Raw genomic sequence first — 144179 nt, forward strand, 5'->3', positions numbered from 1 at the left:
TCTAGTGCCTTGTCCTGGTCTCTGTGGTCATCAGCCATGCACACAACACATTGGTAACCACAACCACACACAAACAAATCTTTTTAAAAATTTTTACCTCTGTAAAAGGTTGCAGGCAAACACATCAGGGGTTCTTCTGAGTTTTTATTCCCAATGCAAAGGGGCCCTGTGCCTCACTATGAGTGGTAGAGCTTGGTGTCAGCTGATAGTCAAAGAATACCTTTTGAGAATAGGAGGCAGCCTCGAGCAAATGTTCTCATCTTAGATAAATACTGATGAAAGAAGAGGTTTTGCCAAATGGCATCTTTACAAATGTCTTTAAAGATGGAGGTTTTTTTGGATAGGAAACACAGCACATTTCATTAATATTTCCCACAAATGGAATATCTCTTTAGAAGAAATTTGCAAATATACCCAACAATATTTGCCTAAAAGATGCTACCAACATCATCAATATTCCTGGGGGAGGATGCTTATATTGTACAATATTTAGTTTTTTATATTTCTACTTTTATAGAATAAAATCTTTATCATCACAACAAGAATTGTTTGCCTTTGTCTTAGTTTGAGTTTTGTTGCTGACATTATGACCACTGCAACTCTTGTAAAGGAAAACACTTAATTTGAGACTGGCTTACAGTTTCGGAGATTTAATTTATTATCATCATGGCAGGAAGCATGGTAGTGTGCAGGTAGGCATGGTGCTAGAGAAGCCAAGAGTTCTTTATCTTGATCCATAGGCAGCAGAGAGAGACTGTGTGCCACACTGGGCACAGCTTGAGCATAGGAGACCTCAAAGGTCATCCCAACAGTGACACACTTCCTCTTACAAGACCACACCTACTCCAATAAGGACACACCTCCTAGTAGTGCCACTCCCTATAGGCCAAGCATTCAATCACATGAGTCTATGGGGGCCATACTTATTCAGACCACCACAGCGCTCAAATCCACCTTGACATTGTGACTCGTGATTTAAAAGCATTTTTTTTCCTAAGTATAAAATGTATAACGTGGCCTGGAAACCCAGAGATTTTCCCAAGCTTTAAGTGGATCTTTCTATAACTTCATGTCTATACAAGGTAGAGATTTAACTACCAACTGATAATATTTTTAAGACAATGTTTTTCTTGTTCGAGAATGTATACATAGCTCTTTGGGTTTACATTTAAATAATTTTGGATTAAATCTGGATATTCTAAAAGAGGATCTTGACAAATTTCTAACCACTGTTTTCCCGTGCTTGGGTAACTTAGAAATGGCTAAACAAATAGGTTCAACTTTTCAGAGGAGATTTTTGTTTCTGAGTTGATATAAAACATGTGAAATTTACCTGAAAAGGTTATGAGAGAGGATGATATTTGCAAGATAGTGGAAAGTAGAGATGCCATATGAATATAAAGATGACAAATATAAGTAAGGAACTTAGGACAGGAGCAATAGCCAGAGCCATTAATATAACTGTGCTGTTTATGTGATAATTCCAAAAGGTCTATGTATTTATCTAAAATGGCTGCATGGCTTTCTTTTCCTTCTCTAGTTTTGTTTTTATTCTAAGTTTCTTCTTGGTTATAATTTCCTTTCATATTTATGTAGTGCATTCCAATGTATCTTGCTAGGCACATTGCAAGATACAGGGGCTCATTTATCTAAAGTTATCAATTAAAGTTAGTGAGCAAAGCACTTTGCAAACCTAATTATCTCCTCCTGCTCATGCTTCCAAACTCTTAAATGCACCAAGGCTACAGGCAAATGCTGGAGTAGGGCTCCCTGCAGCCAGCTGCCTGCCTTCTCTCTAGAGTGTTTTTATTATAAGCTCTGCTAAATTCCCATAACCTTCCAACCTCACTCTTCCAAGTCTTTCTTAGCTTGAAGCACACAGTTTCTAAGGAAGAATCCTATGGTGAAATCGTGAGTTGTCTTCCAACCTCTCTTGTCCCTTAGTGTCAATTATTATTAAATGAGGCTGCAGATTTCTGAGAGAAAATACTGAGGTAAAGTCAAGGAAGCCAAATCAACTTTTCCAAATTTCTTATCACAAGTTACTAATGCCCTTTGACGCTCTTCCTTAATGCTACATGCTGGGGATACATTTCAGCCATCTTTTTTACGTATTTATTTATTTAGCCATTGTGTGAGAGGTAGAAGAGTATGTGGGAGGTGGAAGATGTAATTCAACCCAAAAAGGCTACATAGGGGACCCAAGTACAGAAAGCAACTGAAATTGAACTCATAACCACCAGTCACAAACAAGGCAGAGTTTCAGGTACAAGATACTAAAGATCTCCACATAGGTAGAAAAGGCACAGGAAGCAGGATGAGGCAAAGGGGAGGGCTTCACTGTGATGCAAGCCTAGAGTGCCCATATTCGAGATGACAGAGAATTTTCTTCTGTATTTTAGGTTAACTTATTTATGTGTATAAGAGTTCTGGCATATGTACATATGTATATGTGTCTATGTATATATGTGTATATATGTATATGTGATGTACATATGTATGTGTGTGCATATGCATATATATATGTGTGTGTATATACATATGTGTATATGTACATAGTATATATGTATATATGTGTATATATGTACATGTGTATATGTATATATTGCACCACATTATGCCTAGCACCCCTACTGGGCAAAAGAGGGTGTTGGATCCCCTGGGACTGGAATTACAGCTGGTTGTTAGTCAAATGTAGGAAGTAGGGCTTCCTACCATGTGAGTGTTAGAAACTGAACCCAGGTCCTCTGTCAGAGCAACTAGTGCTCTTAAGCACTGAGACATCTCTCAAGCTCCTTATAGAGAATTCTAAGATAAACTGAATTCATTATCTATGGCTGCGGCAACAAATTTCCAGAGCACAATTATTTTTAACAATATGTTTCTTATGTTCTAATTCTGGAGGCCCAAATCCTGAAATGAGTCTCATTGAGAGTTAAGATCAAAGTGTTGGCAGGACATGTTCCATCTGGAAGCTGAGGTAGAAAACCATGTTCTTTGCCAGCTGTTGGAGGATGTCTGTTTTTCTTGACTCTGACAGTCTTCAAAGAGAACTGATCAGCATTTTTAAATGTGATTAACTTACTATCCTCTTACAGATCAGAAGGCCCCATGAACACTGGTCTCTCCCAAATTGCTGAAGATTATGTGTACTTTAAGGCCAGCAAATTAGCAACCCTGATTCTGTCTGCAGTTTTGCCGCCTGGCTATTTTTAGAGATTGAGGCGGAGATGGCAGAGACTGAACATCTGCCCAATCCACCAGGTTATCCATCACTGACACAGTGGGCTTTACAGTCATGCTCCAGCTGATCACCAGGAAGAGATCCCCAACAATCTAGATCTACAGAACAGGACAGTGTCTTCATAGCATCATGAGTTTCCCAACAGGGTTAACAGCTAAAGGACCTTCTCCCAGCATTCTTAAGTGCTGAGACACAAGTCCTTTCCTGAGGGGAGAGCTAAGTAGCACATCTCCCCTCAGTCCATCCCTAAGTCCTGTGGGTCCACTTCAGATTAGGAGAGAACTACTCCTGGATTTTGTAGAGTTTCCATAGCCAGGAGAATTTTTTTTAACATTTAAAATTTTACTTTTTATTTCAAGTGTATGTGTGTTTGTGTGCATGTATGTGTACTATGTACATTCCTGGTGTCTGTAGAGACCAGAAAAGGGAAGGAATCATATTCCTTAGAACTGGAGTTAGAGATGCTTGTGACCTGATACATGGGTTCTGGGAGCTGAATTCAGATTTTCTGTTAGAATCACAAGTGCTGGTAAGTCCTGAGCCATCTCCTTAACTCCTAGGACTTTTTAAAAACATTGAATGTGGTTCTACATACCAGGACACTACATCCCAAACCCTTCTTGCAGAATCTTAAAAGAGAAAATTTAGTGAGAGAAGAATTCTAGTCTTTATCACAGCTTCAGATCTTGGGGTCCCAACAGATACTTGAGTCTTGACTTGCCTCACTCTCAGAGTGCAGACTTGGGCTATTTGCCAATTGGCACAATGCAGGTGCTCATTTCTGCCAAGGTTGGGGTTGCTGCACATGCTCATCTACTCTTAGAACTGGATGAGAGGGTGCTAGGAGTTCCCCACATCAGTCACCTGCACTCTAAATGTACTCCTCCCTGACTGGATTTGCTCCTGACTGGAGCTCCATTCCTCTTCATAAGCAGGCTCACTTACTCAGCCGGGCTGACTCTTCTTGACTGATGACTTCTGGACATAAGGAACATAAACGATCCAGGGAGTAGATGAATCCTTGCTGGAGAATTAGTACTTTGGGATATCAGGACATCTAACACTGAACACAGAGTTTTAATGATAGCAGGCACAAATTCATCAAATCAATAATTGGAATTCAATTAAAAGTGATTACTCCTGTTTCTAACTTCTTCACAGACCTATGCAGCCTTCTTTTTGAGTTCATAGCAGACATAAAGTTTTTGGTTCATGGTATATCCTGTGTCCTGTAATATGATTTCTCACCTTCATTAAGTATCAAAGGTAGGAAGGTATAAGAGATATTTTAGTAACTAGGACTCTACTTCGCTTAGGCTGTACAAAAACACACCTTCTAACAATGCACTTAGCAGCCTTAGAACATCACCGGCATGTATTACAAACAAACACCCCTATTCTAGCAATGCATGTAGAAAGCTATTAGCAACCTAGAACTCCCCCCAAATACATTGCACTGCATGTACATACGATGGAAAACAATATAATGCTTCTTCTTTCATTGACAACCATAAAAAAAAAAACCCTCTTGGTAGACAATTTCTATCTAAATGTATTTCAAAATGTTTCTAGCATAGACTGGTTTGGGGTAAATATCTATAAAACAGAAATTATAATCTCATTAATTTCATAGGGGTTTTGTAAATTATTCATATAGGACACATTGCACCCCTGGAAAGAGCCTAATGGAATTTATATATAGCTGTGAGCGTCCAACTCACCAGCAAGAAAGACACCACAACAGGATCCTTCTGCACACGTTTATTGGGAGAGCTTGATTGCAGAGGTGAAAAGACCCCGAGCCCCAGAACTGGTGCTGCTTATATAGGCCTAGGAGAGGCGTGTCTACACCCGATTGGTTATGCTTTCAGTACCTCATTTGCATGCCTCAGGCCAGGCAGTGACTTGGCAAAAAATTCTACTGCACATGCACACATTGGTTGTATACCCAAACTTATGGGTGGTAGCCAGCGCCACCTTGTAATGGCGTATGTGGCTTCCCACATCTAGCAACAATATCAGCTTGTGTATCACATTCTCAGGACTTTTATTGTTTGAGATCAGATGTCATCAGAACCTCTCTTTTGAAATATTTTCCATTCTGTTTAAAATTTAATATGTGTGAGTGTTTTGCCTGCATGTATATCTGTGCACCATGTACCTGCTGTGGCCTCAGAGGCCAGAAGAGGGTGCTACCTCAAATTAGAGTATTGTGGCTTGAATAATACTTCTCAAGTATTTAAACATGTGGTCCCTGATTAGTAGCATTATTTGGGTAAGTTTAAGAGGTGTGGCCTTACTGGAGGAAGTGTGTCATTGGGGGCAGGTTTTGAAGTTTCAAAGCCTAGCACCAATCCCAGTGTGTTCTCTCAGCTTCATCCTTACAGAACAAGATGTGAACCCTCAGCTTCCTGCTCCTACCACCCTGACTGCCTTCACCCTGCCATCATGGAGTCACACTCTGCAACTGTAAGCCAAAGCACTCTTTCTTCTACAAGGTTCCTTGGTCACGGTGATTAACGAGTAAATTTAGTTACACATTGTTGTTAGCCATTATGTGGGTCATGGGTATCAAACCCAGGTCCTCCTGGCAGAGGCTCTTTTCCAGAGCCCAAAGCAACAAGTGCTTTGAAAATTGCTGATCTGTGTTTCCAGACTGGTGGTTTCTATCCTAATCCCCATGCTCAGATGCAAAAGAAAATAGTTTGTTATTCTGTAGCAAACCCTACAGAGGATATTCGGAGTGGGCTGACTGCACATGGCTATGCATCATCACCGTTTTCTTAGCACTCCTCACAATGACTGGCTTTCCAGCCCTCTCTACCTCTACTCTGGTGTGTTGGGCTAGCTGCGAACTACCTGCAAGTTGTTTGATGTAAGTTGAATTTAATTCATCCCAAGCTAAACATTATGGCTTGTAAGGAGTCTAGGTATTTGGATTTAAATTGAGCAACCATACTCAGTGAGGGATCAAATTCATTCATAAGAAGAAAACTGAAAGTCCCAGTGAAAAAGCTCCACTCCAACAGCAGATACAAAGCCCAAGCTGTAGTTTTTCATTTCACATTGTGCCATGGTGCCTTCTCTTACACAGAGCCATTTCACATAGAGAGTTCTTCCTGTGTGATCTTCCCACTCTCTTCTCCTTCTTACTGCATGTCTCTTCAATGATGCATCACATGGGGGTGGGGGGAGAACAAAATGAAGAAAAGGGGGGAACAGCAAGAACTCCTAGGGGAAGAAATTTTTCTTTCTCTCTTCAGCAGCCCTCCCCTGAAGATAACAGGTACTCCCTCAGCTATGCTGCACATTTCCTAACATGCTGTATTCACATTGGGGATTGAGTTTTAGTGTTCACAATATAGTTTAAGGGTATTCTATATGTGTTACTGCATATCCTGCAAAGAATAATTTAGAGAGTTTAAAATATAAGAAACCATGTCTGTTAGCATTTTAAATTATGTGCAGAATGTAATACTTATTAAAACTATGTGAGGAATATGCTAGTTTTGATGTTTTGAATGAAAAGATATCTAATGACCTAGTAGTGGATAAGAAAAAGAGGAAGAACACAAACTAGTTCACAGCATTTTCTGCAGAGTCTAGTTTTATGGTTTTAAATATGTATTGCTTTACCCCATTGTGGCTATCTTGATTTAAAAAAAAAAAAAACCCAGCTACTGCTAAAATAGTTCACAGAAGCTATATGTGGAAATTATCCATGTAAAATAGGATTGCAGGCCAAAGACAGCTTTATACTACCACCTTGTGGCTGACCTGTTCATGTGTATTTTCAGGTTCATTGCTACAGAGATAGAAGAGTTGGTAAAATGTATGCAAATCAGCAACATATACATTTTCATGTCTCCGTCATTATACATGCATAAAATGGTAGAGTTGGAGGTGGTTTTGCAGTTTCTTAAACCTTAGGCAATGAGAAAAACCATCAGGTTTAAATAGGGCCGGACTTAATTAATTCTCGGATTAACTTAATCTGAGTTTATTTCAGGGTTCTTCAGTGTACTTAGGTTTGCTTCTGACTTCTAGAGGAGTTATGATCTAACAAGCATTGGGTACCGTGTTTCTGATCCTTTGCTGACTGTATACATCTAACTTAAGTCACTCATTGCTTTATTCCCTTCTATAAGACTCCTTCAGGCCCTGGTATCTGCTTTTGCCAATTCTAGTCCCATCGACTGATGTTTATCACAATGAGTCTTAATTGACTACACATATTCTGTCACTGTTCTTCCCTGGGGAGTCACTCCAGGGCTACACTTAGGAGAACATCTGCTTTGGTCCATTTTCTATTCATAACACAGGGCTGAAAGACTGGGTACATCATAAAGAAAAGAGATTCCTTTTGGTTCAAAGTTGGGTTCTAGGGCTAAGGGAACAAATTTAGGTAGGGTACTCTAGATGGCACTGTCCATATGTAGAGTCCTTAGGAAATGGAGGAAATCATATGGCAAGATAAGGCAAGTCCGCATGTACGCTCAATTCTCTCTCTGCCTTATTATGGTTAGAATGAAAAAGTGCCCCCATAGGCTCATGTATTTGCACACTTGGTCACCATGTTGTAGCACTATTTGGGAAGTGATCAATCCTTTAGGAGGTGTAGCACTGCTGGAGGAAGTGCATCATTGGGAGCAGTCTTTGAAGGACTATATATCTAAACCCTTGGAACTATAAGCCAAAATAAACTCTCCTTTAAGTTGCTTTTGGTCATGGTACTTCATCTCAGCAACAGAAAAATAACTAATACATGTGTACTCCCCAACATTGTAAAGTCTTCAGCATTCTCTTTCTCACGGTAGTCTCTATCGTGGCCTTATCTCCTCCTAATCACCGGTAAAGGCCTCACCTCTAAATACTACAGTTGGATCATGTTTCTATTGTCTGGTTACCTCATAATGATGAAACTTCATCATGAGTTTTATTGGTGACAACACATACACAAACCATAAAAACAGCATGCCCTGACTAGGCCTCCTAAGACCTCAAAAAAGGCTGCTTTCCCTAATGGGATTGTATATCAGGATCCTTTTAAGTAGCTCACTTCCCTCCTATTACGTGGCCTTTCTCCTTCAGGTTTTAGGGAGCCAAAGCTAACCTAAGACAACACTCCTTGAAATAAAAGGCCACAAATAACCTATCTAAATAAGAAGAGGCTAGAGGGGTAGAAAATGTGGGTGGTGAGGAGACAAAGGGTGAAAGAAAGTATCTATAACAGCAATTACAAAGCAATGTGGCTACATCTTAAGAGTCTACTCTAGTAGGGTAATTTCACAGACAAAGAGAGTCATCCAGAGTACCTTACAGAACTCTCTGAGGTAGCATGCTGGTATGGCATGAGTTGTTTGTAAGTATGCTTAAGTGTTGATAACACCAGTGCTTGGGCAGCTAGATAGAAACTGGAGCTGTCCTAGTCAGTTTTCTTGGCCCAATTGCTTCTGGATAAGATGACCCTTATCTAGATCTCTTTATAGTAATCAGAACACACTCATTTTTTTAAATAAAAGTTTTCATGAAATTTAGTTTAGCCTCAAAGTCTTTGTGAAGCTGGAGCTGATCTTGAACTCCTGATTCTCCTGTTTCCCATTACTGAGATTACAGGTATGTGCCAATGCCCAGAACAGACTATGTTAACTTTTTATTTGTGAGCTATTGTTGTATAACAAACCAAACCCAAAACTTACGGCATACTACAATGTGCATTTTATTTGTCCACGAATTCTGTGGGCGAAAACTTGGGATGTATGTCAAGGAGAGGCTTTTGATCTTACTTTGGGTCATATATGTGTCTCCTCCACCCCCTTTCTGCAACTTGTTGAAGGCCATATTTTTCCAATATGTCGTCTTTCATATACCTAGCCATTAGTGTTGAGACTAATGGTATGTCCATAAGCCTTTATAAGCTAGCTTCCACTCCTTTACATGGGGGAAGCAGAATGCCTAACAGTAAGGGAGGCTAAGTACGAATGCACAAGTATCATTCAAACCTCTGGTCCTTGAGGTCACTGTGGTCAAAGATAAGTTCACAGCTGAAGGGCACAGTCAGTGTAAGTATGTAAAGATACGAGTACAAGGAAGTGTGATTTGTCAGGAGCAATTCATGCAAGAACTGCCACAGTGCTATAAACAAACATTCCCAACACTCAGTGGCTCCCATAATCAAGTGTTATTTCTCACTAATGTCAATCCAAATTGGTAAGACGACTGCCAGAATCATGATGGAATCCTGGACTCTTCTATATAGTGTATCTATTACTGTCCAAGAACTTTCCTCTGACCAGGAAAAGCAGAAAATGCAGGCATGACAGAAGGGTTTAGAGACAAAGCCCAGAAGTGGTCTATGTTTCTTCCAGCAACATTCCAATGGGTAACACTTAGCCATGTGGCTTACAGTTAACTCAATGTCCAAAATTTATATAATGTCCAAAATATAATGCACACATTTATTGGTGAGCACTACAACTCATTGACATGATTAATAATGACAAATTGAAATAAAAAGGAACACAATTATTTTAAACTAAGTTCTTACACCAGAATCCAACAAGCCATAAAGAAAACCCAAGTAAAGTTATATGCCACCAAAATGAAACTAAGTTGTTCCCTGGTTTTGTAAAATTATAAGAGGAAAATGAGAGATGGAATCAAAGAGGGAAGGAAAGGAGAGGAGTGGAGAGCAAGAAGGGAAGAGAGAGCAGATGTGGGGAGGGAGCCAGCACATTTCCCCAAGAAAGCCAGTTTCAGTTGGCCTGAGAAAATTTTCTCTACTTTAATCTTTATGCCTAAATCAATCAATTAATAAACAAAACAAAACACCAGAAGCTAGGCATGCCTACAGTCCCGGCATTCAGGAGTTTAAGGTGAAAGGACAGTGAGTTTCAGGCTAGCCTGTTCTATATAGGAAGACCTCAACAAAATAAATAACAACAAAATAAGCTGCCATAACCTCCCTAGAAGCAGCCAGTTTTCTGTTCCTCCCTTTCTGCCTGACACAGCCATCTGCTTTTGCTCTTTGCTTCTGCTTTCTTCAGTCCTTCAGTTTTCATAAAGCTGACGTCCTCTAATGTATGAACCAAGTTTTACCTCGTTCTAGAATCATAAAGAAAATCAAAATCTCTGAACAAAATTGTTGTAATTTTGTTTGTAAATTTGTCTTCTTGCTACACATAAAACAAACATATTCCCTCCCTGAGAAGTCCAAAGTTCTACTTAGTCACTGCAAACAGGATCTGTTGTTGAGTCACAGTCCTCTAAGAGGTGAACATGTCTTTATAAGTTATTTAATGTGTAAATGTGTACACTGCATGTCTCCACCCACATCTAGAATATCTGTATAAACATTTCCCACCTAGGAAAGAGAGGCACTTAAGACACAGTAAGTGCTCAGTGGTCCAGAGTTTCTGTGGAAGCCATCTTTTCCTGTGGTGTGCTGCTTAATCTTGAGCATCAGCTTGACAGCATTGGTAATCACCTAGGAGACCAAACGTCTGGGCACACCTGTGAAGGCATTTCCAGAGAGATTTAACTGAGGCAGGAAGACTCACCTGAATGTTGGTAGCAGCATCCCATGGGCTTGGGCCCTAGATGAATACAGAAGAAGAAAGGGAATCGAGTGGCAGACTCCATCTCTCCCTGCTTCCTTACTGTGGCTGCCATGTGACCAGCTGTGTTCCATTTCTGTCACAAAAGCAAAACTGTTCTTGACACTCTGCCTCCCTCAGGTGTGTTAGACCGTTCTTTCAATCTTTGAGCCGAATTACACTCTTGCTTCCTTAACTTGCTTTTGCCAGTATTTTCTATCAGTGATTTGCTACCGAGGGAGGCCACCATTCAGTTCTTAGGGCTTTGAACCACGGACTGTGGGAAAGTTAGAGATGTAAGCTAGACAGAGAGTCCTAGAGTGCTGCAAACGGAGCTTAATGGGTTATGCCGGTAGAAGTCTAAGACATCAGAATGCTAGGAGAAACGTGAACACTGGAGGCCTGGCACATCAGGTTTTAGTGGAGAGCAAAGATTAGGTCAAGAACTGGGCTAAAGACCATTTGAATGAGATTCTGGAGAAGAATCTGGCTTCATACTGCCCATGTCCTAAGAAACCTAGTGAGACTGAACAAAAAAGAAATGGACTAACTTGTTTGGAGGGGGAAATGTAAAGATAGGGTATCGCTCAAGCCATGTCATGGTTACTGCCTACCCCTCTGATATAAATCTACAGCCTGTGTGGGAGAGTGGGTGTGAACAAGAAGATCCAACAAACGTGGTGTGCTGAGGAAAGGAGTGTAAGGCAGTGTGAAGCTGCAAATAAGGCAGGTGCAGAGAAAACATTTGGGATTGTTACAGAGACTACACCTCAAAAGAGAAATCTAGCAGGTGACACCTGGGTAGAAGAAAGGTGTCCTTTGAGTAAGATCCTGTCTATCAAAAAAAAAAAAAAAAAATCCAACCTGTGAAAATACAGACTCACTTGAGAGAACCCAAGCTGACAATGACTCTGAAGGGCTTCTCTGCGCTGATTCTGCGCAGATGTGTGTCATTGCCACGGCTTTTTCTTTGTTGGTACAGGAGAAAATTGTCCTCTGTGGTATGTTTTTCTGATTTTTTTCAAGACAAAGTTTGTAATATATCTTCTGGAAATTATCTTAGTCTACCTCAAAGCTAGCTACTTGTTTTAGATAGGGACAGAGTTATCTTAGGCTCATCTTTACTTGCCCAAAGCTGATTTTAGTAATCAAAGAAATAGATAGCTCAAGGACAATTAAAAAAAAACTCCTGAGAGTTGAAATACCATTCCTTTTCTATTTTCCTTCCTTCTGTCTCCTTTCTTCCTCCTCTTCTTCCTCCCTCTCTTCCACCTTTTCTATTTATTTATTTTTGAGACAGGGTTTTTCTATGTAGCCATCGCTGTCCTGGAACTTGATCTGTAGACCAGGCAGCATTAGAAAAAAATACTTGTGTGTACCGAAGGAATGACGACAAACATAATGTTCATTTTCGTAGTAGCTCATTACTTTTGGCAAGAGCAACTAAAATACTTTCAAATGTTGCAAACAACAGCACAAGATTAGAGAGCCTGTCTATGTAAGGGCCACAATCCATTTTTAGATTATGGTACAGAGGAATTCTCAGAGGAAGACTGCCTTCTCCAAGACAACACAAAGTAAAACCAAACAACCAAATTAAGTGCACCTGAGCAGTGTGAGGGTGAGTGTTGGCACAGTCGATAACAGAGGATCTGGAGGGTTAATTATAATGAGAAATTTATGGTTTGTTCTAGTTGCAGAGGAGAGCAACTGGAAGGCTGTACATGAGGGCATGTTACTATACTCTGGTTCTAATTTTCAAATAAGGAAATGGTTATGCCTGTTGCTCTCCAGAGAATGACAATATTGGAGCCTTAGTGGAAGCAATTCAGGTTATCGGAATTAGATAAATATTAGTAGGGCTCTATTTGAGTCAATGGCAGTTCTCATAATCTTCACAACTCTTTTTTGTTTGTTTTTTGAGACAGGATTTCTCTTGTAGCCTTAGCTGTTCTAGAACTCACTCTGTAGACCGGGCTGGCATCAAACTTGGCCTCTCAAGTTCTGGGATTAAAGGCCTTTGTCACCACCGCCTCCCCAACTCTTGAGAGGTTCCTCTTTATACTTAATATTGCCACAAAACAGAACTATTCTCATCGCTATGCGTTCCACATCCACGGTGGGCTCTTCCCTAAAACTGTGAGCACTTTAGTAACTATCATGTAAGCATTTCACTTTGGGGACGGTCATCACTCTTTTGGGTTGCGAGGTAAAACAGTTAAATCTTTATTTCGGGTAATAGAGTTTTCAATGTGTCTCAGAATGAAAGACATACACTAAAAGGTTATGCGTTATTTAAAATCAAACCAGTCGGTCCACTCACCGTACTTACTTTGCTCCCTCTAGACCACGAACCCCAGAATTGCGGGGAAAACCCTTGTTTCCAGCGCGTTCGAGTTTGTGACTCTAGCGCTGGGCAGAAGAAGCCCGTTTTAAAGAAAGGAGCGAAGCATTAAATGATCGAGTGGGTAACCGAATAATATGTCCTCCAATTATATGACACTTTTGGAGAACCAAAGCCTCGTGGTCCTGAGGGCCACAGCACCCCTCCAAGGACCGCATTCCTCAGCGCAGCACCCGCACAGCCAGCGCTCCGGCGTTCGGGGGTCGCGCGCGGCGCGCCCTCGTGACGTCATTACGCGCGCGCCCGCCCGCCCGCAGCTTCTCTAGGTTAGAGTGGTGCCGGCGCTTTCGCTTCCACCACTGCCGTGAGTGGCGCTTTCCCGCCGGTCGCCCCCGGCGCTGTCTTCTGAGCGTTCGGTCCGCCGCGTCCTCACCGGCTCTCTTGTCTCTGTCACTGCTCGCTGGCAGCAGGCCTGGCCGCTCCCACGCGGAGCGAGCTTCTCCTCAGGGCCATGTCCAGGCCGAGCAGCGTCTCGCCGCGTCCGCCGGCTCCTAGCGGAGGCGGCACGGGCGGCGGTGGAGGTGGCAGTGGCGGCGGCGGCGGCGGTGGCGGCGGCGGCCCCGCTTCGTGTGGTCCTGGAGGCGGTGGCCGGGCCAAGGGCCTCAAAGACATTCGTATCGACGAGGAGGTGAAGATCGCCGTCAACATCGCTCTGGAGCGCTTCCGCTACGGTGACCAGAGAGGTGAGGCTTCTGACGCGGACCTTGCGGGCTGACACCCGCCCCCAGGCCCGCCCCTGATGGGCAGAGGAACCCGGGGCCGGGCCGCAGAGGTGAAACCAGCGCTGTCTAGTGACTGTTGGTCAGAGTGGGATGCCCTGGGGGTCGGTGGGGTTAGGGAGCAGTCGCTGGGCATCAGAAGATGGAAAGGCTAGGTTACGCCCGTGTGGGAAAATGTTCTCCCAGGTACTTTTCTGCAACCCGAGGCTGCCAAGTCAACATTATATTTTTAAGGAGTTGGTAAGCCCCTGCCATCCTCATTATTGAAAAGAATGTGTACTTTAAGCTGAGAAAGCTTCAGAGGAGGCTTTGACTTTATTGAAATTCTAGACGCATCAAATGAAACACAAACTTGTAAGTGTGCTTCGTACTTTATCAGGTTAGAGACCTATTTGGTATGAGCCTCCTAGTATACAACTGAGTTTACCCGTAGTGTCTGCATAGCGTTATTGAATGCTCATTTTGATTCGCCTGCTTAACTGATAATTTGCTGAGGCTTATTGTCCGAAAGGATTTTGAACATATATTTGATAGAAGCAAAATGTCGCAACAAATCCAGTCTGAAATATTGAGCAAGAGTCCTCTGCAGTTTTGAGAACAGAGACATGAGCGGTTCAGCTTGAGAATTCATCATGCTTTGAGCATACCTCATTATTGAAGGAAATACAGTTTTGTTAAGGAAGACAGGAATAAGTTAAATTGTAAAATATGTCCATAGTTGTACCAATTTAAGATTTCAGTAAAGGTAGTAATCTTTGATGGATTTTCAAGTCCTTTATCATATTTAGGCCTTATGTGTAGCGTAATAATTAATATCAGAATTCTGGGCTGAAGAGATTGCTCAGTAGTTCCTCTTGCAGACTGCTACTGGAGAAGACCCAGGTTTGATTCTCAGCACCCCATGATTGCTTGAAACCATCAAGTTAGCTTCAGAGGGTCTGATGCTTCTTCTGATCTGTGGACACATATGGTGCACACACACACACATACACACACACACATACACACACACACGGTGCACACACACGGTGCACACACACACACAAATAAATAAATATTAAAAGTTAATATCAGAATCCTATTAGATGTGAGTTACCAAATAAAAATACTTTTCATATAAAATATATAATTTGATTTATACTTACATCTATTTTTTCATGTTTTATACCTATAATTGTCTGTCTATAAGTGGAATCTTTTTTCCTACATAGAAATGGAATTCCCTTCTTCTTTGACCAGTACGGAAAGAGCCTTTATTCACCGACTAAGTCAATCTCTTGGTTTAGTTTCTAAAAGTAAAGGGTAAGTGTACAACTTTTCTAATTTTTACAAAAGTATTTACTACAAAAACATATACAGGTGTCTGACTACATTTAAGTCATTATTTCTGCTTTAACTTTACATTCTTAAGTATAGTATATGTAGATAAACTCATTTTAGGCCTCTACCAAGATCAGCTTTTCTTCCTGCAATGCACTTTGCCTCCAGGTGCAGAAAATAAGTTAGAGCCTGAGAGATGGCTCATCTTGTCAAAGCAGCTGGTGTCTAAGCCAAACAACCCGAATTCCATTCTCAGAGCCCGCCTTGAGCAAAGAGAGAAAAGTAAAGCTCACTGTGGCTAAAACTGACGAGCAGGAGACTGCAGAATGGGCCACAAGCTTGCACAGTGGTACAAATAGCAAGTGAGACCCAGCCTCAAGTAGGAGAGAATAGACTCCGAATAGTTGTCCAATGACCTCCACATGGACTCCTGAATTTACACATACTCATAAGTTTAAATATTTTTAAAAGGTGAATATAGTTCCATTATTCGTGTTAGGTTCTTTATTTTTGGACTGCTAAGGTGACAGGTACTTTTCAATGGAGATTTAAATTTGAACCTGCTTGATTTGAATTATTTATACACACAGATGGAGTCTGTTAGAGAAGTTTCAGTTTGATCCATCAGTTTGCTTGTGGGCTTCAGGAAAGAGTACTTTTGTAATCATAGCCTCTACCTTAGTGTCTGGTGTATATTCATGAATTATGAGTAATTTCAGAAAAAAAATTAGCTAAAGGTGAAATGTAACAAAGCTTCCCAAGATAATTTTTAGAGGAATTAAAGTGTCTTGGCGTCACAGACATGTTAGAGATATTCTTATTAACCAGGATACAGTGTTATAGAACTAAAATGATGTACTTTTGATCATATAGTCAATTAATTAAAAAATTATTACTGAAGAACTCCAGACTTCTGTCATGTTTATTTAATTCCAACATTATTTCTACCATATGTAGTTAAATTTTTATGAAATGAACAGCACAGGGGAACGAATAGCCCCTGTATGCACTGAAATTTCAGACAATGAGAAACAGCACAGGGGAAAAGAACCTGCTACAGAGAGTATGTTTAGAATCTAGAGATTCCAGTTTGCTCTGGAAATGACAGTTTTTAGATTAAGTTATTTTTTTTCCCTTTTGATTCAGAGTCTCAGGTAGCCCAGGCTGACCTTGAAGTCCATGATTGTCAGGCTTTCACTTCAGAAGTGCTGCAAATACAAGTAGCTGTCACTACAGCAGCTAATTTAGAGCATGCTTGATCTCCTTAGTCAGGGCAGATGACAGACAGCATTGAGAACAGAACAGTTCATCCTGGTATTCACCAGGCACATGCAGAAATGTAAATGTTAGCAAAGTAAGAGCTGCACTTAGAAGACCTACAACAAAAACTACAGTTTAGCCCTCAGTTTAATGTTCTTTTACATCTTTTTTATTTTACTCGAATGCATCTATGCGTGTAAGGACACATTCATGTGCACACATGCCATGGTACATGTGCGGTTGCAGGAGTTGGTTCTCTCCATCCATCATGTGGATTCCCAGGATTGACCTCAGGTTCTCAGGGTTGTCAGCAAGTCTGGTCCCAGTTTAATATTCTTACGGGGAAGATATTGTTGACAAAATTTAAATGTAATGAAAATTGGGAAAATTAGAAAATAATGTAATTTTCACCAATTTGTAGTTCCATTGCTCATTACAATATGATAGTTACATTATCAAATGAAAATGTTGTGAGAAATATTTTCATTAACTATTAAATGATTTTTTATTGTAATAGCTTTCATTTATTTAAAGCCTGCTCTATGACAGATGCTATAATTTACCTCTAATTTCTTAATCATATGAATACCTACTTCAAAGTAGGCATTATTAACTTGGGCTTAGAGCCATTCATAATTTGCTTATGTTCTCACCACTAACAAACGGTAAAGCTGGGATTCCCACCCAAGTCTGTGCTTTTTAGAGTCAAGTTTTTCATCAGTACAACTTGACTAAATTCAGGCATATATTATTAAACCTTTCAGAACACATTTGGGACTTCTTGTGTCTATAACATTTTACCCAAGACTGTTGGTTTTATGACTTGAAGAAGTCCTGAAAGATATGGTCAGTTCTGTATGAACTAAACAGACACCCAGCCAGGAACTTGAGCTATTACAGAATTGTATAGTCACAGGCTTTGGAGAAATTTTTTTTTTTTTCATTTACAGAGTATGTGCTTGAAGTAATTATTGGCAGCATTGTGTTACACAGTTGAGCGTCAGCTATTAAAAGTGGCTCTTCTAACAGGCTCCCCTGGGAATGTCATAAACACGTTCCCAAAGCATCCCATGGACATACTAACATGAACAGCCAGCCGTCACCGTTTCAGTGTGTTTAGGGACTTCTGTTCAGATTGTCTCACCTTTATATGCTTCTTGGTATGTGTTAACTGGTGAGGCTGTGCTTACCAAGAAGTCTGCTAAATTTAAATTTTAACATTTATGGATGAATTAAGCTGCTTTTCCCGGGTGTTACTGTTGATTTAAGAAATGGGTTTGTAGTATTTTGATATTTTAATTAAAGATACTCTTTGGACTGCTCTATTTTTCTTTATTTATTGTTTTTTTGGGGGGGGACTTTTAATATCAGAATATTTTTCCTTGTTTCACTTGAGATTATTTTCTAAGTAGACATACATCATATGTGAACAAGTTGACTATATATAGTAAATAAATTATTTCTATTAATATTCAGAAAGGGAGCAAATAGATACCTAACTGTGAAGAAGAAAGATGGATCAGAAACAGCTCATGCAATGATGACCTGTAATTTGACTCATAACACAAAACATGCTGTTAGGAGCCTAATTCAGAGATTTCCTGTCACCAATAAAGAACGTACTGAACTCCTACCTAAAACAGAAAGAGGAAATGTGTTTGCAGTTGAAGCTGGTATGTATTTTCCAGGGAGCTGCCTTACTTACCCTGTTATTTGGCGATTATTTTTTCCCACCTTAGATTTATTTTTGAGAGCTAATATGGTACACGTTTCTTTTCAGTTTTAATAGTGTATTAAGGTGATTAAGAATTATCAGAATTTTAGAATAAAGTATTAAGGCATATTGTGCAAGTGAAGCAAGTTTTTTGAAGGTTGTAATACTAACTACTGTTCATTGAATAGTTACCATGTGCTTTGCAGTATCCTCACTCCTAGCCTCACTGTAGCATCCTCTGGGTGGTAAAACGTGAGCGTTGAAGAAGCTGGAGCTCAGAGGAGTGACGCCATCCATTTAAGGTTACTCAGCCAGCTGCTGAACACTGCTGGGTGTGACTCCAGAGTCTGTGACTTTTTTGTGTCACACCTTGATGTGCTAATCCTCGATGTGGTACTTTAAACTGGGACTTTTGCCTCTGAGAAGGGGTGGGGAAGAATCTTCAGTATGCTAAACTACTCAGTCAGCTGATATATGAATTATAAAACGAAGTTCATAATTTTATTCAGAAAAATAGCTTTCAAGGTGAGAAAATGCTCTAAGTGCCCAGTGTAGACTGTGTGGTTATTGTTGTGTATGGGAGCAGGTCCACAGCTCATAGGGCATAGGTGATCCTACATAGCAAAGACCTTGGCTTACTTAGCTTCAAAAGGTTGGTTGTTTTGCTCTGCAGGGTTCATGGTATGCAGGCATTCTACCATTGCGCTATAACTGAACCCTAAAGAAAGCATCTTAAGTGCGAACACATAGAAATAGCTTGAGTGATTTGGATAACACTTTCTTTATTATACCTGCTTTGCCATACTTGGATTTTAGCTGAAATGCTCAGTTGGAAAATTCATTAGTCACTAGAACTTTGTATTTACAAATATTATTCTATTTTTGACATTACTGATAGAAGTTTTATAATAAACATGAAAATAATTTATGTTTTGTTTAGTGACCATGGAATAATTAATTTTTATTGGTTTTCATATGTTATATGTGCATCGGAAACACTTGAAAAGACCCACTGTATTTGCTGAAAGTGGTAGCCTGTAAACTCACACATGCAGGAGGGCAGTAGCTGAAGCTCTGGGTAGTGAAGACTGTAGAGAACAACGTTTAGAGGAGCACAGGAAATTATGTAGCTTCATTTTTAATATGTCATGTCAGTGTTGATCATAAACTTTCTGTCTGTTTATTCACTTTTGAAGAAAACCGAGAAATGAGCAAGACAAGCGGGCGACTCAACAATGGCATTCCTCAAGTTCCTGTGAAAAGGGGAGAGTCTGAATTTGACTCATTCAGGCAGTCTTTACCAGTTTTTGAGAAACAAGAAGAAATTGTTAAAATAATTAAGGAAAATAAAGTAGTTTTGATAGTAGGAGAAACTGGGTCTGGAAAGACCACACAGGTTTGTTTTTTCTTTGTTGTTTGTAGAAGGAAATCCATCTCATAGTTTTATGTCAAATTTATACTATGTATTTGAAAATAAACCTCAGGTTATTCTACTAATCGGTATTTCACAAATTGTTACTGAGTGCATATAAAGAATCTATAGGAAGGAAATCTTTCAAATTGCTACTTTTTTGTTTATTTATTTTTGAGACAGGGTCTCTGTGTAGTTCTGTCTGTCTGGCTCTGTTCTTACTATGTAGAGCAGGTGGGGTTGGAACTCACAGGGATCCTCAGTTGCTGCCTCTTGAGTACTGGGATTAAAGGCGTGTGCCTCTACACCGTGCCTTATTCTTTTTTTAAACTAATGCATTTGGTCTTTAAGAAACAGAATTATGTAAGTTGTTATTTTGGGAGACTGGGCATAGAGTTCAAATTCTTATTATTTTATCTATTAGGTGTGAAGTCTTCATCTAGCATTGTAACCCCATAACCATTATAACCCCGTTTTCATTTATAAAATGGAACTGATACTTAGTTCATTTTAGAGTGAGATTTAAAGGTAATCTCTACAGAATGCCTTATATAAAATACTAAGTAGCACCTACTAGTGGAATTTACTTTAATGCTAAGATGACATTAAATTTTTTCCTGATGTTTCTTTTCTGTTCTATGAACCACAAACCTAGACAGAATTTAAAGAAGACTTTAGCCAGTTTCAGGAAGTAAACTATTTTTCCAGTATTTCTCCATATTCATGTTCATAATGTAAGTGACATGGAGGCTATTATCTAGAAAACGAAAGAATTTATTCATTTTTGTTTGAGAATTTTGTACATGCATATAATGCATTTTAATCATATCTACCTTTTCTTCCCCTCCAATTTCTCTCCCATCCCTTGCCATGATTTCTTTCCAACTTGATGTACTTTAAAAAAACCCACTCAATTCACTCAGTATGCCACCCAAGGACTGAATCCCTGCAGAAAACTGACTTTCCCTTCACCCAGCCATCAGTACAGCTTAAGAGCCTTTCTCATATCCATGCTGAGATTTTGGCTGGCTTGATCTTGTGCAGATCTTATGCAAGCAGTTACAGCTACTGTGAGTTCATGGGTACAGTGGCACTGACATGCTTAGCAAATACTGTTTGGCTGCAGAAATCAACTGCCCGTGGCTCTTAGAGTCTTTCTCTTCTGGTTAAGTGATTCCTGAGCCTTGGGGTAGGGTGTGATACTGCTCTCCTATGTAGAGCTGAGCACTCCATACTCTTATTCTTTGTACATTGGCCAGTCGTAGGTCTCTCTTAACCACTCTCTACTGTGTAAAGAGGCTTCACTGTCAGGGCTTAGATGCACTAATCTACAGGTATAAAATAAGAGCAGGGGGACCTATTACTATATTCATTTAACAGAACAGTACTTTTTGAAATCATCCCCCAGGGCCTATGACCTAGCCAGTTTCAGGATTTTGGCCCAGTTAGCAGTATCAGGTATGAGTTCTGTCTTATGTGGCAGACTTTGAATCCAGTCAGTATTGGTGGTTTACTGCCATGAAATTTGCACTACTGTTGTTCCAGTGGGCACATCTTGCTAGGCCATTAGCTATTATAGCATGTAGGGCTCACATCTGGGTAAGACTGCTGATCATTTTTCTCCCCTATTAACATACTTAGCATCTTTAGCACTTTGTAAACTAGTCAGTAGGGAGAATGCTTCCAGGTCATCAGCTTGATTTTTTCTCCATGTCCTGTACCTTAAGTATGTGGTGTCTTCAGGAATAGGGTCTTACCAAATTCTGGAGGGCAGTAGTCTGTAATGTATGGGACCCTACTGACCAATGACTCAAAAAGATGTAACCCTACTGTTCTTTTTGAGAGTGTATTGTGTTTGGGAGAAGCATTGTCCCTCATTATAGGGCAGCTCCATTTAAACTCCTTTTATATAATGTGCATGTATTTTAGGAAGCCTGTACACTAATAGGTTTGCAGCATTTGTCAGCATGGGTCTGAGTTATCTTCGTGTGATTTTGTACCACATGCATGCAGCGCCCACAGGGACCAGAAGAAGGTCTCCGATCATCAGGGTCTGGAGTTACAGTTGTTTGTGGGCTTCAGTGTGAGTGCAGGTAACAGAATGAACCCATGTTCTCAGGAAGGATAGTAAGTGCTCTTAACTACTGAGCCACCTTTCTAGTCCCAGTAGGACTTCTTACTTTAAATATTTATGACCCTCCTGAATTTTATTATAGAAAAGTATTTGTAATTCTAGGATTGTAGGGCATTTTTATTTTTGTGATAATTTTGACTATTCAAACATTCCAGTGGGACTTTGTCATTTTTAAGATAATTTAGGGGAAGTTAACCTACGATAATGATCATTAATATCCAGGATTACATACTCAACATACTCTGGTCATTTTTTGTTTTCAGTAATATTTGAAGATCTTCTTTACCTTGAATATTTCTTGTTGTATTTCATTTACAACATCTAGGTTTAGTTTTCATTGTGAACGAAAATCTCTTAAAACTATAGTTTCTCATTGATTATTAGCAGTTATATGTGACTTACTGATTTGAAGATTAATGTCTTGACATATTATGGAAATTTGAAATTTGATGTTTATTTGATTTGGTTTGATATTTCTGGGTTTGCAAAATGAATACCTTATGGTGTTTTAAAATTTTTGGTTTAGATTCCTCAGTTCCTGTTAGATGATTGCTTTAAAAATGGCATCCCCTGCCGAATATTTTGTACTCAACCAAGACGACTAGCAGCGATTGCTGTGGCTGAAAGAGTTGCTGCAGAGAGAAGGGAAAGAATTGGTCAAACAATTGGTTATCAGATCCGATTAGAAAGCAGGTAAAGACAGTCTTCTTACCTTTTACCATACTTAGAGCTAGCTAAGTGTGTATATTTACCTAAAAAGAAAGGATTAAATGATCATGTGACATGGAAGAAGAAAGTTCCACCCCTAGACAGAGAACACAGGCAGTGAATGACAGTGGAGAGAGGGCGAATCAAGTGGTCAGCTCTGAAACCATGAAGCCATGGACCACAAAACTGAACTGAGCAGGTCATCTTGAGCTACTTGTGCACATATATGTAACAATAATAAAAAAAGGTATCATTTGATAATGTGTGGAACATGAGAGGGGCTGGGTGAGGGAGGAAAGGGAAGGGGAAATGACTTATGCCGGGAGCCATCCTCAGCAATGGCTGGGTATGCAGAGGAGATAAGGAGTCTGAGAAGGAGGAGTAAGTCAAGCATGGGGGTCAGGGGAACTTTGCAGCCTGACTGGTCAGAATGCTTCTTTATTTATCAGAACTAAGTAGGCAAGGGTAGATTCATGTTATTCCAAACATAGATCATACCATTTTGTCTTTTATGTGTTTTAACTTACTCTTGGTCTTAAGTTTAGTTATTAATAAACAGTGACAGAACAGAGTTTTATAATCATTTTCCACATCAACCCCATAGCCCAGCTTTTAAGAATCTAGAGGCATATTTTGCCAAAGTATAGCAGCTCATTCTCATGTTAGTAGCTCTTGAGTTTCAAGGGTACCAGACAGAAAGAGATCTCCAAGCCAGCCTAGGCAGGTTGCCATGTCCCAAGCACTATATTATCAATCTTTAATGGTCAGAGTATTAATTGTCATTAGGTCCGAGAGAATTCTTCAGGCTAAAGCTGCTGCAGTTATTCACTTTCTGCTATAATAAAAGGTTTATATCTTTGTAGAATTTATATGTCTAATCTTGGTATTCTTTTGTTCCTTGGTCATATGACACCTCAGTGGCCCTGTACAAGCTAAGTTTTCTAAGAAGGGGGGGGGGGGGGTCTTAATACTTCTCTTCTATCATTTATCCTTACTAACCATTCTTTGTCTATCAGTATAAGCCCATGTGTAGGGCAGAGATGACTCCAGTCAATCTAACTTTGTTGCTGTTTCCTTTCCTCAAGGGGCATACTATATGTGGTCCCCAATCTTATATTCCACATAATCTCCTGAGTGTATATTAAGAAGTGTCTTTTAACTGGATCTGCTACCAACTTCTCTAGCCCACTGAATCTTGTTTACCTTTTTAAGCTTTCTTTGTTCTGACTGTCTTGTTCCTGAGTTCTAAGAGTATCTTGGAACCAGATCCTCATAAAGGAGATCTCTGGATGTCTTTATTTGAGTCACAACCTCTAGGACATAAGGAAGACCTTTCTAGTAGCATCAGATAAGGATATCTCCCTAAAAGCAGGATGGGTAGTATGCTCAGGACTTTCCTGGGGAAGCTTAGAAGCAATACTCCTAGGAGAAGGGATAAATGAATCATAAGGAATTTCCCATCAACCCAGTTTCCCCAAGTTGTTCAAATACTCAAAGCTCTGTAAGCATGCAACATGTGGAGATCAAGACCAGAAGTGGTATGATAGTGACTGTAGCGTGTGGCTCAGCCTTGCTTTGTCAAATGGCTGTGCTGGCTTTATGGCTTTCACTGTTCCCAGTAGATATGGCTGTGCCAGATTTAATTATGCTTTATTTAATATATAAAAGAAGTCATAGAAGACAAAAAGTTAACTGATAGTTTTGCTGCTGTATTCAGATATTGATACCATATCTAAAATTAGGTTTTGAACAGCTGAGCCATAGGTATAAATCCTGTTTCAGTGTCATGATCCAATAGAAGCTGTTTCACCTTGCTGAGACCTTGTTTTATATATGAGGGTACTATACCACCTAAAGTCTAGAACATTGATCTACTGAGTTGAGATAGGAACTCAGTGAATGATAGTGATTCAACTTTAGTGATAGTGTGCAACTGAGCATGCCTTCTCCACAGTGCTTGGAAAGTGTGTCAGATTTTATAATATTTTAGATTTGGATGTTACTATAAAGTAAACTTTACTGCGTGAGCTTGTGGAGTGCCGGAAATCGGAAGCGAGACATTTGGGAGTCTGGGTTTCTAGACTGAGGATGTTTAGCCTGTTGTAGTCTTCTTGATGATTTAGCATTTCTTGGTTTGTAGCAATAAAGTTTTTTTCATGTGTACTGTAATTTTTTTAACCAAACTAAAAATTTTAAAGTTTTTTAAACCTACTTAAGTTCTATAACAGCATATATAACTTAATTAAAAGCTGTTACTGATGAAATTTATGATTGTCAGACATTTTATATGTTAACTTTTCTAACAAGTCATATATACCAGTACATTAATATTCAAAATAGTAGTATGCATATTATATCCATAATATTTCTTAAATTATATATACAGTAAACATTTAAAGTAGTTGTATTTAATGATGTAAAAGATTTGTAATTGTGCACTTCATTTTGATTTTTAAAAGGGTTTCGCCAAAGACACTTCTGACATTTTGCACTAATGGGGTATTGCTTCGTACATTGATGGCAGGTGATAGCACATTGTCAACTGTGACCCATGTTATTGTGGTAAGACTATTGCTGAATTTGCCATGTGATACTGAGACAGCTTAATATTTAATTACATAATGATACTTTTAGAATAGGGTAAAAGGAAAATGAATTATTGTTTTTAGTAGATTGTGTTCAAGGTAACTTGGTATAGTTATTAGAAATATATCTTATATAAAGGTGCCATTACCTTTGGGTTTTATGGGAGAAATAACCAACTAGGACGATTTTTGAAAATATAATGTTCATCTATGAAAATGATGTATATAATTAGAATTTTCTAGAAAGTTTTAGTCTCTGTACTTCTTAATTAATCTTTTATTGCCATAGATTTCCTAATTGCAGCTATATACTTTATAGTCATTCAATTTTGTGGTTAAGTTGAAAAATTAATTAGCTACTTGTTAAGTAAAAACTACTCTCTTACTAAAGTATTCTAAGCTTTTTTTCCTAGTTTGTATCAGGTAAAAATAGATTAAGTTGTAGTCCTTAATAAGCAGGTTTTATAACCCTTGCCTAACCAAACACCTCCCTAGTAGTAAAAGTTACCTGAACACAGGGGTTTTTCTTTATTTGAGACAGGGTCTTGCTATATCGTTTAGGCTTCTACCTTGCAATCTTCTAGCTTCAGCCTCCTCAGTAACTGAGATTACAAGGATGTGCTACCATGCCTAGCTAGATGTATATTCAAATTGATTTTGTTTATATTATGACTGCATTTAATAGACTGAGATAATTTAGAGTTTTTAATAGTTTTTGTAGTTTTAAAGTCTATGAAAAAGAATAGTACTTTGTCATTTACAGTAAGTTGTTAATGTACAATGATTTCTGTATTGTACATACTGCAAACTGGTCTGTGGTATTGATTGACCCTTCCTTATTTAATTTGAACAATATAAATCCAGCAGTGTTTCCTGTTAAAGGTGAACCATTCACAGTATTTTACCTGATCCATGGTTTTGTTTCTGTTTCTCTTCCTTGCAGGATGAAGTGCATGAAAGGGATCGATTCAGTGATTTTTTGCTTACTAAGTTAAGAGATTTGTTGCAAAAGCACCCAACTTTGAAACTAATTCTTTCAAGTGCTGCCTTGGATGTGAATCTCTTCATAAGATATTTTGGAAGTTGTCCAGTGATATATAGTACGACTATCCATTATCCTCTTTAGTTTCTTTGAAGTAAAGCTTTGCAGTGTGATTATGTTTTATTTTTATTTTTTTATTTTTTTAACAGAAATTCATAAATATTCTGAAGTAGAGGATATTCATTTATGCTTCCCATGAGACAGGCTTCATAGTGGTCTGTCTCTACTTTGGCCTCTTTTTTGCATCTGTTATCTGATGCTGTGTAGCAAATCCAATGATCTAATCTTGAAAAAAAATGAGTGTCTTTTTGTCCTGTGTTTCTCTTTAACACAGCTCTGCACTTTATTACCTGCTCTCTTGGAGTAGTCTTTTGTACTGTTGTATTCATCCGCTTGCAAACCCCAGGCTGAAGGCTGTCAAAATCCACACTTATTCTTGGTTGGTGAGGTCTATTCTTACGCACCAACATTAGGCTTCCTCTCCCCGTATATTTCACTGCTGGAGCTGTACCTCTTATTCCTTCACATTTTATCTTGTCAACATCTGGCCCAGCTACCTCTTTATGTTGCCTCTCATCCTGAGACAGGATGTTTGAATTTAGGCTCCCTGACTTGTTGAATCTTCATTTGAATAATTTTGGTTTCAGGCCCCCTAAATTTTGTCATTTTTAAATGATAGATTTTCTATTAGTATTACTCACCACCTCTAAGTGGGGTGTGAGGGGCCCTTTCCACTCCTGACCTGTGCTGTGAGAGAAGTCATTTATCCCAGTAATGTCCACCACTGGAATTGAGTTCTTGTTGGTTAGAAACTGTAGCCCCCTCTCCCTGGGCTGCCTCGTTTACCTTCTGGTGTGGCTCTGCTTCCCTTCCACCTGCTAGAGAGCTGTGCATCCTTTTTCCTTGCTTTCAGTTTTGTTTCCCTGCATTCCAACCATACTAGGGCTTCCTTTGTATGTTTTCAAAGCTCTTACTTAGTTTCTTCTCTTGGTGCTTTTCTTCCACTGGGTCACAGGAAGGCATCTTTTAGGCTACCATTGTATTCGGGGTCTCTTCATCATTGTTTTATAAATAGATTACTGTACAAGTTTCCTAAAGGATGATTGATTTACATTTTTTAATTGTTAGGAGCTGTTCACTTAGCATTTTTATTGAAAATTACATTTTATTCAGTTTGTATGACTCTGTGTGTGTGTGTGTGTGTGTGTGAGAGAGAGAGAGAGAGAGAGAGAGCATAAATGCCATAGTACTTGAGTGCAGGTCATAGGACAGCTTGTGGGAATTGGTTCTATCCTATCTAATGTGGACCTCCATTTAGGAATTCTTAACAATATTATTTTGATGCTGATTTAATTACTAAGCCCAATATTTAGATTTTAGGCAAAAGTTATATATAATCTATGACAACTCATGGTTTTGTGTGTGTGAATTCTCAGATCTCTGTTTGTTTGGGATCATTGCTTCTTGCCTCTTGTTCCTCATTATTGTGCTTTCTCTCTGGGCTGATATATTGGTATTTTTTAGCCTTTATTCCCTTAATCTTTTCCTTTCGGTTTCTATTCATTCTTATTTCCTTCTCTCTTCCTGCTTTTATTTTACAGCTTGGCTAGCTATCACAGATGTACATTTAATTGTCATCCCCCCCCCCCTTTAATGCTCATGGCTTCTATTTTCTGTTGTATACTGATGATTGTCCTCTAGAGTTTTGGATATAGAATTTATAAACATCACTTCTAATATGTCCAAAGCTGACTATTTAATATATCAGTTATGGTTTTATTTTTGTCTTGCATATTTTGGATGATACCTAAAGACACTGTCCTAAGTCTCAAAGTTGTACATTTGTCTGATAAAATTAATAACATTTGCTTGGATGATTAAGCACCTAAAATTGATAGCTGTGCTAATTGAAAGTTTGATTTGAGTTCTCATGTTTGCTAAGTGTGAAGGGAAATGTCAGTCTTCACGGCCAGCTTAGTTCTCTTTAGCTTTCCTTGTTTGTCAGAGGAACGTTCTTTTTGGGCAAGATGACTTAAATGGAAATTATTTTCATAACAAATGTAATTATGATTTCTCTTCATTTTATTTTCTGTTTCAATAATCTATCTGGATTTTTACATTTCTTTAAATCTTCATTATCACTATTGTTTATCCCGAATTCATTTATTGCCTGACGTACTATACATGTTGCTACCTGGTATGGTTTTATTCTGTTTTTTAAGTTTTTATTTTCCAAATTATTATCCTTATGTTCCTTTCTGAAGTGAGATTTTGTTGACATTGAGCGCTCTCTAAGCCTTGAATGACCTTTATTTCAGGACAGGGACCCTTACTGTGACTTCATTCATTGCTCTCTGATTCTTCACATGCCTTTTAGTTTCTTGAAAACAGCCTCATTTGGTTCCACTCTAGTGACTTTGTATTTTCTTCATATGCTATTTACTTTCTTTTGTTTTGCCTCCTTCTCTCTCATGAATCAATAAAAATATTTTCTTGGTGTGGTTCCTTCCCTCTATGGTATGCTGTCATAACATCCTGTACTTCTTTCTCTAGGACTTTCTCATTAGACCTTGCACAGCATTCTGTTTCATGTTGCTGGTGTTCTCTGCTTCATGAAAGTAGGAAGTACTGCAGTTTGAACTTAGCATAGTCTTCTCAGTTGCTAATGTGATGCCAGGCTCATGGCACGTGGGTAGTAAACAGTAGGGGAAACTAGTTGAGCACTTGTCTAGAATATGAAGCCAGCTGTTCATTCTCGACAGCTGTCTACAGAGAAAAGTTACAGTTAACAGGAAGTATTACGAGAGTCACTGGAGCTTTAGACAGCTTTTGCATAGCACAAGATACTTCATTGAATGTGGGAATTCTATTTTGTGAATTATCTATGCAAATTGGATATTTAAAAATTTTTATTCTTTAGTACAGGGAAGACCATTTGAAGTAAAAGAAATGTTTCTGGAAGATATTTTAAGAACTACTGGATATACCAACAAAGAAATGTTAAAGTACAAAAAGGAAAAGCAACGAGGTAGGATTTTTGTTTTTGTTTTTTTAAAGAATTTACTACTGAAAATTATTTCTATAATTTTTTACATTATAAGTTTACCGTATACATCTTAAGCTTACAGAAGAACTAGTACACTTGAACATATTTTTCTCTTGTATATAATTAAATAAAAATATGTGATAATTATTGTCCCAAATATACTTTTTAAAGAAAGCTTTGTTTATTGCCATTACATGTGTGAGTGTTTTGTCCACATGTATGTCTGTGCACCATAAGCATGTTGTGCCAGGAGAAGTTACAGAATTGGGATGCTGGGATGCATGCTGGGACTGAGGAGGTTTCAGGCATCTGAATCCCGACTCTTAGTCAGTGTTCTGAGAAAGCAGGGAGATGTATGCTGCTCCCTACGCACGGCTGACCTTAGTGCGTGCAATTAGGAAGTAGATGGGAGGGAGCCGATTGTCTGATTGATGGCAGCAGGTTTATTTTTCTTGAAAATATCAAGCTTTCCAATTTTTAGAACTTATTTTTTAAGACGTAGTCTCATTTTATAGATCACATAGACCTGGAACTTGGTTAATCTTTTCCCTTTGCCTATGAAATGCTGGAATTGCAGCATGTTCTCTATTCCCAGAAAGATTTCCAAATCGGTATTATTATAGGGTTGGCCTTTATTTCCATTTTATCAATTTTGCCTTAAAAAAAACTTACAGTGGCATTCTGTGTTTCAGTGTATGAATTATTTGGAGTTTATATTCCTTTTTATAGTATACTTGGCTGTACTCTTACTTCCTTGTTTACTGTGTATGACTATGGGCACATAACTCTGATTCTCTACTTGAGTATGTATTTAACAATGCCCTCTATCAGCACAAAAGTACATCATGTCTTACATGTAAATTGTGAAGCTTGTAGATGTTAAAATGTTTGCAACTTCTTATTTTTTTGTATGTTAAACAATTGACATGATGATATAAGTTTAATAAACAATTTAATAGAAACTACTATATGAGTATTAGTCATTAATTTATATAGTAGATACATTATGGGTAAAGATGCTGTTTCTGAAATTCTGGGTTAGAAGCTAACTTCTTACTGATAGACAATGAATGTTTTTATGTAGCTTCATATGTCCTTGTGTTACAACATAACTTTATGAAAGACTCACTGTGAGTTTTAAACGTGACTCCAAAGTAAAGCCGACTTTTAAGTGATACACTACTCACTTAGGCTTACTGGTTTAAGCAAAGGAACAGGTTATCAGAAGGAAAGGACCAAGTACTTATTTTTTTTCCTTTCTAATTTAGAGGAGAAACAGCAGACCACCCTCACAGAGTGGTACTCAGCTCAAGAGAACACCTTCAAGCCTGAGTCTCAGAGGCAGAGAGCTGTTGCTAGTGTGTCTGAAGAGTATGACTTATTGGACGATGGAGGAGATGCTGTCTTCAGTCAATTGGTAAGATATTACTGCTTCATAATGATATTTTGAGTAAAAATTTTGTAGGCTAAACAACTTTTATGATGTAATAGCACTTTTTTATTTTGTTATTGGAGGGTAATTTTCTTTGTTTTAGACTATAACATATTTTCAGAATAATCTTAATTCAGTTTTTAATAGGATTGGAGATGAAATCTAGGGCCTTTTAATTAAGCACTTTATCCCTGAGCTGTACTTATGATCCCAAACTGTCTTTAGAAGAATAATTTAGCTACTTTTAAAAAAGATTAATTTATTTTTATTTTATGTGTAAGAATGTTTTGCATGCATGTATTTGTGTGCACATCAGTACAGGTTCCCTCAGAGGCTGAGAAATGGGATCCTCTGGAACTGGAGTTACAGGTGATTCTGAACCACCATGTAAGTGCTGCTGGAACCGGAACTTGGGTCCTCTGTAAAAGCTGCAAGTGCTTTTAACTGCAGAACCATCTCTCCAGCCCCAAATTTAGCACTTTTTTTAAAAATGAGAAGATAGATAATGCTTAACATTGTATCCTAGTATTTTAATTCTATATATCCAGAAGAATTATACTTGAATTTTAAAAGAGGCATCTGGGGGATGCTTTAACATTGTTCAGTGAAAGGAAGATCCCTTTGAGTTAGCAATCAACATTTTGACATTTTGGCTATGAGCCTAGTCTCTCTAGTCTGCGAATTTGACTGTGTAAACTAGTGGTTTTAAGAACCAGGTTGGACATTAAACATAGGAGAAGCTTCTAAAGCTTTGTGGAATCTATTTCCCTGCCAGCAGTGCTTCTTTGAGTTGGAGATTGGGGTAGGGAGAGGACTTCTTTTGGGCTTTTGAGACAGCCCAAGTTGTCTGGAACTTGCTGTGTAGCATGGGGTAGCCAATACAAGGAAACTTGTATTCTTCTGCCTCAACTGCTTGAGTTGCTGAGATTATAAATGGAGCTTCTCATGTGCTTGATACAGATAAGAAACTGGTTTTAGTATTAAGAAGTTCTAGGGTAATGTTTTCTTTGATGTAGCTGGAAAAGAAAGATGTATTATTTACCAGTATATTACCAAACACCCTTAGTTCATGTGGCTAGATCATAGTACTTTGCCAATAAGCTCACTTTCAGATAAAAGATAATAATACAGTATTATGAAAGACAATGTTTGAAAGATAAAATTAGTGACTTTTTGTATAACAGCATATGCATGTTATATGTTTTTCAGTTCTTCTGATGATTGTAGCCATTTTATTTTCCTTGCAGCAGATACATTTTTTCTTTAACTTTTTATTGATTCTTTGTGAATTTCACATCATGCTGAACCCCAGTCCCAGGGGTTCCCTCATACTGGCCCTTCACCCTTGCAACCTCTCCTGCAAAGAAACCCAGAAAACAACAACAACAAAAAACCAACAAAAAACAAAACAAAAAACAAAACACACACAAACACGCAAACCAGCAACAAGAAGAAAAAACAAAGCATAGGAAAAAAAAGCATCTCATCATGGAGCTGTCACACAGTGTCTCACAGCATGTCCCTTTGTCCACATATCTTCATTGGTCTGGTTTGAGATCTCTAGATTCTGTGACACTATCAATAGTGGATCCTCATCGAGACTCTTCACAGTTATTTTGTTGTTTTCCTGTGTCATGGAGATCCTGCAGTTTTGGATCACCATGTCCCAACTGTTCTTAGATGATACAGATTTTGGTTCTGGCATGGGTGGTAGCTGAGCCTGGCAGCAGTTGGCTCTCCCTTATCCACATCACCAGGGCAAGCTCTCCAGCACTGTTATGGTAAGGCCACCTACGAGGCAAACAAATACCAAGCAATTAAATAATTTATAATCTTTGCTTTTTTTGTTTCTAAAAGACAGAAAAGGATGTGAATTGCCTTGAACCATGGTTAATCAAGGAGATGGATGCCTGCCTTTCTGACATATGGCTGCATAAAGATGTTGATGCTTTTGCTCAGGTCTTTCATCTTATTTTAACTGAAAATGTTAGTGGTAAGTTTATTTAAATTCAGAATTTCTCTTGCCATTATTTGTGGTACAAATACAGTCTAATTTAAAAAGTATACATGGCACATTTTGTTTACTATCATTAATTTTATTTTGGAGGGCTTTATATTGTTTCAAATTTTGTTAGTATCTCCACAGAGATTTCCTAAACTCTTCACAGATATGATAGTTATTTACCAAAATGTTTTTATAAATTTGTGTTGTATGTATCCATGTAATCTGGTCCTTGACTCTGTGCTGCAGAAACAAAAGTATCTCAAAAAGGTTTGTGATTGAAAAAGAAATGGACAAAAAAATGCGTAATAACTTTGGGATTCCTGAGTCATTTAGTAAATGATGAATTTTTCATGTTGACATGTATGGGCTCAGGTTCTGATCTGCATACACTCATGAACTTTATGTTATGTGATGTGTCTTCATTAATGAGTTATCCTTGTTTGACTAGTTGGCATTCATGGATATTGGCAACCAGATATAAGCAGATATAGTTCTGTAGACTTCTAGGCACTGTTATAATTATTAGCCTTTCTGGTTTTTTTTTTTTTTTTAAACACTAGTGATTTATACTGAATGCAAACTTTGTGAAGGCAGAATCCTGTCTGCTTTACTCACCTCTGTTTCCCAGGGATCGTAGTAAGTGTGCTAATACTTGCTCAATAATGCTACCTTTAAGCATTTTTATCAGATGGTAGTGTCTAATATGGAAAGATACAGGAAGCTCCTTGCCTCTCTCCTTTCCTTTCTTCTTTTTTCTTGTCTGTTTGCTTGGAGAGGATTTGGCTGTAAGCCAGCCCAACCTTACACCCAGGATCTTCCTGCCCCAGATGCCTAAGTTCTGGAATTAAATGTGGACACTACCACACCTTGTATCATTCTTACTTGAGAGTGATTTTCAACTTTGTATTGTCTTAATTGTCCATTAATTTGTTAATATGTACCATCTGTCTTTTTCTGCTTCTGGTGTGCCAAGAGATTTACTGTGTTCATGTCTGAAAGACTTTATATTTTTAAACTGTGAAATTAGTTTTTCCTTTTAAGGTTTTCTCAGCCAACCATACTTACTTTGTTTCGATACCTATCTAGTCCCTAAGTTCACTGGTTTGCACCACTTTTGAATATATATTAATTTCTAAACCCTCTCAAGAAGTATCGCTGGGACTGGGGAGATTGTACAGTGGGAATAGAGGCTGACTGTAAATCCTGAGGGTGTGATTCTTGATCCTCAGAGTCTATGTTGGGAAAAGAGAGAACAGACTCCTCTCAGGTTATTCTCTGACCTTCTCACAGATGCCATGCCATGTGGCCCTTAAATTAGTAAATAAATGTAAAAAAAATGAAATACGTGCTCTCTTGTTCCGATCTTAATTCCTTAGTGACCAACTTAGGATATACTAGGTCTGTTGACCTAAAAGTCTCTATTCTTTTTAAAATTACTATTTTTTAATTAATTAATTTTTTGAGATGGGTTTGCTGTATAGCTCTGGCTGCTCTAAAAGTCAGTCTGTAGACCAGACTGGCCTCTAACTCAGTGTTTGCCTGCCTCTGCCTCCTGAGGTATTAAAGGTGAGCAATACCACTGCTGGCTGTTGAAATTACTGTTATTTATATGTATATTAGTTTAGCCTATTGTTGGTTTATCACTTTGTCTACTACATTGCTTTAAAATATTGGTAAAGGAATTTAAATATGTAACTATGACTCTTTTGTTTGTTTGTTTGTTTTTTATTTTTATTTTTTATTTTTTCGAGACAGGATTTCTCTGTATAGCCATGGCTGTCCTGGAACTCACTCTGTAAACCAGGCTGGCCTCGAACTTAGAAATCCGCCTGCCTCTGCCTCCCAAGTGCTGGGATTAAAGGTGTGTGCCACCATGCCCGGCTTAACTATGACTCTTGACTGTCTTCCTTGGTTTCTCTGGTGATTACTAAATTACTTTGAATATGGTCATAAAAGTGTGTAGTGTTTATTTCTCTTCTTGGGTCATTTATTTCCTTGAGTTTAGTATTATAGTATCTTAAAATCCTTAAGAACTTTGCTTTAAAGCATTTATTACTAGTTATTGATGGAAATTAACTTTTAAATTCTTTAATTCTATATCTTGTTATTTAATAAACATGGCAATATGTAGATAAAAAATTACAATTGAAGGGTTCTGCAGCCAATAGCTTTCCTTTTTTTCTTAATTATATAAATAAACCTTAAATAATTTCTTCTTATACCTCCAAAGATAGACTTTATTCTACCATGTTTATGCAAGAACAGCTTGGATTTCTTTGTGAATGGGAGAGTTGAAGGTTATATAATGTTGCTATCATTTAAAATGAAGGAACCAGTCACAGTTAAATTGTGTAGTCAGTTCTACTACTTGACTAAAACAATGGAAGACTTTAATATTTGGACATTTAACATACCCTTTTCTTCTTTTAGTTGATTATAGGCATAGTGAGACCAGTGCAACAGCTCTGATGGTTGCTGCAGGACGGGGCTTTACGAGCCAAGTAGAGCAATTAATTAGTATGGGAGCCAATGTCCACAGTAAAGCATCAAATGGCTGGTAATTTTAGATTGTATCCATTCTTTGTAGATCATGATATAGTTGCACATACCTTTGAAATTTTCTTATGATTGTCCTTATTTTAAAATCTGTTGTATAATAATTGATGTCACAGCTGTAATGAGTAAATGATTTTGGGTGACTAGTTAAGTAATTTTGAAAACAAATTATTTCTCAGTCTGATATCTTTGAAATTTGCAGGATGGCTTTAGATTGGGCTAAGCACTTTGGACAGACTGAAATTGTGGATCTTCTAGAATCTTACAGGTAAGACTTTAACATTATTTAAAATTAATCCTACCTTAAAAAAAATCCTAACCATGTAAATCAGAGTCTGAAAAGGGTAAGGCACTTACTCTCTTTTACCTGGAGATTTACTTTTGTAGTTGTAAAAGAATCTTCTTCAGGTTGTTAATAAGACATATTGTATTATATTTACCTTATTTAAAAACTTTTTTGAAACTTTGAGAGATTTCCACTTAAACCTGGCATATGGAGAATGAAGAGGTAGCTCAGTCAGTAATGTGCTTACTGAATAAGCGTCAGGACCTAACTTTGATCTCCAGAACACACATAAAAGAGCCCCTGCGATGGTACAGTTTTGTAATCTCAGCACTGGAGAGATGGAGACAGGAAGATGAATGGGACTCCCTGACTACCCAAACTACCGTTTACTTGGCAAGGTCCAGGTCCCAGGAAGAGACCCTGACTCAAAAAGAAATGGGGGTGGTATCTAAAAAATGACAAATGAGGATGACCCCTGGCTTCTATACATAGGCTCACATGCATGTGAGCACCTATAAAAAGGTGCTAAATCCATAAGTATGTATATACACATATTCAAGACATGGTAAATTCAAATGTATATTTGTCTCTTCATTTCCCCTACCAGAATGGTGATTTTTGTTTTTTGAAGTGTGAACATTTAGGGGCCTATGTAGATAACTCAGTGGTTAAGAGCGCTTCCTGCAGATGTCAGCACTCATATAAGGGGGCTCAAGACTTCCTGTAATTTCAGCTCCAAGGTGTGTCTAATGCTCTCTTCTGGCCTCCATACATATAAATAAAAATAAATCTTGAAATAAATGAAAGTTTAAAACTGACACGCAGAGAGGACATAAAACAGATAGCTGATGGATATTCTTAATGAGTTTTGGCATGATAGGTATCATGCTGATTAGAAATAACTAACTTAGCAAAGCTAAGAAAACTCACAGTACCAGTGAGAAACAAACTTATTTTAGTGTCAGAACTCTGTATATACTTGTTCTGTGACCTTTTAATGACAAAGGGCTAAACAAAATTTGTAGATTTCTTTTAACTTCTCTTTGATAGGTTTGTAGCATGCCAGATCATCTCCTGTACCCACATGATGTTCCTTCCTCTCTGGCAGGAGTGGGAGGTTCATTAGGGATCAAGCTGCACAGGCTTTAGGCTTAGACTTTGACCATCAGGTTCCTGGGTACACTGAGAAGTGGAGATAAGTTATCACACAACAAAAGGGTTTAAATAAAAGGTACAGACCACACATTGAAATATGGTAGCAGATATATGGCAGTAAATAAAAAGAAATGGCTAAAAAGTATTGAAAAGAGCCCTGAATCCTGGGACTAGATTTTCATTAAACGTCCATAAACTTGTTTTCTTATTAATACTGCATACATTATTTTAACTAACAAACAAAATGAGAAAAACCACCAATGTGATATGGGTATTCCCACCCCACCCCACCCGCCATGTGTGTGTGTGTGTGTTTGTGTTTCTATGTGTGTGTGTGTGTGTGTGTGTGTGTGTGTGTGTGTTTGTGTTTCTGAAGATTGAACCCAGGGCTTGAGCATGCTATGTCAGCATTCTTCCATAGATCTAGGTCTCTGGTTCCTAATTATCTTTCATTAGACATTTTAGATAATTTTAGTCAGATATTTAGATAAATTACATAGATTTTTAGATACTAAAGCAGATTTTAATGTATTTTAGAATACATTGACTTCTATTTGATTTTATCCTATATAAAAACTCTCACATAGCTATATCTCTTTTACTAAAGAATCTCAAAGGAACCTAAAATATGGAGTTTGAGAGTAAAATGTAGCAAAGGTACTTTATTCAAGACCATAATAAGATATTTCATTTTAATAGCTGAGTAGTACTCCATTGTGTAAATGTACCACATTTTCTGTATCCATTCCTCTGTTGAGGGACATCTGGGTTCTTTCCAGCTTCTGGCTATTATAAATAAGGCTGCTATGAACACAGTGGAACATGTGTCCTTATTACCAGTTGGAACATCTTCTGGATATATGCCCAGGAGAGGTATTGCTGGATCCTCCAGTAGTACTATGTCCAATTTTCTGAGGAACCGCCAGACTGACTTCCAGAGTGGTTGTACAAGCTTGCAATCCCACCAGCAATGGAGGAGTGTTCCTCTTTCTCCACATACTGTTCAGCTATTAAAAACAATGAATTTATGAAATTCTTGGGCAAATGGATGTATCTGGAGGATATCATCCTTAGTGAGGTAACCCAATCACAAAAGAAGTCACTTGATATGCACTCACTGATAAGTGGATATTAGCCCAGAAACTTAGAATACCCAAGATACAATTTGCAAAACACATGAAACTCAAGAAGAAGGAAGACCAAAGTGTGGATACTTCATTCCTCCTTAGAATAGGGAACAAAATACCCATGAAAGGAGTTACACAGACAAAGTTTGGAGCTAAGATGAAAGGATGGACCATCCAGATATTGCCCCACCTGGGGGTCCATCAAACGTAGACAGCAGTGCATATGCCAGCATGATTTTGCTGAAAGGACCCTGATATAGCTGTCTCTTGGCAGGCTATGCCAGTGCCTGGCAAACACAGAAGTGGATGCTTACAGTCATCTATAGGATGGAACACAGGGCCCCCAATGGAGAAGCTAGAGAAAGTACCCAAGGAGCTGAAGGGGTCTGCAACCCTATAGGTGGAACAACAATATGAACTAACCAGTACCCCCCAGAGCTCGTGTCTCTAGCTGCATATGTAGCAGAAGATGGCCTAGTCGGCCATCAGTGGGGAGAGAGGCCCCTTGGTCTTGCAATCTTTATATGCCTCAGTATGAGGGAATGCCAGGGCCAAGAAGTGGGAGTGGGTAGGTAGGGGAGAAGGGTGGGGGGAGGGTATAGAGAACTTTCGGGATAGCATTTGAAATGTAAATAAAGAAAATATCTAATAAAAAAAGATATTTCATTTTGTAAAGTAAAATTTTATTGCAATATTGTCTGTACCTCAATTCACATTTAGTGACTTTTTAAAAAAGTATTTAGAGTCACTACAGTCAATATTAGAGCATTTTTATCACACACAAAAAATTGTGCCCATCACAGTTTACTTATTTTCTCACCTAGCTCTCCCAGTTCTTGGGATAGCCACCAATTTATTTCCTTTCTATAACTTGTTCTATTTGGGCATTTTGTGTAAATAGAGCAATATAATATGCAGTCTTTTGTAACTTTCTTTTCTTTTTAATCTTACTGATTTAAAAGTTTATCTGTTTTATTTCCAACCAATAGTCCCTTGTCTTGATATGCCATGGTTCATTTGTCAATATATGAATAATTAGGCTATTTTCATTCTTAATTATAAGTAGGAACTCAAATATTTAAACTGACAGTTAATATAGATATTAACCTTATCTATCCATCCATCCATCATTCATCCATCTATTTCCATTTCTCTTTTACCTGTAGCTAGGAGTGGGATTGCTAGGTAATGTAATAAACATTGTGTTTATCCCTTGGAGAACTGCTAGTGTTCCAAAATTGCTGTATCAGTCTACATTTTTTTTTCTAGGAATGTTTTAGCATTTCTGTACCATCCCTATCACTTAACTGCCTTCCTTTTGGTTGTGGAATGGCACCTTTGTAGTTTGGGTGTATATTTCCTTAGTGACAGTTTATGTGAAGCATCTTGATATATTTATAGGTCATTTTCACATTTTAATGAAGTTTCTTTGGGTTGTAGCTTTTCTAAAAGCACTTATTAATTTAACTTGGATAATATGTTTGCAATCAGCACACAAATTAACTATAGATAATACATGAAGTGACAGTACCTTTAGGGGATATTGGGATTCAGTGGGAATAGTTGGAAACCTTGGACTTTAAGTCTTACTCTTTTCAATAAAAACTGATTTGATATTTTTCTTAGTGCTTCATTGGAATTTGGAAATCTAGATGAAAGTTCCTTGGTTCAAACAAATGGAAATGACCTCAGTGCAGAAGACAGAGAGCTGTTGAAAGCTTACCATCATAGTTTTGATGATGAAAAAGTAGACTTGGATTTAATCATGCATCTTTTATATAATATCTGCCATAGCTGTGATGCTGGTAAGTACTATTTGAAAGAACTGGAGCCAACTGCTGAAAATTAGTATTTAGTTATAAAATTTATTCTGTAATTCTTTGATATATGCATATAGTATGCATATATCTTTTATAATCGTATACCAATACTTGAACTCACATCATATTATTCTTTATGACTAGGTTTGTTGATTGTGTTTAATTTTATAAGATTAAATATTAAAAATGTTTTTCTCCAAGGTGCAATATTAATTTTTCTACCTGGATATGATGAAATTGTTGGTTTGAGGGATCGTATCCTCTTCGATGACAAGCGGTTTGCTGACAATACACATAGGTAAACTATAAAGATCTGTACTTGTTCCTTATGCTAGCTGACAGGTACTGGAGTACATTTTTTTCTTTTTAATTGTAAACAGGTATCAAGTCTTTATGCTTCATTCAAATATGCAGACATCTGATCAAAAGAAGGTATTAAAAAATCCACCTGCAGGTGTCCGAAAAATAGTAAGCATCATGAGATCTTTTATGTTCTGTTTTTTAATTCATTGATCCTTTTTCATATTAATGATAAAATCATACTGCATTGCAGATCCTTTCCACCAATATTGCTGAGACAAGCATCACTGTCAATGATGTTGTGTTTGTTATTGATTCTGGTAAGGTGAAAGAGGTATGTATGAAGAAGTTCTACTTGTACTTAATGAAGACTGAGACTTTCATTTACTGGAAAATGTATAGATGAATTTAACACACTATATGTCGTTTTTTAACTAAACTATTCTAGCTTACATTTAGTACGTGGGATATATTTTGGTGTTCCAACAAAGTAGGCAAAAAGATTAGCTTCAGAGCCAGGCGCGATGGCACATGCTTTTAATCCCAGCACTTGGGAGGCAGAGGCAGGCAGATTTCTGAGTTCAAGGCCAGCCTGGTCTACAAAGTGAGTTCCAGGACAGCCAGGGCTACACAGAGAAACCCTGTCTCAAAAAACCAAAAATGAAGAAAAAAAAAAAAAGATTAGCTTCTACTTACTACTACTAAGAAAGTAAAGAGTTTGAATAGTTACAATAAAAATTTGTACATTGTCACAATATGATTACATATTCTGTTTTCCTCCTATATATGGGGATGGGCCATATTCCACTTGTTCATTGATATCATCTAATGCATCATAGATAGTATATAGTAGGTGTTTGGAAGATATTTTTGAAGAGACCCTTGATTAACAAAGGAAAATAAAAACCTGGAGACTGGGCTAGGGAGATGGCGCACTATTTGTTCTTTTAAGTGTGAGAACCAGAGTTCCACTCCTCATAGCCTATGTAAAAGGCTGAACATGTCACTGTGTGCTTGCAATCCCCGATGCTAGGAAGATGGAGACAAATCCCCCAATCAGTGAGTTCCAGGTTCATAACTGGCCCTGTCTCAGAAACTGTAGTAGAAAGCACTCGGGGAAAATGTGCGCTGTGGATCTCTGGCTTCCAGACACACACTCACTCACTCACACATATGCATGGACACATACATGAAAGCCAACAGCAGCATAAGTCAGGGTGAGCACCGCCACATTTACTCAGCAGGTGCAAATCACTACGAGGCATTAGTTGGTTCTTTCATAGCATTGCGGCTTTTCATAAATTGCAGCAAAGACCTCAAAGTGTAAAATATTTCCTGCTGGGCCCTTTGCAAAAGAATTTCTTCTATGATAAATAAGTGATAACATTTGTTTCTTTTCAGTATTAACATGACTAATAAAGTTCCCAGTGCTACTAACTTTCATATTGCTGTTTCTCCTATAGGGTTGCAGACCCCTTCAGCTCCTTGGGTCCTTTCTTTAGTTCCTCCATTGGGGACCCAGTGCTCAGTCCATTGCCCATGGGAGGAGATACAGAGACAAAGTGTGGAGCAGAGATTGAAGGGAAGGCCATTTAGAGACTCCTCCACCTGGGGATCCATCCCATATACAGTTACCAAATCCAGACACTATTGCAGATGCCAACAAGTGCTTGCTGACAGGAACTTGATACAGCTTTCTCCTGAGAGGCTCTGCCAGAGCCTGACAAATACAGAAACCTGAGTTTTTAAGAAACAGTTTCTTCTAATTAATCAAGAGGGGGCTTTAAGTTTAACTTGGCATGTAAAAATATGTCGATAATATTTCTTATTTCCTTGTTAGTACAGATTATGTTTTAACATAAAACTTATTTTATGTTAAAATGATTTAATTTTAAAATTATTTAAATATTACAGAAATCCTTTGATGCACTGAATTTTGTTACAATGTTAAAAATGGTATGGATTTCCAAAGCTAGTGCAATACAGCGCAAAGGCAGGTAATGTACATTGTATGTTATAATTAATGCATAATTTACTTTCATTTAATTGCCTGTGAAACTGATATTACATATTACATATTTGTCATATATTCTTTTATGATATATTAGTTTTCATAGTAGTCTTAATTTTATAGTGACTTTTTCCAAGCAAACTGTTTTGATACTTTAAAAAATTAATTAACTAGAAAATTTTAAATTACATTCCTTTATTTTGAATGTGTGTCAGAGGCACTTATATGCTATGGCACGTGTGGTTTTCAGATGATACCTGTCAGGAACTTGTACTTTCTACCATGTAGTTCCTGAGAATAGAACTAAGGTCTCTGGGCTTAATGACAAATGCCTGTAACCCCTGAGCTATCTCACTGGCCCTTGGGGTAATTTTTTAAATTTAGCCTAAAAGTTAAATTTAGGCTATGTTGCAAGCCCAAATGATATCAAACATCAATGTGGAGGGAGGAGAGGGGATTGAGCACACATTCCCATCTGGATCTGTGCAGCTGCTGGCTGTTGTTAGCTGTTGGGAGAGGAAGAATGTTCTTTATCCTTTCTTGGTTGTGAACTGCATAAGGGTGGAAGTATGTCATCCATTCTAAACACTAGTTATTTTCCTGATAAAAGAACTAAAAGGAGACTACATCGTTATATTTTCTGATGCTTTCCAAGAAACTGTGTCTCCGTGATGATAGGGTAAATGCCAGAGCTTTGTTGTTATGTAACCCACAATTTGTTAACTCTGATCAGTGGGCCTGAACATAGTGCTTGATAACATCTCTCTCGGTGAAATTGATTAAATTTAAATTACTACGCATTCATGCTTTGAATTTCACTTGATTTCGTATTTATGCTACAAACTTGGATTTCTTTGTGTGTTTACTTTTAGCTATAACTGCAGATGACATGTTTATGAATTTTGCTCAGTAAATGATAATATTGAGTCCCGGAGCACAAAATACCTTCTACATGTATTTGTGGAGGTTAAAGGAGATTAGAACTCAGATGTCTTGATCATGATTTGTTTTTCTGTCTCCTAAATCACATCAGTGTACAGTTTCATTATTACTGTATTTACCCTTATCTGAGTCTTAATTTTATGTCTTATTTTAAGAGCGGGACGATGTAGACCTGGAATTTGTTTCCGTCTATTTAGTAGACTTCGATTTCAGAACATGCTGGAATTTCAGACGCCAGAACTCTTGAGAATGCCATTGCAGGTAGACCTAAAACTCTAAGGCTTTGTCTATGAGTGAGGACAGGTCTCATTTCATTTCTACAGATTGGGATTGAATAAATTCAGTTTACAAAATAAAATTGTAAGTTTTATGAAGTGGGATATAGCCACAAAAATGATTTTTCTCTACAAATCTTACTGAACCTTTAGATATTTTTTTTAAGTTACTGGAATACATTTAAAATATGGGAGCCATTCAAAAGTAAGGGTGTGTGTGTGTGTGTGTGTGCGTACTTCTACATTTTAAGAGTCTCAAATATACAGTGTGGATTTTGAAAATTCTAAATAGGATTAGGAACTGAGTGTAAGTTACAGAAGGTAATCCCAACATCATAATGTAAGATGCTGAGCCTCCATCTTTGTAATTCTGTATTCACGGAGATCTCCAAATCTTCATTGCTTTTCTTTGAGTTTTCTGCTTTCCTGGTAAACTACTAAAAGAATATCAGTTTGAGTCTGTGTTTGAAAACTTTACTCTTTTTATTTTTATTTTATATGCATGCTTATGTGTCTGTCTGTAAGAATGCCCATGTATGTGGTGCCTTTGGAAGCCAGTATGTCTCCTCCAATCCCCTGGAGGTGGAGTTGCAGAAGGCTGTAAGCTGCCTGATGTGAGTGCTGGGATCTCAGCCTGGCTCCATTGCTGTGCAGCAAGTGCTTAACCACCAAGCCATCTGCCCAGCCCCCACACTGGCTCTTTAGTCTCGTAGCCTAGATACTTGCTTCCAGTCTTTCAGGTGATACAAAATCACGGTTTTGACATTCGTATCCCTGTGATTTCATATTGCCAATGTCTTTGCAAGATTTTTTTGTTCCTCAGATATATAATGAAAAACTTTTGGAACCTAAATTATTAAATAAACTCTTCAAATGTTTCTAATCCCCTATCCTCATGTTTCTACTCTTACCAGAGTGTTTTTTTTTAATTTTTAATATTTTTATTACATATTTTCCTCAGTTACATTTCCAATGCTATCCCAAAAGTCCCCCAAGTTAAACTTACTTCTTTTACTTTCATGTGTGCTAACCCATTTCTAAATTTCTTTCCCTTACTTAATTTATGATTAAACTCCTATTATGTACATCTTAGTGTTAGTACCATTTCTTCTTGGAGACTGTCTTTGACTTCTCCTAGTCTTCTTCTCCAGCTCCTTCTGGAACTTGGTTACAATTTACGTACTGCCACTCCCCTGTGGCACCCAGTATCCTCCATAGCACTTAGCATAGATATAAGTAATTATAAATAATGATGTGCTAAAGTAATCTAAGGTCTGTTTTTCACTTTTCTATTAACTCCAAAAGAGCAGGCATCTATCCATTTGTTGCATATGCCTGACTGTCAAAAGCACCCAAATATTTGTTGAATGGAAAAAGATTATAGAATGAAGTGATCCTAAAGGGAGAAAAATGCCTTACTGTTTGGATAGTTTCCCTTTAAGTGGTGAGGGTAAATCTCTGAAAAAATGTTGCCATCAGGGGCAGTTATCATTTTGGTGTCAATTGATTGAGGGTGTTACGAGCAAGTTTCACTGAATATATTGTTCTTCCCCCTAATCCTTTACTAGTTTGTGATTGGGACTCAATAGTTCTCATGGTTTCCTTAATATAAAAGTTAGTGGTATAGTTTTACCATTTCTAATTCTTTTGTCATTGTGGGTCCAGGAACTTTGTTTACATACCAAGCTGTTAGCCCCAGTTAACTGCACCATTGCCGACTTCCTTATGAAAGCCCCTGAACCGCCTCCAGCTTTAATTGTGAGAAATGCTGTGCAGATGCTTAAGGTTGGTGCTTCCATTAGCTTACTTGTCTGTTTTTTCAACTTAAAATTTAAGCTAAATGAGCATATGTTTTAAATAATTTTATTCTTTTAAAAATTGTTACTTGATCAGTACTTTAGTGCTTTTATAATTTAAAATAGTAGATATAGTTGTTATATATATATATAATACAAAATATATTTTTATGTGATGGGATAGTAAAAGAATATTTACATTATTTCATACTGCATTCTTAATTTAAACATCATTTTGAGGTATGTCAATCTTTTTTTCCCTCCTTTTTCCTAGACAATAGATGCAATGGATGCATGGGAAGATCTGACTGAACTTGGGTATCATTTGGCTGATTTGCCAGTAGAACCGCATCTTGGGAAAATGGTCCTGTGTGCGGTTGTTTTAAAGTGTCTCGACCCCATCCTTACAATTGCCTGCACACTCGCTTATCGTGATCCTTTTGTACTGCCTACCCAGGCCTCTCAGAAACGTGCAGCTATGCTTTGTAGGAAACGTTTCACTGCAGGGACTTTCAGTGACCACATGGCACTTCTGAGAGCATTTCAGGTATTACTGCTTTTGTTTATTGTTAAATGTGGTATATTTAGTACATTCTGGGGCAAGTATAGCAGTCTAAAAATTAAAATAAAAACTAAATACTCTGTTAATTTTGTTTTACTTTGGAAGCCACGTTTTATTTATTTTTAGTTAAGATTTATTTATTTTTATCTGTATGAGTATTTTTCCTGCATGTATGTATATATGTCATGTGTGTACCTGGTATCTGTGGAGGTAAGGAGTTCGATTCCCGAGAATAGGATTATGGATGGTTGTGAGCCACCATGTCAGTGCTTAGAACTGAACCTGTGTCATCCACAAGAGCAGCAAAGCTCTTAACGACTGAGCCATCTCTCCAGTCTTAGAAGTCATATTTTATCAATAGAGCAGAAGTGGACAAGGGAAAGACCATGAGGCCTCAACCCTACACAAAGAAGTACAAGCAACTAAAGACTACAGAAAGTGAAGTAGTCTTTCCCCAGGGAAGAACACACCAATTGGCTATTCAATACCAAATGGTCAACCCTGAAAACATACATACATTATACAGATTGAGCATCTTATATTTAACAGTGTGTGTGTGTGCACATGTGCTCGTGCATGTAACAGCTAATGAAGAAAGAGGCCATGAATATGAAAGAGAGCAAAAAGGAGTATATGGGAGAAATTTTAACTCAATTGACATGATAGCAGTTGTATATAAACTCAATGACAAGTCTAGTTCGATTATAAAATTTTAGATTTTTGCTCCCCCCTTATCTAATTAGGATTTATGCACGCATATACATATTTACAATGTTTGACTATTGTTCACTCTTCAGTCATTATTTGGCCAGAAATAACTCTTAAAATTATTTATAATGGCTGTTGCTATATAGAAGACACAGAACAAAGACTGAAAGAAAACCATCTTAAATTTAGTATTATTTGTGAAATTCTTTTTTTTAACAGTATTTTCTTGTGTACTTAAGACTTTATGCCATTAATTTAATTTTATAAAGAAAAAAATAATTTAAAACCTTAAAAAAAAGTAGTGAGATATTGAGTAAAGAAAGGATGATAAAATACCTCTGAGGTGAGAAATACAGTGTAATTTAGAAATTCAGATATTTAGGGGAAATACATTATTTCTTAAAAAGCAAACATCTTTTTTAATTCTTCTAATTTCTTGACTCTAGGCTATGCCTCTCTCTACATCCTTACATTTTTCTTGTTTATATGGAAAGCACTGCTTCGGGCACTCAAAAATTTTCTAACATATGTAATTTCAGCAGTTGCAAACCCTTTTATGACTAATATTAAGTAATGAACTGTTCAGTTAGGATATTAGATATATAGTAGATAGTAGATAGTATATAGTATAGAAACTTAGGAATTATCAGAAATCTGCAGTAGGATTCCTGTGCCGTGTCCTTTCCAGTTCCTTGAAAGCAGATGAGATGAGATGAGATATGGCTTATTTTTAGTCATGTTCAATCCAGAATAGCATATTTTCAAAGGCCAGATTTTTATATTATATGTATGATTTCTAGAAACCCCACTTTTGGTTTCCAGTCAAATTAGGAGAATCGCATAGAGATTATAATTATTTTCTTTATTAGAACTTTTAGGATTCCTAGATATAAAATATTTTAATGGAATATATAAGTAGAAAGCCTCTCATAGTTGTTATTATACCAGCCCCAAACTAGATCTATGAGAATAATTATTTTTACAAAGTTGGTTATTTGAATCACTTGGTGTTTAGTTCTCATTGAGAGTTTTGAAACTCAATTGACATGATAGCAGCTGTGTATAAACTAAATGACAAGTCTAGTTTGATTATAAAATTTTAGACTTTTGTAAAACTATCAGAATAATACTTTACCTTGAGTGATTAATATAGTAGTGGTATTATTTTGTTGCCTCAGTTAGAAGTGATTGGCAGACAATTTTTGTTACAGAATCTGTGTTTGTTTGTTTCCTTTTTTTGTAGGCATGGCAGAAAGCACGAAGTGATGGGTGGGAGCGAGCCTTTTGTGAAAAGAATTTTCTTTCACAAGCTACTATGGAAATCATTATAGGCATGAGAACACAGTTGCTTGGTCAGCTTAGAGCATCAGGTAAAGATTTCCTACATAGGACACCTGCTTTTACTTCATGCTTCCAGATTTAAAGTGATGACAGTTTCTGTTCTCTACATAACACTGTTTGTCTGTGTTCATGAGCTGATGTGTACAGTTCTCCAACCTCTGTACTTTTGCTTAGTGATGAAGTATTACACTGGTTGTGTAAAACTATATGAACTATGTGTGTAAAACTATGTGTAAAAGTGTATGAACGTGATCAGTATATCCTTTTGATACTGTTGGCAGAGCAACTTTTAATTTTTGTTAGTGATCAGTTTATATATAATAAGTTGTTATATTTACTTTTGACTCTTCCAATTCGAAGTTATTTAACTCAGTGAATTTAAGTGTGTGTGTGTGTATACACTTAATATAAGAATATGTGAATATAAAAATTTAAGTAGAGTAATATGGCTGCTGTATACATGTGGAACACTAAAATGATTGGTAATACCTTGAAGGTATGCAGTTTTTCTAATGTTACTGTTTTCTTTTAGAATGGCTTTGAAAGTTTTGTTGTTTTTTAAGTAACATAGTTAACTGAAGAGATAATCATTAATATCTAAATCTGGTTTTATAGGTTAGCCAAAGTATTAGGGGAAAGAGATAATTGAGAATTTAGATTTGTTTTAAATATGGAAAAATGTGAAGGGTTTTTAAAATTTAAGCGTACAGTATGCATACTTAACTATACCGTTAGAGATGATGTCTGAGAAAATGAAAATATTGGTAAAAGTCAAAAGACTGGTTTGGATTTCAAGTTGTGAACTTGGAGTATGTTTATGGTGGCAGCTGTCTTGGTTTGATTTCTTTTGCTATGATAAAGACTGTGATCAAAAGCAACCAGGGACGGAATGGGCTTATTTCAGCTGTTAGCTGTTACATCAACAAAGGAAGTCAGGGCAGGAACTAGACAGACACTCTGGAATTATGTTGCTTGCTGACTTGCTCTCCATTGCTTGCTCAGCATGCTTTCTTACATCATCCAGGACCACCTGCCAGGGAAGGCACTGCCCAGAGTGGACTGACCCCTGTCACATCAATCAGCAGTCAAGGAAATACCTCACAGACTTGTTTATAGGCCAGAGGCAGGTATTTTTTTAAGTGAGGTTCCCTCTCCTTAGATGACTCTAGCTTGTCAGGTGGACAAAAAGCTAATCAACACAGCAACTGATCAATGGCTTTACTGAAGAATGTGCATATAGAGCCAGGTGTAAAAGCCATCCACCAATATCCCAAATGCTCAGGATGATGAACAAGGGGATCCATAAAGCGACAGTTGGAATTGCATATGATATCTTTTCCCAGTAACTTATATAGTTCATCTAGCCTGAACAGATACAAAAAACTTTGCTCTGTTAGTTTTATTCTTCCACACTTGCCAGAATGGATAATATTAGCCATAGAGATAGATATTATTAAATTTGTGTGAGGCTACATTTTCTGTTGTCAAATGTCCATAAATGTTAAAGTGCCTTTTGCGAAATAGAAAAGATTAGTGTGCTCTTTTTGTCCACCTAGGTTTTGTTAGAGCACGAGGTGGTGGTGACATTCGAGATGTTAATACAAACTCCGAGAACTGGGCTGTTGTTAAAGCTGCATTGGTAGCAGGCATGTATCCTAATTTAGTCCACGTGGACAGAGAGAATGTAATATTGACAGGGCCAAAGGAAAAAAAAGTACGCTTTCATCCCACTTCAGTTCTCAGTCAGCCTCAATACAAAAAGGTAAAACATTTTTAATGCTCTTAGACCTTGTGGTAATGAAGATAAACAAAAATACTCCAACTTGCTCTGCTTTAGCAAAATAATTTGGAAAATGTGTGTAATAAAATATTAAATCTTAGAAATAGAAGAGGGAACATTGGAAAAGTAGTGAGGGAATCTGAATAAACCAGAACAAGGGCTTGCTTCAGTTTTTGAGTACTAATATACATTATGTTTTACTAAAGAACTTAAAAGTATTCCCAATAAATTTGATTAAATAAGATTAATAAATGAGATTGACTTCTTTGTTTCTTTCTTTCTTTCTTTCTTTCTTTCTTTCTTTCTTTCTTTCTTTCTTTCTTTCTTTTCTTTCTTAATAGATTCCTCCAGCCAATGGTCAGGCTGCAGCGATTCAGGCATTGCCCACAGATTGGCTTATTTATGATGAAATGACCAGAGCCCATAGAATTGCTAATATCAGATGTTGTTCAGCAGTGACACCTGTTACTGTCCTGGTGTTCTGTGGACCAGCAAGACTGGCAAGTAACGCTCTTCAGGAACCTTCATCCTTTAGAGGTAAATGTAGTATGAAGTAGTAAAAATCTATATGAAATAAACTAAGCCAATATCATAAAAATACAACAATTGGTGTGGTTTGTTTATAACATGAGACAGTTAGAAAATACTGAATTATATTTGACATAGTGAGACAATTAGGAAATACAACGGAATGTTTGATATAATGAGATAGTTAGGGAATACTGAGGTGTATTTGATATAGTGAGACAATTAGGAAATACTATAAGGCATATTTGATATACTGAGACAGGAAATAGTAATACATTTCAGTTTTGTTGAAATTTATTTTCAGTTAGCAGGTTGTTGGTTTATTTTTGTTAATCTTACTGATGGGAAGATGTTTGTTTTCTACTTGAGTTTAAGTAAGAATAAAGATAATTTTTAAAAAGTAACTAATATGCTTATCTTTATGTGAATGCTTTTTAATGTTATGTGTTTTCTAGTTGAATATTTTAATTATTTTTCTAATGCTATTACTTTTTACATTTTCAGGTTATTTGTTATAGCAGGTTGCTGAATAATGGTGCCCATTTTTATTTACTTTGTATGTTGGGGTGTATAAGAATCTGATAAATGTGCAAGTTGTCAAGAAGATAGCATCAGGTGTCTTCATCTGTCACTCATTCTGCCTGTTCCTTTGAGGCAGGCTCTCTTTGAACATGTGGCTTGCACTTTTTCAGCTAGGCTGGGAGCCAGCAAGGCTCCATGAATCTCTTGTGGACAGAGCACCTGGGTTGTTACTGTGTGTGCTGGGATCCTAACTCTGGCTGTTGTGATTGTGCACTGAGCATTCCTAACCATAGAGCTGTCTCGCCAGCCCATGCTACCACTTATTTGAAATTGAAAAACTAGAAGTGTAGGAAAAAATCCAGAAGCTGTGTACATTATAAGAGAAGAGGTCTTTTTCGATATGTTTAAGGCTAAGATGATTAGGATACCCTAAGTGGAGTGATTTTTAGAAGGCATTCTGTTGTCTGTATCTCTTAGAGTTCAGAAGTGTGGGAAGTACACATTCAGAGCTATCAGATTGTAAATATTTTAAAGGGATAAGAAGGCTTTTAGAGAAAAGGAAGAAAGTGTTGAAGGTAAATATGTTTTGAAAAAGAAATGGTTGGCTCTGTTGTGATGGACCTCCTGGGAATCAGGCTGGGGTGGTTGGGGGTCTGCGGCAGGGAGGGGACCGGTCTGGAGCACTGGCTCTGTACCAAGTTGTAGGCTGGAAGGAATTAGTGCTGTTTATGTTGCTTCTTTTCAGAACTTTGTTTAGATCATTGGCCAATATTGATTGGCAGGAGTTTGGTTTTTTGCTTAATTTTTCCATTTATTTAATTTAACCTTCTGAAGGCTGTCTATTAGTTTTGATAATTTGTTTCGCTGGGCAGAAACTTTATTTAATCACATTTGTCAGTTGCTGAGGCTTTTTTCCTGTGCTATGGAGATTTTGTTCAGGAATTTGGCATATGTTGTGAAGTGTTTTCCCTGTGATTTTCTTTAGCATTCTAAGTATTTTTTGTTTGAAGTTAAGGTCTTTGATCTAGTGTAAGTTGATTTTTATGCAGAGTGAGAGATGCATATCTAATTTCATTCTGCAAATAGATAACAAGTCTGTAAGTACTATTTGTTACAAAGGTTTTCTTTTTTCCCAGTGGGGCTTGATGGGCTTTTGTTTGTTTCTTTGTTGCTGTTATTGTTGTTACTTTTGTCCAAAAGTTAGCTGTTTGTGTTTATCTCTGGGTCATCTGTGGCATCCATTAGTCATCAGTTAATGTCTGTGTTTGAATGAGTACCATGCTGTCTTTATCACTATGGTAGTATAGTTTAATGTTAAGTAACGTTGAGATTTTTCAGCTGTGTTCTTTCTACTTAAAGCTGCTTTGTTATCCACCTTCGGTTGTTTTGTTTTATTTATGTGTGTATGTATTTCCATGTTAATTTTAGGATTTTTTTAGTTTAGCTTTGTGAAGAAGGTCTTTGAAATTTTGGTAGAATTGTATTGAATCTGTAGGTTGCTTTTTATAGTATAGACATTTTTACATATTAATCCTGCCAACCTAGGAAAAATGGCTTTATTATCTTTTTCTACCACACTTTAAGTTGTTTAGACTACTGTATATTCAGATTGATTAATTTTATACTCTTTACTTTCAGAGCTGAGAAATGTAATTCTTCTGTTGCAGAGATAATTGCTTTTGTTTTCTGTAATTTAATTGTTAAGATTTATTTTCCTCAGTGAGTTAGATTTGAGTTACAGTATTTTCCCTCCCCTTATGGCAGTGTTTCTCTTCTATCTGCACTACTTATTAAATGGTACTTATGTATCATTTTCTAGAGTGCTTAAAGATACCTCTTAAATTTGGAATCTTTAAGCTTTGGGTGTATTCTATATCTTCCTCAATGTAACTATTAATTATATAAGCACTGTACCCTCATTTAGTATTTTTGTTTACCAATAAAGTTAGCATGTTAGTAAAAGACCTTCTTGTAATGCTTTGCTGCCCTTATATTGCTAAAATACTCTTTGAAAATTGTCCCTGTTTTAAAAATTTAGTTGTCTTGTATTCCTCTTTGAATGCAACAGCTTTTTTTTCATTTTAATTAATGTTTTCTTTCAGAAAGTTCAGTATGTTTTATTTATCTGTAACCTGTATTAAATTCAGTAGTACTTCTTGGTAACTAGCTGTCATAAAGATCGGGCATATTTTTGGAGTTTCTTCTTCCTCCATGGGTTCTGGGCATCAAACAAGGCTTGTTCAGTGCTGAGACATATTGTTGGCTTGTATTTTATATAATTAGATTAAGTTTATATTCTGTTTGATTAGATGAACTTCTACATGACCTGTTGAGACTGTAAGGAGAAGTACCTGTTCTGCTCCTCTTTGTCATTTTGTAACATTAGATAAAGTGGTTCATTTTTCCTGTGTGTTGTGACAGCGGATGGTATTCCCAATGACAGCAGTGACAGTGAGATGGAAGACAGAACTACTGCCAATTTGGCTGCTTTGAAGCTTGATGAATGGCTTAACTTCAAACTAGAGCCAGAGGTAAGGTGTTTTATAATAGGACATAAATTTTTTTAGTTAATATGATTGAAATAGCATATTAAAATTTTTATCTTCAATATTGCTCCTTTAATATGGCTTGGTTTTCAATTTTCATAGACCCCCTCATGTATTCTCTGCTACATCATGTTTTTCTTCTGTCAAAGGATGCAACACAACATAGATGTGGCCCAGTATCTATGTGTAGCTGTTATCTCGTTTCATTTGTGCTACTTAATTTGGATAATTTTTAATGAACATATTCTTCAGTCTATGATCGGGGTGCTTGTGAAAGTTACTCCTTTTACTAGATGATACCTTAAGCCCTGTGTCCTCCATGGTGAAGAATGGTGTTTCTGTACATGATGGAAAGCTGAAGGGCGAAGGAGATAGACTCCATCTTTCAAATCTTTTCAGAAGTCTGTCTAGTCGTTGTCATTCCTGAAGTCTCATCATCCAGTACTGTTGGATTGTTTCAGTGAGATTTTTTTTTAGAGACATTAAAGCCATCTAAGCTATAGTAGTAATATTTTAGTGTTTATGGATATATAAAATATTGAATATTGAATATAGAGCACCACTTATTTTTAACATTTCTGGAGAAAGATGTGAGATCATTCTTTTTCTGTTTTCATAACTGAATTGGAAGAGATAAAGTTTTGTTCTTCATATTTAAGATTTTCTTGACACACCTTTTTGTTATTGTAGGTCTTTTTTTTTTTTAAATTATCATTCTCTGTTCATTTTGGGGGGCAACAGAGCTGTGAGTGGTCAGCACTGGGTAGGTTTACTCTTTTAACCATTACTCTATTTATTCATGTATTTATCATGTGAGCATACTGAAATCTCATTCCCATTCACACCAAATTCTGCTAACCTTATTTCTGTTTGTAAATTTAAAACTGACAGCTCTTATAACTCTCAAGTCTGTCTCTATGTTAGACCCTTTTGTGCATCTGTTTGCCTCCTGGCCATCACCATTTGAATGGTCTGTAGATGATATGAATAGGCTAGGTGCATCTTTCCTTATTCACCTTACTTAGTGCTTCTTTAGAATTAACACATACCACCAGCAGCGTTTACTGTAAACAGTATTTGCTGTTTTGTTTCATTTCGCATCGAATATGATGGCTAAAATTTTCACTTACGCAACAGAATGAATGAAATGAATAGAAAATTATATTGAATGTAAGACAGTTCATTAGAGACAGTTGTAGACCATAAGAAAGTAAAGCAACTCCTCACGTATGTGATACACATTTTGCTTGTATTTGAATTGATTATAGGCTGCCAGTTTATTGCTACAGCTCAGACAGAAGTGGCATAGTTTGTTTTTACGCCGAATGAGAGCGCCATCTAAACCTTGGTCTCAAGTCGATGAAGCTACCATACGAGCAATTATAGCTGTTTTAAGCACTGAAGAACAGTCTGCAGGTTTACAGCAACCATCTGGAATTGGCCAGCGGCCAAGACCCATGTCTTCAGAAGAACTTCCTTTGGCTTCATCTTGGAGATCCAATAATAGTAGGAAAAGTACAGCTGACACTGAGTTTGCGGATGGATCTACTACTGGAGAAAGGTGAATATGCAATATTTTTTACATGGGTACATTTTCTCCAGGACAGTGAACTATTTATACTATTTCTTAATTACATATAACATAGTGTATGTAAAAGATCACAATAAAATGGAGTTTATTAAAGATATTTCTTATAAGTACTAAGGAAATATGAATGATTTTAAGCAGGTGTTTATGATATAATAAAGCTAGTCTTTCAGGAAAAAACTGAAAATGTTGCATAACCAGAATTCATAAATTCAAGATCTCCTTGGAAGATAGCAAATTCCAAAATGATCCATCTTAGTGGACATATGTCAGATGACATTTTTCTAGACGCCTAGTTCGCAGTGCTGTTCAAAGAGCAGTTGCCCTGTTGGACATCAGTGGGAGGAGAGGCTCTTGGGCTTGAGGGTGTTTGATGCCCCAGTGTAGAGGAATGCCAGGGCGAGAAGATGGGAGTGGGTGGGTGGGTGGGTGGGGGGAGCATCTTCATAGAGGCAGGGGGTTGGGGGATAGGGTAGGGGGCTTCCGAAGGGGAGACATGGAAAGGGGAAAACATTTAAGTGTAAATAAAGAAAATATCCAATAATAAATAAGAAGAGCAGTTGCCCTACAGCACTACCTCCTGTCAGTATTGCCAGCTAGCATTCCTGCTGAAGAGCATACTGCCTAGTCAGTGATGCACTGCACGCCGCTCCATGTGAGGACAGCAGGGAAGGGGACACATAATGTGCTTTCTTCATTCTAGCAAAACTGCAATTTTCCCACTTGCCAGAAATTGAAGATTTATTTAAGCCCAGGGTTTATGGAAGGTAGGGTGTTGAGGGTTTTTTGGTTTTGTTTTTAACATATTGTCATATAGAGCATTTCCTCTTACTTTTTGGAAGGGACTAGGTCAGTGCTACTGTGAGATGCCCAGCATATTGGGCTTGGCTTTTTCCAGGTTACATCATTCAATCTTATATTCTGTTGATTCTCTGTGAATTAATAGTTAGCCCTCATGGTTTGATTATGTCCCTTATTTTTGCATATACTCTGTTTATTCTCTTTAATAGTTAACTCTCATGGTTTGATTATATCCCTTGTTTTTGCAAGAGTGTTTTTAGATGGTATTAGAAAAACCTTACACTGAAATCAGAATATATTGTCTGATTGTACCACAGAGTACACGCTATACATTTTTTTAAATTAAAAAAAAAAACCTTGAATGATATATTTATGGTATTTATAGAATTTTAGAAGAATCTTTCTCTTTTCTTTTTTTTTTTTTTTCTGAGACAGGGTTTCTCTGTATAGCCTGGCTGTCCTGGAACTCACTTTGTAGACCAGGCTGGCCTCAAACTCAGAAATCCGCCTGCCTCTGCCTCCCAAGTGCTGGGATTAAAGGTGTATGCCATCACGCCTGGAGAATTTTAGAAGAATCTTAGACTTCATCTAAGATAACCTCCTATTTATTTTTTTCAAAATTCAACTTATTATTTTTATATAGCATTCAAACCATAGCAATTACCAAATGTAGTTTTTTCATGTAAATCTGGAATGTAAAAAGAAAACAATTAACATAACCTTTTAATTTCACAAATAACTTAAAGCTAAGAGACATATGCAGGATTATTCTAGTGAGTTGTACAGTTATTGTTGTTCTAATATATAGATCCCTGTCTGCTCTGGTCCAGTATTCTTCCAGTGTTCGCACAGTATCATTTTTAGTTGTGTTTTATACAATACCATTTCTGATTTTTCAGAATGTGATTTACTTCAGATTTTAAACATACCCTATAGTCTGTGGGGTTTGGGGGAAGGGTGAGTTTGGGGTCTATGTGTGTGCACGCATGCATGCGCACGCGTGTGCAAATATCAGAAATTGAAGTCGGCAGCCTAGTTCTGAGATTATAGGCATGCTGCTGAACCTAGCTTTCTTTTTACCAGGGATAGAATTCAGGTCCTTATGATTGCATGGTGTATCAGTTTCTTTTATGATGTCATGATATAATGCTTGACAAAATATTGATACATGACAAAATGCTTAATAAAATATTGATAAAATACTTGACAAAAGGCAGCTTGCCCATCCTGTAGGAGAACACATGGCAACAGGGAGGAAAGGCCTGGCAGGTGTGGAAACAGGAACAGGAAATTAGCTGAGCACATTTCATCACAGAACAAGTAGTGGAGTGAGGCAGTAAAGCCTTGGAGCATGCCTCCCGTGGCTTCCTTTTTCCAGTAAGGCCCCAGCTGCTCCTGAACAGGATTACCAGCCGGGTACCAGTGGTCAAATGTAAGAGCCAACAATGATGCTTTCCATTCAAACCACTGCATACAATAAGCACTTTACTGACTGAGCTGACTGTCCACCCCTCCGCTCTTTCTTATTTCTGAATTTATATTTCGTTTATGTATTCATTGATGCTGGAGATCAGACCCAGAGCCTGAGGCAGTGCTATATCACTAAGCAACACTCCTAGCCCATTTTTAATGTGTTTGTTCTTTTTGATAAATAATAGAAAAATGAATTTTCTTTAAAAGTGTTCCATACATTGTATGTCATTGGGTTTTTGGGTGTAAATAGCATTCTCTTTGTATTAAAAACTTATATATAACTGACCTGTGCTTCTTCTTGCTCAAGAGTACTGATGAAATCTCCATCTCCAGCCTTACATCCACCTCAGAAGTACAAAGATAGAGGAATTTTACATCCTAAGCGGAGCACCGATGACCGGTCAGATCAATCATCTGTGAAATCCACAGACAGCAGCAGTTACCCAAGTCCTTGTGCCAGCCCCTCTCCTCCATCCTCAGGGAAGGTAGGGCAGCCACAGTCTGTGTAAGGAGCAGGGTTGCAGCATGTCTCACAGATGTGGTTATACAGAATTATAAGCAGTGTACCTGTGTAACTGGCCTGAATTCTAAATACTAATGCTATATTTTAATCTAACTGATTATTTATTGATGGCATATATGATGCAGCCTATTTTTTTCTTCTTTATATCACTAGAAGTTTTTAGTTAAAAGAAGAATATTACCTTGATATTAATTTTGTTTTATAATTCTTTCAAGTGTTTTCTGTGGTTCAATGATTATTTTAAATACATAAAATAAAAATTATAACACAAAATATAAAAGACAGAAAATTTTGATCTAGAATTGGAAACTGTGATATGAATAATTTCACATGTTCAAATGTGTTTCTTATTACTTATGGTACTGATATGTGAACAAGAGTATGATTGTAAGTTCTTTAGTTGTGTTTTGATGAACAATGTCTGCTGAACACTTGCTAAATAAGAAGAAAGAGCATTTTTTATTCTTAGGTTCTATTTTGTGTGTGTGTGTGTGTGGGGGGGTGTATTTTAAACTGTTTTACTAAGGTATACTCTGTTCAAAAAAAAAAAAAGTTTATGGGCTATTGAGATGACTTAGTGGGTGAAAGGGCTTTCTGCCAATCCTTGTGACTTGAGTTTGATTTCTGGAACCTGATGGCTAAGAGAGAGAGTGGAGTCCCACAAGTTGTCTCTCGATTTTTACATGAATGTACTTGGCATGAGCATACCCCTCCACACACACACAAGTAAATATAGGTAATAGAAAAAATTATCAGTTTAAACTGAAATGCTATATAACTCTATTGATACCATAGTTGATACCAACATTTCTATTACCTCAGTACTCCAGTAATCACTACTCATTTTCTTAAATATCTTGTAAGTAGAATCGTGCTTCTGTGTCTAGTTTATTTTACTTAATGCAGTGCTTTTCATCTATACTGTTGAATGTAACAATTACACTTTTCTCTGAGTAGTATTTTATTGTATGGACATACTATAATTTGGAGGGTTTTTTTGTTTGTTTATTTGGTTTTTACCCATGTTATCAGTTGATGTGGGCATTCAAGTTATTTTACATTGCATTTTTACTAAAGGTGCCATAATATTTGAGTGCAGCCTTTGTATGTAGAGGTTGTTGTTTTGTTTTAATTTGGGGTTGAATACCTAGGAGTGGAGCTGTAGGCTGCATAATAAGTGCATGCTTAGCTTTATAAGAAACTCCTCCACTGCTTTTCAGAATGCCTGAACTAAGTAACAATTTTTGCAACAATCTTTAAGTATTTTCTTTGTTCCATATTGACCACCTTTTTCTTTGACAGTTAATCATTCTGCCTTTTCCAGGTGTGTAGTAACATTGAGCATCACTTGTACTCACATGCCATTCTGTGTGTGCCCCTGGGGAATTATCTATTCAAACTTTTGTTCATTTTATGCTGTCTTTATTGGTTATCTTTCTTAAAATTAAAGTTGTAAGAACTTTCTACATATCTGCGATATTTGTTTTAGCATGCTTTGTAGCTTTTCTTTTCTAACCTACAATTTGCTTCTATAACCTTCTTTTGAAGATCGGCTATTTATACCATTGTTTTTCTGTTTTGAGACAGAGTCTCACTGTATAGTCCTGGCCGGCCTTCAACTTGCTGTTAGGGCAAGGTTGTCCTTGATCTCACAGAGATCAGACTGCTAGTATTGGGGTTTAAGTCATGTGTTATGCTCATCTGTTTCTAGTTTTTATTGACTCTTTTTTCTCATTTTTTTCTTACAATTTATGTATTTTGTGTACTGAGAAATTTTTGGATAATCCAAAATAACAAAAATATTCAATTTCTTTCCATGAAATTTACAATTAGAGCTCTTACATTTAGATATGTGATACTATTTCAAGTTAATTCATATGATATGGATGGGAGGGTTTTTATTATTATTTATACAATTAATCTAGCATAATTTTTCCAAAAGGATCACCCTCCTCTTAAATTACTTCGGCAAATTTGTTATATTTGAATCATAAATATCTTATCTTTTTATTTGACTCTACCAAGTCTCATTGATAATTATTTTTCTTTTGTCAGTCATACACTGACTTGAATATGTAGACTGTGAGACTTACAGTCAGTTTGTCTTTGTTTTCTGACCTGTTACTTTTCCTCCTGAATAGCTGTGATTGTGTCTTTATGACTTCTGTTGACAAAGGTAATACTGATTTTTGTTGTCAGTGTTGTTCATGTTAATCATGTATTATTCAGTACTCTTTTTTTCTTGTGTTACTTCTGTAGAGGTTTGAAACCAGGTGTAATGGTTTGAATGAGAAAACAATTATGTCTTACAGTTCAAAGGATTCGTCCATTATGGTGAAGAGCATAGTGGCGAGCAGGGAGACATGGTAGCTAGAAGTTCTACATCTAGGTCCCCAACTAGCAGACAGAGATACTGGCTTGATCTTTTGAAACCCCAAAGCCCACCTTCAGTGTGACATACTTCCTCCACTAAATCCACACCTGCTCCAACAATACCACACTTTCTAATCTCTTTCAGGTGGCACCACTTCCTAATGACTAAGCATTCAAATGCATGAGCCTAATGGGGGCCATTCATATTCCAACCACCATAGGAATTCACATATACCAGCCTTTTGTATATTGCTGGATTTGATTTTATTGAATCAAAGTGTCTGTCGTAAGGGATTGTTGCTATAAATGTTGTTTATAAGAAATACTATTCAGTACTTTTTTTCCTTGTGTTACTTTTGTAGAGTTTCGAAACAAGATGTAGTGGTTAGAATGAGCATGAACCCCCACAGGATCATATATTTGAATGTCTACTGATCTGTGAAGAGACACCATGACCAATGCAACTCTTAAACAAGAAGCCATTTAACTGGGAACTTGCTTACAATTTCAGAAGATTTAGTCCATTACAGTCTTGGTGGGGAATGTGATGGCACTGGGATAGTAGCTGAGAATATTCTATCCTGAACCAAAGATCCTGGCATGGCTGGGTTTTGTTGTTGTTGTTTTTAAACTTTAGAGTCCATCCCCAGTGACACATTTCCTCCAACAAGGCCACACCTTCTAATACAGCTAATCCTTCTCAAACAGTCTACCAATGGGTGACTAGGCACTCAAATATATGAGCCTAGGGGGGGTAATTCTCATTCAAACCATTACATCTTGTTTTAAAACTCTACAAGAAAAAAAAAAAAGGAATACTGAATAATATCCCTCATGAAAAACACTAACAACAAAAATCCCTTACCACAGAATTGGTATTATTTTCTCCTTATGCTTGTGGTAGAAGTTACTAGTAAAGACATTTTGAAATTTAATTTTTAAGAATTTCATATATTCTACCTCTCAAACTCTCCACTCCTATAACTCCTATGACCACATCACTTCCTCTCAAATTCATGATCTCTTCTTCTATAATTATTGTTACACATATATACATATATACCTACATACACATACCCTATTATGATAGAGTTGACCCACATGGCATTGAATAACCTATCAGGGTCTTTGACCATGTGAAAACTGATCTTTCTTTATTCAGCAGCTATTGATTGCCTGTAGAACTCTATCTAGAGGCAAGGCCTTTCAAAATTATCCCCCTTTCACATAGTCATGTTAGTTTGTACTTTCCTTATTCATATCTTGGTTAAGTAACCATATTTTTGAGACTTCATGGGTATATTAGATTCTCTATCATGTATATAAGATGCCCTCTTCTGGTGCATTTGAAGTCAGCTAAAGTGTATTTATGTATAGTAATAAATAAATCTTTTTTTTTTTAAATAAAAAAGCTGGGTGTGGTGGCGCACGCCTTTGATCCCAGCACTTGGGAGGCAGAGGCAGGCAGATTTCTGAGTTCAAGGACAGCCTGGTCTACAGAGTGAGCTCCAGGACAGCCAGGGCTGCACTGAGAAACCCTATCTTGAAAAACCAAAGGGGGAGGGGGAGATAATATCTAGCAACAGGCACCCTTGTCTGTATTAAGAATTATGGTTTCTAAACTATGGGAATATATTTTTGTTTTAATCCTAGGTGTGGGGATATGGAGTGCCTTCGCAGCATGTGACTATGATTTGTCTAATGCTCTAGCAGGGGTATGGTTATGCCAGTTCAAGATAGTTTCCGTGAGTGTGTGATGTTTGGAATTCTGAGGACTTTTCAGAGGCTATATAAATGCTAGAACCTTAATAGAAGGGGCTGGTTGGGCAGTTGGTGGTTGGATGCTGTTGGTTGTGGTTTGTTATGGTTTGTTAAGTAGTTGTGTGTGAAGAGACAAAAAGAAGAAATTAGATATCCTCACAAAGAAAATCAAACTTGTTCCAAGGAACTCAACCCCTACTCACCAGGAAAGTTGCTCCCTTTCCCCTCTAACCTTGTTTTCTCTCCTACCTAGTATTACGGAGTTGATAGGGTGGAAGAGGAGAGGTAGAGAAGGGTGAAAGAAAAAAGAGCCTACGAAGTAGCCAAAGCTCTGACTACTGGTTCCCTGTTGCTCTTAGAATATTTCTGCCCCTTCTTCAGTGATGTTCCTTGAGCTTTACATATAGGGGTTTGTTACAGTATCTTTTATTCTCCTGATTTGTCATCTTGGAGGCTTACTGGTGAATAAGCTCACCCTCTGTAGTTCTTTCTGAGCTCTGACTGGCTGGTTCAACTCAGCTGTTATGACACAAACTCCTCTCCAAGCTTTACTGATTCAAACTGGCTTTTCTCCATTTCTCCTGAATTACTCTGCTTGGCCTCAAACTAACTCTAGCAATCTGTTCTGATCTTCTGGTTTTTTCTCATTCTCTGACTCATTCTATCTTCACCCATATCTAACTTGTTCTCTTCCTGCAATCTGTCTGTCTCATAAAACTGCCTCCTTTCTTTCTGCACTGATCTCAAGTAGCCTCTCTTTTCTCTCTGTTGTTGTGAGAGCTCTGCTATAACCAAAAAGTTTTTTCTCCCAGTAAATAACAGTCTTGGAGTTCGCTGTGTGATCAAATACCCTGCAATAGGGGTTGCATTGTATATATACCATTTAGGGCTGGGTCTCCTACAGTTAGTTATTCTTTGCATTTTGACCAGTTGTGGGTTTCTACAAAAGCCTTTGACTGATCCAAAAAGTTACTTTGATGTGGGATGAGTACTGCCTTTATTTGTGGGTGTAAAGGATAAGTGTTTAGATCACAGGAACTATTGATGGGAGGTTTACTGTCATTTTCATTTCTTAGTATATAATATATTTTTTCCTTTAGCTGTGTTTAGAATTTTCTTTTTAATCATTGTTTTTGAGGAACTGGATTTTGATATTGCTTCCTATGATTCTTTTTTTCAATTTGTTTATCAGTAATTTCCATCTGTTTTTTTTTAAACCTAAGAATATTATTTCTTCACACTATTTCTCATATCTACCCTTTCTTCCTTTGCTGGAGCTCTTGCTAGGTATCTCTGTGTGTATCTCTATCTGTGTATGTGGATATAACGTTACTCAGTATTTCAGAGTTCTTTTTTATTTTCTTTCTAATCCTTTCTCCCTCTTAGCTTAATTTTAGGTAATTCTATTGTATCTCCTCTGTGGAAATTTGGTCACTATTCTTTCCATCCCCATGTTCCCAGAAATAACACTCAAAATATATTTAAAATACCTTGGCCATATAGCTATATTCTTCTCTGCTTAGATCATAACATAAAATAACACATTTATTTTAATCTACATTCTTCCTTGTAGCTGGCTACTTGTGCTAAGGTACCGTAAATCTGTCTCATCACATCTTCTAGGGAAAATCTCCTGCATCTGGCACTATCTCAGAATTCTTTCTACCTCCTGGATGTTACACATCCATTTCCCACTTAAGCCATAGACCATCAGATAATTATTGACAGGTGCCAGATATATAGAGAGACAAGATATTCTCTCTTCACTCTTCTGTCAATGATATCTTTATTTTGAGAGGGTAAACCATTCATTTTTTGCGATGTCATTATTTGCAGTTATTATTTTATGTCTCAAGGTTCCCCTTGTATCTTTAATATCACCTGCTATTTAAAATAACACTTTTATGGTGTTTATGTTTTCCTTTATCTTCTAAAACATGATTCCCACAATTTAAAATAGCTATTTTACCATTCTTGTCTACTGTCTCCGAAACCTGCTATGTGAGTCTGCTTGTATTGATTGTTTTTTTCCTGGTTATAGATCTTATCCTTTATTTTCTTTGTATTTCTTATAAATTTGGCTGCTAGATTTTCGTGTGTGTGTGTTCCTTTAAATATGCTAGATTGTCTTCTACTATCTAGGTTAACTAACAATTAGTTTAATACTTTTTTAACTTTTAAAAAATTTATTTGTATGTGTTCATGTGCATGTACATACATGCTTGTGCACGTGTGTACTCATGCCAAGGCAACTGTATGGAAGTCAGAAGACAACCTTCAGGAGTCAGTTCTCTTCTTCCATCATGGGCTCCAGGGATCAAACTTATGTTACCATGTTTTCTTGGCAAGCACTTTTCGCTTGTTGAACTACCTTGTCAGTTTAGTTCTTTTGAGGTTTAATTAAAAAAAAAAGTGCTACAGTAGGTACTGAGAAATTTTTATTCTGCTACTAGTTTCTTTTTAGCACTAGGGCTTGACTCTCCTAAGGGCAAGTGCACTATGTATTACAAGGTATCTGCTCTGGCTGAGCATACCGAGTATTCCCAGCCACTTGTGAGATGTGGGAGATACTTAGCTTGCTGTTTTCCTTCTAGTCTTGGCCTTCTCAGCACATTTTGTCTGAACTATTGATTAGGTCTGTGCCTAGCCACTCAGTTTTGGGGATTCTTCTGCAGTTTCTTTGGAACTCTTTGTGCAACTCTTTTTGCATTGTTGTACCCATTATAGTCACGATGGTGTCTAAGCTTTAGTCTCTACAACTCAGAGAGATTTCCAGACTGTTCCATTTTGTCATCTTAAAATTGTCTTAAAACAGTGAACTGGAATAATTGTGGGTTTATTTTCAGAATTGGAAGTTTCATAAAACATTTTATGAAAATTCATTCTAGGTGTAAATTAGAATTAATAATAAAGTTACTTTCTTGGTACAAAGCACTTTAGATGCTTCGGAAAGAAGTTCTTCTTTTTGGCTTTTTAATTAAGCCATGAAAAGGGTTAATTTGCATTTGTTGGATTTGGTAACATTTGTTTATCAAGATGTTATTTATGAGAGCCTGTTGTCTTCGAAAGGTCAAATTACCTTTCAAGAACTTATGCATTCTTTCATAGGGCTCAAAATCTCCTTCACCAAGACCAAACATGCCTATTCGTTACTTCATAATGAAGAGTAGCAATCTGAGAAACCTTGAAATTTCTCAACAGAAGGGTATCTGGTCTACAACCCCTAGTAATGAGCGGAAGCTAAATCGAGCGTTTTGGGAGAGCAGCATGGTTTACTTGGTATTTTCTGTTCAAGGATCTGGACATTTCCAGGTGAGCCATCCTGAATCAATAAAATGGGCTTTGTTTTGCCTGAGGTTACATTCTCAAGATCAGAGAAAAAACCAAAACCAAAGATTAGCTTTCCATTGTATTTGGGTCCAATAAAATTGCCTGTAGTGGGATTGGTGGTGAGGTGTGTTTCACATTTCTGCAAGGGGGCAATAGGACTCACTAGGATGTTCCCAGATGAGTAGTTCTTCCCTCTGACGGAAACTTTGCATCTGGTAGCAGATTAAATGCAAGAACCTTTGCCTTTATAAAATGTTTATGTGGATTGGAAATGTTATTAACAAAAAGACCGTGATTCTTTTTAGAAAAAAATTGAAGTTATGTTATTATTATATGGGTGTTTTGCCTGCACATCAGTCTGTGCACCACGTGCATGCAGTGTCTGGGGATATCAGAAGAGGAGGGAGTCAGATCCCCTGGAACTGGAGTTACAAGTGGTCATGAGCCACCACATGGGTGCTGGAAGAGCAGCTAGCCCTCTTAACCATTGAGCCAATGTTATCTCTGAGACAGTTTCTTAACATTAATTTGAATTTATGTATATCTAAACTTGCATACTATTAAGTTATTTCATAGTTGTGGTATTTATAAATAAAATTACAGGTTTGCTAATTGTATTTGTATATAATAAATGCTGACTTACAACTGTTGATACATTACAAAGAAACTGTTAATATTTGAAATTACATTAGCCTAGAATTGATTTATCTTCCAAATTTTGATAAAGCAGCTCTTATAGTTCTTGATAAATTTGCATTATTTTAATATTGTACCATTTCTTTAAAATTATTTAAAAATTATAATTAACTCTATCAGATAAATAGAGCTATTTTAATGTCTTCTTTCATCCTTTCCCTCATTTTTATACAGGGATTTTCTAGGATGTCTTCTGAGATAGGAAGGGAAAAGAGCCAAGACTGGGGGTCAGCTGGACTAGGTGGAGTATTTAAAGTGGAGTGGATACGCAAAGAAAGCCTTCCCTTTCAGTTTGCACACCATTTACTCAATCCTTGGAATGACAACAAGAAAGTACAGATAAGCAGAGATGGGCAGGTATATACAGGCATCTTACATTTTTTTCTTTCAACTTTGTTTTTGTTGTTGCTGTTGTTACTGCTCAAAGTGGAAATATATAAATATAGATTGTAGATACCATTATGCATATGAGCAATGTGGTTTTGGTTTATAAAAAACATAAACGTGTGCTTCCACATGTCTTAGATATTAACATTTTGCTAAATTTTGTTTCTTGTCATATGAAATCTTTCATAAGTCACTTCAGGGGGTTTTGTTGTCTAATGACACATGTGACCAAACAGATTACCATCCTGCAGTCATTTGAAATCAAACTGACAGCACTGTCAGCTTCCTTGTTGGTTAGGCACATTATATAAATATTTTATATTTTAGTGGCTTGCTTTATTTTAGGCTCCTTTGCACCAATGATGCTGCCTCTGTACATTTACATTAGTAGCATGAGAGTGAACAGATAGTGCCAAAATGCTATGATGGCTGCATCTTGGAATCTATTCTTACAAACAGTACCATGAGCTCTTGGTCCCAGTTTACATGCAAGGAAGCATATTCCACAGTTAGCTTTACCAAAATTACATTCAAATAATTTATTTGAAGCATTGTGACTTACTTCAAACTGCCCTGGGGGGGAGTTGAGTTCTTTCTATGTACTTACTCTGTAGAGGTATCATACATGCCACAGGAGGACAAACAACAAACAAACCAAAAAATGTGGCCTTCTTTTTATTCATGTTCTGATAATTTACTAATTTTGATTTAAAGTTAAATAATTCCTGAGGTAAGATTAGGTAGTCACTTAAGATGCTTTATTTTGGGGAGAAAGCCTCATCTTAATATTCTAGGTTTCAAACATTTAGAAGTTCAAATTGAGTGTTCTTGTTGAATTTCCACTTAAAATAAAATTTATTGTTTCCATCTAGACAGAATTCAGAGATTACAAGGAAATCTTTTGCCAGTTCATTATAAAAAGTGTGGTATTTTCACATAAGGTAGAATTCTACATTTAAATGTTAACTCTATAAAAGCAGAGAATTAGAAATAGTATTACCATTTAATATTAACAGATCTGACTTTGTAAAGGTCAAATTTATTTTGCCTTTTTGTCTACATATATTTTTACTAATTGAAAAAAAAATCAGCCCAGATTTTTTTTTTTAATGCTTATTTTCTCTTTTGAATTGTCTAGGAGCTAGAACCTCAGGTCGGGGAACAGTTGCTCCAGTTATGGGAACGTCTTCCATTGGGAGAAAAAACAACTTGTGATTGACATTCAGGTCATACACTATTTGGGTTAAGCACTACTCCCAGTCTTTGTTATCTTTAGGATGACTTTCAGATTGTTTACTTTTTTTTTTTAACTTTTTCAGAACTCCTGGCTATGGAAGAGCGTTATACCTGTTGTAGCTACAGAATGCACTGATTTTCTGAAAACCTTGATGAAGTGTTGTATGCCATGAGTGGATTTGAGGCATAGAGTATTCCTTCAGAATCATCATCTTCATATAGAGGAAAAGATAATTTAAATTTTTCTAGTGGTTTTAAGGAAATTATTATATAATGTTTGTTAATTATCTGTTTCAGATGAACAAAATAGCAATTTTGGTATTTGATACAACAGCACTTAATTTAATTTAATTTGAATGTAAACATTTCTTTAAAATATTCAGTTAATGACTGTTGATGCCAAATTCTTTTTTTTTTTTTTTTTTGCTCTTTCCAGACAGGGTTTCTTTCTTTGTTTAGCCTTAACTGTCCAGGAACTAGCTCTGTAAGACCGGGCTGACCTCAAACGCACAGATACCTGCCTATTTCTGCCTCCTGAATGCTGGAATTAAAGGCTTGCACCACCTCTGCCTGAGGTACCAAACTCTTATTGTTGGCTTTTTGGTTGTGAGCCTATCCTTTAATGACTGAGCCATCTCTCCAGCCCTACTGTTGACTTTTTAATTCAGGAAAGGCATAAATATATCAGTACATCTAAGAACCATTCTAGAAGAGTCGGCTCTTAGGTTTATCATTAAAAAAACAACCAACACACTAAAAATTTAAATTATCTCTTACAGAACTTGTATACATAAGGGCTATTCATTGTTATTTTTAGCCTGAAATATAGTAAAAAACAGAAGTGCTATTTTTCTCTGATTACAGAATGAGATAAAAATCTCAAGAAAGATAATTTCTCTCGACTTTTGATGAGATCAGTGCTTAATTTCATTCCTAGTCCTGTCTCTCTTAACCTTATGTAAAATATACCCATTCTTTTTTTGCTTCCCATGAAGCAACCTTCACATAACTATTACTATTATGACCTCTTTGTTTTGCTACAAGAACTCAATTTAAAATAACAAAAATTTATGGAAATTAATACAAGTTTTAAAAAATGCTCAGCGGTTATTGATAGTTTGGTTGCTGTATATCTTTGAAACTAAAGCTCACACAACCCATAATTCTTCATGTCTTTTTCCATTATTTTTTAATCTTTTTCTCTCACCTATTGTATGTAAATGGGGCATTAATTTTTCTAAGTCTGTGTTAATGCTAAGTCTCATGTCTCTTTACCATCACAGAGTTACTTTCTTTTATGCTTTTACCACCATTGCTTACAGGTTTTCTTTGAGACTCTTTGAAGATAAAGTAGAAGTGCAGGACAAAACATCAGACATATCTTTGCTACTGAGCTCTAAATTGAGCAGGCTTGATAGTACTTTTCATAGCATTTGAAAATTAATTTAATTTAAAGATGAAAAGAAAACAAATGTCTGGTTCAGTATTTGAGGGCAAAGATGTAGAAAATCATGGATTGGCATGAAGTCTTGAGAACTCTTCTTTCTCTGTGAAAATGTATTAATGCATTGTTTAAAGATATCAGCTATAACTTTTGCCTGTATTAGAAATTGTGATATATATATATGTATATATGTGTATATATACATATATATATACACATACACACACACACATATATATATATGATATATGAATGCATATATGTATACACACACTCACACACTCATTCATACACTTTGAAGCTGATCCAGAGTGAATTATGCTTCATTTATGTGTATTACATTTCTTTTGAAACTTACAATTTTCCTGATAATGTATACTTTTTAAAGGTATATATGTAGAGGTTTTCAGAATTCTAAATTTGGAAGAACTTTTAAAGAAATAAAATTTGTTTAAATGTTCCTTGTTTTGTAATATCTAGCCTTGTAAATAAATGATGGGTTTGTTGGTAGAGTGGATATAATTTGAATATAATAAAAATACTGTTGAATAAATGAATTTTAAATATACTTATCAAATGAAATACTATGAAGTTATTCAGATCTTGTGCACCATATCCTTTCACCCTCCCATGTAGCAACACTTTGAATTCCTTATAATTACAGTCATTATGGGTTTTTTGTTTGTTTGTTTGTTTGAAACTTGCATTAGATACTTTTCTGATATAAGACCTCAATCCGCAGGAGAATCAGGGTCCTGGTACAAATGGGCAGAGAGTTGGCTAAAAAGTAACAGATGCAAACACAAGGGAGTGTTGTATCTGAAGCTAATTTCTCAAAGCGAGCATCAGGCTTATATCAGAAGGAGACAAGGAAGTTAAAGTCATCTAAGGTACATTGAAGTTATCTGATGCAAAACAATTTTTACAACAAAACAGAGGAATGCATACATAAAAGCTAACAGGAACCAACTGGGATAAAAATTAGTGTTAACTACTGGAATCAAAAGCAGCCCTACCAAATGCAAAGCAAAACAACCTTGAAATTCCATCTCACACCAGTCAGAATGGCTAAGATCAAAAATTTAGGTCACAGGAGATGCTGGCAAGGATGTGGAGAAAGAGGAACACTCCTCTATTGCTGGTGGGATTGCAAGCTTGTACAACCACTCTGGAAGTCAGTCTGGCGGTTCCTCAGAAAATTGGACATAATACTACTGGATGATCCAGCAATACCTCTCCTGGGCATATACCCAGAAGATGTTCCAACTGGTAATAAGGACACATGCTCCACTATGTTCATAGCAGCCTTATTTATTATAGTCAGAAGCTAAAAAGAACCCAGATGTCCCTCAACAGAGGAATGGATACAGAAAGTGTGGTACATTTACACAGCTATAAAAAAACCATGAATTTATGAAATTCTTGGGCAAATGGATGTATCTGGATATCATCCTGAGTGAGGTAACCCAATCACAAAAGAAGTCACTAGATATGCACTCACTGGTAAGTGGATATTAGCCCAGAAACTTAGAATACTCAAGATACAATTTGCAAAACAAAATCAAGAAGAACGAAGACCAACATACTTCATTCCTCCTTAGTATAGGGAACAAAATACCCATGAAAGGAGTTACACAGACAAAGTTTGGAGTTAAGACGAAAGGATGGACTATCCAGAGAGTACCCTACCTGGGGGTCCATCAAACACAGACACTATTGCACATGCCAGCAAGATTTTGCTGAAAGGATCCTGATATAGCTGTCTCTCTGAGACCCTGTGAGGCTATGCCAGTGCCTGGCAAATACAGAAGTGGATGCTCACAGTCACCTATTGGATGGAACACAGGGCCCCCAATGGAGAAGCTAGAGAAAGCACCCAAGGAGCTGAAGGGGTCTGCAACCCGATAGGTGGAACAACAATATGAACTAATCAGTACCCCCAGAGCTCATGTCTCTAGCTGCATATGTAGCAGAAGATGGCCTAGTTTGCCATCATTGGGAAGAGAGGCCCCCAGGTCTTGCAGTCTTTATATGCCCCAGGACAGGGGAAAGCCAGGGCCAACAAGTGGGAGTGGGTGGGGAGGGGAACAGGGCGGGGGGGGGTGGTGGAGGGTGTAGGGAACTTCCAGGATAGCATTTGAAATGTAAATAAAAAAATATCTAATAAAATAAAATAAAAATATTCAAAAAAATAAAAAAGCAGCCCTACCTAAGGTCAGCTTAATCTTATAAGCCAGGGACAAGGGCTTCATGCCCTTGCCATAGTTCCAATTCTAGTCTATTTTATAATTCCCCCCTAGGCCATTGTAAATTCCTGTGTGTGGAAGTGACTCTGCTGTTGTTCTAAGTATGCAATGTAGACCAGCCCTGAGATTACAAGCTCTATTCTAGTAGAATGTAATGCCTGATTTCTATCACTGTCTATCAACACTGGAGGCATTTTCATCTGAATGAGTAACATTCTTACAAAGATAAGCCCAAGATTGGCTCAACAATTTCCTAGGATATTGGAACACTGGTGAAGGCTAATCTATATGTCAAAATCAATCCTTGGAGGCACTTATAATAAAACAATATTAAAGGAGAGCACACAGATCCGTTCACTGACTAAAGCAAGGACAGATTTGGAGCATTTGTTTTACAGGATGCCACGGTTCCAGGAGACGAAGTTTCCATGAACTTTTCACCTCAGGACTGCATCCAAGCTTTTGGGCCTATCACTACTGGAGTGGGTGTGGCAACTAAGGTATCTGTAACTAATAATATTTTCTGAGATATCAATGCATTTCAATTACCTTGAAGAATAACCATACACATGTCAGTAACCCTCTTTCAATGGCAAAATGCCAAGTATTTAGTATAAAACCTTTAAAATACTTTAGCATAAAATTGGTTGACAATTCACTATTTGAAAGTAGAGATTTATACCATATTTAAACTTTTTGAATATTGGAAAGAAGAGTACCTTGTCTTCAAATGCTAGTAATTTTCCACCTAGCAAACATGAAGTACTTGCTGTATGCCAGGTACCACTTTCCCATATCTTTGATGAAAATGATACTTGAGAAACCTGATATCCATCAGTCCTATCATTTTTGAGAGAATTTTAAAATTTGTTATTATTAATTCACTGGGAGCAGTTAATGACCCTTTATTGATATTTATTTATTTTATAATAGCATACTAAGGTACATCAGCTAGAGTTCTTGCTGTTTAAGAAAAACTTATATGCTTGAATATGGCAACTTTGTTTTGTGTAGCATAACACAATTGAGTCAGTGTAGATTGTGCTAAAGCATATGAAGAGGATGGTTACTGAAAATGTAATTGTTAAACTTTCTCTTTTTAAACTTTTTACTTATGTGTCTCTGTATCATGTGTGTGGAGGTGTCTGTGGAGTCCAGAGGAAGATATTAAATTTGGAGTTACAGGCAGTTGTGAGGTACCCAAGTGAGGATGTGGGAACCAGATTATGGTCCTCAGGAAAATCAGGAAGTGGTTTTGGCCTCAGCCATTTCTATAGTCCCTATATTTGAGTTCCTTTAAGAACATATAGATTTTGTAAAATAATTAGGGAAGATAGTTAAAACTATAGCAATAAGTTGGAATAGAGCAAAGTATTTTTCAGAGTTTATACCTTATAGTAACTACCTGCTAAAATACCAGGCAAGAATTTTAGGTGAAATGGGTTTGGTTTTTGTTTGTTTGTTTGTTTGTTTGTTTGTTTGTTTCTTTCTTTCTTTCTTTCTTTGTTTGTTTTTTAAAAAAAGCTGAGAAATATTAAAGCTAGAAAAAATTGAACTTTATGTGAGGATAAAGATACCTGTTAAAAAGAAAGCTGCAGGGTCGGATTGATCTATCAGTAGTTCTGTAGTAGGGCTCCTCAAGAACTTGCAAGTTTAGTAAATGTCTCAGACATTTTTAATTTAAATAAACTATTTTGTTGAAGCAGGTCACTACAACCAAAGATACTATTTTGAATGTATGCTTTAAAGTTTGTATGACACCAGCCTGAAATATTCGTATTAACTAATCTTGTACAGCAAAGCATCACAAATGTGATTAGAATACTAAAAAGTATAATTTAACGAAGTACTGACTTTGATATGAAAAATAACTTGGTACATCAGAAAAGAACTTTGTATTTTAATTATGCCAATACAAAGTGTGAAAACAGCAAATTGTTTAAAGTTTCTCACCTCGAAACTTGTACCTGAACAGAATGGAAATAGTATTTTCAACATCTCTCACAGGATCATTGGAAGGATCAAATGACAGATTTATAAAACTATAAATACACCAGCCTACCTCCACCCCTAGGAATTCTGCCTTTTGTTGCAGACCCTGGGTTGTCCTGTTCTTTGTCATTGCTTCTTTCAGTCTTGTCTTCTAACCACCTCCATTCCTTTCTGATACTCACTGCTCCACAAAAACCATCTTTTCCAGGGATCCACAGCCATCACACTTGACTAGGACCCATAGAGGGCCGTAGCAACCAAAGAATGAAACACCAATTTAACAAAGCAAGATGGAATATCTATGCCAAGAAAAACTTAAGATGTCATAACTCCAGGTGCCTAGAGAATACTGCAAAAACACAAACATTAACAACCAAGACAGCAAGCTACATCCAGAAGCCAGCAACTATTTTGCAATAGGCCCTGAGAAAAGCAATTTAGTTTCTAAAGCAGAAGAGGACTCCAAAATAGTATTAAAGAATGTGTTCAAGAACCTTAAAAGTTTATGCACAAATGCCTTACTAGAGAATGTCAAAACAATTGAATGAAATAACGATAACATTTCAAGCCATGGAAGGAGAATTTAACAAAGTAAAGAAAACTCAAACTGAAATAAAACTGGAAACAAAAAATTTAGATGCCAAACAAAAACCTCAGCTAGCCAATTAAAAGACTTGAAAGGGAAAATTTCAGATCTTGACAATAAGGTGGAGAAATGGAAAGCTCATTCAAAGAAAATGTTACCTCAAAAAGCAAAACAAAACAAACCCTCTAGGCACAAAACATTCAGGAAATCTGAAATAACACACATACACACACAAAAACCAAACCTATGAATAATAGAAATAGAATAAATAAAGGTCAAAAACTCAGTATTTTTTAACAAAACTAAATGAAAACTTTCCCAATCTAAAAGGGTACCTGTGAAGATAAAAGAATCATACAGAACAGCAAGTAGGACCAGAAAAGAATGTCCTAGGATATATAATCAAAGCACTAAACGTACAAAACAGAGATTGTGAAAAACTCCAAGGGGAAAAGACTTTGTCAGAAGCCTTTTAGAATAACAACTGACTTCTCCATGGAGACTAAAAGCCCTAAGGTCCTGGATGAGTATTCAACAAGCTCTGAGAGACCCCAGATGCCAGTCCAGACTTTTATGGCAGCAAAACTATCACAATTAACAGAAAAATAAACTTCACAAAACACAAAATTTAAGTATTTTCTATCCAATCCTCTACAGAAGGCACTAGGATGAGAACTTGAGTCTGAAGAGGTTAACTACACCCAAGAGGACACAAAGAATGAATAAAACTAGAACAGTAAATCAAGGGGGGGTTGGTCACATACCACAAAAATTTACAGGAATCATCAAAGACATCACTTGAAGATTATGAAAGGGTATTCTAAGAAAATGAACCCAAAAAGTAAATGTGTATAACTATGTTCATATTCAATAAAATAGTTTTCAAAAAATAAAATAGTTTTCAAAACTAATCTGAAGAGATAGGGACTTTGCATACCCATTACAGAAAAGATCCACCAAGAGGATAGAATTCTAAGCATGCACCAAATGCAAAGACACCCTAGTTCATAAAAGAAACACTACTACAACTAAAATCACATACTGTCCCTCCTCCAGTGTTGGTGGATGACTTCAGTTACCACTATTTCACAAATAGGTCACTAAGACAAAAACTGAACAGTTAAATATGTAACAAACAGACCTAACAGACATCTATACAACATTACATCCAAATATTAAAGCACATACTTTCCAGCAGCTCATTGACCACATATTACACATAAAGCAAGTCTCAATAGACACAAGAGAATTGAAATATCACTGCATCCTTTATAACCACCATGGATTAAGACTGGATATCAACAACAGATATAGCAGGAAGTATATAAACTCATTACTGAATGAAAATTAGATTAAGCAGGGTGATGGTGGCGCACGCCTTTAATCCCAGCACTTGGGAGGCAGAGGCAGGCGGATTTATGAGTTCGAGGCCAGCCTGGTCTACAGAGTTGAGTTCCAGGACAGCCAGGGCTATATTGTCTCGAAAAACAAAACAAAACAAATTAGATTAAGACAGAGATCAAAAAGAAAGTTAAAAGCTTGTTAAAGTTGAATAAAAATAAAGATTGAACACAGCAAAAATTATGACACATTGAAGATAGCTATAAAATACAAGTTTATTAGCACTAAGTGCCAACAAAACAAAACAAAACAAAAACAAAAACTAGAGCTTATATTAGTAACTGACAGACATGCCTGAAAGCTCTAGAAAAACAAGAAGAAATAATACTCAAAAAGAATACATGAAGCAAAATAATCAAACTCAAGGTTGAAGTCAGTGAAACAAAACAAAACAATACAAAGGAACCTCAGCCCAGCCAGATCTCTCACTTATTTCCTCCATGGTCTAAGGCCCTTCCCAACTCACCCAGCCTATCAAACCTACCACATCTGGATTTGGACTTTGTTCAGCTGCTTCTATCTGTGCTGCATCAAAAGTCTAGACTTTTACCAATGCCTTCTGTATCTGTCACAACTCCTAGGTCCCTCCCATACAACATACAACCTCTCCAAGCAGCCAGATCTCCCATCTTTTTCCAGGGTCTAGACCTGTGAGTCTCCTTGATGTAAACCGATCAAATCTGGCTCTAGTCTCATATTCAATGCTCTTTGGCCTTGTCTTTCCACCCCTCCCTTTTCTGTATCCAACCTCACAGTCCTGTAAGCTCTATTCCCAGAATCTAGGCTTAGACTAGGAAGTACATCCCATATACCAGCCAGGTTTCCTCTTTCCACCTGACTTTATTTCACTGAAGTCATTTCCAACCCACTCACACATCCTCTCTTGGACCTACCTGCATAATTTATATCAACCTTAAAACAAAAGTCCACATGTCCAAATTTCATTGCAAACTACAAATAATAGGAAAGACCAAGCTGATATCTTCTCTAAATCTTACCAGTCCTGTCAAAATATTTGCCAATGAAACTAACTAGTTGAACCCTAGGACACAAAATTAAAAAGAACAACCATAAATTTCAACAAAGAATTTAAGGAAATTGAAGAAGACACAAAGAAATAGCTCAGAGAATTCAAAGAAGACACAAACAGATCAATAACATCAATGAGAAAGACCTTAAGGAAAGTAAGTGCCAGAGAACAGAATTCAATAAGGAGATCAAAACACTAAAGAGGAACCAGGCTGTAATGAAGATGAAATTGAAAAATAAATACAACAATTCAACCACAAAAACTCAAAAGAAAAGCTGTACAAACAGAATGAAAAAGGAGAGTTCCATTAAGGCTTGAAAATAAAGTAAGAGCCTTCTAATCCACACTTTTCTACCTGCAAGAGCAGATCCACACCCCATCAGCCCACAGCTCTGCCTGCTACCCAGGAGACCCACTCCCATCTAGGACACCCAGGTGAGATACTGACACTCCAATCCCCCACCTTCTGGGACTCCAGCCAGCCCTTCTGTTGTGAGCTCTGCCCCATCCTCTCATAGCTCCATCTTCCTTCCAGTCTATACATCTACCTGTAAATGTGGATCTGCATTCCACTCCCTAAACTACAGCTCTGCCTGCCTCCCAGAAGGCCTGCTCCCACCAAGAACACCCAGGACAACCAATTTCATCTTCTGGTCCACATCTCTATCTACAATTGAGGATTTGCACTCCACAAATCTACGTGTGTTTTGGGAAGTCTGCTGCCATCTGGGAAAACCAGTCCCAGTAGCTTGTTACTCCCAAGGACAACTGGGACAGGCTACATCAAAGACAACCAGATAGCTAAAGGTAGGTACCAGAAAACAACAACCAAAAGCCAGTGAAATATGGCACCATAAGAACCCAGCTCTCCCTCTACAGCAAGCCCTGGATATCCTAACACACCTGAAGAGCAAGACTATGACCTTAAATCTCATCTTATGAAGATGATAGAGGTCTTTAAAGAGGAAATGAATAAATCCTTTAAAGGAAAACATGAACATAAAAGCCCTTACAGAGGAAATAAATCCCTTAAAGAAATATAGGAAAATATAAACAGCTGAAGGAAATGAATAAAACTTTGCAAGACACAAAAATGGAACTAGAAGCAATAAAGAAAACACAAATGAAGGCAACCCCAGAGATGAAAAGAGAAAATGAACTACAGATACAAACATTACTAACAGAAAAGAAGAGATGGGAAAGAAAGCATCTCAAACATAGAAGATACCATAGAAGATATGGATTTATTGGTTAAAGAAAATCCCAAGTGTAAAAAGTTCCCAACTGAAAAACATGCAGGAAATTTGGACACAATGAAAAGACCAAACCTAAGAATATTAGGAATAGAAGACAATGGAGATTCCCAGCTCAAAGGGCCAGAAAACATCTTCAACAAAATCATAGAGGAAAATTTCTCTATCCTAAAGAAAGAGATGGTGATAAAGGTACAAGAAACTTACAGAACACCAAAAAGATTGGACCACAGTGCCACAGACTGGGCTCAGTGGGTCCTCCTCAATCCGTGTGAATCAGAGTCTTGGACAGATGGGCATAGAGTCGGCGGGAGTGGGTGACAAAGAGACACAACATGAGAGAGTGTGTTGAATCTGAATGTAATGTCCAAATGAAAACTGGACTTTTTTATAGAGAAGAAAAAACATTGAAAAGCCAGGCGGACACGTCCTCTAAGTTACAGTGACACAAAACAAAAGGAATGCATACATAAAAAATGGCAGGGACCAGTCTTCCTTTATCACTTAGAATGGAGCCAGGTGTAATGCTAGTCTATTGTTAAACCCACCACCAGGGGTTCTTAGTAAATACTTGTTCCTTTGGGCCTAGTGAAGAAACCTGTCCCAGGGGAATTCCCTTCCACTAACTCTTTCATAGTTAACCCACCGATTTGCTAGGCCATTGTGTATTCCCTTGTTTGGGTGAGATTCGTCTATTGTCCTAAGTAATCACTATGCAGACTAGCCCTGAGCTATTCTAGTTCTGTTCTTAATGCCTAATTAGTTTCACTGTCTCTACTAGAAATGAATTTGAATGTTACTGAATAGATAACATTCTTACTGAATTCCTACTGAATTCCAAGCTGGTCAGCTTCAAGGATTTTCTAGGACATTGGAACACTGCTGGAGGCTTACCTATGTCAAAAAAATCAATCCTTAAAGGTACTTATAATAAAACAATACTGAAAGAGAGCATACATCAGACTAACTCGGGGCCAAGGTTTGAGTATATGGGCTATGAAAATGCCAAGGTTCCAGGAGGCGTAGTTTCCTTGAAACTCCTCACCTCATGGCTTCCTTCAGGCCTTTCGACCCGACAGGCAGACTTCACTGGAGTGGGCATAGCACCACAAAAGAAAATTTTCCCAACACATAGTAATCAAAATTATAAATGTACAGAACAAAGAAAGGATATTAATGCTGCAAGGAAGAAAAGCCAAGAAACATACAGAGGCAGACCTATCAGAATTACACCTGACTTCTCAACAGAGTCCATGAAAGCCAGAAGATCCTGGATAGATGTCTTGAAGACCCTAAGACAACAGATGTCAGCCCAGACTACTATATAGCAAAATTTTCAATCACCATAGATGAAGCCACCAACATATTCCATGACCAAACCAAAATTAAACAATATTTTTCTACTAACCCAGTCCTACAGAGATACTAGAAGGGAAGCATCAACACAAGCAGAGTAGCTACCCAAGATATTAATCATCTCACAGCAAAACTAAAAGAAGATAATCACAGTACCAACACCAACACCAAAATAACAAGAACTAACAACCACTGGTCATTAATATCTCTCAACATCAATGGACTCAATTCACCAATAAAAAGACACAGACCAACAGACTGAATACATAAACAGCATCCATCATAATGTTTCATACCAGAAACACCCTTTAGCAACCAAGGTAAATATTACCTCAGAGCAAAGGACTCAAAAATGGTTTTCCAAGCAAACAGAACCAAGAAACAAGCTGGAATAGCCATTCTAATATCCAATAAAATAGACTTTCAACAAAAGGAAATCAAAAATGATGGGGAAGGAAACTTCATACTCATCAAAGGAAAACCCACCAAGATATCTTGATGAAAAGACCAAACCTAAAAATTAAAGTCTCCCAACCAAAAATGCCCAGAACCAGATGGTTTTAGGACAGATTTCTACTAGACATTCAAAGAGGAACTAATACCAATACTCCACAAAATAGAAACAGAAGGAACACTGTCAAATTCATTCTATGAGGCCACAGTCACCCTGATACCCAAACCACAAAAAGACTCAACAAAGAGACTTTCAGACCAATTTCACTAAATGAACATCAGTGCAAAGATATGCAATAAAATTCTCATCAACCAAATCCAAGAACGAATAAAAAAAACTTCATCGTAATCAAATAGGCTTCATCTCAGAGATGCAGGGATGGTTTGCCATATGAAAATCCATGAGACAACCGACCACCTTCCTGGTCAGAGCACAGGTGTCCGCCTGGCCCGAGAGGCTTCTGCCTCAGGTTCCGAGGGAGCCACCTTGGTTCTGGGACTCCGCGGAAAGTAGTCTCACACAGGTGAGAGTGTGGACTATTGAAACAACGGCTTCTGTGACAGGCCAAAGCAACACAGCTTCTGGGAAAGATCCTGTTTTGGGCCTTCACCTTCAGCCAGGAGGAGGTCCAAACACCAGATAACTGTGCACCTTCCCTAAAAGAGGAGACTTTGCCTGCAGAGACTGCCCTGACCACTGAAACTCAGAGGAGAGAGCTAGTCTCCCAGGTCTGCTCATAGAGGGTAACAAAATCACCAGAGGAACAATCTCTAAACAGAGACAACTATAACAACTAACTCCAGAGATTACCAGATGGCGAAAGGTAAACGTAAGAATCTTACTAACAGAAACCAAGACCACTCACCATCATCAGAACCCACCACTCCCACTTGGGCCAGTCCAGGGCACCCCAACACACCTGAAAAGCTAGACCTGGATTTAAAAGCATATCTCATGATGATAGTAGAGGACATCAAGAGGGACTTAAATAACTCACTTAAAGAAATACAGGAGAACACTGCTAAACAAGTAGAAGACATTAAAGAGGAAACACAAAAATCCCTCAAAGAATTGCAGGAAAACACAACCAAACAGGTAATGGAATTGAATAAAACCATCCAAGACCTAAAAAGGGAAGTAGACACAATAAAGAAAACCCAAAGTGAGGCAACGCTGGAGATAGAAACCCTAGGAAAGAAATCTGGAACCATAGATGCGAGCATCAGCAACAGAATACAAGAGATGGAAGAGAGAATCTCAGGTGCAGAAGATTCCATAGAGAACATCGGCACAACAATCAAAGAAAATGGAAAATGCAAAAAGATTCTAACTCAAAACATCCAGGAAATCCAGGACACAATGAGAAGACCAAACCTACGGATAATAGGAGTGGATGAGAATGAAGATTTTCAACTCAAAGGACCAGCAAACATATTCAACAAAATTATAGAAGAAAACTTCCCAAATCTAAAGAAAGAGATGCCCATGAACATACAAGAAGCCTACAGAACTCCAAATAGACTGGACCAGAAAAGAAATTCCTCCGACACATAATAATCAGAACAACAAATGCACTAAATAAAGATAGAATACAAAAAGCAGCAAGGGAAAAAGGCCAAGTAACATATAAAGGCAAGCCTATCAGAATTACACCAGATTTTTCACCAGAGACTATGAAAGCCAGAAGATCCTGGACAGATGTTATACAGACACTAAGAGAACACAAATTCCAGCCCAGACTACTCTACCCAGCCAAACTCTCAATTACCATAGATGGAGAAACCAAAGTATTCCTCGACAAAACCAAATTCACCCATTATCTCTCCACGAATCCAGTCCTTCAAAGGATAATAACAGAAAAAAACCAATACAAGGACGGGAACCACACCCTAGAAAAAACAAGAACGTAATCCCTCAACAAACGTAAAAGAAAACAGCCACAAGAACAGAATGCCAACTTTAACAAGAAAAATAACAGGAAGCAACAATTACTTTTCCTTAATATCTCTTAATATCAATGGACTTAACTCCCCAATAAAAAGACATAGACTAACAAACTGGCTACGCAAACAAGACCCAACATTTTGCTGCTTACAGGAAACTCATCTCAGAGAAAAAGATAGACACTACCTCAGAATGAAAGGCTGGAAAACAATTTTCCAAGCAAATGGTATGAGGAAACAAGCTGGAGTAGCCATTTTAATATCTAACAAAATCGACTTCCAACCCAAAATCATCAAAAAAGACAAGGAGGGGCACTTCATACTCATCAAAGGTAAAATCCTCCAAGAGGAACTCTCAATTCTGAATATCTATGCTCCAAATACAAGGGCAGCCACATTCATTAAAGAAACTTTAGTAAAGCTCAAAGCACACATTGCACCTCACACAATAATAGTGGGAGACTTCAACACACCACTTTCACCAATGGATAGATCATGGAAACAGAAACTAAACAGGGACACAGTGAAACTAACAGAAGTGATGAAACAAATGGACTTAACAGATATCTACAGAACGTTTTATCCTAAAACAAAAGGATATACCTTCTTCTCAGCACCCCATGGTACCTTCTCCGAAATTGTCCACATAATTGGTCACAAAACAGGCCTCAACAGATACAAAAATATTGAAATTGTCCCATGCATCCTATCAGATCACCATGGACTAAGGCTGATCTTCAATAACAAAATAAATAATAGAAAGCCAACCTTAACGTGGAAACTGAACAACACTCTTCTCAATGATACCTTGGTCAAGGAAGGAATAAAGAAAGAAATTAAGGACTTTTTAGAGTTCAATGAAAATGAAGCCACAACATACCCAAACTTATGGGACACAATGAAAGCATTTCTAAGAGGAAAACTCATAGCTCTGAGTGCCTCCAAAAGGAAACTTGAGAGAGCACACATTAGCAGCTTGACAACATACCTAAAAGCACTAGAACAAAAGGAAGCAAATTCACCCAAGAGGAGTAGATGGCAGAAAATAATCAAACTCAGGGGTGAAATCAACCAAGTGGAAACAAGAAGAACTATTCAAAGAATCAACCAATCAAGGAGCTGGTTCTTTGAGAAAATCAACAAGATAGATAAACCCTTAGCCAGACTCACTAGAGGGCACAGGGAAAGCATCCTAATTAACAAAATCAGAAATGAAAAAGGAGACATAACAACAGATCCTGAAGACATCCAAAACACCATCAGATCCTTCTACCAAAGGCTATACTCAACAAAACTGGAGAACCTGGATGAAATGGAGAAGTTCCTAGACAGATACCAGGTACCAAAGTTGAATCAAGATCAGGTTAATGATCTAAACAGCCCTATATCCCCCAAAGAAATAGAAGCAGTCATTAATAGTCTCCCAACTAAAAAAAGCCCAGGACCAGATGGGTTTAGTGCAGAGTTCTATCACCTTCAAAGAAGATCTAATCCCAGTTCTTCACAAACTATTCCACAAAATAGAAACGGAAGGTACTCTACCCAACTCATTCTATGAAGCCACAATTACTCTGATACCTAAACCACAAAAAGACCCAACAAAGATAGAAAACTTCAGACCAATATCCCTTATGAATATTGATGCAAAAATCCTCAATAAAGTTCTTGCTAACCGAATCCAAGAACACATCAAAACAATCATCCATCCTGACCAAGTAGGTTTCATCCCAGGGATGCAGGGGTGGTTCAATATACGGAAATCCATCAACGTAATCCAGTATATAAACAAAGTCAAAGACAAAAACCACATGGTCATCCCGTTAGATGCGGAAAAAGCATTTGACAAGATCCAACACCCATTCATGATAAAAGTCTTGGAAAGATCAGGAATTCAAGGCCCATACCGAAACATGATAAAAGCAATCTACAGCAAACCAGTAGCCAACATCAAAGTAAATGGTGAGAAGCTTGAAGCAATCCCTCTAAAATCAGGGACTAGACAAGGCTGTCCACTTTCTCCATACCTATTCAACATTGTACTTGAAGTCCTAGCCAGAGCAATTCGACAACAAAAGGAGATCAAAGGGATACAAATTGGAAAAGATGAAGTCAAAATATCACTTTTTGCAGATGATATGATAGTATATATAAGTGACCCTAAAAATTCCACCAGAAAACTCCTAAGCCTGATAAACAGCTTCGGTGAAGTAGCTGGATATAAAATTAATTCAAACAAATCAATGGCCTTTCTCTACACAAAGAATAAACAGGCTGAGAAAGAAATTAGGGAAACAACACCCTTCTCAATAGTCACAAATAATATAAAATATCTTGGCATGACTCTAACTAAGGAAGTGAAAGATCTGTATAATAAAAACTTCAAGTCTCTGAAGAAAGAAATTAAAGAAGATCTCAGAAGATGGAAAGATCTCCCATGCTCATGGATTGGCAGGATCAACATTGTAAAAATGGCTATCTTGCCAAAAGCAATCTACAGATTCAATGCAATCCCCATCAAAATTCCAAATCAATTCTTCAACGAATTAGAAAGTGCAATCTGCAAATTCATCTGGAATAACAAAAAAACCTAGGATAGCAAAAACTCTTCTCAAGGATAAAAGAACCTCTGGTGGAATCACCATGCCGGACCTAAAGCTTTACTACAGAGCAATTGTGATAAAAACTGCATGGTACTGGTATAGTGACAGACAAATAGACCAATGGAATAGAATTGAAGACCCAGAAATGAACCCACACACCTACGGTCACTTGATCTTAGACAAGGGAGCTAAAAACATCCAGTGGAAGAAAGACAGCATTTTCAACAAATGGTGCTGGCACAACTGGTTGTTAACATGTAGAAGAATGCGAATCGATCCATTCCTATCTCCTTGTACTAAGGTCAAGTCTAAGTGGATCAAGGAACTTCACATAAAACCAGAGACACTGAATCTTATAGAGGAGAAAGTGGGGAAAAGCCTTGAAGATATGGGCACAGGGGAAAAATTCCTGAATAGAACAGTAATGGCTTGTGCTGTAAGATCGAGAATTGACAAGTGGAACCTCATGAAACTGCAAAGCTTCTGCAAGGCTAAAGACACCATCAATAAGACAAAAAAACCACCAACAGATTGGGAAAGGATCTTCACTTATCCTAAATCAGATAAGGGACTAATATCCAATTTATATAAAGAACTCAAGAAGGTGGACTCCAGAAAGTCAAATAACCCCATTAAAAAAATGGGGCTCAGAACTGAACAAAGAATTCTCACCTGAGGAATACCGAATGGCAGAGAAGCACCTGAAAAAATGTTCAACATCCTTAATCATCAGAGAAATGCAAATCAAAACAACCCTGAGATTCCACCTCACACCAGTCAGAATGGCTAAGATCAAAAATTCAGGTGACAGCAGATGCTGGCAAGGATGTGGAGAAAGAGGAACACTCCTCCATTGTTGGTGGGATTGCAAGCTTGTACAACCACTCTGGAAATCAGTCTGGCTGTTCCTCAGAAAATTGGACATAGTACTACCGGAGGATCCAGCAATACCTCTCCTGGGCATATATCCAGAAGATGTCCCAACCGGTAAAAAGGACACATGCTCCACTATGTTCATAGCAGCCCTATTTATAATAGCCAGAAGCTGGAAAGAACCCAGATGTCCCTCAACAGAGGAATGGATACAGAAATTATGGTACATTTACACAATGGAGTACTACTCAGCTATTAAAAAGAATGAATTTATGAAATTCCTAGCCAAATGGATGGACCTGGAGGGCATCATCTTGAGTGAAGTAACACAATCACAAAAGAACTCACACAATATGTATTCACTGATAAGTGGATATTAGCCCAAAACTTAGGATACCCAAGATATAAGATACAATTTACTAAACGCATGAAACTCAAGAAGAATGAAGACCAAAGTGTGGACACTGTGCCCCTTCTTAGAATTGGGAATAAAACACCCAGGGAAGGAGTTACAGAGACAAAGTTCGTAGCTGTGATGAAAGGATGGACCATTTAGAGCCTGCCGTATCCAGGGATCCTTCCCATAAGCAGCTTCTAAATGCTGACACCATTGCATACACTAGCAAGATTTTGCTGAAAGGACCCAAATATAGCTGTCTCTTGTGAGACGATGCCGGGGCCTAGCAAACACAGGAGTGGATGTTCACAGTCAGCTATTGGATGTATCACAGGGCTCCCAATGGAGAAGCTAGAGAAAGTACCCAAGGAGCTAAAGGGATCTGTAACCCTATTGTCGGAACAACATTATGAACTAACCAGAACCCCAGAGCTCTTGTCTCTAGCTGCATATGTATCGAAAGATGGCCTAGTCAGCCATCATTGGAAAGAGAGGCCCATTGGACTTGCAAACTTTATATGCCCCAATATAGGGGAATGCCAGGGCCAAAAGAATGGGAATGGGTGGGTAGGGAAGTGGGGGGCGCTATGGGGGACTTTTGGGATAGCATTGGAAATGTAACTGAGAAAAATATGTAATAAAAATATTAAAAATTAAAAAAAAAAGAAAATGGCCATCTTACCAAAAGCAGTCAACACACATTCAATTCAATTCCCATCAAAAGTCCAACACAATTTTTAAAAAGGCCTTGAAATAGCAACTCTCAACTTTATATGGTAAAAAAAAAACTCCAGGATAGCTAAAAACAGTCCTTAAAAATAAAAGAATTCCTTCTGGAGGAATCACCATCCATGATCACGAGCTGTACTACCAAGTAATACTGATTAAAAACAAACAAACAAACTGTATGGCATTGTTATAAGAAACAGGTAGGTTGATCAATGCAATTGAATTTAAGACCCAGAAATAAACCCACATACCTATGGACACTTAATTTTTGACAGAGAAGCCAAAACTATACTATGGGCGAAAAAGCATCTTCAATAAATGGTGCTTGCCTAACTGGATGTCTGTATATGAAGAATGCAAATAGATCCATATTTATCACCCTGCACAAAACATAACTCCAAATGGAACAAAGACCTCAACATAAAAATAGTTACACTAAATCTAGTAGATCAGAAAGTGAGGAATACCCTTGAACTCATGGGTACAGGAGACAATTTCCTGAACAGAACACCAATGGCTCAGGCTGTAAGATCAACAATTGATAAATGGGATCTCATAAAACTGAAAAGCTTTGTAAGGCAAAGGACACAGTCAATAGGACAAAGTGGCAGCCTACCAATTGGACTTCACTAACCCTATATCTGATAGAAGGTTAACATTCCAAATATATAAAGAACTCAAAAGTTAGACTCCCTGATGGTTTGTATATTCTTGGACCAGGGAGTGGCATTATTTGGAGGTGTGGCCTTGTTGGAAAAGGTGTGACTTGGTTGGAGTAGGTGTGTCACTGTGGGTGTGGGCATAAGATCCTCACTGTAGTGGTCTGGAGGTCAGTCTTTCACTAGCAGCCTTTGGATGAAGATGTAGAACTCTCAGCTCCTCCTACACCATGCCTGCCTGGATGCTGCCATGCTCCTACCTTGATGGTAATGGATTGAACCTCTGAATCTGTAAGCCAGCCCCAATTAAATGTTGTTTTTTATAAGATTTGCCTTGGTCATGGTGTCTGATCACAGCAGTAAAACCCTAACTAATACAGACTCCAACAAACCAACTAACCCAATTTTAAAAATGGGGTACAGAGCTAAACAGAATTCTCAACAGAGGAATATAGAATGGCCGAAAAGCACTTAAAGACATGGTCAATATCCTTAGTCATCAGGGAAATGCAAATCAAGGACCCTAAGGTTCTATCTTACAGCAACCAGAATGGCTAAGATCAAAAACTCAAGAGACAGCACATGCTGTCGAGGATGCAGAAAGGGGGAAACATTCCTCTATTGCTGGTGGGATTACAAACTTGTATAACCACTCTGGAAATCAAATTGGCAGTTTCTCAGAAAGTTGGAAATTGTTCTATTGAAGACCAGCTATTTTACTCCTGGGAATATACCCAAAAGATGCTCCAGTATACTACAAGGACACATACTCCACTATATTCATAGCAGCTTTAGTTGTAATAGTCAGAAACTGGAAACAAATTAGATGTCCCTCAACCAAAGAATGGATACAGAAAATGTGGTCAATTTACACAATGAAATACTATTCAGCTACTAAAAACAAGGATATAATGAATTTTGCAGACAAATGGATGGGACTAAAAAATATCCTGAATGAGATAATCCAGACCCAAAAGTACTTACTGATAAGTAGATATTAGCTATAAAGTAGAGGATACCCATGATATACCCCACAGACCCAAAGAAGCTAAACAAGAAGGAAGGTCCAAGTGAGGATGCTTGACTTTTACTTAGTAGGGGGAATAAGATAGTCATAGAAGGCAGAGGGAGGGAGGGAAGAGGGTGAGATAGAGGATGGGGAATGGAATGTGTGTGGGAGGAATGGAAGGTGTGTGGAGAAACAGGAGAGAGGGCTAGAGGGCCATGAGAATGAATGGAAATCTTTAGCTGCTAGTTGTGGTGTGTGTGTGTGTGTGTGTGTGTGTGTGTGTGTGTGTGTGTGTGTGTGTAGGGGGGATCCCTAGGAAGTCCCAGAGACATGGAATTTGGGAGGCTCCCAGGAGTCAATTCAGGTGACCTTAGCCAAAATGGAAAACAATGGGGATATGGGACCTGAAGAAGCTATAGTCAGTAGCCAGTCAGGACTCCTAGTGGAGGGATAAAAACACAAACCCACCCACAAAACTTTTACCCCCAATTTTTCCTCTCTAAAAGGGAGGTGATGGAGGGAGATCAAAAGAATTGCCAACCAATAACTGGCCCAACTTGAGACTGATTCCATGGGCAGCATCAATCCCTGACACTATTACTGATACTCTGTTATGCTTGCAGACAGAAGCCTAGCATAACTGCCTTCTGAGAGGCTCTACCCAGCAGGTGACTGAAACAGATGCAAATAACCACAGCCAAACATTGAAGGATTGAGAGCCAGGAGGTGATAGGAACTCCACAAGAAGACCAACAGAGTCAACTAATTTGGACCCTTGGAGGCTCTCAGAGACTGAACCACCATCAAAACGGCATACACGGTCTATACTGGGGCCCTCAGCACATATGTAGCAGATGCACAGGTCAGTTTCCATGTGAGTCCCCTAACAAATGGAGTGGGGGCTGTCCCTAAAGCTGTTGACTGTCTGTGGAATCCTTTCCCCAACAGGGCTGCCTTGTCTGGCCTCAGTGGGAGAGGATGTGCCTAACCCTTCAGATACTTGATATGCTGGAATTGGGGGATACCCAGGAGAGCTCACACTCTCAGAGAAAAAGGGAATGGGAATAGGGAGGGCCTCTGGGAGGAGGGAATGACCATGATCAGGATTTAAAAAAAAAACAGGTAAATTAATTAAGAGAAAGAAAGAAAGGAAGAAAGAAAGAAAGAAAGAAAGAAAGAAAGAAAGAAAGAAAGAAAGAAAGAAAGAAAAGTAGAGAATCTAAATCAAACAGGAAAAATGAAAAGAGAAAAAAGAAAGAAAGAAAAGCAACCCACAGGAATGGATCATACAAGAAATGTAGGATACTATGGGGAAAAAAATTAGAAGAATAGATAAGGGAGAAGAATCCCAAGTCAATTGCACAGTCCAGAAATTCAAGTATATCATAAAGGCAAAATTCTTCAAATTCAGGAATCACACACCTATACAGATATAAGAAGCACAGTGAAGACCCAATAGACAATAAAAGAAGAGAAAACCTCTACTGCATAGCTAGATATACAGAACAAACAGAGTATACTAAAAGCTGCAAGAGAACAAACACAAGTCACATATAAAGTAAAAGCCATCAGAATAAGAGATAGTTTCTCAATAGAAAGATAGAAAACCAAAGACCCTGGAACAATGCATTCTATGTCCTATAATATAATGCCAACTAGATTACACTAATATAACCAGAACAACTACCTTCCATAATTGAAGGAGAAATAACAATTTTCCATCATATAAACAGTCTTAAAATTTTTATATCTAGCAAATCAAACCTGAACGAAATACTGGAAGCAATTTGAGTTGAAGAGAGGAATAAGAAGAGTAGAGAGGCTGGGAAATTATACTTTTGAAATAAATATTAAAACACAAAGTGCCACTGAGAACACAAACAGTAAAACCAAATATCAACACAATGATTAAAATTAATACTGCATTTAAATAATAATGTAAATATCTTTGGCTTTAGTTCTCTAAGCAAAAGACAAGCTGACTTAATGGATCAAGAAATAAAATTCATTTATCTGTTGTCTATAAGAAGCAGCTTTAAGATAGGCATTACTTTAGAGTAAAACGACTGAAGTATTATAGTCAAATGGGACCAGGAAGCCAAGAATGCTTTGCTTCTCCTAATATATGATAAGATAGACTTCAAACTAAAACTAATCAGATAAAGAGGAACACTTCATTCCAATTAAGGGAACAATTAGCCAAGAAGACATTACCATCCTAAACAAATATGTACTGAACCTTGAGCCACCTAGTTTCATAAAAAGTGTGCTTCTGTGTTTAAAGACAGATTAACATTAACCCACTAGTAGTAGGTGATTTCAATAGCAGGTGATCCAGTAGGTCATATGGACAATGAATAACAGAAAAGTATCAAAATGTATTGATATCATACTTAAAATTTTCTTAGAGTCCTACAGAATAGCCTACCCATACACCAAAGAATACATATTCTACGTGAAAGTTTTTTAAAAGTAAACCATGTCCTAAGACCCAAAATAGATCTTAACAAATGCAAAAACATTGAAATAACTCCTCATGTTTTATTTGAGCACTATATAATAAGCTTAAATTGGCAGTAGACAAATCTCCAATACATATACAAATTCATAGAGGTAAAACAACTCATTACAGAATGAGGAGTGAGTCAGAGGGGGACAGGGTTCTGGAGCTAAATGAAAACACAACACAGTACACACACACACACACACACACAACCTTATAGGACACATCAAAACCATCATATGAGGGGAATTTATAGCTCTAAGTGCCTACATTAAATAATCAGAAAGAAAATGAATAATTGACTTAATGTTGTTACCAAACAATTTGGCAAAAGAAGAAACCAAATGCAAACCTAGTTGAAGCCAAGTATCATGCATGATACATGCCTTTAATCCTAGCACCCAGGAGTCTGAGACAGGCAGATATCTGTGAGTTTGAGACCAGCTTAGTCTACACTGTGAGTTCCAAGACAGCAAGGACTAAAACAATAACAAAATCAACAACTAGCAAGTCATAGTAAAAATCAGAGTAGAAGTAAGTGAAATAGAAACAAAGCAATATGAAGAATCAACAAATCTCGGAGTTTGATTTTAAGAAAAAAAAAATGGTTGACAGACTCTTGGCTTAACTAACCCAAAAGAAAACATGAGAGGACCCAAATTAACAGTGCCAGAAATGAATAGTTAAACATTATAACAGATACCAAAAAAAATTCAGACTACTATAAGGAAAAATTTTAAAGAACCTACACTTCATTAAGCTGGAAAACCTAAAAGAAATGGATGACATTTCTAGATTCAGTCAAAACACCAAAATTAAACCAAGAACTCAACAACATAAATAGATCCATAACAAATGAGTAGATTGAAATAATAAAAATGAGTCTTTCATTAAAGAGTCTGGGGCCAGATGATTCACAGCAGAATTTTATCAGACTTTCAAAGAAGATCTGCAGCCAATCCTTCTTTTTTTTTCAATTTTTTATTAGATATTTTCTTCATTTACATTTCATATGCTGTTCCGAAAGTCCCCTATATCCTCCCCTCTCCCCTGCTCCCCTACCCACCCACTCCCACTTCTTGGCCCTGGCATTCACCTGTACTGAGGCATATAAAGTTTGCAAGACCAAGGGGCCTCTCTTCCCAGTGATGGCCAACTAGGCCATCTTCTGATACATATGCAGCTAGAGATATGAGCTCTGGGGGGTACTGGTTAGTTCATATTGTTGTTCCACCTATAGGGTTGCAGACCCCTTCAGCTCCTTGGGTGCTTTCTCTAGCTTCTCCATTGGGGGCCCTGTGTTCCATCCAATAGATGACTGTGAGCATCCACTTCTGTATTTGCCAGGCACTGGCATAGCCTCACAAGAGACAGCTATATCAGGGTCCTTTCAGCAAAGTCTTGCTGGCATGTGCAATAGTGTTGGGATGTGGTGGCTGATTATGGGATGGATCCCCAGGTGGTGTAGTCTCTGGATGGTCCATCCTTTTGTCTTAGCTCCAAACTTTGTCTGTGTAACTCCTTTCATGGGTATTTTGTTCCCTATTTGAAGGAGGAATGAAGTATCCACACGTTGGTCTTCCTTCTTTTTGATTTTCTTGTGTTTTGCAAGAAATTGTATCTTGGGTATTCTAGGTTTCTGGGCTAATATCCACTTATCAGTGAATGCATATCTAGTGACTTCTTTTGTGATTGGGTTACCTCTCTCAGGATGATATCCTCCAGATATATCCATTTGCCCAAGAATTTCATAAATTCATTGTTTTTAATAGCTGAGTAGTACTGCATTGTGTAAATGTACCACATTTTCTGTATCCATTCCTCTGTTGAGAGACATCTGGGTTCTCTCCAGCTTCTGGCTATTATAAATAAGGCTGCTATGAACATAGTGGAACATGTGTCCTTCTTACCGGTTGGAATATATTCTGGATATATGCCCAGGAGAGGTATTGTGGGATCCTCTGGTAGTACTATGTCCAATTTTCTGAGGAACTGCCAGACTGATTTCTAGAGTGGTTGTACAAGCTTGCAATCCCACCAACCGTGGAGGAGTGTTCCTATTTCTCCACATCCTTGCCAGCATCTGCTGTCACCCGAGTTTTTGATCTTAGCCATTCTGACTGGTGTGAGGTGGAATCTCAGGGTTGTTTTGATTTGCATTTCCATGATGATTAAGGATGTTGAACATTTTTTTAAGTGCTTCTCAGCCCTTCGGTATTCCTCAGTTGAGAATTCTTTGTTTAGCTCTGTACCCCATTTTTAATGGGGTTATTTAAATTTCTGGAGTCCAGCTTCTTGAGCTCTTTGTATATATTGGAGATTAGTCCCCTATCAGATTTAGGATTGGTAAAAATCCTTTCCCAATCTGTTGGTGGCCTTTTGTCTTATTAACAGTATCTTTTGCCTTACAGAAGCTTTGCAATTTTATGAGGTCCCATTTGTCATTTCTTGTTTTTTTCAGCCCTTGCTGTTTTGTTGAGGAAAATTTCCCCTGTGCCCATATCTTCTCAGCCTCTGAGCCTCTGCCTTCTTATGCCTGATTGAATTTTCTTTTTTTTTTTTCTACAACACTGCCCTCATGTGCTTATTTGATTTTTTCCCCCTTGATAACATGAACAACTTTATATATCTTTTTCTTTTCTTTTCTTTTCTTTTCTTTTCTTTTCTTTTCTTTTCTTTTCTTTTCTTTCCTTTTTTCTTTTTTCTCTTCTCTTCTCTTCTCTTCTCTTCTCTTCTCTTCTCTTCTCTTCTCTTCTCTTCTCTTCTCTTCTCTTCTCTTCTCTTCTCTTCTCTTCTTTTCTTTTCTTCTCCAGATTTTATTGCCCTCCTGGTCCACCCTCTGACTGTTCCACATCCTATACCTCCTCCCTGGCCCCCTGTCTCCATGAGGATGTCCCCACCCTCCATCCCACCAGACCTCTAAACTCCCTGGGGTCTCCAGTTTCTTTAGGGTTAGGTGTATCTTCTCTGATAGAACCCAGGCCTGGCAGTCCTCTGCTGTTTATGTGTGGGGTGCCTCATATCAGCTGGTGTATGCTGCCTGGCTGGTTTTCCAGTATCTGAGAGATCTTGGGGATCCAGGTTAATTGAGATTGCTGGTCCTCCTACAAGGGTGCCCTTCTCCTCAGCTTCTTCCAGCTTTCCCCTAATTGAACCACAGGGGTCAGCAGCTTCTTGTCCATTGGTTGGGTGTAAATACCTGCATCTGACTCTTTCAGCTGCTTGTGGAGTCTTTCAGAGGGCAGTCTAGGTTCCTTTTTGTGAGCACTCGCTCCATTGCCTCAGTAATAGTGTCAGGTCTTGGGGCCTCACCTTGAGCTGTATCCCACTTTAGGTCTGTTGCTGGACCTTCTTTTCCTCAGGCTCCTCTCCATTTCCATCCCTCAGTTCTTTCAGAATGGAACAATTATGGATCAGAGTTGTGATTACGGGATGGCAACCCCATCCTTCACTTGATGCCCCGTCTTTCTGTTGGAAGTGGGCTCTACAAGTTCCTTCTCTCTAATGTAGGGCATTTCATTTAAGGTCCCTCTCTTTGAGTCCCGAGGGTCTCTCACATCCCAGGTCTCTGGTACATAGATTACAGAGCAATTGTAATAAAAACAATAAGGTACAAAACAAGATGTGTAAACCAATGAAACAAAACAGGAGAGCATGCGTACATATTCCTTCTGCCAGTTAATATTTCATAAAGAGGACAAAAAACATAAGCTGGAGAAAAAGAAAGCAATATCCATACATGGTGCTTAGAAAACTGGATATCTGCATGTAGAAGAATGAAATTAGACCTGTGTCTGTCACCTTACACAAAACCAAACTCCAAATGCATCAAAGACCTAAATAACTAGAAGAAAACATAGGCAGTACCCTACCCAATACAGGTGTAGGGAAGGGGTTTTTTTGTTTTTTTGTTTTTTGTTTTTTTTTTTTAAGTTGGGCTTTTTGCACGAGAATTAAGGCCAATAATTGGCAACTAAGACTACATAAAACTAAAATGCTTCTGCACAGATAAACAATGAACCAGATAAGGGGAGGCCCACAGAATAGGAAAGAATTTTTGCCAGTTATACATTTGATAGAAACTTAACATCCAGGACATATAAAGAACAAAAACAAAAGAACCCCCCCAAAAATCAACAATCAAATACTCCATTTAAAAAAAATATATGGGGAAACCAAATAGAGATTTCCCAAATGAAAGAAAACAAATGGCTAAGAAATATCTTTTTAAAAAATGTCCATTGTCTCTAGCAAATAGCAAAATGCAAATCAAAATAACTGAGATTCGATCTTACTCTAGTCAGAATGACAAAGGTCAATAAATTAATGTACAATAAATTCTGGAGTGGGTTTGGAGAAAAGAAAACCTTTGGCCACCATTGGTGGGATTACAAATTGGTGCAGCCACTAGAGAGATAAATGTAGAAAGTTACCAAAAAGCTAAAAAAAAATATATGTACATATTACCCAGCTATCCCATTCCTTTGCATATGCCCAAGGACTTGTCACCCAGTTCCATAGATACTTGTTCAGCCTGCTCTGTTCACAATAGCTAGGAAATGAAAATAACTTCAATGTCCTTAAACAGAATGAATAATGAAGATACGGTACAAACACTGCAGAATACTATTTAACTGTAAAAGAAAAATGAGATCATGAACTTTGCGGGTAAATGAATGGAAATAGGAAAGATGATATTAAGTAAGATAATCCACACTCCAAAATGTCAAATAATACATGTTCTCTCTCATTTGATGCTCCTAGCTCCAAGTCTTTTGATGTGAGTACATAGCCTGGAGTACCTGCAGAAACTGGGAAAGTACAAAGGGAATCATTGCTAGGGTAAGGGGTAGAGGAACCATAAATAGGCTAATAGCAGGGTACAAGTGATCTGATCAGGGAAATTGGGAAAGGGGGGCTCTAATTAGAGGAATTGGAGATAAATCCAGAAGAAAGAGAGTTAAATAACAGAAAGGATTTCTGAAAAAGTCCTGAGGAATCATACTGTTAACTCCAAAAACTCAAACCAAACTAAAAAAATGTATAGTGCACACAAATCTATATAAATCTATATATATAGTTGCAAAATTTTTATCTGTGCTGACAATGTTCTGCTACATCCACTCCAGTGAAGTCTGCTTGGCAGGCCTAAAAGCCTGGAAGCAGTCAGGAGGCAAAGGGTTTCACAGAAACTTAGCCTCCTGGAACCTTGGCATTCCCATAGCCCATATACCCAAACCCTGTCCCTGGGTTAGTCTGATGTATGGATCTGTGTGCTTTCTTGTATTATAGGTGCTTCTAAGTAATGATTTTACAAATAGTTAAATCAGTTTAAATTTTACTCCCTGGCCTTCACCAGTGTCCTATAAAGTCCATGAAGCTGACCCTGAGCTTGGAATTCAGTAAGAATGTTACCTATTAAGTAACATTCAAATTCATTTCTAGTAGAGACAGTGAAACTAATTAGGCATTACAATTTACTTGAATAAAGCTAGAAAAGCTCAGGGCTAGTGTACATAGTAATTACTTAGGACAATAGCCGAGTCACACCTAAACACAGGAATACACAATGGCCTAGGAAATAGGTGGGTTGTAGTATTATTCATGAAAGGGTTAGTAGAACAGAATTCCCCTTGTGCAGGTTTTTCACTAGGCCCAGAGGAATAGCATAATCAGGTATTTACTAAAGGCCCCCTGGTGGTGGGTTTAACAATAGACTAGCATTGCATCAGAGCATTCACCAGGCTCCTGTGTTTAGCTGCTCTTAATTAAGGGTTGTTCCTATTCTCAGTTGTAAACATGGCCTGGCTCCCACCATCTTTTTATGTATGCATTTTCTTTGTTTTGTGTTAAGAACCAGTGTACCTTGATGGATGTATTCGCCTATCTTTCTTGTTTTTCTTCTATATTATAAGACTGGTGCTTGCTTTGAGAAGACACATTCAGATATACACTCTCTGTGTCCATGTCTGTTGGTCACCCCAAGCACCAACTCCATGCCCACCTGTCTGGAACCCTAATTTCCCACGGATTGAGAAAGGCCGACTGAGGCTGGTCCGTGGCAATGTTCAGTCTAAGATTTAAGACCAGAGCTGGGCAGTGATGGCACATGTCTTTAATCCCAGCACTAGAGAGGCAGAGGTAGATTGATCTCTGTGAGTTTGAGATCAGCCAAAAGAAATTCAAGGAGGGAAGGGTTTAGTTGACTTACACTTCCTTATTGCAGGCAGGAACTCAAGCAAGAACCTGGAAGCAGAAACTCAAGCAGAGGCTCAGGTGAATGATGCTTACTAGCTTGTTCCCATGGCTCACTCACCTTTTTTTTTTTTTTTTTTTTTGGTTTTTGGTTTTTGGAGACAGGGTTTCTCTGTATAGCCCTGGCTGTCCTGGAACTCACTCTGTAGACCAGGCTGGCCTCGAACTCAGAAATCCACCTGCCTCTGCCTCCCAAGTGCTGGGATTAAAGGCGTGCACCACCACGCCTGGCTGCTCACTCACCTTTTATTTTATTTCTTTCTCCTGCAATGGGTTGCACCCTCCCACATCAATCATTCATGAAGAAAATGTCCCCATAGACTCACCTACTAGCCAGTCTTGTGGAGGCATGTTTCTCCTTTGAGGTCCCTCTTTGAAGATGACCCTAGCTTGTACCAAGCTGACAAAAAAAAAAAAAAAAAAAAAAAAAAATTAACCAGCACAAGCACTTGTTTTGAAGCCTTATTTTTCAATTCTATTCAGGCTTCTAATAATCTTTATTATTTTTTCTTCTGTACTATCAATATTGTACGCGTCTACATGTGATTCAGATCCTGCTTTTATTTTTTTTTTCAGGGAAATTGTTTGGGTTTGAAAGAAGACACCAGCCGGGCGTGGTGGTGCACGCCTTTAATCCCAGCACTCGGGAGGCAGAGGCAGGCGGATTTCTGAGTTCGAGGCCAGCCTGGTCTACAAAGTGAGTTCCAGGACAGCCAGGGCTATACAGAGAAACCCTGTCTCCAAAAACCAAAAAAAAAAAAAAACCAAAAAAAAAGAAAGAAGACACCATGTTTAAAATTGGTAATTTTTTTCTTTCATATTGCAATTTGCTTTAAAAACAATCTTACTTTTAGAGCTTAATTTTAATTTTATTTAATATGTTTTTGAGTACTCATGCATGAGTCCTGTATTTATATCATTTCTACTTTTTCCGATCCCCTCTTCAACTCCTCCATGTTCCTCCCATGTTCCTCTCAAATTCATGACCAGTTCAGTGTGTGTGTGTGTGTGTGTGTGACCTGCTTAATCCATTTATTGTTGCTTATATGTAGATGTGTGTAGGGTCAACTACTTGGGATAGGAAACCTATCAAGCAAGGGGCTCATCTCTAGAGAAGACCAATTCTCTGAGAAGTCACTAATGTCTTGTAGCTCTTCATCCCATGGTAGATCTTTATGAAATTTGACCATCCACATTGGCATGTGTCAGCATTACGCCGGTCTTGTTTGATAACTTACTTTTCAGCTAATTGTTGTGTGTACATATTGGTGTGTGTGTTGAAGGTGGTGGTATGCACATAGTATGGCATGCTTGTTGAAGTCAGAGGTCAACCTCTGTGTTAGGTTCCTCTGTGTTAGGTTTTGTTTTCTACCTTGTTTGCTGCTTAGCTACGTATTCAGGGCTAGCTGGCAATTAAGTATCTGAAAGATTCTCCCCTCTTCTTATCTTGTCACAGGAATGCTGTGATTATAAATATCCCTTGTTGTATTTGGCGTTTACATGTGCTACAGGGCTCCAAAATAAAGTTATCAAGCTTGTAAGGCAAGTCCTTTTACTCATCAAAAGCCATCTTATGTTTTACAAGACATGTTTTACGGACTTACTATATCTTAGTTAATAATTAGACAACACAGTAGTATCCAAATATATAAAGTATCATTTTCCATGAAGACTGGGATTGTATTAAATACATTCATATGCGAAATGTATGGGAAAATAATAAAATAAGACTCTCCAGAGACTGAGATGTGAAGTGTAAGTTTAACACAAAAGAAGGAGTCTGGATTGTGTGCCTACATTTGCTCCTTACTTTCATCATTTTCAGAGAAGTAACTTCTGGAAACTTAAATTGTTTACCCTCCCTATGCTTTTAGGTAAATGATAAAATAAGTCATATATTTTATTTGTTTTACTTTGTGTATGTGTGTATTTGGCCCACATACATGTTAATATACCATATGTGTGCCTGTGCCCAGGCAGGTCAGGAGAAGTAACTGGATCCCCAGGAACTAGAGTTAGGGATGGATGTGGGTGTAGGAAAGTGAGCCTGGGTCATCTGCAAGAGAAACAATTGCTCCTTACTTTTGAGACCAAACCTCTAAAGTATGTTTTATTTGATAAGAGGGCTAATCTTAATCTTGATTATCAACTTGCCATCTGCAGAAGGAGGGAACCTCAAGAGAAGAAATGCCTCTATTAGATTAGGCTGCAGTAAGTCTGTGGGGCTATTTTCTTGACTAATGATTGATGACAGAGGCAAGTGGGAATGGGTGTGTAAGAAAGCAAGCCAAGAAAGCCCAGGAAAAGAGCCAGTAAGCAGTGTTAGTCTATGCTCTCTGCTTCATTCCCTGCCTCCAGGTTCCCGCCTTGGGCTCCCGCCTTCAATTCCATCATGAAGAACTATAACCTGTGATCCAAGTCAACCTTTTTCTTCCCTTCACCAAGTTGCTTTTGGTCAATGTCTTATCACAGAAACAGAAAGCAAACTGGAACACTACTTTTCTGGTCATGCTTAAGAATTTGGTGTACATACCAGTCAAGAGTTCTGGTGTCCTTTAATTGTAACTGGCAGGTTCTGACTTAAGTAGTAAAGATGCCTATTGAAAGGATGTTAAGAAGTTCAGTGCCAATGAGATTAAAGAGCCAGATAGTGCATGGATGAGGCTTTCTGGAGACGGAATAAGAAGTGAGGAACGGTCAGGTCAGTATCTCTCCTGTAACTTTGATGCCATTGGGTTCTGCTAGTGATGTTCTTTTCTGTTCAGCCATTTCTTAACTTTTATATGCCAATGCCACCCTCCAAATCTAATGAGGACAAATGTATGATCAAGCTGGCATGCTTACTCTTAGGAAGGTGAGATCTTCCTAACACCATGTTAGCATTAAAAAGGGGGCAGAGGTTAGGTTATGGTTAGATTTATTTTAAAAGACATTAGATCCAACTTAGGTGACTTTAAGATTCTTTTTTTCCCCCCAGTGGTTGAATTCATGTATTCTGTGGAGGATTTTAAGTTGGTCCAAAAATGATGAAGGGGAGCTGGGTAGGTCATTTATTTCCTAAACCATGTGTATAGACATTGTATGTGTGCCTCTGGCATTTCTGAAGGTGAAAAGATCCATACTTTATTGGATTCTCCATGAGGTTTACAGTTTACAAAAGGTTAAATAGTACCTGGGCAGTTTAACTTAATTAGCCTTTGCCTTTAACTGTTGCCAGTGGTACCATCTTCTGCTCACTAGATGGTGCTGTTGCATGCATTTTCATACTTCACTTAGCTTTATTGGAAGGGATTGAAAAGGCTCCATAATTGAAAGACATATTCTCAATACTGTTTTAGGTATAAGGGAATTTTCAGAAATTTTGTTTCTTCTCCATGTTTTACAGATCTGAAACACAATTTCCTAAAATTTAAGGACAGATTTACACTGAAAAGGACTTTTATTTTTCCATTCAATTACTTTTGTTAATTTTTTAGCAAGCAAAATGATGAGTTTCACTGAGGCATTTCATAACTATGATATTATATTCTCATATTACCCCTACTTTAATTTCCCTTGCCTTCTGTCTCTCTATCAATCTCCTAAACAATATTCTCTGCTTTCACTTCTTACATATGTTTCTCATATGTTTTAAAGTCTAGACTCCACATATGTAAGGGGAAAACGTGATGTTTGTCTTTCTGAATCTAACTTACCCCACTTTAACTTGATGATCTCCATACCAACTTCTTGCAAATTATATAATTTCATTCATCTCTATGGTTGAATAAACTTTTTGTGTACCTATAAAAGAAGCAGCAGTTGCTAGTTTTTTAAGCACACCGATCAATTATTCATAACACTCATTCTATGAGTAGCTCAAGACTTTGCCTTTCCAAGCCTAACCCAGGGGAAGGCTTTGCCAGTGTCCCATGGGTCTGAAGCATTGGTCCTTGACATGCAGTGCCCATGTCAACAATACACATTTATTCAGGTTGTCATCCAGTCTTTTTACATTCAGCCAGGCTCACTCTTCTTCCCACAGGTCTTGACAACCCAGATGGAATAGTATTCACTACATAAGTTAAATGAGCCAGGCATAAGATGACAGAGTGGATACACTTCTACAGGGCATTTAAGACAGTTCGCTTCAGCCAGTTAGAAGAGTGATGACCAGAGGCTAAGGATAGCACTGGAGGAGGGAGACATGGGGAAAGACTAATTAGAAAACCCTAAATTAGAGTTAGATAGGCACAAGAACCTCTGTGTTCTTCTGCGCAGGAGTGTGATTGTGGATAATGATAATGTATATTTTTATATGCTAAAAGAAAGAATTTTGAAATTTTCACCAAAAGCAAATGATCGAGACTTGAAGAGACAGATATTTTTTACTCTGATTCAAACATTGCATAGTGTTGAAACATCACACAGTACTGCATTAACATGTCAATGAAAATTTGGATTAAAAATGATTGAAAACCATAAGCAATTAAAAATGTTAAGTAGGAGCTGGTGAGATGACCCAGTGAGTAAGAGTGATTGCCACCAAGCCTGGTGATCTCATTGATCCTTGGGACCAATATAGTGGAGGGGAGGGGGAGGGGAGGGGGAGGGGAGGGGAGGAGAACTGACCAGTTGTCCTCTCACTTTTACATATGTGCTGTGGAAGACATATGCCCTTCTCTCACAGACAAACAAACAAGTATACTTTTTAAAAAGCTAAATATGAGTAGAGTTGAGGTATTTTGCTATTTTAAATTTGTATACATTTTACATTTTCTACTTTTTTAACCTGAGAGTCAGTTGGTAGCCCAGACAAGATCCAGCATTTTTCAGGGTCCTTTTAGGGATGGACATAGAATTTGGAAAGGGTGCAGCTGAGATAGACGTTCGCTCTGAGATGTTGGGTTTTGAAGATGGAAAACCATAGTGAAAATGGCTGCAAAGCAGGGCAGCTGGGAAGGATTATGCAGGACACACATCAGCCTTTTAGGGTTTAGTCAGCTGGCCTCCAACATCCAGACCAGCATTGTGCTTAGAGTAGAAGGATAAGTGTGCACAACTGTCAGGAGGAGGAACCAGATGGGCCCTAAGAATTGACAGGTCAGAGAAACCAGACGACACCCCAGACTTCCCACCCTTTCCTTTTGCAATAAACATATTCCTGCCCCCAACAAAGATGGCCCACTGAGGGAAGAAGCCTGGACATCCTGGTTATGGTGCATATTCTGACAACCTCAGGAGGAATTTGGACACACCTGTTTCTTACATTTTTTTTTTTTTTTTGGTCTGGGACTCAGCCTTGCTGTCTTTAAAAGCAACAAGGTGGCTCAAGAGACAGTTCAAAGAATGATGGCAGGAAGACTGAGAGACTAAATTGAATTAAACTGCAGAGAGTTGGTAGGTGGTGGTGGTGTGAATGAGAATGGCCCCCATAGGCTCATATACTTGAATGCTTAGACGTCAGGGAGTAGCACTATTTGAAAAGGATTAGAAGGATTAGGAGGCATGGCCTTGTTGGAGTAGGTGTGGCATTTTGGAGGAAGTGTGTTACTGGAGGAAGGCTTTGAAATTTGAAAAGCAAAGCGTGTGTGCCAGGGCCAGTCTCTCCCCCTCCCCCTCCCCCTCCCCCTCCCCTCCCCCTCCCCCTCTCCCTCTCCCTCTTCCTTTCTCCTCCCCCCTCTCTCTGATTAGGTTGTAGCTCTCAGCTCCTGTCCAGTGCATTCTTGCCAGCCCCCAGTTAATAGCTTAAAAAAAAAAGAGTTGCCTTGATCATGTTGTCTCTTTACAGCAATAGAACAGTGACTAAGACAATGTTCATGCACAGAATCAAAAGACTTGTAAGACGCTTCAAAAAATATGTGCATGTGCTTTTTCTGCCTATTTGAGGGAAGAGGGAGGTGATTATTACCACATGAGGGCGCAAAAGAAGTCAGCCACTTTCAAGCCAGAAAGTGGGCTGTTGCTACAACCTGACCATACTGGCATTTAGGTCTCAGACTTCCAATATCAAGAACCGATATTCAGCCATTTAAGCCACCCAATCTTAGGCTTTTCTTTTCTTTTTTTGATGGCATCCTCAGCTGAGACATTTCTTATTCATGAGTCTGTTCAAGACTTTGAAAAAAACTTCACTTGAATGATTCATCTAAAGGCAATGAGCTCCCTCAACTTGTCCACATTGCCAACGAGAAATTTGTATTATAAATTTACCTCTTTTAGATGCAATTGCTACCCTTTGCTATTTCATCAGACAGAGAAAATAAGGGAGAGGATCCTTTGACTCCTGTGATATACACTTATCTTGTAAATGATATAATTTGAAAGTGACCTGCCACACGAAATCAATGATTTACAAGAGGCAGAAGACATTGTATGCTCTACTCCAGTGAAGGGCTGCTTATTTCTGAAATGGATGCTCACTCTCCAGAATGCTGGTTCTTTCTCAGAGGTTGGAAGTTTCTGTCTGGGATAAATTTTCTCATTAGAGTGCCTATGCTTTTTTCTATGGCATGGTTATATAGTACTGGATGAAGATCTTTTTGTGTTTAGTTTGTATGGTATTTGCCATTCCATCTGGTATTTAGCTCATATCACATCCTACATACAAGTCTCCTTTGACAGTCATGCCCACTGCTCACTGTGAAATATATTTGGTTCTGATAACAATGTACTAGGTTCTCTTGTTGTATTTTGGGATGTGGGGCTTAGCAATGGCACATAAATGTGCACACTGTGAAATAACTCTTGCTATGAATAACTGTTTTGACTGTTGACCCAGGAGTTTAATATCTTTCTCAGGATTCCTAAGTTGTGGTAAGTAAAGAAGAATGGATTGTTAAAGAAAGTTGGGATATGATTACCAGAAAACGAAGCAAGCAACCATAAGATATTTGCTGCTGTGTTTTATTTATGTTCCCTCCCTTCTATTGATTTTCTTGGTTAAAAACTTTAGTGCTATTCACTCAAGACTCAGTAAATTTCTACCCTATGAATGACATGCCACTGCTTGAAAACTAGATTACCCAAAATAGGTACTGATTTCTTAAAGGAGACTCCTGAGTCCTTTGGCTATGAGTTCTTGATACGCCGGAAGCATATTTTATGGGGTCTGTTAAAGCTTTAAGTAAATATTAAAGTATAATATAAAAAGTGTCATATGAGCTATATCTAAAATAGCTCATCATTTGTATCAGTCTTGTACTGCAGTGAAAAATCCATTTGAGAAGTTTAAATTTTACATAAAATTGTTCTTTATGTATGTATTTGCTATTTTTAATATGCCTAGCCTTTTAGATTATACAATGACTTTGGACTATGACTGGAGACTTAGAGTCAGTGTGAGGAAAGAATGAATACGGATGAATCTTTTTACCTCACATATATGCATAAAATGATAGTAAATTTTATTTAAAAGTTAATAATGGGACCGGTCTATTAGTTTGTTGCTCTTGTCACCATGATAAACATTCAAGAGTAGTAAAAAGGAAGAGCAGATTGATTTGTCCCTTTGTTCCAGAGCCTTCACCCCAGCTTTGGCTGGCTCTAACTTGTTGGGCCTGAGGTCAAGGAAGAACACCATGGTGGTGGCAGCACGTGAAGGAGGTTGGCCACGTCTTAGAAGCCAAAGAACAAAGCAAGGGAGAGACAGGAAGGGGTGAGATATGCTCTTTAAAGCTATGCCCTCAACAAAAATACTTCTCTAAACAGGGATGCCTCACTATACCATCCAATATGAACTAATTAATGGATTAGCCCATTGTTGTCTAAGCATGTCTCAGTCACTGGAACCACCAGCTGGAAACCAAGCCTTGAACACACAAGCCTTTTGTGGAATCACTTCATATTCAACACCATAACAATGGACAGATTAGGCCACAGTTTTGTTTCGTAGGGCTCTTTATGGGAATGGCTTAAGTTGCACACTTACTTTCAAAGAGAAACCAGAAGTCTTCCTGATTATACAATGCCATTTGACCAATGCCATAATTAAAAGGTTTAAGAGTTCATTGTTACTATGGTTTTGTGTTATATGTATGTAGTATATGCACTGTGGTTCATGTGTGGTCAGGGCATAACAATTTGGGAGAGTTAGTTCTCCCCCACCATTTCGTGGGTCTTGGTGATCAAGCTCAGGTTGTCAGGCCTGACAGGCTGGTGAACCATCTTGACAGCCCAGCTTTAAGAGAGAAAAATGAAAAGGGAAACTGAAGAATTTTGAACTTGAAGAAAAGTGAAAGGAGTTAGACCAGAGAAGTCCCAGAGCACTGAGTCGTTCCAGCATCATTGGAATCACTGGGGCTTGGTTCTTATGCTCAGACATCATTTAGTCAGCAAGAGGTGCCAACTGCACAGATTTCCCAGATGAGTCTAGCATGTAAACAGCCTGTGAACCACCTTATCAAAGACGATTTTCTCCAGGAGATGCTTCATGCTTTGAGATAGAATTACAAGGAGATCAATTACTGTACTGGGTTGAGTACTTCCCCTAAAACTATGTCCATATTCTGTGTTACATTATTAGAAAATATCTTTGCAGTAGAACTAAGGATGTTGAGATGCATTCCTAAGTGGGTCTTAATGCCCTGCCTTAGTGTTTTTCTGCTGTGAACAGACACCATGACTAAGGCAACTCATATAAGGACAATATTTAATTGGGGCTGGCTTACAGGTTGAGAGGTTCAGCTCATTATCATCAAGGTGGGAGCATGGTAACATCCAGGCAGGTATGGTGCAGGCAGAGCTGAATGTTCTACATCTCCATCTGAAGGCTACTAGGAGAAGACTGGCTTCTAGGAAGCTACGATGAGGGTCTTAAAGCCCACACCCACAATGACACACTACCTCCAACAAGGCCACATCTACTCCAAAAAGACCATTCCTTCTAATACTGCTGCTCCCTGGGCCAAGCATATTCAACCCATTACATCATCCTAGGAAGGAGACTTGAGAAGACTACATGGCTCTGGAGGCAGAGTCTCAGTAATGAGCTCACAGTCCAGGAATGCCCAATAACCTCCAAGAGCTGGAAGAGGCAAGGACTGGAATCTCTCCTAGAGGCTATGAAGAGAGGTTCTGTTGATGTCTGGATTTTGGAATTCTTGACTTTATAACCTTGAGAAGGTGAATTTCTATTCTTTTAAGCTGTTTTGTTTGTAATGGCTTATTACAGCAACACTAGAAAATTCTTATGTTACCTAATGCTGCTGTGATAACAGATCCTTGTGAAAGGAACAAAGTTGCTAAATGCTGGTAGCTTCTTATGCCAAGTGCACCATGGCTGTAACAGTTCCATGATTTATGCTTCCATGTCCCCAGTGTGGGATGCTGGGCTACAGTAATTGTTTAGCAGACCTTTGTTTGCTAGTGGGAAATATCTTCTGTCCCATATCCTGAATCCTAATATAATTTAGAAAATTTTCAGTGGTTCCAAAGAGGTGAAACTGGCTTCCACCAAACTGGTAAATCTGCAACTAAGTGCTGGAAAGATCATAATAGGAATGCTCATTTGCATAATTATTAATTAGGCCATCAAAGTATGGAACTAGAGTTTCTTTCTGTCTATGAGCTCTATTCCTCTCCTCTTGGGTTTTATTCTTTCACAAGTTCAGTCCTGAGGGACAAGTCAGCAGCAGCTCCAGATCCCATATCCTTGCAGTTTTAATTGCTTCTGTCCCTTAACTATCAACATGTCTAGTGCTTCTTTGATAGTGACAGTCAGGTGCTGATCCTTGAACCATTGGCCATGGTTGGGGGATGCTGCATATTGAGTGCCTTAGGTAGGGAGTGCAAAGACCTGGGATGTGCAAATGCTCCTGAAATTGTGCCTCTGTTTGGCAGCTGAATTTAGATGATGAGGTACTCTGACCTATTATGATTTACCCTTATGAATAGAATACTTGTGCATGTTAATTATGCTGCTATTAATTAGCATTCAGAAACTGTCTTTTGGTATTTTTCTCCTTTGTTGTGGAATTTTCCCTTGGCTGGCATCTTAGCCCAGAATAAAATCTGCCCCTGTGTGACACTTACTTGTATGATAGACACCCCTAATGCTTCCATAAGGGAGAAAGGACACACCTGAAGAGGGTCACAGAGTTTGACATTAGAGATACAAATGTGTATGTGGGCTTTTTTTTTATTAAAAAGAGAAGTTTCATTTCCTGAATAATGACCTAATAAAACCAGAATGTTGTAAGTTCTTGTTGTTGATATATTGACAAATTCTGGGAGTTATGGAGAATTATACACAGTGAAACAGCTCACTACTCAAGATAAGGATAAATAAGTATTCTTTAAGTTGTTTTTTTCCACTCTCATATACCTCTTCCATCACCTCCTCTCTGTTAAAGAGACTGAATTATTTTGTTCTGTAAAGCTGCATGTTCTGGATTTTTGACGATCATAATTTCTGCGGTGGCCTTTAATATCCTCTGTGTATTCTGTAAACTGCTAACACTCGGAATACGGGACTGATCAGCCTCTCATTTAGATTTGATTGGGGCTGCTGGAGGTGGGGCTACTTCAGTAATAGCACTATGCTCTTTATCAGGAAACATCTGTGAATCTGTTGTCTCTTTTTCTTTATTTTTTTATGACATTAGTGCTCTTTGAAGATTAATGCCTACATCTATCAGAGGTTAAAAAATGGCAGTGTTGCAACTGTATTATAGTTTCAGATTAAACTCATCGTTAAAATAATGCATAAATGCATTTAAAAAGAAAGCCAAGAGGCTGGGAGATGGCTCAGCAGTCAACACTAGTTTTTGCTGTTGCTGAAGACCTGGGTTTGGTTTCCAGCACCCACACAGTGGTTTATAACCATTCACAACTCCAGTTACAAGGGATCCAATATCCTCATTGTGTCCTCTGTGGGCACGAGGCATGGACATGGTGGACAAACATACATACAGAGGAAACACTCATGCACGTAAAGGAAATGCAATCTGTTTTTTTTTTAAATAAGGTCAATAGCATACAAATGCAAAATGAAAGCATTTATGTGGCCTACTCCAAAATGTCTTCTAAAATTACACATAAGCCAGATATAAGAAATGCAGAATAGTAGCCTTTCTTTACATAGTTACAGATTGTTGGACTATCTAGCTTAATAGAAGACAGCTGTATTCTTACATCTTCTCTGCATGTATCTTCTGGGAAAATGCCAGTACACATACATTAGTGAGATGAAACAAAGCAAATGACACTCTAGTCTTATAATAATGAGACAGTTTTGACACTTTTGGGTTGATGCCCCAAGAAACGAAACCTCACTTTTCTTGCTAGAATGAGACTGGATTGATCTTTGCCTGTGAAAGTTGGGGGAAAATCTGGGTTGGGTTGTCGATGTCCTTCTGTAGAAGCCACCAAGTTGTCATGTTTCAAGTCTCACCCCTCATCCCTCCATAAGACCCATCACCTTGATATTAGAGTAATTAGAAATATTGAACTATTTAATTGCTGAGATGGACTGGAGTCCTTTTTAAAAAAGATTTATTTATTGTTATATGTAAGTACACTGCAGCTGTCTTCAGACACATGGGAAGAGGGCGTCTGATCTCATAACGGATGGTTGTGAGCCACAATGCGGTTGCTGGGATTTGAACTCAGGACCTTTGGAAGAACAGTCAGTGCTCTTAACCTCTTGAGACATCTCTCCAGATCCTGGAGTCCTTTTCATGGCATGGCTTATCTTGTTTTTGTTTGCATCTTCTTTTATAAAGTGAAATTTGATTTTTCCACTATGAATGGGGAGAGAATGCCTCTTCCTGCCTTCCTTCTAAACTCAACCCTAGTAACCATCCCTGTTTTTAAGCTTGCTGCTATGAGGTCATAGCCATGCGTCTCCCACAGACAATTCACAGCACTCTTGGCTCTTACATCTCTCCTCTTTCAGTATATTCCTTGAGCCTTAAAGGTACAGTTGATATAGATATCCCATTTAGGGCTGGGCACTCCTCAGTCTCTTGTTCTCAGCACTTTGACCAGCTCTGTATCTTTCTGTTGTCTGCCATCCACCACAGAAAGATGAGGTCTATGTGGTATGAACATAAATATTTAGAAGGCACTTTGACTGTGTGATTATTATGACTATCCAGCAAAATAAAATAAAACTACCATGGGGTTTTTGACCAGGATTACAGTGTGGAAGGCCCTCCTGCTTGTGTTTATCCTTGCTCACTCTAAAGTCTCTTCCTGGTGTCTCTCTTCAGTGACGCTGCATCAAGTTCAGCAGCATACATCTCCAGGTTGCATGTTGTCACTGGCCCATCAAGTGGCAGAGCTCCCATATTACACTTCTGCTCTTTTTCATTTCTCTCTCAACATTCTCAACAGAGAATGTACTCAGCCCCTGGTTGCATCTTGGCTGCCTCACTGGTTCTTCTTCTTTTTTTTTCCTTTTTCCAGGTAGTTCTTTCTCTCTGCAGTACTACTGCAGTGCCACTGACTGGGAGTGCAGAACATCTGCCTGGCAGCTACTGTTGACAGCAGCCTGGATCTGGCAGCCTGCAGTACCCCTGGGCATTGGTACCCTGATGGCTGCTCCTGCCTCTGATGAGAACTTAAGATAGAAACTGGTCAGGCAGGGTTCAGGGTAGGGATACAGAAAGCAAATTGTATTCATTCTCTCTCTCTCTCTCTCTCTCTCTCTCTCTCTCTCTCTCTCTCTCTCTCTCTCTCAGCTAGAAGCTGAAATCCTTGGTCCAGTCCTGTATGCAGGGTTGTCCTTGCTAGGGGGCAGGATGCAGGCAGGGAAGTATGTTTTGTTGTCTCATTTCCTAAATCAACATTCCTGCCTGGAAGCCATAGACAAAGATGCGATTGACACTGAAGACACTTGGCTAAGTCATGTCTAGGACATACCACCTCCTGCCCCATCCCATCTCTCAGCCCCACATCTGCCTCCTATAAAGAACCTCTGACTGACAGTTTAGAGCCGTCTCATGTCTGGGCTTCCATTCCTGCTATGCAAAGACTCTGCTGCCATCTCTGAAGCTTCTATCTACAACCCTGTAATAAAACTCACTACTGAGCTTTAGAATTACCTGGTCCACGAATTTCAGTCTCCAAATTCTCTAGTCAAGGACCCAGAGGCCAGGAGCATGACTTTGACGGCCATTCATTTTTCTCGAAATCTGGCCCCACAAATCCACTGAGGCTAAACAGCTCCCCATGCTCTCAGGTATACCCCACTTTCCCCTGAATAGCTGCTTCTTTATAGAGAGATTTTATCTGGGTTTCTTTCCTTTTCACTATTTCTTTTGTAGGGATAGACATTATTATTGTTATTATTGAGTCTTCCCTTTCATTTGGTGTTACAGGTGTAGCTTCTAATCTACCCTCTTACTCAGAATTTATTGCTGCCACTGTGCCTTGTACAAAAGCAAGTCTTCCAGGTCCTCATTTCAGGAAGGCCTAGCCAAAATGCAGTCATTAGGAGTTAACTATACATGGACAGACTTGCCTTACTCTGGTGGGCCTGGAAATTATTTTCTTTGTCATTATTGAAGATTCAGCCTTCCCTGAGTGAAGGTCCCAAAGTGAGAAGAGACCTCCTCAGAGTGCTGACGGCTATGATGCCTTCTTCTCTCTGGTACTTTCTTTGTATTTCAGCTACTGTTGTTGCCCCGATTCTGCAGGGAAACCCAGGAGAGCTGAAGAAGTGCAGAGTCCACTGCAAGTGGGCATGCAAGTCTTTTTATTGAAAACAAGTCTTGACTCGGATCACAAATTACCTACAGCATAGGTTCAGAGTGCAACCTCCAGCTTGGGTGTTTTAGCACTTCTATACAGAGCAGTTAGAAATTCTGTGAATGTTTAGCATGAAGGGGAGGGAAGGCTGGTTAGGTAAGTCATAACTCAGACAAGATACTATTTGGTAGGGCAGAATTGCGAGGCTGGCAGGGGGATTAAAGATTGTCTTGTGTGGGGCTATCAGGAACTAGTTTTAAGGCTGACCATAACTGTCTGTGACCTCTGATTACCTCTTTTCTATGATTTAAGCATGGAACCCTAATCTCCTTTCTTCAGGGACAGGCACCAGCTGCACCTGGGAAAGCTCAGAGGCAAGCCACAAAAGCAAGCCTTACCATGCTTGCTGTGTGAGAGAGCCTAGGGGGAAGGGGTACTTCTGCAGGAGAGTGCAGAAGCAAGCCTCCTGTGCACCTCACTACTAATGCTTTCCTGTATACTTCTCTAAACCCACCTCTAGCTGACGCAACTACCCTTACTATTTTAAAGTCAAGTCCATGAGTGTTGAACGGGAATGCAGATGAATAGGATATGCTGTCATCCCTGGGGCCCGAGCAGCTCCTGAGCTTGTGTAAGAAGTCAAACCCTCACAACACAAAAGGGAGGTCAAAGCGCTAAGCAAATGCTGAAGAGTTTTGTGGAGTGAGAGCTCAAGTTCAGAGCAGAGTAAATATGATGAGTGACTCAGCAAGAGATGTGTTTGGGAAGGAGTGTGTAGTTAAAAATAAATGGACGAAGACAGGAAGGGAAGGGCTTCCCATGCAGGAGAACAGGCAAGAGCAAAAGGGCTGTGTGAAGTCGACTCAGTGAACGTAGCTTAAACTGGCAGAGTTTGTGGATGAAGGCTACAGGGAGATACATTGTTGCTACTTCTTAGCCGGAACTCCAACAGTCAACTGGTCAACCAGAGTTGTGGAATTGTTAATACTGAGGAAAATTTCAAAGTATCAAGGCAGGTCCACTAAACTCTTCAGCTGTTGGTGCTGTTGATGCATCCAGCACCCCCAACACTCTTGGGAGAGCCCTCCTAGACATTTAATGAGGAAAATCATTACATTTAGGAATTGCTTAGGTCTATTTAACTTTTCTTGCAGATTTATTGATTTTACATATATAGGTATTTTGCTTGCATGTCTGTATTCCTCCTATGTGCCTCGCTCCCTCAGAGGTCAGAAAAGCACTTCAGATCCTCTCGGTGGCACAGAGGTCCTTGTTCCCACAGAGAAGTACTAAGAGAGCCAGAGATGCTAAACATGCAGGCATGACTCCTCAATGGAGGAGATAAAATCAAATACCTTCCTTCCGTCCTGAAAGCCAAGAGTGGATTTTGTTAACAACCTGGTGACCTTTTCGCTATCTGTGGAGGCAGAGCTCACCCAAATTCCCCAGAATGGTGATGCCACACTCTTCTCTCCCTAGATCATTACCCATCCTTAGGGGTAATGTCACAAGTACTCTATGGCTGTGGACCTCTCTGCTGTGGGTCAGGGACCACATTAGTTTCTAGGCCTTTTAGCTATAGAACACACCATCATGGTCACATGTACAGTGTAAATGAGTTTCTATTTAGTTGCACCATGACTTTTATTATACACCTGGAATTGGACTTATTAAACGTATTGATGCTTGGAAACCTTTTCCCAAATTGTACTGAGTTTTAAACATGCTGACAATGAACCACCTGATATCAGACTCCAGAAAGTCCTATCCAGTCTTATCTCTTATCTCTTCAAGCATTTAGTGTCCCTGGATGGCACCCTGCAAGGACTCCCCCAAGCCCCACTGCAGTTATAGTTTCTCATAAAAGAATGAAGTGTATCTTGTGTGTTTTCCTATTTCAGAAGGTGGTATTTTCATTATATTCATTGTAAGTCCAGGCTGTACAGCTATATAATGAGTTCCCCCCCCCCCAGTAAGCCATGTATAAGATGTCCACACATCATTTCAAGTTTAACCCAATTATGCAGAATGATCATTATCACATTTTATTTTTGCCACGAGGATAGGAAGCAGGGGTTTTCAGGGATTAGTGAGAATAGGAGATGTAGAACCGAGCTATCTAAATGCATTATTATGACTAATATGACCAGAAACATGGCATGGGAGGGCTGGGCAGACAGGCCTGTGGCAGTCTTCTGGATGACTGTGGAGTTGGGGTGATAAGTGTAAGTTTCAGGAATTCTGGTTTGCTCCAGGAATGTGTCATTGTGCTGTCAGCTGTGATGGGAGCTTGGATTGAGAACACAGACCTTACTCCACTTGCCACTACCTTCTGTAGCCTGGGGCAAATGAATAGAAGCACAGACCCAGACTGGGACATCCTCACAGCCCCTTCAATCATCCAGACACAGCCTTTTTCTACTTCAGGGCCCAGTTAATCTGGTCACTCTGTAGGATCCGTGGCCAGAGGATGCTAACGAGGTTTAACAAACAAACAAACAAACAAACAAACAAACAAACAAGTGAACAAAACTCTTTCCTGTTGCTGACAGGAGGGCAGGTTAGTTCCTCTTACAGGAACAGTGGCCTTCTCAGGCAAAGTAGGTTTCGAGGGAGAAAATCCGAAAACCTAAATGTCATCTCAAAGAGCTCACCCAAACTAGAGACTAGATGAGGCTAACTCTGAACAGACAGAGTATCTAAGCCTCATCATCCAGTCTGTGTGATACCGAAAAGTTATAATATTAGTAATTGGGAACCAAAATTATCCATGCAGCCTGACAAAGTGAGTGCTTGACGAAGATGATCAAAGGGAACACAAGCTTCCTGGCCCCATCCGAACACGGCATGAAGAAATGGCTCTGTCTCCTCCAGCACCCCGGGGCCTCCTGTTTATTTCCAAGACAGTGTGGTTGCCTTTAAAGGCTTACTGGTATTAGTGGCGCCTTCTCCACTAGAGACCTCCTTGCTCTCCTGAAACCCCCAGCTCTTAGAACAGGAGCCCCCTTTGCTTCCCCAACAACCCAAAATAAAATATGCTTATGGAAATTATGAGGCTCTGTGCTCTTACTGTGGGATTTCTTTAAGCTCTAAAATAATCTGGCCTAATGAATATGCTTATTCTGTATATATTTTAGTTCATGTATCTTCTTTTTCCAAGTCCTAAAATATATGAAAATACTTTAGATAAGAGGGTGGCGATGAGTCCTTTATATAAAGTAGCTATAACTAGAGATTGTTTTTTGTTTCTTTTTTTTTTTGAAGCTGGCAACGTGATACCACTAAAAACATCCTCCTCGGTCTGCAGGGAGGGTTTTGGAAATGACGTGTGGAGTATTAATTCCAACTCATTGCTTCCCACACGCCATGGAATATTCCTTAATTTTTTTTTAAAGCTGAAAAAATATAATTATCGCTAATGTCGAGAATCTTTTGAGTCATCAAATGTGAATTATGAAATGCTTGTCGTGTTTCTCTTGGTAATATCACCAGAGAAAGGATGGCAAAGAACCCACAGGCACCTTACTGCTCTGCCATGATACACCCTGCAACAAAGCCATTGCCCCCTTTGCTCGGGATCCAGACTCACCTCTTCTGCCTGCGTTTTGGAGTGGCTCTTTGCTGTTGATGCATTCATAATTTATCAGAGAGCATGGGAATGGCACCATAAGTATGCTTTGTGGCTTTAAAATGCCATTTACGAAGACTTTTCTTTCTTTTTTTTTTTTTTCTGAGAAAGGATTTGCTATGTAGCTCAGTCTGGCCTGGAACTCATGGGTGTACTCCTGCTTCAGCCTCCTAAGTATTGAGATTACAGGTCTGCATCACCCTATGTGGCTACTATATCCTTTTCAAAAAGGAGAGAGCCAAATCACAATCTTCACATTTGAATTGTATATGAGAAAATGAGAATATGGTTCATTAAAGTGAGGTTTTTTCTTTGCTATTTTTTCTACACCATGCTACCAAACCAAGTATATGGCATAAATATTTGGTTTATGAAAGTTTATTAAACTAGGTGTAATGGGTGTTCAAATAATACCAGTTTCTAAATGTACTGGAGTCTGAATACCATAGCCTCACCCCCCGCCCCCTTTTTAAGAGTTTTTCTACCTCACTGTCCTCGTGGTCTCTTGGTGCTTTGAGAACATGGTGCCGTAGCTTCAAGGGAGAGTGCTTCTCTGTGGAACAGTGAGCAGAAAAGAAGAGGGCATCATATACCAATGCCATGACAACCCTTCTCTTTATGTAGGAAGAATTGTTGTGGAGCGGTTAAGTTAGTTCTACGCCTTCATGTCTTTGTAAAAAGTGAATGAAGGTTGACTATGGCAGTTCTGATGGACACAAATCTTTGGAAAAATTCTCTCCAGTAAGTGCCAATTCACTCCCATGCAATGGCAACATCAGTCCACAGCTCTCATGAGGAAGGTCATGGTGTAATATAGTAACCACTTTACAGGGATCTTGGGAGGAATTAGCCCAAGAGGTTCTGCAAAGTGGTTTGGAGAAAGCCCAGGAGATATACATGCTAAATAGTCCCCATATATTTCTGGGAAGAGGTGCAGTAACTGCAATGAAACCTCCCTTAAGCTGAACAGTCTGCTAACTACACCCAATTTCCAGCCAAGCAGAGACCTTCTCTCCTCTGACAATGAAGATAATTTCCACAAAATCCAGATCACTTCATGTTCTTGAAAGCTGTATTCAGAATTGAGAAGCTAAACAAGTGCTATTGAGACAGTAGGCACTCATTAAGTAACTGTTGATTTGACTTATTTTAGTCTTTTAAGGCTCTGTGCCTTTGAATGCACCCAAGAAGATGTTGCCACTAGATGGCGCTCTATCACCATCAAGATGGCCGGGCTCTGGTGGTAACGGGGAATTGCTAATTTTGTAATTAGCCAACAGTGTAGATAACAGACGTTTAATTTAAGTAATTTCCCTCTCATTATACTTTACAAGAAATCATGACCTTTCAAAATAATGGAGGAGGGACAGAGACCTACTTATTATTTTATCTTGCAGAAAGCAAGTTCAATTGATGCAATTCTCAGGTTGAAGGAGAGAAGGCCAGGCTGCTGGCAGATCTGTCTCACAGTGTGTGGCATTAGTAATGGCGGTGGTGGCACTCCTTCTACCACCTCATCACAGGAACTGTCAGAAGGTGATTTGCGATTTGGAGGAATGAAGGTGCACGGTTCATTCTCGTGACGAGAGGGTGCTTTTTTACTCGGGAGCTACTTACCGCTTATTTAAATCTCAAAGTATGATATGACATAATATAGTATTATAATTGCTATAATATAAAAAGGTGTAGCTGCTTCTCCCAGTCCCTGAAAGTTGCCATAACGGGCTAAAGGGCTTTCACCCTTAAAAAACAATTTATAATGATTTAAACTGGATGATTTCTAGAATCATTGACATTGAAGCCTTAAAGTAATGTGTCAGAGAAATTCAAGCAGAAGAGAGCACACTGGCTTTCATTGCAAATTGAATTATCTTTGTGGGGACGGGGGCAGTTCTTCAGCCTCTCGTAGATAACAATGCAAAGTGATACAGCAGATCATTTTGCTAAGCTATGTTTTGATCTGCTCAATGTTCAAAACACTCCAAAGGGAGGTTAAGGCTTTCGAAGAATCTCTAGTGAACAAAATGAGTCCTTTAGGATGTAGGTGTCTAAATGACCACATTCCCTCTAGTGTCGCAGCTCACTCAGGGGTGCTCAGGGTGGGCTCTGTTTGCAAGAAAAAAAGAAAAAATGAATAACATCTTCCAGAGACTGAGCAAATTCCTCACATGATATTTGCTGTTACAATATATTTGTTTAAGTAACATATATGTGCAAAGCTGGGTTTTTGGGGGTTGATGGGATTAAAAAGCAAATAGTATGTAAAAATCAGAAATGAAATAGTCATAGGGATGGAGGAAGGCAGCCTGAGCCTAGTGTTGGAGGGCTTGGTCAGTGCTCCTCATCACCTATAAATAATAAGGTCCAGACAAGAATTAAACGAACTCATTTCTCCCCCCAATTATGTATATTTTCTTAAATGGCTAGTAAACTTTTAGGGCACACATACTAGTTAGATTTCTTTTTAAAAGACTGAATTACTTAACCAAAGGAATGGCTAACTGAGTTTTTATTTTCCCTAGAATGATCATGGAAAGTTTGGGAACTTGGGGTAAGTCCACCAGAGGCTCCCTGGTGTTCTGTGAGGAAAGGCAGGTGTCTGCTGGGCTGAGAGCCACACTGGTCCCCTCTGGGGCTTGCTTTTTCTCAGATAACTGGTCTGCTGAACTTACCCATGACCAAAAGTCTTTGCTTGGATTGTATATACTGGGTGGGGGGGCACTACGATCTGTACCTTCCTCACACTGCACCCCGTTTTTCCTGCTGCTCAATTGCCCTTCCTTGATAGTTTTTTTTCCTATTATTCATCACACTATTTAATATACCCTATAACTTTTGTTTTCTTTTTTGTTACTTATTGTTTCTTTCCTCTCTCTACACTATCGGTGTCACTGCCTTCTTAGCTGCCTAAAAAATACAAGTAAGTCTAGAGACATGCTTGGCACATGGAGTTACTGGCAACACTTGCTGAATTAATCAATAATGGTTGGTGGCATTTTAAGCTGGGTAAATAAATACATGATTTCTTGTAAAAATATACAGATAATAAAATAGAAAAGAAAAAACTTAAGGACTTTTTCTTGTTATGAAAACGCTTTGTGATTCATTCCACTTAAAAATAGTTCAGTATTTGCTACAATGGTTCTTTAAATATATCCTTCCATATTTATTTTATAGAACAGGCTAGCGAATGCTCCCAATTCCATTCTTGCTTTTCCTAGTTCTAAACTCCTAATCACCAGGCTGCCATGTGCCTAGAGTTGTACTTATTAAGTCCCTTTTAATTGTCTTCCAACAGGGGCTAGCATTAGTTCTGTGAAGGGATAGACAGGAATCTCCAATAATTAAACTGAAACTATAGGGTTTTTTTTGAAAGTGGAAAAAAAATCTGTATGAAGATTAACCACACATTTTAGAGTGGAGAACCGAAGTCCTTATAATCCTTTCAAATAAGCCAGAGAGGCTGCTACTAGATGTTGATTATTTATAAGTACACATAGTTCCTGGCTGTTGATGGTTATATTTATTTGAGTTTTGACTTGATATATGAATTTTTCAGCATGTATAACAAGTTATCACACCTTAGTGGCTTGCTTGGGTTAGCTTCTTAGGCCCTCTGGGCTGTGGGGGTGAAGTAGGGTGCTATTTGCTATGATCTCTTCAGGCCAGGCAAAGGAAAAATCAGTGTCTATGCTCACTTTACTTGTTAGGAGAATTCACTTCTATGTGGTTGAATGGCTGAGGACCCTTGTCTGTTGAAAGCTGTTATTAGGTTCCAGAGCCCATCTATGTGGCCCTGTGCCCTGTGGCCCTCTCCAGAAGCAGTTCCTGGCCTGGCAGATTACAAAAAGCATCTCTTCTGTTAGCTGAGATGGATTCTTTTGGAGCACATTCATCATGGGGGTGGCATTCCCATCATAAGGTTCATCCATGCTCAGTGAGATTTTGCAAGAGCTTCAAGGCAGAGAAGCAGCAGGTCTCACTCTAGGGCAGGTCCTCTATGAAGCACTCATAGTTCCTCTAAAAACCCCAGGTCCCTATTTACTAAGTCATTATTTAAAAGCAAGTTCCCTTTCCAGATCTTATTTTACACCCAAAGCCATGCTGGTCACTAAAGGGCCACATATGCTCCTGGGATGACTTTAGAGTGATCTCTGCAGCTGGGTGAGACTTCCCCACATAGGCAGCCTCAGCTCTGCCCTCTACCCCCCTCAAAGAAAACTGCAGTCATAGAGGATGGTAGTGAGCAGAAAGATGGCCTTCACAGATCACTAAGGACAAAGCACTCTTTGTTCTAAGCTATCCACCCCTCTTTCACTGAAACACAGTGATATGAAATACTGTTAATAAATAAAGAGTCCAGAAGTGCATTCTTGCATATAGTTGTAAAAATGGCTCCACTATCTTGATAAATACTACTAATTATAAAAGTGAATTGTAAAAATTAAGAAAGTGCCATATACTCAAGGAATTTAATTTGTTGTTTTAGAATTAACACATGCTTTTTATAATAAGAAAAATTTAATGTTAGTAATAAAGAAAGTTACCTACCAGAAGACACGTGGGAGCTATTGAAAGAAAATGAAAAAAAAAAAAGTCTTATTACTAAGTATTATGAGGTAAAACCTAATTGAAGAAGAGCACTAGTTTTTTTTTTTTCAGAATCCTGGAGGATCATAAATCCATGGAAACTGAGGAGTCTCATTTTGCTTTCGGGGGCGGGAGGGGGGGACACAATGTGAAGATTTGTTCAGTGCAGTGGTATGAATTTGCATTTGTAAGTGTCAGTAAAGCCTTATTTTTAGTCATCTTGCCATTTTATGTCTTTCATTGTACTATCAGTCAGTGCTGAACCCAAGAGCCCATAACAGGGAGTTACTCGGTGATGGGCAGAGTTTGGGGTTCAACCACTGGGATGAGCAGGCAGTATTTAAGCACTCTCTGTATCTCAGTAGTTAAGCCTTGAGTACTTTATAGGAAAAGGTGTGTGTTTCCCTCTATGGTCTCACAATTCAAGATACTGTCTCCTCACCTCCTCTGGTTGTCTAAATACATTACATAATATACCTAGGTGCTTATGTGCACTTTGCTTTTTGTGAGAATGTTTCTTTTATTCTCTTATGGTGTTATAAGTTTGATATAGATATCTCAGGTTTTTAAAGGCTTTTTAGGGCAGATATTTCTCTGCACCCAGACTGAAATTACATCTTGAAGGAAGCTCTGAGCGATGTGTGGCAGGTGATTGGGGCCTGATGAGGGACAGAATGATGGCGATTCCAGGTGTCTGGAACCATGCTGAGACTGCATAGCATCCCGAGAAGCTATGCAAGCCACAGCAGCATTCTCAAATATAAGCTTTTAGCAAAATTACCAGGGGGTATATTAAGATAAAAAGTTTTTTCCTATACTTTCTGATTTGGTGTATCTGTATGTGGAATCCGAGGTTTTACATTTCTAACATGTTCCCGATGGATGCTCATACCATTTGAAGGCCACTTTTGAGAAGCACTGACCTACAGAATCAAATTACATACTTTGATTAGGGAATGACTGCTTGCCATAGACAACCAGGTAAGGGAAGCTGGAGAGAGTGCCTACAGAGAAGATCAGGAGACTTGAAGTGAAATATGTTCAAGGAACCCTACAGTAGACAGGACCCTTGGAGTCCTAGGTCATTGCAGCTGCCAACCTGACATGGCCCAGAGTCGTTCTAGGGAGTCTCAACTGGGGTTATTGTCCAGATCAGACTGACCCATGGCCACGTCTGTAAGGGGATTTTTTTTTTTTTTTTTAAAGATTTATTTATTTATTATATGTAAGTACACTGTAGCTGTCTTCAGACACTCCAGAAGAGGGCGCCAGATCTCGTTGCGGATGGTTGTGAGCCACCATGTGGTTGCTGGGATTTGAACTCTGGAACTGGGATTTGAACTTCGGAAGAGCAGTCGGGTGCTCTTACCCACTGAGCCATCTCACCAGCCCTGTAAGGGGATTTTTGATTGGTGATTGATATGAGAAGGCCCAGACACTGTAGGCAGTACTACCCTAGAAAGGCAGGTCTAGGCTGTGTAAGAAAGCTATCTGAGTAAGCCAGAGAACACTCCAGTAAGCAGCACCCCTCCATGGCTTCTGCCTCAACTTCCTGTTCCAGTTCCTTCCCTGAATTTCCTTAGTGATAGATGGTGACCTGGAAATATTAGCCAAGTAACATCTTTCCTCCTCCAAGTTGTTTTCGGACATGTATTTATCACAACAGAAAGCAACCTCTGACAGTTGGGGACAATCTAATGCACACTGGCAATAGGATAAGAGAGACACAGTTCTCTTCGACTTAGAGGCAACTGAGTCTTATAGCTATTCCACTCTGAGTTGCTGGATCATCCATTTGTCCTACAAAGCCAAAATTGCTTCTAAGTGAGCTAAACCCAGGAGAAAAGTTTCCCCAAATAGCAGTGAGGTGGATTCACATCTTCTCCTTTAGGGAATTTCCCAGAGAGTATCATTCCAAGCCATTAGTTCCTCTATTCACTTACAGAAGCCAGGGCAGAGGGATCCTGTACCCGGGCTTGGCTGTGTAGAGGTTCTCTCTGGAGCATGGGGAGGGTGATTGAGGTAGACGATGATGAGTGAACGGTTTCCCTGTGCTTGAGTCACAGCGATGATCTGCAGAGGCAGCCGCATTAGTGGTGGTGACAGTGCACACACTGGCAGATTGTTTTGTGCTTTCATCTCCTCCATGACTTTTTCTAAATGCCAACTGCTTTGGCCACCTTCCCTGGCCATTTTTATTTCAGAGTGCTATTCACTGTCCTGTACACCGTACTCCTTATTCATAGGCTTTGAGTTTTCCTTAAGGTGACATCTGCTATGGTACATACTTTTCTTATTTGGTTTTATCTGACTTTCTTAAGTCTTAAGTCTTTTGTATGACAAGCTTGTGAAGAGAATTTATCTTATGTTCATCCCAATGCCCAGGATAATACCTGATACATAAGAATACTTCATGAGTATTTATTGAATGAAGCAACACTGTGAGCCTGCTGTATTCTTCAGTAAATTCACTATTTGCTGGTAAGAGCTAAAAAACTGCTTCTTCCAATTATTGACCCTGGAGATATCTTTAAGTATGAAGTATGTTTTTAAACTAGCTTGTTAATTTTGAAGTGTTTCCATCTACATGGAGAAATTATTTTAATAACTCGACGTAGTTAAATTATCAACTGAGACTATTTGTTACTAAACAAGATTTGGTGATATGCATAGGGGGCAGATTCATGTATTTTTTCTCCATTTTTCTTTTGTTGTAACTATGCACTTTGGGCAAATATTTTGTACCTCGAGAATATTTTAGACATCTTTCACAGTTTTGTGGATATTTTGGGTCATGAAATTTTGCACTAGTTTAATTTAATACTTTAAAATCTCAGCTTCATATCCAATAGAGAAAAAACATTTGTCTCTAGGAAGCCTGGGTGCCCAGCACCTGCATCAGTGAGGGATTGTCTTGGCTGGGGTCTGGCTTGCTTCTTCTTTCTATTCCTGCTATTCTTCGGGAGTCTTCTTTCTTGGGTATGTTAGGATTGGAGTGACTAGGGGAAAAGGCAGATGCCTCCTATATAAGAAGGCTCTACTTCTTCCATGGCTGGCCACGAGTTTTATACAGCAGGCATCTAATGCCAGTGCTCTGACTGTACGGTGGCATTTCCCCAGCCACACAGCAGCAGCCTGGATGACTTCCATTGTAGCCTGTTTGACCTAGAGGATTCACAGTTACAGGCTGGAGGGTAGATAGCCACACAGCTGCCATTTTTCAGCTAAGTTTTTCCCTACCCCTGATTCCTCTCCACTTTCTGCTAAAAATCCCAGAGAGGGAAACCGGCAAGTTCTCTCATGGACAGAGAACTGGTGTCAGTCTTCCTACAGGTACTGCAAACGTCCTCCAGTGTGTGGAACTGGGCTTTTCTAAAGGAAAGAAACTCTGGTCCTGGGTCTAAGAGAAGACATAGGACTTAGACATTCTTCTAGGGTATTTCTGTTTTTATTGAAAATTTAGTCTTTGAAAAGTTTATACATGTCTACAACGCATCTTCATCATAGCCACCTATACTCCCTGCCTCTAGCTTCCATCAGGCCCCCTCATCAACTCTCCCTCCTACTCATGACTTCTTCCCTCCCTCCCTCCCTCCCTCCCTCCCTCCCTCCCTCCCTCCCTCCCTCCCTCCCTCCCTCCTTCCCTCCCTCCTTCTCTCACTTTTTCCCTCCCTCCAATCGTCCCATGTGTGTCTGTTTAAGTCTCTGCTGTTTGACCTCGGTAATGGTTTTTTGGTGAACCCTTCTGTTTTCTTTCTTCCTTTATTTTTTATTGATTCTTTGTGAAGTTTACATCATGCATTCTAATCACTCATCTTCCTGTGCCTCCAGACCTGCCCTCTGCCTTTGCAACTAACCTCCCAAAGGGAAAAAAAAATCTCATTGTGGAAGCTGTATTTGTGTCCCTGTGTATTTCCTTTTTTTGACACTTCTTTGCTTGCAAATGTTCACTGCAGTGAGTCATTGGTCTGGTTTGAGGCCTAAGGCTTCTGGTACCCTATCAATACTGGCACCTCACCAGGCTCTTCACGAACTTCAGCAGTTCATAGACGGGGTAGATGTTGGGGTGGGCCAACTCAAAGCCCTGAATCTGGGGCTGGGTGGTAACTGAACTGGTCAGCCTACCAGTTCTCTAGCACCCCCACCACCAGGGTGAGCTCTCCAGCACTGCTCCAGTCAGCTCACCCAGTGCTGGAGGCAAGAGGCAGGGCCAGCTCTCCCACTCTCATGCCTTCTGGGTGACTCCCCTCTTGCCTGTGCCAGCAGGACCAGTTCTATTGTGTTGCCTAGACAGCATGCAGAGCCCATTCCCCTGAGTGCTACAGCAGGCCAGGGGCTGGGCCAGCTTCACCAACCTCATGACCTACCTCAGGTAGCAAGGGGCAAGGGGCAAGGGGCAAGGGGCAAGGGGCAAGGGGCAAGGGGCAAGGGGTCAGAGTGAGCACTTCTCCCTTGCCCATTGTCACCACATAGCAGACAAGTGGCAGGGCCAACTCTCCCATGCTCATACCCTTGGGGCTCGGTGAACCTCTTTTTAATTCCCCTTGAAGAGTAGCCCCAAATCACTGTAATTCTGTCTTTCCTATAATTCTGCCACATTTCTGTCTTTCATCAGATGTCTACATAAAGTCGTGGAAATGCTGAGGGGAAACAGAGAAAGGAATGTTGGGGCCTTTCCAGTGAGAAACGTGTGTGTGTGTGTGTGTGTGTGTGTTATTGTAATAACGTCAAGGCAACATAAGCATTACATGCAATCCTATACCTCTTTGGGTGCATCTGTGTTTTGGATATGGCATAATTAATGTATATGTGACAATCAAAGGACTTGGCAGAGAACTGTTAATTACGCTTGCCTTCTGTCTAGCTTAATGACTCTTTGACCAGTAAATGAGGAAACACCTGGTGACTGATTTTCAGCAATTCCGATCATCTAGCAAGTCATTGCGTTACCTGATGTCCAGGCTTCCCATCAGCTACTCAAGCCACTTCGAGTGTGAGACAGCTGTGGCAGCCTAGATGCCTGTTTTCCAGCCATCTGGATAGAAACACTTTTTGCATCTAAGCTTCACCTTACGTTAAGTTTTTAATGAAAGAGCACAGGACCTCAGTTTTGGATACACCTTGATCAGCAAACCCAGCATGTGCAGACTCTCAAAGCTTCTTGTTTTGCTGATGGATTGGGCCCCTTGTGTGTCCGTAGATTAAATGCTGTCCTGTGCAGGTTACTCCTAAGTCAGACATCACAGGGGCCTTCTGACTTGGTTCCAACACAAGAGGTTTCCGCCAGTTTTAGTGAGGGAGTTACAGCAGCGCTGCCATAGCAAAGCCTGACTTTGGTGGTAAAACACGCTTCCCAAATCCTCTCTGTTGCTACCGCTGTGACGCTGCAGTATAGCTCTCCAGAGAAGCTGTTGGGAGAGGTCTGCTAGTCTCCATAATTCACATAATTCATGCTAGTTACGTTAGTATGAAAGATTTCAGCGCGGGAATCAACTTCCTCCTGGATTCTGCATCTCTACCCTCATTCCCACCTGCCAGTTAAAACTTCACCTCTGGGGTTTTGGACGTCATTCTTTCCCTATCTGTGGCTTCCTGCGACTGAGGCTCGGAATGGTTACAGAAGGTCCACCTGCTTTTGTTGACTTTTGTTACTGGGTAGTCTCTTTGTTACTGGCTGTGGCCATTTGGGGAAACTGAGTTGCACTTCTCCAGTTTTCCCATTGACCATTACCCAAGAGGTAGGGGGTAGGCGTGGGGGTGCTTTCTAAGGATATTCAATCCAGGACAGTGGTGTGGGATCTGTGTTACACCTCTACCCCTGTCTTATCTACCTGCACTGCTGTGTTCATCTCTCCATGGGCAGCGTATCCCACATTTGGTTGCATTCTCCACAGCTTAGTCAGTCTATCTCTAGCCCTCCCTTCAGTCAGCGCAGGTTTCTGGAAAAAGCAAGTGTCTCTCTGACAACTACCACTGACCCTGCCTCAGCATGAGACTCATAGTGTACTGGGTTCTAGTTGCTGGCAAACTGGTTGCTTCTTTGTGGAGATCTACCCTAGTTTAATTTGTGGTGTGTGTGTGTGTGTGTGTGTGTGTGTGTGTATGTGTGTGTGTTGTGCATCCATGTGGAGTTCAGAAGAACTCACTTCCTAGTAGAGACTTAAATCAATACTGGGCACAAATGTAACAGATTTGTCCCAGAGGGAAAAATCTGTCCTTGAAGGCACCTGCCAGGGGAAAACATCTATTTACGATCTCATGTGTATGCATGGTGGGGTGTACATATGCTTAACATTATGCACACACAGATAAATCATCCAAAGTTATATAATATCCCATCTGTCAATCAGGGTAAAAAACATCTCATTCCTGCCTCAGCTGTAGCTTATGTACCTCCACAGGAACTTATAACACTCGCGGCCTAAAGAACTCAGGACCCTCTAGCCACATGTTTTCTGAAGCCCACTCTCATTCTATGGACCATACTCTAAGTCTAGTCCAATTCACTGTTTGAGATGCAAAGAAACTGGACACTGGTGGTTTCAATGAAACAGCCCCCATGGGCTCAGATATTTGAATGTCTGGCTCCCAGATGGTAGTCTCTTTAGGAAGGACTAGGAGGTGTGGCCTTTTGGGAGGAGATATGTCACTAGAGAGGTTTGATGTCGCAAAAAACAAAACAAAACAAAACAAAACAAAACAAAACAAAACAAAACAAAAAACGCATACCAGACCCAGTTTCTCTCTCTCTCTCTCTCTCTCTGTCTCTCTCCTCTCTCTCCTTTCTTCCCTCTCCATCCATCCATCTATCCATCCATCCATAGAGAGGTTTGACCTCAAAAACGCACACCAGATCCAGCTTCTCTCTCTCTTTCTTTCTCTCTTTCTCTCTCTCTTTCTTCTATCTCCTTCTTTCCTCCCTCTCTCCATCCATCCATCCATTCATCCATCTGTACATCCTCCCCCTCCCCCTCCCTCTCCCTCCCTCTCTTTCTCTGCCTATGGATCAAGATGTAAGCGCTCAGCCCCAGCTCCAGTACCTTGCCTTCCTATTTGCCACCATGCTTCCTGTCCTGATAATCCTGGATTAAACTTCTGAAACTGTAAACAAGCCCCTAATTAAATCCTTTTTAAAAAGTTGCCTTGGCCATGGTATTTGTCATAGTACGTAGAACAGTAAATAAGAGAGACACTACGTCATGGGACATGGGACACCCTAGATTTCCTCCAGTAATGTAAGCATATGTAACTTTTTTTAAATAAAAGATTTATTTGTTTTATGTATATAAGTACACTGTAGCTGTCTTCAGACATACCAGAAGAGGGCTTTGGATGGTTGTGAGCCACCATGTAGTTGCTGGGAATTAAACTCAGGACCTCTGAAGAGCATGAGCCATCTCTCCAGCCTACAACTTTTGAATATAACCATTTTCTTTCCCAGTTCTAATCTTGTAATTTTCTAGAACTCTTACAAGAACACCTATTTAAAGGAAAAGGCATGTCCTCAGTGCATCAGTAAGTTGTACTATCCCTGGGTTTACCTTACCAGATTGCAGATTGTAGTCCAATCCAAGGCATCTCTAGAAACAGCCTAAAATTGCCCTCATTGAAAAGATGAAAAGAGAAAAGGGTGTGTGTCTGGGGGGGGGAGGGGGCTGAATAGAGACATTTTAATCAAACAACATGGCGGCTCTGGCAAGGAATCACATCCAATTGCCTTCTACATTTATGTGATCTGGCAAGAATACATACCCTTAATCCCCCTGGCTAGAATACAGATATGCCCTTAATAAGCACCTTTAATCCCAAACAATGAAGGTAAAGTTAGTTTGTAGAAGGAAGCATCCATATTTGAAAGTGATGTTTAATTGAGGGGTAGACAATGTGATGAATCAGAGATAGATTTGACGGAATGAGTTAGAGATAGGATCTGACCAACTTTCATGAGGACAGTCAGGAAAGAGAGGCTACTTAAGAGCAGTGCAGGGAGAGGTCAGGTCAGTTGTTCTGCTCAATTCCTGTAGTCAGTGAAGTCTGTGCAATTCAGTTTGTGGAGAGGTAGTTCTTCTAAGCTAAGCAATTCAGTCAGAAGCTGAGAGAAGCCCATTAAATCAGTTGTATTGAAGAAGAGTTTGATCTAGAAAAGTTGAATTTAACCAGTCAGTCAGAGTTCAGAAAGTACTAGAAAGGGGAGCTTATACATCAGTAAACCTCTAAGATGACAATTACATCTGGTAAATAAAATTTACATTTATAGGGTTGTCTCAGGTTATCTCTTAGAAATCCTTTAAGCTATAAGATTCCCAAAGCCTCCAAAATCTTATATGAAGCTACCACGAAGGCTCCTAACACAAGCAAGACTCTGTTGAGAAGCTGATACCAATATTCTTGGATGCGTCAGCATTTCCCTGAGTACCTATTGACCCCTATACACAAATCTGTGTTGAAAATATGTTATTTAAAAAAATTCTAATTCTGCTTCATATTAGCTCATCTTGAAATTCTCTTTTGTGTTGTCAAGAATGACAGTTTCACTGGAATGGAAGCTTGGAATAGAGTTCAGACTTCTCTAGGTAGCAGCATGGAGTTGTGTAACACCTCAGACATTTTGTTGTTGTTGTTGTTGCTGCTGCTTTGAAGGAGAACATCAGATGTATAAGTAGAATGACATCCTTTTCAATCTGATTTGCTGAGTGAGAAAAGTTTGTAGGGAATTAACTCTTCTTTCTGTGTTATAAATCCTTCACAAATCATTTGGACAAAGATGCTAACAAATAGGAAATACTTTCAGAGGTGATAGTCACGGCCATTTAAGAGGCACTACTGACTAATGCAAACACAAATGAACTACACTGGGACAAGATCCTTGAGGGATTACAGTTTTTAAATATATACAATGGCTAAACCTGTTTACAATATCTTAGGTTGCAAACCGAGGACAAGTGGCTGAGGTGCCTATTTAACATGTCATAGAACTGCCAGGTTCTTTCAGCATCCCTCAGTCCCTACCTGTTCTAGGGTCTTTCTGACTGGCATACTCCAAACTCTACCTGGAATCTTTCCAGCCCAGGGGCTGGGCTGTATTTCTCCTAGCTGCCCTTTCCTGTATAATTCAGTCATTTTGATTACCTGGTCTTCTTTTTTTCCCTCTCTCTTTGGGCCTCCTGGTTCCTCCCTAATAACTCTTATTTCTGCTTTCCTCTTTCCTTCCACTGCTCAGGGTCATGTCCACTCTGGATTCTTCCAGTTGTCCCCGCCTCTGGCTATGCTCTCCCTTTATCTACAATAAACCTTCTCCCCCATACCTAGGAGCAGTCATGTTCTTCCTTTTTATTTCATTTTTTTTTCATTCATCTGATGCTGAAACTCACGACCAGTCAGTTCCTGTTCCTCTTTATTTCTTTTTTCATTCACATTAGTGGGGCTTGAACAGAATGACAGTTAAGAACCATTGATATTTTAGCCTAAAATGTATGAAAATAATGCAGTATTTCCTTCTAAAGAGCAACATGTTAAACTGAGAAAGAAGGTATCTAGTAGAATGGAGCGCATTGTATGGTCTCCATGGTATTTCTAAAAGCCACAAAGTTGAAATGTCATTAACAGCAGGAGGAGCAGCAGCAACAACAATAAAATGACCCTAGAATTCAATTTTTTGTTCCAGTAATAAACAGAACTAAAAATAGTGAAACTGGGTTGGTCTTATGTGTGGTATAGAGTTGGAACCTCAAAAAGCTGGAGCAAAAGGTCTGGAGTGTTATGTCTCTGTTGCTGTTGTTCCAAGCAATTGTCAATCTGGATTGACTGTAGATGAATTTGAAGTGTGACTAACTTCCATGCGAAGCCTCAGGCCACGAGACTCTGGAGGATATACCCATGGAGTGGGCTGCAGGGTACCATGAGGAGTTTCTCCCAGCTCTCCTCTTCTTTGCACGTGCACCTACTGCCACCCCCGCCTCTCCCAGGGAGGTTGCAAAATATGGATGCATTTAAAAAGGCGTTACAGTAAATGGAACCCCAATGAGCTTATAGAAGCCTGGGTCACTGACTAAGAAAGCAAAGAATTGGTGATGAATGAGTGGACAAGAGTCAAGATGCTTCAACATAGATGTAATCCCTTCTCATTGCTTCTCTCATGCTGGGCACATTAGGATGTAAACAGAAACAAACCATAGGCTGCGTTGCCAGGTAACCAGGGTACCACAGTGCTATATTTTTACTTTACTTCTGATTCAGGAAAGCCATCCAATGTGCGTGGTGTGTGTGTGTGTGTGTGTGTTGAATTGAGAAAGAACCCCCACTTCATCTTCTACCCCCACCTCTCTTTACCTGTCTGTAGATAAAATATTCTAAAGAACACAATTGTTTTTAATTGTTCTTAAGCTTAAATTAACATTTAAGCTGTTAGAAAATCAATGGGAACCTCTGGATGAAAACCAGAGGGTGGTAATTAAAGGGCAGCAGCCTCCTGCTTGGAATTCAAGCAGCCAGAGGGAACAACCCCACTGCCTTAGCTAATTAATTCTACAGCATCAATGTCAGGGTCTTCTGCCCCCTGCCATGTATTTAAGTGTTCATGGAAAACACCCAGACTTAGAGGTCCCCCTCCAATTGCCAGAGTTTGTTTTTACAAAAGCTTGCTTGCAAACTATCTTTTTTTTTGAAAAGAAAAAGCAGATTTTAAAAAATGAAAATGAATAATAAGCAAAAAAAAAAAATAAAAAAAATAAAAAAGAGAGAGAGACAGAACCAAATAGAACTTCCTATCCCTCCTAACATAAATACACACACACACACACACACACACACACACACACACACACACACACACACACACAAAGTATCCAGCATAAGTATCCAGCTGTCAGTATATCTGACAGGAAACTGTAAAGCTCTATCTTTTGGTGCAAAGAGGGTGTTGTGTTTTATAAAAAGATAGAGAGAAGCGGGGCGTGGTGGCGCACGCCTTTAATTCCAGCACCCGGGAGGCAGAGGCAGGTGGATTTCTGAGTTCGAGGCCAGCCTGGTCTACAAAGTGAGTTCTAGGACAGCCAGGGCTATAGAGAAACCCTGTCTCGAAAAACCAGAAAAAAAAAAAAAAAGATAGAAAGAGGAATATGTTGGTGGAGGTGCGTTAAGGTGTGGGGGAAAAAGGGTGCCTCTGCGTATCCATGCTAAGGCATGCCTTCTACCTGAGGGACCAGCTACAGGATAGTTTAGTATAGAATAGAGTTTATTCAGGGCGTGTGTGTGTGTGGGGGGGGGATTGAAGGAGCAGAGACAGAGAAAGGCAAGAGAGAGAGAGAGAGAGAGAGAGAGAGAGAGAGAGAGAGAGAGAGAGAGAAGCGCAGTAGAGGTAGACCATGAGCACGTGGAGAGAGAGGGGGGAGGGGAATGGCGTGAGCAGGAGCAAGGGGACAGAACAGAAGCAAGAGAGAGAGGAGGGGCCAAGCAGCCCCTTTTATAGTAAGTCAGGCACACCTGACTGTTGCCAGGTAACTGCGGGGCGGAGCCTAGACAAAATGCTAACTACTGAACTACTGAAGAATTATCAACAGCATGCTATTATTTTGCCTCTAAAGCCGGGAGACTGGAGAACATTACAGAACTCAGCTCTTCTGGTTGTTGAGTGTGAATGAATCTGAGGAGAGAGATGTTTGGTTCATGATTTCTTTCATATTGGATTGATAGGAATTTTTATATCTTGAAACACTGATAATTTTTCCAAATGTGGTGAAGTTTAAAGTAAGATGGGCCTTTGTCTAGCTGGCAATGGCAATTAGTACTTTGGATAATTGACTCTTGTGTATTGATGAACTGAACTTCTATGTAGAAAATCTAGACATTTACAAAGTTCAGTCGAAATGAGCATAACAGAATCACAGAAACAGGTATTTAGAACAGGCACTTGGACCCACAGGGTACCAGAAACACTACTAAAGCCTGACATTACTGCCTCCATTTTATGTCTGTCCTCTTTAGTTTGGCTGAGAAAACAGATAAGTCATTGTCTTTAACTGTTCCTCAGAGATTCCTCAGAGAAATCTCATAACAGAGAAATTTCTAGAATACACTACTCTCTAGAGAAAAGCAGTTATCTAACAGAGCAAAGCTACAGCTGGAGCAGAAGTGACCTAGGAACTGGATTGATCCCAGTTGGAAGACTGTCCAGGACTCGAGTCTTGTGAGGAGAATTCTGAATCCTTGTGAAGACATTCCAGGACCACAAGTCTTGTGACCTCAGCTCCTTCCAAATGCAGATTTGTTCTTGGAATGTGTTTCTAAGCCCCTCATAGGAAGGAGTTTCCTTCATACTGCTGATTGACCCTTGCTTCCACTATTTAGAAGGTTTACAGCCTGAACTCATGTAAACTTAAATCACGTCTTTTATTAAACCTCAAAGTATAAATCGTTTGGTGCTTTAAAGTTGATTATTAAGTTAGACTGTAGTTAGCATCTTTCATAGGCTCCATTCTCCCAAGTTCCAGTGCCTCTAGAGTGTGGACAATCCCCTCAAGCAAAGACAAGGAACAGAATTCTAATGATAACTGTGGAAAACCAGGAGGAAACAATAATTCATTTTCAAGTCTCTCTGCATTCATTTGTCACATCCTAGAAACCTGTCTCCTGACTGGGAAGTTCTCTAGAACAGGATCCTCTCTTTAGCTGTCAGACAATTTAGACATTGTACTAGAAAGAAAGAAAGAAAGAAAGAAAGAAAGAAAGAAAGAAAGAAAGAAAGAAGGAAAGAAAGAAAAAGAGAGAAAGAAAGAAAAAGAAAAGAAAAGAAAGGAAAAGAAAAGAGAAGAAAGGAAAAGAAAAGAAAATTTCTAAGAACTCCATGATGAGAGAAGGAATAGGCTGAAAGTCGAGCAAAAGGAACAATTTGTCTTTGGTCTTCCCAAAAGATTCCACACAGTCCTGACAAATTGACACACTGTTTTAAGGAAAGACTACAACGGAGACAATCACACTGGGCAAGTCTATCCCTCTATGAGGATTGCTTAGTTAGACCATATATCCTGTCCTCTATTTAAACCTCACTTCTAAAGATTTATTTGTTTATTTATTTAATGTCTATGAGTACACTGTAGCTGTACAGTTGGTTGTGAGTCATCATGTGGTTGCTGGGAATTGAACTCGGGACCTCTGCTCATTCCAGCCCACAGATTTATTGTTATGTGTAAGTACATTGTAGCTGTCTTCAGACACACCCAGAAAAGGGTGTCAGATCTCATTACGGATGGTTGTGAGCCACCATGTGGTTGCTGGGATTTGAACTCAGGACCTTCAGAAGAGAAGGTCAGTGCTCTTAACCGCTGAGCAGCCAGCCCTAAACCTCACTTTTATGTGAAGACCCTAAAGACAAATCTCTTTATTCCTCTGCCCAATGTGGCCACATTGAATACATCTCCCTGTACCCCTTTCACTATTACTTTTTCTCTTTAGTTGGCATGTTGAAGATGTGTGGTTGAGGTAGGCTTGCAAGGGCTGCTGGGGCCCAGAGTTCTGAAATTCTAATAAGAATTCTAGACCTGGCAGAGTTTGACTTCATTCCTTTGACGGAGAGAGATTGCCTTTTGTGTTGATTTTTTTGGAGGATAGCTTCTAGCTTAAGACTCTGACCTTACTGTTAAGCACACTAATTTTGCAAATAAGGTGACAGCCCCATAAGCAAAGGGAGTGACATAGGTGCCTCTCCTTAGGATATCACCTGGCATGCTGGGTTTATAAAGTCATGATTACAATGGGAGCAAAGTCTGTAGGCTGGCCAACTATGAAAAACACGAATGCTGGAGGTTTGCAGATGACTTTGGCTCTTGGTTCACTAATGTCAAAGACACGGCTAGGGTTACTTATAAATTCCTCATGGGAAACTACATAATCATGGTCCTGATGTTGGATAAACTGCAAACTATTTGGAAATGTTATTGCTTTCTCCTTATTTTTTCACAGGTGAACTGTGGGTAAGATGAGTACTGTGGGAATGTAGACAAGAAAAGATGTTATAAGATAACATAATCAAAGTATGTCTGAAGTGAAACATGAGCAGATGTGGTCATATTCCAGAGTCTTCTAGGCAAAGAAAACAAAACAACTGTGGTTAGATAGAAGTTTTGAGGCAAAAGTCACAGGCTTTGGCTGCTCCATCAGGCTAGGCTCAACTTGTCCCCATCTACCAATTAAAGGGACAAGTGCTGGTAAACACCAAAAACAAAACCATGTGAGGACATTTATTTAATATGGCCACATTGGGTAGAAGAGATGAAGAGACCCAGTTCTCCTGGCATCTTGTTCTGGACTCCTCACAACTCCTCATTCCTTGTGATCTCTGATGAAATAATTCAAATGAATTTTACAGAGAGCATCGTAAGAAGATTGTTTGCTGTAGACTAGAGGGGAGCCTACTTTTAGGACCAAGAATAGGAAATGACACAACCTTTGACCTTTGAGAGCAATGTAGCACCCTGAAGAGGTGTGAGTGAACAATTGTCAAAGGCATCATTTTTTCCTATCATATTTAGGCAGCCTTTCTATGATTTCCAAAGTCTCAAGAACACACAGACTTTCTCTAGTAGTATTTTTCTGTCCAGGTGATTGACAGAACCATTTGAATCAACTCTTACTGCGGGAGGCAGTGATATGTTATAACCCCTCCCTCCTCAGAAGTCCTCTAGCTATTCTAGCTAGATAATAATCTTGTAAGACTCAGCTAGCTACATTACTAACCTTCTAAGCCTGCTAATTTCTAGTTAAGTACCCGACGCAGTGGCTCGAATTCTCTCTTCAGGCTACAAACATGAGACTTAAGTTTAAACAGAGGCAGACAAGAGGTATGCTTAATTAACATAGTTCTGGTCTAGGTGTGGTCTGATTAATCACTGTCTTCTCTGGTCCTGTAAGGTAGGTTGAAGAAATCTTCACTGTTTGAGGAGACAAGGTAGCTGTCAGGAGGTGATTACCTCCGTTTCATGGTGGAGCCTCAACCTTAAGGTTAATTGCCCTCATCTTGTGGTCTTGCATGTTTTGTTTTTGGAATCTAAGGCAACTGGAGGCTCCCATTAATGACCTCTCTTTGCCTTCAGTCTCACAGAGATAATATCGTTTACATAGACACTCTTGGACTGATTAATAAGCTCTTATAGTTACTTCCTGTTGTGTGGCCCAAAGCAAATTGGAAGGAAGGGGTTTGTTTATAAGTCCATCACTGAGGGAGGCATAGGTAGGAGCTGAGGCTTTGCGGTCCTTGGCATGACCGTGACCATGGCAACAATACATATTCACTTGGGACTTCACTCAAGCCCTATCTCCTCTTCAACATTGGTTCCCCTTTTCGCTACCTGCCACTAAGTAAATGGCGCCATCATTCATATTGGGCCCAAGCTTAGGACTTGGTTTGGATTGTCTTCTCACTTTCATGTCCTGTCTGTCGCAGTCTGTGTCATTCTTCTCTGCACTGCTGTCTCTCAATTCACTTTTGGCCCCTGTTAACCTTCCTGGATGGGCTTTCTAAACTCAACCAGATCAGTGTCAGCCCTGCTTGACACACTCTTAAAACTTCTACTTAATGTGGAATGAATCCAGTCTCCTTGACACAGCGTAGAAAGTTTCACCTGACTTCATTCTTTTCTGGCTCTGAGATTTCATTTTTTTTTTTTCTCATTTTGCCGGCTTTTTCACACACTCCAGCAGCACTGGGTTTGTTTGACTTAAGATGTGCTGCACCCATTCCTGTATCTGCGCCTTTGTACTAACTGTAGTGAAGGTCCCCTGGGTTTTGTTGTTTTGTTTTTATGATTGCTTTCAACTCAATCTCTTGTCAATTAAAATTATAGGCATAGGTGCTAACATTTATCTAGAATTCTAGTTTTAAAAAATGGTTTAACTCTTTATTCTTATTATCTATTTTGTGTGTGTGTGTGTGTGTCCTGGACTATGTGTGGTCTACCATGCACATATGGAGGCCAGAGGACAACTAGTATACTTCTCCTTTTCGCATGGAAATTCCAGAGATACAACTCATTTTGTCAGGCTTGGTGGCAAGTACCTTTACCCACTGAGCCATCCTACCAGTCCCAAAGTAGTTTATTAATATTATATAATTATAATTGTTATGAGTAAAGACACACTTAAATTTTATCTTAAAATTTAGCACTTTGTTTTAATACTCTCTTATTCAATGATGGGACTTTCTGTACTGATTTGAAATGGCAAAAGTTGATAACTTGACAACTTACATTAGCATTTCTCATCAGAAAATTGTTAAATGCACTTAAGAATTCAGACCTATCCAGGTGTAGCGGGGCACATTTTTAATCCAGAGGTAGAGGTAGAGGCAGAGGCAGAGGCAGAGGCAGAGGCAGGCAGATTATTTTGAGTTTGAGACTAGCTTGGTCTACATAGTAAGTTCCAGGACATCCAAAGATATATAGTGAGATCTTGTCTCAAAAATCCCAAGCAAACAAACAAATAAGAATACAGACCTAGATTTTCCAGCACAGCAAGAAATTTCCAGTGGCTGTGCCTACTAATCTCACAGAACAAGAATAAAGAATGTTGATCCCAACTCTTTTGGCCTAACTAAGCAAGCTTTATTTTCTGTGCCTAGCAAAGTCAAAGTCTGGTGACTGCCCCTATTCGTCAAGATGCAGTTCAAGTGAACAGCATTGAGTTAAATTCCTCAGGCCTCTTTTACAGGGGAAGAAAAATGCAAAGTGGGATTTCTCCTTTTTCAGAAGGAAATTTGGCAACATAGGAATTTGGCAAGTAAAATACAGAAACACATAGCAGTTTAAGGTTATTTGGCAAAACATCTTGTGGTTTTGGAAAGGTTTTTAGGTCAAGGCCCCATCAGGGTAAAGACCAAATCAAAGACAGCGGAAGGTTCAAGGTACAGTAAGATCAAATTCCAAGAAACAGAAATGAATTTATTTTGACCTTATAACAGGATGGCTGTTGGGTTTGGTCCAGTGCTGTTATGTATTCAGATGCTAAATACTGCATTCCAAGATCTGATTGCCCCAAGATGAGTGAATTCCCACATACACCAGCTTTGTTGTATAAACTTTCACCCAAGATATCCCTGATTGGTTAATAAGGTTGCTGACAACCTGTAGCTGGGCAGAACAGAGGTAAGAAGAGCTTTGGTTTCTGGGGTTGGGGTCTCAGGTAGGGACCACAAGGGTGAGAAGGGGGAGGAGAAGGAAGGAACCATGGGGTAGGTGGAACATGATCATGTGTCCATGAAGGAAGGCCTGATGAACCAGAAGCAGCACAAATAACAGATGGTAAGTATTTATGGGAATTTTGGCAGGGGAAGCAGACAAGATAGCTTAAAGTGTTGGTATCTGCATCCCTGTGGTGCTTTAAAGCTAAAGGTCTCTGTGTCTTTTATTTGGGAAGTAAATAGATTGCAGTCAGGTAGAAACCCCTAATAGATATTTAAAGCCAACAAGGAGGTATAGCAAAACCTCAGAATAATCACCACTACAGGTGACTTCTGATCTTACTTGGCTGACTGTAACAGGGCCCCAGACCTTAGTAGGCCCTGAGAAAATTGTGTCCATTTTGTGGGGCAGACACCAGACCTATGCTTTGCTGTACATAGAAAATGAAGCTTGCTTAATTAGGCAAATAAATAAATAAATAAATAAATAAACTAGGGTTAATGCTCTTTATTCTTGTTCAATAGAATATGAAACTCAAACAGAGTTCATAGAGATTTCTTGGTGTGCTAGAAAATCTAGGTCTGTATTCTTTTTTTTTTTTTTTTTTTTTGGTTTTTGAGACAGGGTTTCTCTGTATAGCCTTGGCTGTCCTGGAACTCACTTTGTAGACCAGGCTGGTCTCAAACTCAGAAATCCTCCTGCCTCTGCCTCTAGGTCTGTATTCTTGTTTGTCTTGTTTGATAGAAGTACCATTCAGGTCACAAAACTCAGCACATAGACATCACCACCTGCTAAAAGTAAAACAAATACCTAATCCATCAAAGTCCATAGTTCTGGAAAAGTCTCTAAATGTACTAGCCTTGCTTTCTGGCTTCTGTAGGTCTGCTTCTGGCTAATTGTTCTTGTTTACTGAAGTATGTCAACCCAGGACACACACACACTTAAAAGCTCAGGGCTACACTGGGGTCCTGAGCACCCAATGTAGTTGCTGGCTGACTACGAAAAACGTTCTATTGGCTTAAGCCCATGCCAGAGGAATCTTCTCTGGTGAATACTCACAACCTTGACAATTACTCTGCATCTACAAAAATTCTATTTTGCACTGTCATCTGTAATCCAAATAAATGTATTATGAGCAAGCATGCTAAACTCGTGGGACCTGCTGGATGGCTCAGTGAGGAACTGTGCTTGCCTCCGAGCCTGATGATTTGAATCTTGGAAGTCACATGGTAGAAATGGAAGAAGAGAACCATTTCTGGCAAGTTGTCATCTGACCTTCACACGACGTAAGTACTGAGGCATGAACCCCTCATTCATGCAAATACACACACACACACACACACACACACACACACACACACAGAGAGAGAGAGAGAGAGAGAGAGAGAGAGAGAGAGAGAGAGAGAGAGAGAGAGAGAGAGATGTAAAAAGAAAAAAACAAAAAGGACAAGAAGGAGGAGCGGGAGGAGAAGGAGGAAATGACCATGTTAAAGCAGCATGACTTTGAGGTTGACTCTCAACTCAAGTTTCCTTGATCCCAGTCTTGAATCTCTTTGCCTGTTAAAATAACTTGAAGGCCCCTTTATCTTCAAAACTTGGGTTCTATATTTCAGTTTCAAGAAGGCTTTCCCTTTTGTCTTTGAGTGAATGCTACTTCTGTACATTAATATGTAACATATTTTATAGTTTCCACACTACATTTGATATAGTGGCTTCAGTTCACTCTTTTTTTCTTCTTTCTCTTCCTCCTTTTCTTTCCTCCTTTTCCCCCTTCTTATTAGCACTGAGGCTCAAACCCAGGGCCTCATCCATGCTAGAAATAGCTCTACCCCAGAACTGTATATCAGCTGTGTAGACATACCGAACTACTTCAACTATTTCTGGGTGATGTTCTTTCTGGACAGCAACTGTCCACATTAAAGCCAGCCTCTCTGCTGGCTGCTGGCACTTTGAGACTACAGACTTGCTTTCATAACTGCTTTTATTCACTTAACTTCAGCTGCTGCATTTTGTTTTTTTTTTTATACAGGACCAGGCAAATTGTTGATAACAGTGTACCCTGAGGATATGCTGGACTTGTGAAAAATTTCTATATATATTGCTAGAAATTTTTTTATATGGAATCAAAACTCAGAATATTAATGCTTGCTCGAGGTCATTATTTCCCCAAAGATAGATATGCTGAATTTGTACCTTATTTGGACAATTTCCATATGGAGCGACTCAGAACATCTTTGAGACTCCCATTTTGCCCTCTAAGAAAAATATCTAAGCATTTAAAATGGAAATAGCAAACATATTAAGTAGGAAGTGAAGCACAGTAGAATGTTCTGTTGATGATAGAAAGCAAGAAAACTCAAGAACAGAGAGCCTGGCTTTGCTTGTCTCAATGCTCAATAACTAATACATTCTTTAGAGACAGTGTTTTCAGCTGCAAACCTAGTTTTTTTTTTTTTTTTTTTTAGTTTCATAAAGAAGAAATAAAGCGTTTAAACTCTATTATTGGCCTTTGGATTGTTTCTGCTTTCTTTCTTTTTTTTCTCCACCCCCCGCCCCCCAATTCTGAAATCGCAGTCAATTAGGTACTTCTTTGCTTGACAGATTGGAAACCAGAAGGGAGAAATTCAAACAGAAATTTGAACTAAAAATGTCTTTACAATACTTCTTTTTCACATTTTTCCTTTAAAATTTACAGAACACATTTATTTTTGTATATAATTAATTATGACATGCTTTAGACTGGGCCTTATATAAAATCAACAGTGGACCTGCTTTATTGTGAATTCCTGCCTGTTTTATGTATTTACTTTAATTTCTTCCAATTGGTAGAAGGGCTGGAATAGATTCCCCATTCCTTCTGATTACCAATTCTGTTTTCTGAGACGTGATGCCTTGTTGATTTGTGATCGCTGAAAGGCTTTTTTTTTTTTTCTTTTCCCTTCAGTTTTAGCACTACCATCTGGATTCATTGTATATCCATGGCATGAAAACGATACATTTCTTTTTGTGGTTAAACCTGACTTTTTTGGATTTCGGGTGGGCAAACCTCCCATTTCAATATCTTTATTTTGAGAAGGCATATAGAACCCAACAAATACCAATGTGAGACAGCAGCATTCTCGTTAGAAACATGTGAAGATGGGGAATTTCATAGATGCTGGAGAACGTGGGCTAAGATGGCTCTAGGGAGTGGACTGGCATACGTCTCTGTCACTGGCAGAAGAGAAAATTCAGATCCTCCTTGATAATCAGCAGCAGTGGGTAGTTAGTAAACCTTTATGTGTGGCTGTGTGGCACAACGGGATGTGCTACAGGTAGACAGAGCTGCACTGGCTTGTGAAGCACCCTTAACAACTGAGAAATTCAGGAAGAGGAGGAGTAAAGTAATATGGCTCCTGTTGAGATAATTTCACTTAGTTGGTGTGTGTGTGTGTGTGTGAGTGTGTGAGTGTATGTGTGTGTGTGTGTGTGAGAGTGTGTGTGTGAGTGTGTGTGAGTGTGTGTGTGTGAGTGTGTGTGTGTGAGTGTGTGTGAGTGTGTGTGTGAGTGTGTGTGCGTGTGAGTGTATGTGTGTGTGAGTGTGTTGTGAGTGTGTGTGTATGTGTGTGAGTGTGTGTGTATGTGTGTGTGTGTGAGTGTGTGTATGTGTGTGTGTGAGTGTATGTGTGTGTGAGTGTGTATGTGTGTGAGTGTGTGTATGTGTGTGTGAGTGTATATGTGTGTGTGTGAGTGTGTATGTGTGTGTGTGAGTGTGTGTGTGTATGTGTGTGTGTGTGAGTGTGTGTGTGTGTGAGAGAGAGAGAGAGAGAGAGAGAGAGAGAGAGAGAGAGAGAGAGAGAGAGAAAGAGAGAAAGAGAAAGAGAGAGAGAAAGAGGATATCTCACTGTGTAGTCCAGGCTGACCTCAGGCTGATTACCTTCCCAAGTCAGCCTCCATAACTCTGGGATCACATACTTGGCTTTGTTCTGTGGGTTACTGGGGTTGGAATTAGATTCTTAAGATTGCATGGCAAACACATTACCTAATGAGACACCTCATAAATCTTAGTTTAAAAGGGGCCTTTCTTTGGAGAGGGTTGGAATCTAAGTCAAGGCAAGTCTTCTATGGTAAGATCATCTCCTTGTTAGGGAGAGAATGACCTCTGATATGAGGCATGGAGAAAAATGGGTAGATGAGCTCAAGTGTTTCAGTTCCTGCTTCTGCGTCCCCTGGTGTTTCACCTCGACTTCTGTCTGTGATATTCTATAACCTGGGAGTGTAAGGCAATAAACCCTCACTTATTCAACTTGGTTTTTTTTTGGGGGGGGGAAGAGGGGGTGTCAGAATGCTTTAGTACAACAACAGAAGGCAAAATCATACATATATTTACATATATTTGTTGCACTCAATAGTGTATATTACAATAATGACAATACAATGGCAAATTTAAAGCAAGTAAAATACTTTGCAGTACATGTTTTAAATATGATAATAATATAAGCATTCACCCTATATTTGATTATACATTGTCTTGTTAACATATGTGGTGGTTTATGGAAGGGCACTAGGAGCTTAAGAGTGTTAAATTATCACCATGTTGGAAGTCAATAGGCAGTATCTGAAAATAAATGGCCAACTAAAATGTTATTTAGAAATATGGAAGCAAAGGCCAGAAGAAACACCTTAAGTCATTGGCTAGTCATGTCAGTCAGTCCCAAGGACACTTGGGAGGAATGAGAAAAGGTCTGAGGTCTTTTATATCATGTGCCTTTTCAAAGCTATCTCTGTGTTACTTGAATGAAAATATAAATCCATTTGATCAATTCTGTGAGGGCATTGAGTTTTGTGATCATCTGAGACTGATTCTTAGACCTAAATGAATTGGGCCCGGAGAGACAGCTCGCTAGTTTGAACACTGACTGCTCTTGCAAAGGACCCTGGTTTGATTCCCAGCATCTACATTGCAGCACATAACCAGCTGTTAACTCTAACTCCAGGGGACCCAACACCCCCTTCTGGCTACTACTGGTACTGCATGTACACATAGTCAAACATTAAAAATGAAGTTGGAATCCAGGTCTTGTAGTGAGCAACACAAGAGGACCTTTTGGATATGTTAGCATGTGCCACTGAGGGTGCTGAAGCAGACACTGGAGGAGGGTGTCAGTGGAGGGCTTCACATTTACTGGAGCCGAGGAGTTAAGACAGACATTCATGGTGCTCTTCCCCATTCTTCAGATATATTTCTGAAAAACCTGAACTGCATCTGTTATACTGCTGGTGGCATGGTCAATATCGCATCTTCATAGAGTACAGTGTTTGAAATTTAGCAAGCAACAACGGATACTCATCTAATAGATTTATTATTTAATAAAAACTGAGAAGTAAATTATAACTCTGGTTTCTATTTTGTCTTCCAAGTGTCACTTTGACCACTTTAAAAATTAATTTAGTTTCTATAATGCAATGCTGTAACATATTTGGGTACTAGTATTCTATTCAATTACAGAAAAGTAATGGAAAAGAAAGGAAGCCTTTTCAGTAAAGAATATGGTAGATGTTGGCTCAGCACAGACACTTACTTTAGAATCTCCTGCACATGGTCTGCATGCTGACAGGCAGTTGTGGTTGCGCTTTTCTGAAATGACATGCTCTTCAGTGAGTTCGAAGCACTCGCCATACTTAGAATTCTTACAACAGAGTGCATGGGTATGAACTCCTGAGAGCCCTTGTGCATATTTTATAGATCAGAAATGGAAAGGCAGAGCAACTCTGGCTCCTAGGTGAGTGGCAATAAGATGGAAAGTATTGAGATGTGGTCAAAGGCAGCCTTGATCCTCCAAACCCTCGCTCTCCTCTCTACCCTCTTCTCAGTGTCTTATGCGAGTCCTTAAGTGAACATTCTCCACAATTCTAACTATCCATAGGAAGATTCTGCTACAGCTCTAGTTTCCTGTCAGCCTTATATCTTCTCGAGTCATTCCCTTTCACAATTTTACCATAATCTATCTTCTTTTTCCTCTTCTGGTTGTTTTCTAACTTATCAGAACATTTAATTCTTATTTTTTTATCCTTTCAAAATCTGAATAATATAATTTACTCACATCTTTGTTGGAAAGAACAAATCACAGTGGGCAGGCAGCTGGTTACATGTGGGGCACTGGATTATAGGGAAAAGGTGAGGCTTGGGAGTCTCTGTGAGAGCAGGAAATGAAGGAGAAACCTTCTGTGAGAAGGACAAGTGGGGAGAGGAGTATCTGAAACCGAACAGAAAATACAAGAAAGGTCTAAAATCTTCTTCCATTGACCCATTAAGGAACAATAAATATGTCTAACCAGTGTCAAGCCTGGAGAGCCCCTAGAATTGTAGCAAATGATTCAAACCACGGGGGCTGCAAACAGTGGTAAATTACCAGCTCGAATCAAAGCCATAGGACGGTCATACAGTGGAGTAGAAGGTCATCTTCAGAGGGGAGGTCTTTGCACTCTCTCTGTGATGGCAGTTGTAAGACATGAGGGTTGTAAATTCCTTTGTAAATTAAAAATGAATTGTATAGAGAGTGAACTCCCGTGACCTTGAAAGAGGAAAATTACTGAACACCTGAACTGTTCCTGAACTCTCTTACCCCTCCCATCCAGAGACTGTTCCCGGAGCACTCCTGAACTTTTTACCCCAAGGTACCCCCTCCCAATTGGAAACTGCTCCAGGAACATTTTTTAGATAAGGGGTCTCCTGGAACGAACAAACCTAGTCCTACCCCTCCTAACTGAAGACTGTTCCAAGAACATTTTTGAGATAGGGGCCTCCTGGTACTACCCCAGAATGTTCCAATAGATCGAGTACATTGCCAAAATATAGGACACGACCCCTTGGTTATGTAAAGCCCCTTGGCAGAACACCTTGGTGACGTAAAACTTGTACTTTTCCCCTGGCTATTTCCTATAAAAGCCTGTGAAAATTTGGGCTAGTTGCCGAATCTCCTCTGCACCTTGCTGGCTGCATGAGTTTCGACCCCAGATATCTGGTATATGTGCTTTTTATGTGCTTTCTTGTCATTGCTGTATTAAATCTTACTCTCTATACATCTTAAGTTCGGTCTCAGTGTCTTCTTGGGTGCGCGGCTGTCCCGAGGCTTGAGTAAGTGCCTCCCTTTGGGAGTTTTGGAGTCTTTCACCTCTCTTGTCCTAATGATATATTGGTTGTGTGCCATAAGAAGCAGCAGGTGATTTTGAGTAGAGCTCATAAGACCAGCTTTTCTTTTCTTTTTCCGCTGAAGATTTTAGTCTTGGAATTGGGGGTAGTAGAAGAGGAGGCGAATAGTAGCCTAGGATGCATGTGACTCATATTACACCCACTAGGATAATCTTTTGGTCAAATTCCTATTTTATTGTTATGATTCACCATACATCCACTATGTATTGTACGCATAAAGGAGGTCAGACATCATAGTAGCTTAATGTAACTTTTTTTTTTTTTTTTTGGTTTTTCAAGACAGGGTTTCTCTGTATAGCCCTGGCTGTCCTGGAACTCACTTTGTAGACCAGGCTGGCCTCGAACTCAGAAATCCGCCTGCCTCTGCCTCCCAAGTGCTGGGATTAAAGGCGTGCGCCACCACCGCCCGGCGTAACTTTTTTTTTTAAGGGATCAGTATTTCTAAATAGAACAAATAAAGTGCGAAACAGACACCTGAATAGGATTATTCCTAAAGTTCTGCAATTGTGGTCATAAGAAAGACAATGATAGAATATCTTCTAACTCCAGAAGTTAATATTATATCTTATTTTTATAACTGAATGTATTTATAAAAATGTATTATAAATTTGTATTCAAGTATCAAAATAAAATCTATGCTATTAAGAAATGTCACTGAAAGGAAAAGTCACACTATTCTCAGTAGTTCAGAAAACTGGGAAGGCTCCACTGGGCTGCTACATGATAGAATACTAGAAGATCTACAAGTAGCTTCAGAAAGGGAGGGTGTCCTAGGGTTTCTGTTGCCATCAAGAGATAACACCATCAAGACTACTCTTATAAGAGAACACATTTAGTTGAACTTGCTTACAGTTTCTGAGATTTAGTATATTATCATCATGGAAAAAGAGGATGGTGGCACACAAACACACATGGTACTGAAGAAGTAGCTGAGAGGTTTACATCCAGATCCACAGATGGAGAGGGGTGGGGGAAGGGCAGGGAGAGAGGGAGGGGAGGGGGAGAGGGACAGAGACAGAGAGACACAGAGACACAGAGACAGACAGAGAGACAGACAAAGTCTGGGCTTAGCTTGGACTTTTGAAACATCAAAGCCCACCCCTAGTAGCACACATTCTCTAACAAGGCTGCATCTACTTCAACAAAGTCGCACCTACTAATCCTTCTCAGGTCGAGCTACCCTCTGATGACTAAGCATTCAAATACATGAGCCTATGGGGCCAGTCTCATTCAAACCACTACAGAGAGTGGACACTTACTCAATTAAGGGGATAAATTATTCCTCTCATTACCTTAGATATATTCAGGTGAATCAGATTATTTTTTTGTTGGGTGGATTCCTAGCCAGTTGACCAACAGTCTCAGATAGATAAGTCCTGAAGGGAGGAGAGAATAAATTTTAAATGTCATAATTTGACTCTCCCATGTATTAGCAAATAATTTGCTAATGTACTACATTGGAGTTTTTCTTAAATATACCATGATTTAAAAACATTTCTGTGAAATTTCAGTTTCTGACTACTACATGGCTAGCACAGTGATGAATTTAAAGCAACTGTGGTAACCTGCACAAGACCTATACAAAAATTCACCCAGCCAAAATCTTAGTATAGATGGGATAGACTAGTTTCAGGCTTCACCCATAACTGAGGAACTTTTGGCAGTGATAGTTGCTGGTGAAGGGGTGGGGGATAATTTTTATTGAGGATGTGACTATTGGTAGTTTTCCCATGTGCCAGCTGATGGCCCCACACTCGTGAACAGATGGGCAGCACTAACTAGACTTAGTGAATTATTGAAAAAGAGAAGAAAGACATGAACATGGGAGAGGGTCATGTTGGGGGGCACAGGGAAAGAGTTAGAGGGGGCAGCAGGCCATAGATATGATCATATTTCTTTGTATGCATGTATGAACTTACCAAAAATAAAAATTAAGAAACCTTAAATATCTTTATATTTTGTAAGGTTAATTCCTTTATCTCCTTAGTATTCAGATTCACAAATCTACTATATAAGTCATAAATTTGTAGCATAATTTATTTTAGTAGTTAGAAACAGTGCTAAAATATATACCTGGTATTTGCATAGATCCATAAATATAAAAATGAGAGGTAACTTGAAAATCTATAATGTACCAATCACTGTCTGAATAGGAGAA

At 38.8% G+C, this 144179-nt stretch overlaps 1 protein-coding gene across 1 annotated transcript; it reads left to right on the top strand.

Moving 5' to 3' along the window:
- Positions 1-13480: 13480 nt before the first annotated feature.
- Positions 13481-67461, top strand: Ythdc2 (YTH N6-methyladenosine RNA binding protein C2). The gene is made up of 30 exons (XM_021150592.3): positions 13481-13926; positions 15174-15264; positions 18019-18215; positions 19453-19652; positions 22328-22494; positions 24969-25071; positions 26038-26194; positions 29057-29164; positions 30451-30599; positions 32472-32607; positions 35050-35176; positions 35378-35443; positions 39370-39548; positions 39765-39861; positions 39944-40031; positions 40117-40197; positions 41778-41860; positions 42972-43077; positions 44757-44876; positions 45162-45434; positions 47401-47527; positions 49055-49260; positions 49620-49815; positions 52750-52859; positions 54143-54435; positions 57044-57221; positions 64502-64705; positions 65594-65776; positions 66945-67032; positions 67126-67461. Exons 1-29 carry the CDS (start codon positions 13695-13697, stop codon positions 67023-67025), a joined length of 4338 nt encoding a protein of 1445 aa, XP_021006251.1. The 5' UTR covers positions 13481-13694; the 3' UTR covers positions 67026-67032; positions 67126-67461.
- Positions 67462-144179: the final 76718 nt, after the last annotated feature.

Source organism: Mus caroli, unplaced genomic scaffold (genome assembly GCF_978045245.1).
Source record: "Mus caroli unplaced genomic scaffold, Mus_caroli_1 scaffold_19, whole genome shotgun sequence".
Lineage (NCBI taxonomy): Eukaryota > Metazoa > Chordata > Mammalia > Rodentia > Muridae > Mus > Mus caroli.

Coding starts and splice junctions, on each gene's coding strand:
- Ythdc2 (XM_021150592.3), top strand. CDS start 13,695: ATGTCCAGGCCGAGCAGCGTCTCGCCGCGTCCGCCGGCTCCTAGCGGA. Junction 40,032..40,116: donor CTGCAGGTGTCCGAAAAATA/GTAAGCATCATG, acceptor ACTGCATTGCAG/ATCCTTTCCACCAATATTGC. Junction 41,861..42,971: donor GCAATACAGCGCAAAGGCAG/GTAATGTACATT, acceptor TCTTATTTTAAG/AGCGGGACGATGTAGACCTG.